The 112,799-nt window shown below is 44.0% G+C and overlaps 1 protein-coding gene across 1 annotated transcript; it reads left to right on the top strand.

Moving 5' to 3' along the window:
• Positions 1–29,020: 29,020 nt before the first annotated feature.
• On the top strand, positions 29,021–94,888 carry LOC120917553 (protein lin-54 homolog). The gene is made up of 9 exons (XM_040328929.1): positions 29,021–29,129; positions 42,298–42,439; positions 49,612–49,685; positions 50,395–50,508; positions 55,345–55,439; positions 65,919–65,990; positions 67,293–67,395; positions 82,368–82,477; positions 94,684–94,888. Exons 1-9 carry the CDS (start codon positions 29,034–29,036, stop codon positions 94,862–94,864), a joined length of 987 nt encoding a protein of 328 aa, XP_040184863.1. The 5' UTR covers positions 29,021–29,033; the 3' UTR covers positions 94,865–94,888.
• The last annotated feature ends 17,911 nt before the right edge of the window (positions 94,889–112,799 follow it).

The following is a 112,799-nucleotide window of genomic DNA, read 5'->3' as shown; positions in this document are numbered from 1 at the left end:
ATCAATTTCAGTGGGGGTTGAATAATTTTGAATACAACTGTACATGGGGGCAGATCCACGTACATTTAGATAGGCCACGCCGCTGTAACTTACTTTTGAATTCTTTGGGCCAGATTCACGTAGCTCAGCGGATCTATAGATCCGCTCGATCTACGTGAATTAAGATCCGCTCCCGCAAGTTTAGGAGGCAAGTGGCTAATTCACAAACCACTTACCTCCAAACTTGCGACGGCGGATCCTAAATCCCCCGGCGGAATTCAAATTCCGCGGCTAGGGGAGTGTCATATTTAAATCAGGCGCGTTCCCGCGCCGATTTAAATGCGCATGCGTCGTCCGTAGAATTTCCCGGCGTGCATTGCTCCCACTGACGTCACTAGGACGTCAGTGGTTGCGACGTGAGCGGGAATTGCGACGCGCGTGTTCGTGAATCGGCGTACGCAAACGACGTAGGAAAATTCAAATTCGACGCGGGAACGCCGGCTATACTTAACATTGGCTGCGCCTGATAAAAGAAGGGGTAAGTATACGACGGAAAACCGATACGGAAACGACGTAAGAACACTGCGACGGGTCCGCGTACGCTCGTGAATTTGCGTATCTCGCTGATTTACATATTATTTATCGTAAATCAGCGGGAACGCCCCCGGCACCATTTTTAAATTTAAAAAATCTATCTATGCGTATCTGATTCTATGAATCAGGCGCATTGATAGGACCAGTTTACGACTGAGATACGATGGTGTATCTGTAAATACACCGTCGTATCTCTTTGTGAATCTGGCCCTTTGAATCCACAAAGAATTTGCGCCGTAAGTTACGGCAGCGTAGTGTATCTCTCGGCGCGTAATTTAAATCGGCGGGTAGGGGGCGTGATTCATTTAAATGAAGCGCGTGCCCCCGCGCCGAATGAACTGCGCATGCTTTGTTTTAAAATTTCTCGCCGTGCTTTGCGCGAAATGACGTCGCAACGACGTCATTTTTTGAACTTAGACGTGAGTTACGTCCATCCTTATTCACGGACGACTTACGCAAAAAGAAAAAAATTTCTAAGTCTATCTATACGGCGCAAAATATCAGCTTTAACTATACGCCGGAAAAAGCCGACTACAGACAACGTTAGAAAATGCGACGGCCGCGTGTACGTTCGTGGATCGTCGTAAATCGCTAATTTGCATACCCGGCGCGGAAAACGACGCAAACTCCACCCAGCGGGCGCCGAAGTATTGCATCTAAGATCCGAAGGCGTACGAAGCTGTACGCCTGTCGGATCTAACCCAGATGCCGTCGTATCTTGGTTTGAGGATTCAAACTAAAGATACGACGTGGGTAATTTGAAAGTACGCCGGCGTATCAGTAGATACGCCGGCGTACTTGCTCTGTGGATCTGCCACATGATTCTCAATGCCTGTCATACACCTCTGAAAAGTGATCCGAGCCAAGCCTCTGCCTCTGCCTTTTTCAGAGTGTCTGCTGCACTTGTTAACAAGCCCTAAGTAAAAGATGATAACGTGGAAAGTTGGAAAAATAGTTTGGCCACCAGAGTTTGAAAGCTGAAGGCAGAGTGTCGCAGAAAAAGGGCTTTAAGTTGATGTCTTTTGCTAGAACACAAGCATCAATTTAAATGTAAATGCATAGGCGTGCGCATAGGGTGTGCCCAGGTGTGCGGTATTGATGCCACCTGTTTCCTATCTTCCCCTGCAGTGCTGCCAGTTTCCCTCCTCTCCTCTCCTGAAAAACGACGAGAAAAAATAGAGCATGTTCTAAATTTTTAATGGCCATTTTTCACGTAGAGAAAAATGCTCTGGAGCCTACACACGACTGTTTTTCATGACGTGAAAAATGCCATTTTTTAAATTGGTCGTTAAAAACGATCGTGTGTAGGCTCCAGAGCATTTTTCTCTACGTGAAAAATGGCCATTAAAAATTTAGAACCTGCTCTATTTTTTCTCGTTGTTTTTCACGTCGTCGTTTTTTCTCGTCCGTGTGTAGGCTTTAACGACGGGGAAAAAACGCGCATGCTCAGAAGCAAGTTATGAGAAGGGAAATTTGCATAATCAGCCCAAAGGCTTAACCGTGTAGGTTTAGGAGATATTTCTTGCACCTACAGGTAAGCCTTAATCTAGGCTTACCTGTAGGTCTACGCCGTCTGTAAGGGTTTACAACCACTTTAACCACTTCCATACCAGGCACTTACGCACCTTCCTGCCCAAGCCAATTTTCAGCTTTCAGCGCTGTCGCACTTTGAATGACAATTGTGCGATCATGCTACACTGTACCTAAACAATTTTTTTACAATTTTGTTCCCACAAATAGAGCTTTCTTTTGGTGGTATTTGATAACCTCTGCAGTTTTTATTTTTTGCGCAACAACTAAAAAAAGACTGAAAACGTAGAATTTTTTTTATTTTTTTCTTTAATTTTTTTTGTAAATAAGTACATTTTCTTCTTCAATTATGGGCACTGATATGGCAGGACATATGGGCACCGATGAGGTGGCACTGATGGGCACTGATGAGGTGGCACTGATGGGCACCGATGAGGCGGCACTGATGGGCACAGATAGGCGGCGCTGGTATGCGGCACTGATGGGCACTCATAGGCGGCACTGATGGGCACTCATAGGCGGCACTGATGGGCACTCATGGGTGGCACTTATAGGTGGCACTGATGGGTACTTATGGGTGGCACAGATGGGCACTGATAGGTGGGCACTGGGCATGGATGGGCACTGAGAGGTGGCACTGATGGACACTAAGGGGTGGCATTGATGGACACTGAGGGGTGGCACTGATGGCATTGCTGGGCATCACTTATTTATTTACTAATTTTTCACAGTGCCCATGTTACCAGTCAGTGTCCATTTGTGGGCACAGATTGGCATCTATTGTATTTTTTTTTTACATGTGGATGGCCATGGGGGATGTACCTGGCCATCCACATGTTGCCCCCTTCCCTGGTGGTCCTGGGGGCCTTCCTGGTGGTCCAGTGTGGGCATCCGAGGGGGGGCTGCGCTGATAAACAATTAGTGCGAACCCCACCGTCAGGAGAGCCGCCGATCGGCTCTCCTCTACTCGTGTCTGTCAGACGCGAGTGAGGAAGAGCCGATCAACGGCTCTTCCTGTTTTTATCGTGATCAGCCGTGATTGGACACGGCTGATTACGTGGTAAAGAGCCTTCGCCAGAGGCTCTTTACCGAGATCGGAGATGCAGGGTGTCAGACTGACACCCTGCATCACCGATCGCCGCGCTGTGCGCCCCCACGGGCGCGCGCTGGCATGTTATCCTGCAAGACGTCAATAGACGTCCAGTCAGGATTTCAGAACCACCTTCCGGACGTCAATTTACTATTGACCGAGCGGGAAGTGGTTAAATGTACTGAAATATTTCAAAGCACTTCATAGAAGAGAAAGCACCGTTCACATCAGTACCTACCCCCAGAAGAACTTACAGTGTACTGACTTAATTGCAGTCATGCAAATACAATAAGGCCAAACTGGGTAAAAGCCAGTCAACCTAACTGTGGGTTTTTGTAATTTTTTTGGCCTGAAGCTGGGTTTTGTGGGGAAACTGACCCAATGATGCCAGTGCTGTAATGCAATAGTAAATAAAATGAAATAAATACAATCAATAATTTATAGGAAAACAGTGATTGAATACTTTGTAGTGATTTTAAATCCTTTTCATTTCTGCCATCTCTCCACAAGAGGTCACCAGAGTCCTTCATAATAAACCATTACCAACCGCCTTATAGCAAAAAAAATAAAAAAAGACACACAATTGTAATCATGTTCCTAATGTGCTATAGAGCTTATTGTTTTTGTTGCTTTGTTTTGTTAGTGGACAATTTTACATGAACATAACACAGCTCTAAAGACTCAAAAATAACATTGGCCCGGATTCAAAGAAAATTGCGCTTTTTTTGCGGAGGCCCTGCGCCCCCGCAAATTTGCTCCGCTGCCCTCGATTCACGGAGCAGTAGCTCCGTAAATTGCGAGGGCGCGCCGGCAAAATTGCCCGGCGCTAGAGCACGCAATTTAAATGATCCCGTAGGGGGCGGGAATCATTTAAATTAGGCGCGCTCCCGCGCCGAGCGTAGAGCGCATGCTCCGTCGGGAAACTTTCCCGACGTGCATTGCGGCAAATGACGTCGCAAGGACGTCATTTGCTTCAGAGTGAACGTGAATGGCGTCCATCGCCATTCACGAATCACTTACGCAAACGACGTAACATTTAAATATCGGAACGCGGGAACGACGGGTATCCTTTAGCATTGGCTGCCCCTACTATTAGAAGGGGCAGCCTTACGCTAAACACGCCGTACGGAAACGACGTAACTTGCGTACGCAGGGCTCGCGCAACATTGTGAATCGGTGTTAGTATGCAATTTGCATACTATACACTGAGCACAATGGGAGCGCCCCCTAGCGAACATCGCAAGAATGCAGCCTAAAATATGCATGGCATAAGAGCCTTATGCCACGCAGATTTTAGGCTGCAGTCGGCGTTACGATGTTCCTGAATCAGGAGCATTCGTAACGCCGGAGCAAGTAAGCAATTGCGCTGTGTAACCTATGGTTACACAGGCGCAATTGCTACTTGAATCTGGGCCAGTATCCTCAAACACCTTCTATGCACCTGCGGTGGCCCCTGAATCTAGGTAAAGCCTCATCTCTAGCACTAGATGAGAGGTCCTATCTTTCTGCCCTGTTACCCCACAGAATTCAAGTACCTCCTAATTGGCCACTGAGATATGAGCCTTCAATTGTGGGACATCAGGGTACAACCCGAGCTCTGGCAGAGGTAGTACAGAGTACACAGAATGTCCAATCTGCTTAAAGCGGGAGTTCACCCATTTCTAAAAATTTTTTTTTTCTTCCCCTAGATTCCTGCTCGTTCGGTCTAGGGGAATCGGCTATTTGTATTAAAATAGGTGCAGTACTTACCCGTTTTCGAGCTGCATCTTCTTCCGTCGCTTCCGGGTATGGTCTTCGGGAGCGGGCGTTCCTTCTTGATTGACATTCTTCCGAGAGGCTTCCGACGGTCGCATCCATCGCGTCACTCGTAGCCGAAAGAAGCCGAACGTCGGTGCGGCTCTATACTGCGCCTGCGCACCGACGTTCGGCTTCTTTCGGAAAATCGTGACGCGATGGATGCGACCGTCGGAAGCCTCTCGGAAACCTGTCAATCAAGAAGGAACGCCCATTCCCGAAGCCCATACCCGGAAGCGACGGAGAGGATGCGTCTCGTAAACGGGTAAGTACTGCACATATTTTTAAATAAATAGCCGATTCCCCTAGTAATAACGAGCAGGAATCTAAGGGGGAAAAGTGCCCTCTAAGGGTGAACCCCCGCTTTAATATATAATGAGGCTGGATTCACACCTATGCAGTTTTAGTGCTTTTTGCATTTTGCAGATTTGCACTACAGTCCATTTAACATTATTCCCTATGGAACACGTTCTGTAGTGCAAATCTGCAAAATGCAAAAAGCACAAAAAATGCATAGGTGTGAATCCAGCCTAAGGCTGCATTCACACCTTAGCGCGGCGTTTTGTACCGCGATTTGCCGCCACAAAACGCGTCATTTTTTAACCTTGTTTTCGCTGGAGGGGTGATTTACACATTGTAGCCGAAGCCGCCTGAAAAAAAGGGTCAGGGACTTGTTTTGAGCTTCAGGCGTACGGCGTTTCGGTGTTCGGCGTGGAGATGTGAACCATCTCCATAGAGAACAATGTTAAATCACCCCTCCAGCGTATTTTAGACTGCAATAGCGTCGGGCTTCAGGCGTTAAAACGCCTAGGTGTGAATGGAGCCTTAAGGTGTGTAATAATGTAAGGGAGCGCTCCAAACAAGCAAAAAAAAGAAGAAAAAAAAACAGCTAGCACAAATTAAGGTAATCAGCCAACCTTATATGCAGAAATAAAAAGTGTCAGTGCAGCGCTCGGAAATTCTACATACATAGCATTTATAAACAAAATTAATTCCAATTCATAATCATCCAATAAAACCAAAAGCATTTACCATAAATAAACAATACATGTAATGAAAGGTAATTACCACTAGGTGGCAACCTTCCTTAAAAAGTGTTGATAGTCCAAACAAAGGGCCAGATTCACATAGAACTGCGGCGGCGTAACGTATCGTAGATACGTTACACCGCCGCAAGTTTTCATCGCAAGTGCCTGATTCACAAAGCACTTGCGATGAACACTACGCCGGCGGCCTCCGGCGCAAGGCAGGCCAATTCAAATGGGCGTGTGCCATTTAAATTAGGCGCGCTCCCGTGCCGGACCTACTGCGCATGCTCCGTTTCCTAACTCCCGCCGTGCTTTGCGCGCCGTGACGTCATTTTTTCGAACGGCGACGCGCGTAGCGTACTTCCGTATTCCCGGACGTGTTACGCAAACGACGTTAAATTTTAAATTTCGACGCGGGAACGACGGACATACTTTAGACAGCAATACGATTGCTGACTAAAGTTAGGGCAGGTCAAACGACGACTAACTTTGCGACGGGAAACTAGACTAGCAGCGACGTAGCGAACGCGAAAATCCGTCGGGGATCCGCCGTAACTCATTTGCATACCCGACGCTGGTTTACGACGCAAACTCCACCCAGCGGCGGCCGGGGTATTGCATCCTAAGATCCGACAGTGTAAAACAATTATACCTGTCAGATCTTATGGATATCTATGCGTAACTGATTCTATGAATCAGTCGCATGGATAGAAACAGAGATACGACGGCGTATCAGGAGAAACGCCGTCGTATCTCTTTGGTGAATCTGGCCCAAAGTTCCAAAAATAGGTGCAAAGATAAATATCAATCTGCAGTGTCCCCAAGTGCAGAAATAATCCACGTTGTCACCAACAGTGCACCCCACCACCACCGCCTCTGCAATGCACTCACCAGATAGATCAAATGTATAAGCAAATACACATCCAATCCATATGTCACCCGATATTCATCAGCCTCCAACAGCTCAGGTGCCAGTGAACCTTTCTCTGCATATAAACCTCACACCATGGAGACCCCGCAGAAAAAGTACATAGTGTAGTATTTTATTAAAATATGAGCAATTTCCAATAGATAAAATAAGCAATCCATGTAGAAAGTATATAAAAAAAGCGAAAAAAAAAATCTCTCTAGAGGCTGCCGATCCAGCTTGTGGACTCTGTGGCGTGACGTCAGTATGTACAGGCCCCAGCCAACACGTTTCATGCGCACGCACGTCCTCAAGGGATCCACTTACAGCTGACATCAATGTGTGTCTCTATAAATAGCGCAGGAAAGATGCAATCTTGATGGGCGCCATTTTACTTGCGCCTGGCGATCTGTGGTGAAGTGTGGTTTGGCTTGTCCCTCAGTCATGGCGCATCCCTGATCAAGGTGAAGAGCCAATGAGAGTGACTCTTTACCACGCGATCGGCTGTGTCCAATCACAGCTGACAACAAATGTAAACAAAGACCTGTAACTGGCTGTTACCCTTCTTCTTCTCCTCACACACAGTTCACGTGTGAGTAGAGGAGAGCCACGGAACAGTGGCTTACCAATCTGTGTCTGTTAGTGTACTGCACACAACACTCAAAAAAAAAGAATGGATGGAAGTACCAGTACCAGCACCTCCCAGATGCTCTTGCCAACCCAATATGGCTGCCTTCCAACTCGGGATCCACAAGCATTCCCCCTTTTACTGCACAGCCAGGTGTGCAGGCCAAAACTGTAAAATTTTTCAGAAGTTGATTTTTTCTATTTATTTTTACCCGACAGTTTGCTTCAATCTATTGTGGACCAGACAAATCTTTTTGTCCAACAGTATATTGCTAGCAACCCCAGTTCATCCTATGCCCATCCGTATGAGTGGAAATGTCTGACATGGGAGGAGTTTAAGTTGTTTATGAGCCTCACGCTTAACATGGGGCTTACAAAACAATTAAGGACATGTCTACTGGTCCACCCCACCCCATCCATCACATGCTTATTTATTCCTGTAATGTCCAGGTGCCGCTATGAGACTATCATGCGCTTCTTTAATTTCAGTGACAATACCCAGTGCCCTCTCCGAGATGACAAATTATACAAAATTTCCGCACCTATAAATTTTTTCCCCAAAGATTTGCTGAACTTGATGTCCCTGACCAAAATATATGTGTGGATGAGTCCCTTGTACACTTCACTGGCTGGCTGGAAATCACACAATCCATTCCAAGCTAAAGGGCCCAGATATGGAGTAAAAATCGACACACTTTGTGAAAGAGCCACGGGATATTTGTATGTGTTCCGCTTATACAAAGGAACAAAATCCCAGCTTCAGCCCCCTGAACCTATATCGGCACAAGTGGAAAAATTGTCTGAGACCTGGCATATCCACTTTTCCAAAAATCTTCACATTTACCAGGATAACTTCTACACCAGTCTGCCCCATTTTCCGCCACCTATACCGTGAAATAACCTCCAGAAAACACAGGAAGGGTTTCCCACATACTTTAGTGTACACAATGCTACAAAAGGGGGAATCAGCAAGTCTGAGAAACGACAAAGTGTTGGCCGTGAAGTGGAAGGATAAGAGAGATGTCTATGTCCTGTCCACCATCCACAATGACACCTCAGTGGAGATTCCAGGAAGACATTTAAAAGCCTTCATGCGTCCGTGACTATAATCAACATGGGGGAAGGGGGATGAATTTCAACAATTAAATGCTACAGCCCTATTTACCATAAAAAAGTTGCAATTTATCTTATTAACGTGGCCATTTATGTTGCTTATGTTACCTACACCAAATCCACAGAAAGACCCACCACCTTCCTCAAAGTCATAGAAAAAATCATCATGTCCCACGTCTACCTGTAAAGATTCTTCCCCAGAAAACCTTCGCTCTGATGCTGTTAGCAGACTTCATGAGCGCCATTTCCCTGAGAGCATTCCACCATCAGAAGCAGGCCGAAGACGCCAAAAAAGATGTTGCATATGCAGCAGAGGAGTTAGAAGAAACACCAATTATCATTGTCCCTCCCAACTCGACCTATGCATCAGATAATGCTTCTGACATTTTCACACATGACTAAAATATTAGACCATATTTTTAACAGCCTGCCATTTCCCCATTTTCAATATCTGTGCTGACAATTTGCCTGCTTCCTCCATGCCACTGCCTTCCACCTTAACTGACCCTGGCTTGTTTATCGACTAGGTCTCTGCCTGCTGTCTGCATTGTTGATTCACCACATTTCTGCCTTCCATGTAAACTGACCTCGGTCTGTTAATCGACCTTGTTTTTTGCCTGCTGCTTTGACTGATCTTTTGCCCTACTACTGTAGTAGTGGGATTCATGAGAACACAGGGGTCTCACATATGTGAGGGGCTCCAGGATAGCTTTCTCTGGGTTTTGTAATATCTGGATTAGGGTCTGGAGACCTGAGGCTTTAAATAGATTTGGGTGGGAGAAGCCTCTGTCCCAGTACCCAGGTTACCTGACCAAGGCCCTAAGCCTAATATTTCTGCCTGCTGCCGACTTACTGCTATCATACCTCTGCCTACCGCATGAACTAAATTATGGACCATGTTCCTGCCTTCTACCAGGACCAGTATTTTGGCTGTGTGACCATGTCTCTGCTTGAACAATTTCTTTGACTGTTGCTGAACACATCTCTGTCTGCTGCCTGGACCAATGCTTTGGCTGTGCTGACAATAGCTCTGCCTGCTGCCTGTACTGACTATAGACAATATTCTGCCTGCTGCCTAGACAATTACTTTTGTTGTCGCTGACCACGTCCCTGCTGCCTGGACCAATGCTCTCCTCTGTGGATAACTGCACTACTAAAACCACAGGTAATCTTTTGGTTACCCTTTTGCTCAGCAGAATGTATTTTGGGGTATAATTCTTGGTATGTACATGCTATGTGTTGGAAATGTGACGGGCCTTCAAAAATGATAGGTTGTCAGGAAATTAGATGTGCAATTTATGTCCCTAGAACACCCGATGGTGCTCCTTGCATGTTGGCCTCTCTTTGTGGTATTGCCATACAGGAGGTGTAGTAGAATGTATTTTGGGGTGTAATTTTTGCTATGTACATGCTGTGGGTTAGAAATATCTTTTTCGAAAACTTGTGAAAAAAATCGACACGTTCAAAAGACTCATAATGCCTCATAGAATATACATTAGGGTGTTTGCTTTCCAAAATGGGGTCATTTTGTGGGCATTTCCATTGTCCTGGGGCTCCAGGGCCTTCAAAAGTGTGTTAGGTAGTCAGGAAATGATATGTGTAATTTATGCTCCTAGAACGTCTGGAAGTGCTACTTGGATGTTGGGCTTTTGTATGTTGCCAGGCTGTGAAAAAGTCTCACACATGTGGTATCACCATACTCAGAAGGAGTAGCAGAATGTATTTTGGGGTGTAATTTTTGGTATGTACATGCTATGTTAAAAATATATTATAAATTGACAACTTTGTGTAAAAAAAATATGTTTTCTATTTCTTTCCAAAGTTTCCAAAAACTTGTGGAAAAAAATGACATGTTCAAAAGACTCATAATGCCTCAAAAAATATAGGTTGGGGTGTTTGGGTCCCAAAATGGAGTAATTTTGTTGGTTTTTCCATTGTCCTGGTGCTCCAGGGCCTTCAAAATTGTGATAGATAGTCAGGAAATTAGATGTGTAATTTATGCTCCTAGAACACCTAGAGATGCTACTTGGATGTTGGGCCTCTGTATGTGGCCAGGCTGTGAAAAGTCTCACACATGTGGCATTGCCATACTCTTTACAATTTTGTGTAAAAAACTATATAAATAAAAATGTCTTTATTTTCCCAAGAATTGTGGGAACAAATTACAACTTCAAAAAACTCACCATGCTTCTTAACAAATACCTTGGACTGTCTACTTTCCAAAAAGGGGTCATTTGGGGGATATGTGTACTGTCCTGACATTTCAGGTGTGATCAATTTTCAATGATTGGTACCATAGCTTGTAGACTCTATAACTTTCACACAGGCTAAATAATATACACTAATTTGGGTTATTTTTTCACCAAAAATATGTAGCAGTATAACTTGTAGCCCAAATTTATGAAGAAAAATTACTTATATATAAATATATTAAACAAAAGTTAAGCGTATACAGTAACAATACTGATTATCTTTTTTTCATTTTAGGTTCAATTGAGGGAAGTTGTTGCAAATATTACAGATGAAAATCTGGGCAAAAACTGTGTAAAAGCACTGATGTGAACACTTGTGTACTGATTGATAATCAAAACCTGGAAATGGAGGGGTTTTCTTATTCTGATCCAAATTATTTAAGCTCATTGGTAAGTATCATTATTAGGCTCTGGAACACACTGCCTAGAGCTCTCTGCCCATACCTCTGTACAAACAGACAGTTTCTGAGCTTTAGATAGTGTGAATGAATGAGATAGTGTGAATGAACGTGCTGATCAACGTGCTAGAAGTTCATTAATGCTACAAGACCGTCTGTCGTGGTGGTGGATTCCTGTGCATAAATGACACGACTCTGTGGGCGGAGCCCCGCACAGCCTCGCTGTTTTCAAAATTGGACAGCGGGAGAAGATCCCTCACCCACTGTCACAGAGAGTGAAGGTCTGGTGCATAGAAGTATGTTCATTTTTACACCTTAAATTTAGGTGTAACATGTACCATGGGCCAGATTCACAAAAGAGATACGACGGAGTATCTCAGATACTCCGTCGTATCTCTCAGAGTATCTATGCGACTGATTCATAGAATCAGTTACGCATAGATAGCCAGAAGATCGGACAGGTGTAATGGACTTACACTGTCGGATCTTAGGATGCAATACCGCGGCCGCCGCTGGGGGGAGTTTGCGTCGTAAACCATCGTCGGGTATGCAAATTAGGACTTTCGGCGATCCACGAAGATTTTTCCCGTCGTTACCTTCGTCGCAAGTGTTAGATTTCCGTCGCAAAGATAGGGCACCTTTAATATGGTGGAAAAGTACTCCACCATGTTAAAGTATGCCCGTCTTTACCGCGTCGCTTTTGAATTATTTTCAAAAAATTTATTTTTCCCGGCGTAAGTCATTTGATCACCTCGCGATTCACAAAACGTCGGCACGTCGTAATTTTGCGCAAAGCACGTCGGGAAATTTGCGACGGGAGCATGCGCAGTACGTCCGGGAGCGCGCCTAATTTAAATGGTACCCGCCCCATTTGAATTGGGCCGCCTTGCGCTGGAAGTGTTAACGATACACCGCCGCAATTTTCCAGGTAAGTGCTTTGTGGATCGGGCACTAAATCGGAAAACTTGCGGCGGTGTAACGTAAACGGGTTACGTTACGCTGCGCCCAAGCTACGTGAATCTGCCCCCATGTTCCTAAAGGTGAACTTATCTATTCACATATATATCAATTGGATGCGTTTTGAACCGCATTCGATCCCCAGGACATGTAAATAAAGCCGGCTTCCTATGAAGCTGGTTTACATATGTACAGTGCAGAGGCAGTGTGAATTTGCTGCAAATTTAAAAAGAGCATGTGCATTTTTTAAACACTGCGGTGTGGTTCAGATGCAAACAGGGGCGTAACTAGAAATCACAGGGCCCCATAGCAAAATGTTGTATGGGGCCCCCCAGAGCCGCCCTAGTGTCAATGCAGCGTGACCTGTGCCCCATGCAGCGTGACCTGTGCCCCATGCAGCGTGACCTGTGCCCCATGCACCGTGACCTGTGCCCCATGCAGCGTGACCTGTGCCCCATGCAGCGAACGTGCTCGAACGTTCAAATTCAAAAAAGTGCTCATTTTAAAGCCCAATATTCAAGTTATTGTTGGAAAACGTCTTTGAGAACCCGGGTCTTGCCCCAGGGAACATGTATCAATGGAAAAAAACATTTTAAAAACTGTAGTTTTTTCTTGAGCAGCGATTTTAATGATGCTTAAAGTGAAAAAAAAAAAATCCTTTAAATATGGTACCTGCTGGGTGTCTATAGTAGTGGCACGTGTTTAGAAATGTCCCTTCACAACATGAGATTACTATATATATACATACACACAGCATATGTATGTTTTATGTACTACTTTTTTAATGAATAAACTGCAATATTTATTGTGAAGCGCCAGTTTATGAGTTGAGGACACATCTAACATTCACATGCATTAAACAAATAAATATAGCACAGATGTAACAACAAAATAATTTAATCTGTATGCTATACTAACAATAAAACACACCACACTGTGTGATAATGGTTCCCTAGCAGGGAATTTCTAAAACAAGTTGCAACAACTGGGACTCCTTCTGCACTATATTTCTATGCAGGCTCCAATGTGTGGGACCCCTGCTACCCCAATGCGTCTGCACACATGTGTTAATCTGTGCAGAAGAGTAAGTTTGGGATTGCTGAGTATGCCAGCTTGTGGCCCCTCTCCTCAGGCTGCCTGCCCTGGGCCACTCACTCCTCAGTGCCCATCAAATGCAGCCTGATTAGTGCCCATCAATGCAGCCTTGCCAGTGCCCATAAAATGCAGCATGATCAGTGCCCATTATTGCAGCCTTACCAGTGCCCATACAATTCAGCGTGATCAGTGCCCATCAAATGCAGCCTGATCAGTGCCCAGTAATGCAGCCTTACCGCCTTACCAGTGCCCATCAAATGCAGCTTGATCAGTGCCCATCAATGCAGCCTTGCCAGTGCTCATCAAATGCAGCTTGATCAGTGCCCATCAATACAGCCTTGCCAGTGCCCATCAAATGCAACCTTACCAGTGTCCATCAAATGCAGCCCGATCAGTGCCCATGAAATGCAACCTGATCAGCGCCCATGAAATGCAGCCTTGCCAGTGTCCATCAAATGCAGCCTAATCAGTGTGCAGCAATGCAGCCTGATCTGTGTCTAGCAATGAAGCCTGGCATGTGTCTGAATCTGGGATTTGAATATCCCAGCGCGATCCCGTCCTCCCCTCCCTCAGTCCACCTCCTCCTCCTCCAGTGGCCGCTGTAACAAAGTCCCGGCTCCTATAATTTACATCACATTGATTCAATTTGCCAATGAATCAGTGTTCACCCATCACTAGAGCTGGGACTTTGTAACAGCGGCCGCTGGAGGAGGAGAAATAGGAGGACCAAGGTAGGGGAGGTCGGTGCACCTTGACAATGAGAACGGCATTCCTGCTGTGGAAAAAGTAAAGGAACGTCGTTCCCATGCGTTCCCGCAGGACTTGAGCCCTGGGTGTTCACACCCATGTGATTCAATTCCTGTCCGAATTTGCAGATCGCACTGAGATATGCGAACTGATTTGGGGGTGCCATTAAGTTTTAATTGGCACTCCCAGCAGTTCATATGGGGCAGTGTAAACTGCAGACAGGAGACATGCGATGTGGGAACTGCTCTGCATTTGCGATTCCTGTGCGGGCTGCGACTCCAGAAATGGTGGAGGGTCCTTTTGACCTTTTCTTTGTATTTAAGGAGGCACAGCAGCCCACACAGTATAAATGGGCTGCCATGCCCACACAAAATACACCTTGCAGAGCCACATCAGTGTGAACTAAAGGAAAAAATCCCCCCCTCTACTGCTTAAGAACCCCCACAAGCAAAACTCCCCACTAAAAAACACCACCCTCCCTCATATATCCCCACAATATTAACCCCCCTGTCTCTGATCACACCTCAAGGCAAAAATATCTCCCTCATATCTAATGCTAAATAATATCTCCCTTCATTTAACAAACTTCCCACCCAGAACCAAATCCCTGCCAACCACCCCCTGTAAACTTCTCTACAAGAAGCTTACAGGGGGGAGGGGGGTCCTTCTCCAAAAGCAAACCCACCTCTTTCCATAACCTCGCCACTAAAATAAACTGCTCCAGGCAGGAATTCTCACCCCCTCCTTCCTCCACATAGAAAGCCATGCTTCTCCACCTACCTGACCTCATCTTCAGAAATCGGCACGGCACAGAGGCGGGAAATGAAATCTTCTGCATCCCCGGTCTCCCTTCGGCTGTGTCAGAGCTGTGAAGTCTCTAGAAGATCCCTCGGCAGTGTGCTCTCATTGGCAGAGCGTGCCTGGAGCAGTGTGTGTGTGTAAGCAGCCACAGCTGCTAACGGGAACAACGTTCCTGCCGGGCCCCCCTGATCCTCACTCGGCTGCGGGCCCCATAGCGCCCGCGTGGGTCGCTATGGTGGTAGTTCCGCCACTGGATGCAAATTCCAGGCTCATCGAGTTCTATGGGAACACATCTGAATTGCACATTGTATCAGTTCTGAACACAAATTTACTGGCATCCACAATCTAAGACTAACCTACACTATATCACCAAAAGTATTGGGGCCCCTGCCTTTACACGCATGACATCCCAGTCTTAGTTCATAGGGTTCAATATCGATTTGTCCCAGGCTTTTGCACCTACAACAGCTTCAACTCTTCTGTAAAGGCTGTCCACAAGGTTTAGGAGTGTGTCTATGAGAATGTTTGACCATTCTTCCAGAAGCGCATTTGTGAGGTCAGGCATTGATGTGGACGAGAAGGCCTGGCTCGCAGTCTCCACTCTAATTCATCTCAAAGGTGTTCTATCGGGTGTAGGTCTATAATAAAAAGGTCTGGTGTCACCCCAACATCACCTCCATTCCCAATACAATACATATATACATAGGATTCGCCCTGGGACTTTGAGTGAGGTGAGTATGGTTAGCCAAAAAACATTTCATAATTGTATAAAAAGTAGATTTATTACAATAAGTTGTGCATTTAAAACACAACAGCAATAAATGCAGGCTGATAAAATATGCATACAATGTAAAAAAGAAAACAATCCACATACATGGTAAACAGTATATATGATGTACAAACATCAGAAAAATGTACAAGCATCAGTAGTACCCGATGACGTTTCGCAAGACCACGCTCATTCTTCAGGGGTAAATGCTTTACTATGCCTGTAATATAAGTAGTAAATCAAATGAATGTATGCTGCATAAGATTGGCAGAGAGGTAAGTAATCATCGGGGTCAGGGTGTAGGACCCCATACTCACCAATGGGCTGGGCCAAGTCACCAGTCACTGATTCCACAGGCGGCGGCAGCAACAAACACCCAGCGCAGGAGCTGAGGAGGCGGAGCAAAAGGTAACCCCATCGGGGGGAACAACCAGAGCATTGACATGGCTAGTGCAAGTGTCCCTAGAGGTATCACCTTGTCCATGATAATTAACTGCAAAAAATAGATTTAATGAGTATATATGTATATGCGCTACGGAAACGGCGTAAAACTACTGCGGCGGCCGGGCGTACGTTCGTGAATCGGCGTATCTCCTCATTTACATATTCTACGCCGACCGCAATGGAAGCGCCACCTAGCGGCCATCCAAAATATTGCAATCTAAGATAGGACGGCGCAGGCCGTCCTATCTTAGATATGTTTAAGCGTATCTCTGTTTGAGCATACGCTTAAACATAGGTCGGCGTAGATTCTGAGTTAGGTCGACTTATCTACTGATAAGTCGGCCTAACTCTTACTGAATCTACCTATGAGTATACTTACGAACACTGAAAAGGTACTGGAGAGGCGGCGCAGCTATAATCTTGGAATTTTTACATACTGTCCCTGGTTTTACTGAGGCTGGCAACCCTGATGGGGCCCAATAGTGGCATGGGGCCATCGGGCAGTGCCTGAGAGCCCAAATGGTCAGTCTGATGGGGGCCATCTTTTGCATATCAGCATTTTAATACTGTATATGCAGTTAAAGACTTACAGGAGTACATAAAAACACAACAGTAAATCATAGTAATAGTAAAATTAAAGTTTAGCTCTAAAAAAAAAATCTATAGTTTTAGTGAGCTAACTTACCTGTAATGAAGTATGTCCCACATTGTGCAGGCAACTACTGTATATCCTGTATAAATTGTCTGTGCAGGGATACTCAGTCCTCTTTCTGTTGCTGAACTTTTATTGATGTGGAGGTTAATAGCATCAGGTCTTCTGTAAAGCATCTGTGAAAAAGGTTCCCTTCATCTTCCTCCACCATGATCTGCGAATGAGGGGGAGAATCCTATGACTCATAGGACTCTCCGCCAATCACAGATTGTGTTACAGGCAGCGAAAGCAATGAAAGTAGTTTTTTTTCAGTGGAGGGAGAGAGGTCCGGTGCTCCTCAGGAACTTTTTTACAGCAGCTTCACAGAAGACCTGAAGTTATTAAACCCCATGGTGCTGGAAGTTCAGAGGCAAGAAGAGAAGTGGGCACCCTGCACAGAAGGTTTATAAAGAATCAAGCTGCCTGAACAATATGAGATATACTTCTTTCCAAGTAAGTTAGCTCACTAAAATTCTGTTTTTTTTTTTTTTTAATCTAACCATTAGCTTTATTAATAATAATAATAATAATAATAATAATAATAATAATAGCATTACATACAATAATTATAGTATATTTCTTTTTTATAATTTCAGTTACTCTATCTGAATAAAGAGAATGAATGCCTGTATATAAATACATCTCAAGGTGCAGAAGTAAGAGCTTGCCAGATTTCATCTTCAACAAATGACCAATTTCATTGCACAAGTTCATCAAAAAATGAAAATACTGGATTTTTGGCAAGTATGTTTTTTCCACATTATCATTTCCTAAAGGGGACATAAGTCAATGGGTGTGGAGACCATAGAATCGTATTTAAGTCTGTGAAACCTTAGTGAATAAGTCCTAATTTTCTTTACAAGATGCAATTGCCCCAAAAGTACACCACTAATGCCCCGTACACGCAATTGTGTGTATGCTCCATCTGACTTTTTCCCACAGGAAAGCTGCTAGAAAAAAAAAAAAGAGAGCAGGATCTCTTTTTTCCCATCATAAAAAAATTCTGGCGGGAAAACCGTTCTTCTGTATGCTTTTCCGACGGGGAAAAAAAACATGCATGCTAGGAAACAATTCGACGCATGCTCGGAAGCATAGAACTTCATTTTGTGGGCTTGTCGTAGTCTTTTACTTCACCGCATTTTTGGCAGTCAAAAGTTCACCGGACTTTTGTGTGACCGTGTGTATGCAAGGCAGGCTTGATAGGAATTCCATCGCGAAAACCATAGTTTTTTTTCCGAAGGAAAAAACGCTTGTGTGTACAGGGCATTACACCACATGAGCATTGTTCACATGTTTGATAAATGCCACAGTTGAAGCCTAGCATAGAAATAAGAGATAATTAGTGGAATACAAAGTTACAATAATGAGGTTTAATAAACAATTATAAGAAGAAACTGGCTATAATTAGATAATTAGAATTAAAATTGACCTCATCCATGAATAACATGACCAAGAAAAAAGCAAAAACTAGTGGACTTTACAGGTACCAGAGAAAACAGTCAGACATTGTTGTAAAAAGGTAAGTATTTATTACAAAGTATAGTTAAAAGACATCATACAATAAAAAGAGTGCTCCAATTAGATGACACAAGCCATACAATCAACTACAACAGTAGATCTTTGCTTTTTTGTCTTAATAGCAAGGAATGTTGGCATGTCACCCCAAGAGTACAAATGCAGGGATGGTGGTACTATGCCCGGTGCAAAGAAAAGTGCCCACGACAGTGTGGACAAAATGGCCACACAACAATAGCCTTAATTGTGGATCACCTATGGAGTCACTGTGCATGGCAGAGGGAGATAGGATCGACATATATATATACTGTATATATATATATATATATATATATATACATATACAGTGGAACCTCTGATTACGAGCATAATCCATTCCAGGAGAATGCTCTTAAATTCAAAGTACTCGCATATCAAAGCGAGTTTCCCCATTGAAGTCAATGGAAATTAAAATAATTTGTTCCGCATTGACTTTAATGGCATGCAATACCGCATGCGGCCAAAGGTGGTGGGGCGCCGGAGAGCCTTGGAAACGGACAGAAAGGCCCGAGGACACCTCGGCTGACCTCGGCAAACCTCGGAAAGACTCCGTTCCCGAGGTTTGCCGAGGTCAGCCGAGCTGTCCTCGGGCCTTTCCGTGCATTTCCGAATGGCGCTGTTCGGCTCTGCTCGGCTCTGGCACCTCACTACCGTAGACCAAACACGTTACTGCACACCGCTTTGGCCTGAATCCTGCTCGTTTGCGAGACAACACTCGCAAACCGTGTTAGGATTTTTTTTTTAAATGCGGTGCTCGTATTACGAAACACTTGTTAACCGCATTACTCGCAATCCGAGGTTCCACTGTATATTGTTACATCAAAGCAAAGAAATATCCGATTCTCCAAAACATTAGCTTGTTCTATAATGCATCTACATATTATGTCCCAGCAACAACATGACAGTCCATCACGGAAATATGCAGCACCTGCATCCCACCATCCACAATGTCTGATGGTGTGATGCAGGTGCTGCATATTTCAGTGATTGACTGTCATGTTGTTGCTGGTGCATAATAAGGGAACGCATTGTTAATCAAGCTAATGTTTAGGAGAATTGCTTATTTATTTTGCTGCTTTGATGTAACAACGTATATAAGAGCTTTTGGTTGGGAATCCCGACCGTGTATATGCTGCATCAGACTTTTTCCAATGGAAAAACTTCTGGATAGAGAGATAGATAGATAGAGAGCAGGTTCTCTTTTTCCCGTCAGGAAAAAAATCCGATCGGAATTTCCTATCGCATGTACAAATCTTGACGTGCAAAATTCCGACGCATACTCGGAAACAAATCGACGCATGCTCAGAAGCATAGAACTTCATTTTCTCGGCTCGTCGCAGTCTTTTACGTCACCGCGTTCTTGGCAGTCAAAAGTTCACCGAACTTTTGTGTGACCGTGTGTATGCAAGGCAGGCTTGAGCGGAATTCTGTCAGATAAACCATCTAACTTTTTTCCGATGAGAAAACCGCTCGTGTATACGAGGCATTAGCCAGTTTGTGTTCCAAGGAAATTGCTCCACTCTGCAGAGTTTACAAGTGGTATATTTCAATCAGCATGCTGATGTCATTAGGCTCCACCTTTACGCATTACCTCCTACGGAACTTCCTCAGAGGAAGATATTGCTGAATAAACAGAATGGCAGAATTGTAAAATCAACTCTAGCCCATAGGGGGTAAAAAAAGGTGTAAGCATGAAGCAGTTATTTAACACATTCTTTTTTATTTATTTTTATTCTTTATTTCGTTTTTTTTTTTTTTCAGATTTCTAAAAAACACATGTAGCCTAGGTTCACACTGCTGCGAATTCAAAATCGCGGTAAATTTTGCCGCGATTTCGGCCGCAATTTAATGTAAATCGCGGCCCGAAATCGCATAAAGTAGTACAGGAACTACTTTTTGAAATCGCAGATGCGGCGTCGCACTGATTAGGACAGTGACATTGCCGACAATTGCCGGCAAATGCCGCCGATTTGAGATGCGATTTCACATGTCAAATCGCATCTCAAATCGTTCCAAATCGTACCCAGTGTGAACCAGGGCGTAAAGGCAGATTTGTCAGTTACTTACTGAAATTACAAAAAAACAACTGTAACAACACAGAGCAGATTCCCAGAGGAGGCACCTCAAAGAAGGACTTTCTCTTTAGATACTTTGTTGACTAAATACACTTAGAAGGGCACTATGCCCTTCTAAGTGTATTTAGTCAACAAAGTATCTAAAAGGACCAAGCTTTTAAAACACCCATCAGAGTGTACTGCTATAGGAAAACATGGATATTTATTATACTGTGTTATAAAGGAAAGCTGTACAGAGCTGGTTTGTTCTGTTTAGCCAGAAAAACAACCAAATTGGCCCTGTCTAACAGTTTACGTTAAAAACAGAGGGTTTTATTTGCACATATTTGCAAATATATGCTTATGGTGCAGTGCCCACACTAAGGGACCTCTGTATATACTGCGATCTTAACTTTTTTTTATGTAAATTGTTAGACAGGGCTAACTTGGTTGTTTTGCAGGCTTGCTGGGAGGTCTTTTGTTTGTGATGTGCAGTGTGTGGCAGGCGCAGCACTATAAAGTGCCTCATGCGCTGTGGCATTAGAAGAATTGTGTTCTCTGACTTTTCAGTCCAACAAGACTGTCTATTACTCTGAAATTCCTCTATTGCCGTTCTATGGAAGCAGTAAGGTTTAAAGAGCACAGCAAATGCTTAAATAACTTCTTTATTAACTTCACTTTTCTTCATAGATAACACTGCTGCTTTGCAGCAGACAGTCCATGTACAAACACGTGTTGAATAAGTATCACAAAAAGGCGGTTCAAATATTCAATCTTGTCATTCAACATAAAATGGTGGATATATTTATTTCTTCAGTATTTGTGAACACACAACTAGATCAGTATTCAGTTCTGATAACACTATTTACAATAAGAACATATATATAACTTGTGTAACATACCTATTTAGGCCCTTGCTTCCATAAAACTGAACTCTGTATGTCTGCTCTGCTCTCTGTCTCCATGTGGAATGAATGCAGCACATGTACAGTATTAGGAACCTCCCAGACAGAATGGATGCAAAGATGGCTGTGATAGGTCAAGACTCTGCTCAATGTGAGATTAGCTGTGATTGGGCAAGGACTCCTGATGAGTCACAAAAGCTTAACTCTATGCTTTCTGGTATGAATTCTACTATGTAATTTGAGCTTACCTTCACTGTCATATAAATAAACGATTCTTAAAGGCATATTTTTTCTTTTGCTTCTGTGAACACACCATACAACTGTTATATGACATTCAAGCATAAAATCACAGTGAAAAACGTTGCTTTTGTCTCTCACATATAAACATGTGCACTACATTTAGGTTCTTAGCAGGTTTAGCTGTATATACATGTAGGTTATATTAGCTACCTAGGACAGGTTCTAGCTGGCCAGCTACACAGTGCCCTTCCCACCTTGCTTGAAAGGCCAGTTATAGGTTGGGATGGTTGCCACTTTTTTGTACAGTTTCTTCTGTTTAGGTATTTTTGTATTTTTTTTATTCATTGCTTGATTCTGTATCATGACATAAGCAGATAATCTTCTGTCTTTAGTTGCACCAAAGCCATCACCTACTTTGAGAAGCATTTTACCAGAAAATGTTACGCCAAGCATAACACCACAAACAGTGAGTCTAGTCTGGATTTATTGTTAACCTATAGTAAGACTTTTATTGAAAATGTTACTTTTTTATTATTTTATAAAGTGGTGAAAAAAAATAAATGTTTATAACCGATATGTTTACTATATGGACTAAAAAAAAACTGACAAATAGAACCCATTTTAAACAAGTTTTTTTGATATTTTCAGTTTCAATAATAAATATATACTTTTTAAAACATATATATTTTTTGTAAACAGTTAACCAGGATGTATGAGACAAGACCGGATACTAATGTACATTTTCCAGAGAAACAGGATTGTCCACCTTTGACCTGGGAATCATTTGGATCTGCTTTCCCTATGGTAAAGTACTGGCTTTTTGTTGTGAATGGTGGTAAGACTTGGCTTGTTGCTGGGGGTTTCTGCCTTTTGATCACCATTTTTCCCCACGTTATTAAAAAAAAGTCTTCCTGTTTAAATGTAGAAATAGATATCAATGTTAGTAGTAACAGATAACCTTTTTACAGTTTTACATACTTCCTATGTTTGATTAAAGCATATATAAACCCAATTTTTTATTTTATTTTATTGCAGTTTACCAGTCCTTCAATGTGGTGGCTGCATTATTTACATTCTCCTTGTTTTTCTTTCATTTATTTTCACCTAGTGATTCTGTAAATAACTCCTGTCCTAGGGCGGTTATGCTTGTCTGTGAGCCTATGAAGGTTTTGGTTTTCACCCAGATTGCTCTCCTAATCTGGACTACAACTAGAGTTGACACTTTTTCTTCAAGCCAAACACTTTAGCGTCGCACAGCAAATTATTTTTTGTTTTAATGTACACTATAGGATTGTAACAGACCTGGGACACCTTTGGGCACTTCAAAGAGAATAGTAATGTGACGCACATAGTGCCCCCTCATTCTCTTGTAAAGCTCTGTTCTGAGCCACATTCCTGTCTTAACAATGTATTTGGGTTTCAGGTGGACTGAAATCCGGACACATGATTCAAAACCTGGACTGTCTGGGTGAATCCTGGACAGGTGGTAACCCTAACTACAACTCATCGTCCACTCCATTACTTAGGGAGATGTTCTTTTGAAGTTCAGTTGGGAAGGTGAGGGAAGGTGGGAAAACTGATAAGATTTAAGATAGTTTGATATATTAGTTTAGCACACAGGAGGATAAAGACAGTTTTGTAACTCTGGCAAAATTAACAGTTATTTCTTAATCCTATAGTACAGGGTACAGACACAGTTGTAGTCTCCTGGGTTACATACTGCTACCTTCAGGTGATTGGACACCTGAAGGTAGCAGCATATAATCTAGTTGCCTATGATTATGAGTTCTTTACTGTACTCCAAGAAACAGATTTTACAGGCAAGTAAAAAATCCTTTTCTTTTCTGCACTTGTATAAAATGTCTTATGACTATGCTTCCTTGGAAAATGTGGGTTCTTATGTTTATAGGTTGTACTATGATTATGAGCTTCAAGGGATTAAGGAATAATTCTACTTTGTGCAATAAATAAATAAATAGCTTTTGTTGGTTTTGAGTAATACTTTGCCAGTTAATAGCTTAAAAACTATGACAACATCCTGACAGCATATTACACATTCATGCATAGAGCTAGTAGGCATTCTAATACATGCAGCAGGAGTCAATCACTTTTGTTTTGAATAGATTTGTTAAAGTGGAGTTCCACTTGTTTGTAAGTTTATTTAAAGTCAGCAGCTACAAAAAGTGTAGCTGCTGAATTTTAATAAACAGACAGGGATGCGGCCGCCGAATGCCTAGCTCCTCTCTCCCGCCTCTCTGCAGTGCCGGCATTGCAAGTGTGGGCACCCGGCTGTGAAAGCTTGCGGCTTTACAGCTGGGTACGCACTGAGCATGTGCTAGATGTGCTGCGCTCTCTTCGTGGCCAGACAATCTTCTGGGTCCTGTGACGTGTTCCAGAGATGGAGACGGAGAGGAGTCGCCGCCTAGGGGGAGAGGAAGAGTCACCTAGGTGGCGAGGCGACGAGAGCAGGAAGTGGGAGCTGAGTACTTGTCAAAACTAGGTACCCACTCCCCCCCAAAAAATTACATGCCGAATGTGGCATGTAAGGGGGCGAGGAGTGCTTAAAACAGAAGTTCCACTTTTGGGTTTCACTCTCTCTCTTTGTGCTGGTGACCACTGCCACAAGGTTTATCAATGAAGTGAAATCCAAAACTATGACTTCTCATCAGAACAGGAATGGAGTGGAAAACTTACAATGGAGACTGTTGTTCTGATGACAGCTGTCTATGGGTGGACTTCCTCTTCTGTGTCTATAGGACAGGAGATGAATTGATACTCAATGACACAGAAGACAAATAAAATAATAAAATATTGTTTTTTTTTGTATAATATGTTGTACCGGTATATATTTTATATTTTCTTAGAAAAAAAATGAATATTCCATATAAATATTTTCTAGTTACATTTCCAGCCAGCCAGCAGATATAGCTTCCAGCTCTTTTCATGTGCTTACCAGACCATCATAAAAGTATAACTAAAGTGTGAGTGGGCCTTAGACGCCCTAGCGGGGACAATGCAGGACTGCACTTCTAATGCCTGAAGCACAGCCCCAGAGTCACTTTTTTTTATTTAAAAATTTCAATCGGAAACCAACGATTGGACCCCTTTACCACGTGGATTACAAAAAATATAAACTTTACAGTTTAATAAAACAAAACTGAGGAGCTCTAGCTAATTTTGTCAGAGCATGAGGACTGTACATATTAAATGAACAGGACTTTTAGTCTCCCAATCCAACAACAAAAAAGTGAGGACATATCATGATCGTATGATTAATATATTTAGCTGTATATGGCAAAATGTGAAAAATTTAACAATCTAAGAGGGAAGAAATACAAGAAGGGGAGAAGGGGGGGAGGGATTGAGTGGAAATTTCAGACACAATCAGAAGGGGACGTTGCGCCCAACTCTCAACTAAAGGCAAGTCCCAGCAGCAACCGGGATGCAGGATCTGCATCTAACTCGAGGAAGACTGTAAGGACTGGTAGTCTGCGGAGAATATAAAATCAGTCCAGTGGGACCAATGTTTGCAAAATAGTTTTTCTTTATTTTGGATCATGGCCATCAATTTCTCCATCATATAAATGTCATTAATCTTGGTCAGCCATAAGCTAATTAGGGGAGCCGTAGGTTGCTTCCAATCCAGGGGGATGCATGCTTTGGCTGCATTAAGTGAATGAATTAAGAGGGAGCGTTTATATCTCTTCACATACATTCTAGCTAGATGAAGAAAAAAAACGGCTGGACCCAGAGCCACTTTTATGTGAAATCAACATTAAGGAGGTACTCCAACTTAAAAGTGGGTTGCACAGTTAACTATCTTGTTCCGTGGCTGTTATACTTGACACTTCTCTCCTTAGAAGACAACACTCCCAGGTGTGCAATATTTAGGGACTGGTACTGCTAAGCCTGTACCGGTCTCCACCAATCTAGCAGTTCATGTCACCACTTTCCCAGTGACTAATTCTATGGTTTCTCTCTCCCGCGACCCCAGGCTGGATTCCCAGGCACTCTGTGCCGTGGGTCTGGTCACAAAGTGGGTAATCTGCTGCTAGTGAAGGTGCCAAGCACTTATCCCCCTCCACTACCAAAGCTAGCCTCACCTTTGCCATATCACCCCTCTCCTGGCTGATTGGTTGCTTGGCATGTAACACAGACATTGTAATCCTTAGAAACAACACATTAACTTTCTCTGGATAGCACTCTGTGTTTTGGATCCATGTTTGATATCGTCTTTTAACTTGCTCCCCCTGTTATGTTGCAAGTCCTGTTATTTTGATACGTTGTGCATGCACCCTTTTAAGAGACTTCAGACCAGGCAAAGCAAGTAAACAAACAAAAATCCTTTACTGAGGTAGTTGGTGATAACAAAGCATATAGCCTATACAAAACTCTTCTAGTGCCCCATAAAGTGTGCATACCTTAGGCAGAAGGAAAGTCCATAAAGCAATCACCCATAAAGGACCCTCAGCCGTGACTCAGCACAGTGTCCTGTCCAGCCGGTGCCATGCACCATTAATGAAAACCAACACAAAGAGAGGGCAAGGGGAGAGAGCTGATGTCAGACCGTTGCCATGATGATGCGTTTCAGAGGCAAGGCCTGTCTGCTCTCAGAACTCGGGCAGCCAGCCAGTGAATTTGCGGTCTTCCTCCCATTCTTTGGATCTTACAGCGGTGACAGCGGCGGCCCAGGAGATCAGCCAGAGAGATTTTTATGTGCTGATTTTATCTTCTCCAAAATGTGAGTACAATAGTTGGAGTCTTTTTATTGAATTATGTATTAAAGCTGTGTTACACTAGGGCGGATATGCGCTCTTTTTGTCTACATATGTTCCTGCCACCCAGTGGAATTTTAAAGAGCTGTAGCACCTTGTCAGCTTATGATTCCTCATTCTCAAAGAACTACCAGTATCAGACCGCCAAAGGAACTTTTTTTCTGATCGGCGCACTTGCTAGCTTTTTTCTATTTTATTTGGACTTTGTTGGAGAGTATTTAGAAAACCTGTAATTGCTGTCTGTGCCACATTATGGAGATTCACCTATATACTGTTATCATCGAATGTGAAAGTAAAAGAAAATCCCAATTTTTGGGTTCGTCAGGAACCATGAATCAGACTGAGACAGAAGTGCAGTAAAAATCACACTATTTAATAAAATGGTAAAATGGTATAAACATAGCAAACATATTCAAAACATAGCCAGAGTTTGGTAACCAGGACAGGTAGTCAGAACAAGCCAGAGAAACAGGAGTCCAGAGATCAGCGAAGTAGGGTGCAGCAAACAGGATCAGGAACCAGAATGGAAGTCAGCCAAGCACAGAAAACACCTCAAAGTGTATTCAGATATGTTGACCAAGGCAAAGGCACCGAAGATTTGATCCAAGGAGTTTAAATAACCAGCAGCTCTAGCTGACGAGCAGGAAATGATGACCAGGTGAGTCAATGTGGAAGGAAGAGACTTTGACAATTAACCAAAAGCTGAGAACAGAGCTCTGAGAAGGAAGGGCTGAGCCCAGCCCTGACATGGTTGACACCAGAACAGGAATAGAGGGAAAGTCTTCCAATAGGGGCACTACCTGTTTTGGCTATTGGATAAAATGTAAAAGGAAATCTCCCCAATAGGACACAGAAGGCAAAAACAAAAACAAACATGACAGGATTATCAACCTCCATTACTCTGTCCAATATGAATATGTTTTGCCTTTACTTCTACTTTAATAGATGAACGGTTTTTAGAAGAATCAGTAGCAAAAGCTCAAGTGAAAGGTCAGAGCTCTGACTCACCCTGTACCGCCCTCCAACCTCAATGCAAACAGCTTCTGCAATGTTCTCTCTTTAGAAAATTGAAAATGCTTTCAGTTTTCAGCAATCTGTGTCATCAATGCACTCCATTTTAAATGGTTTCTTGTGAAACAGATATTTTATCTAAATAGAGATTTAAGACATCAGTTTCAGAATATAAAGTAAAATTTACCCCAAACATTATCATTCTCTAATGCTGGCCATATAATATACAATTTCCTTTAGATTTACCAAAACCATATAATATGAGATCAAACCTAAACACTTTCAAATTGTATGCTATCAGGCAGGCCCTTGCACTACATAGTTGAAGGTAAATCTAAAGGAAATCAAATAGGAAAATAGTATAATGTATGGCCAGCTTTGGTTCAGTAAATTAAATAAAGCTGTGATGACTTCAATTATGTATGAGCAAAAAATGCTGTTTTTTTTTTTTTTGCCTTACACGTGATTGGATATCCACTTAGCTCAGTGAAAATTAACTTAGCAAAATTAAAATTCACTTGGCAAAGTTCTCTTCCTCCCTAATAAATCAACCCCAGTGTCTCCCCCTTCCCAGAAAGCTATAATTACTATCAGAGGCGTAACTAGAACATTCAGGTCCCTGGTGCAAGAAACCATGAAGCCCCCCTGACACCCCCCTTTCTATCCGAGCCCCAATCTTCCAATTTGGGGGGGGGCGTTCATGGACATCCTTCCAGAACCCTGCCTCCCGTGTACCCCCTTCAGACACAGCTGATCACAGATCACAGTAAAGGGCCAATCACAGTGGCCCTTTATATTGTGATCAGCTGATCACATGTAAACACACCTTTCCTCTCACACCATGTCTGTGTAAAGAAAAAGAGACGTACATTGGAATATTATAGGAATGTTAAAATGTTGTATAATGTATGTCAATTGAACTGCAATGGATGCCGATTATCGCGGTATAACGCGCTCCCGTGTATACCGCGCACCCCTAAAGTGACCCCCAATCCTGTGGAAAAAAAGTAATTTTTGTACTTACAGTTTTGGTGTCTTGCGCGGCGTCCATCGGCGGCCTCGTCGGGTCCGGCATCCTTCTCGGCTTCGGGTGTCCTTCTGCGGCTTTGGTGTCCTTCTGCGGCGGGTCCGGCGTCCTCTTCGGCGGGTCCAGTGTCCTCTTCGGCGGGTCCGGTGTCTTCTTCGGCGGGTCCGGCGTCCTTCTGCGGCGTCCTTGCGGCGTCCTCGCGTCCTCCCCGCTCGTTTCCCGCGCCAAGTTTTGAATACTGCGCCAGCATATACCGAGCGCAGTACACTCGGGCAGGCTCGGCAACTGTCGCGCTCACGTCCTGTACGTCCAGGACGTGACCGCGGAAGAAGCCAAGACTGGCCGAATATACCCGAGTGTACTGCGCTCGGTATATATCGGCGCTGTATTCAAAACTCGGCGCGGGAAAGCGGGTATCGGCGTATATCGCGCACCCACGATTTTGCCCTGATAAATACGGTTTGTATGAAATAAGAAAATAAAAAATAATAATAAATTGGATTAATACGTGAGTGGATTAAAATAAATCTGGCAAATATAACCCATTTTAAACTAGTATTTTTGATATTTTCAGTTGCAATAATAAACGTATTTTCACTTTTACTTTAACCATATTTGTTTTTTTCTAAACAGTTAGAGACTTCAACCAGGATGTATGAGACAAGACTGGATACTAATGTACATTTTCCAGTGAAACAGGATGGCCCACCTTTGACCTGGGAATCGTTTAGATCTGGTTTCCCTATGGTAAAGTATTGGCTTTTTGTTGTAAATGGTGGTAAGACTTTACTTGTTTCTGGGGTGTTGTGCCTTTTGATCACCATTTTTCCCACATTAAAGGGGTTGTAAAGGTACAATTTTTTTCCCTAAATAGCTTCCTTTACCTTAGTGCAGTCCTCCTTCACTTACCTCATCCTTCCATTTTGCTTTTAAATGTCCTTATTTCTTCTGAGAAATTCTCACTTCCTGTTCTTCTGTCTGTAACTCCACACAGTAATGCAAGGCTTTCTCCCTGGTGTGGAGTGTCGTGCTCGCCCCCTCCCTTGGACTACAGGAGAGTCAAGATGCTCTCTACGTTGCAGATATAGAAAGGAGCTGTGTTAGTGGGCTTCCTGACTCTCCTGTAGTCCAAGGGAGGGGGCGAGCATGACACTCCACACCAGGGAGAAAGCCTTGCATTACTGTGTGGAGTTACAGACAGAAGAACAGGACACCTGGACACCTGAAAGTAGCAGCATATAATCTACAGTAGTATTTACGATTATGCCTGTGTTCTTTACTCCACTCCAAGAAACAGATTTTAAAGGTAAGACCCCTTTCACACTGGGGCATTTTTCAGGTGCTTTAGCATAAAAAAAAAGCCTGTAAAGCGCCTGAAAGAAGCTGCATCTGCAATCCCAATATGAAAGCCTGAGTGCTTTCACACTGAGGCGCTGCGCTGGCAGGGCGTCAAAAAAAGTCCTGCAAGCAGCTTCTTTGCAGTGCTTTAGGAGCATTGAATACACCGCTCCTAAAGCCCCCTTCCCATTGAGGGAGCTTTTTTTAATGCCAAAGCACCTGAAAAACGCCCCAGTGTGAAGGGGGTCTTAGCTGCGCTTTACCAGCGTTTTTCGGGCACTGGCAGTGTGAAAGGGCCCTGAAAGCACTCGGGCTTTCACATTGGGATTGCAGATGAGGCTTCTTTCAGGTGCTTTACAGGCTTTTTTAAAGGCCATAGCGCCTAAAAAACGCATGAAAAACGCCCCAATGTGAAAGGGATCTAGGTCAAAAATACTTTTTTTCTGTACATAAAGCATCTTATGTCTGTGTTTTTATTGCTGTCTGCGTAATGTTACGGAGATTTACTTGTTTACTGTTATCATCGAAAGTAAAAATAAAAGGAAATCCTAAATTTTGGGTTTATACCAGAACAGGAATAGAAGGGAAATCTTCCAATGGGGACACTAGTCCTGCTGACCCTGGTGACACCTGAGCATTCCCGCACTTTAGAGGGGTTTTAAAGGAAATCTCCCCAATAAAAGACAGATGGCAAAAAAAAAAAAAAACATAAAAAAAAAGAAAAAAAAGGTTTGGTTTGCACTTAGTTCTACTTTAATACATGCACTGGGGTAGATTCAGGTAGCAATTGCGTCTGCGTAACCATAGTTACGCAGCGCAATTGCTTAGTTGCGCCGGCGTATCGAGTGCTCCTGATTCAGAGAGCTCGATATGCCGACTGCAGCCTAAGATATGACTGGCATAAGGCTCTTATGCCATCGTTTCGTAGGCTGTATTCTTACGCTGGCCGCTAGGTGGCGTTCCCGTAGTGGTCAGCGTATAGTATGCAAATTGCATACTAACGCCGATTCACAACCCTACGCGAGCCCTGCGTTTACGCAGTTTACGTAGTTTCCGTTCGTCGGGTTCCGCATAAAGCTGCTCCTGCTATTAGCAGGGGCAGCCAATGCTACGTATACCTGTCGTTCCCACGTCGCGCATTTAAAATTTAACGTCGTTTGCGTAAGTGAATCGTGAATGGCGCTGGACGCCATTTACGTTCACTTTGAAGCAAATGACGTCCTTGTGACGTCATTTACCGCAATGCACGTCGGGAAAGTTTCCCGACGGAGCATGCGCACTACGCTCGGCGTGGGAACGAGCCTAATTTAAATGATCCACGCCCCCTATGGGATCATTTAAATTACGCGCGCTTACGCCGGGCAGTTTTCCGGAGCCCCCACGCAAATTACGGAGCTACTGCTCCGTGAATCAAGCGTAGCGCAGGTAATTTACGGAGGTGCAGCGGCAAAACGGTACGCTTCGCCTCCGTAAGAAAAGCGCAAAGCTACCTGAATCTACCCCACTGTTTATAGAAAAATCGATGGCAGAAGCTCAAGTGAAAAGTTGTAGCATTGACTCCTGCACCGCCCTCCCCTTCCACCTTCAATGCAAACAGCTTCTGCAATGTTCTCTCTTCAGAAAATTGAAAACGCTTTCAGATTTCAGCAAGCTGTGTCATCAATGCACTCCATTTTAAATGTAACAAAAATCTTGTGAGCAACCTTCAACTTCTCTGCAATAATATCACCCTCAGCTGCAAGCACTTCTCACATTCCCACAAATGCATTCAAATCATATAAACCAATCAATGTGCCACGCTAAATTTATCAAAGTAACCCACAGTGATAAGATTAAAATAAAATATCCTACAAGAATAAATATGTGCAGAATAATATAAACAAATCCATGCAAAATTATGCATGTAAAATACACCAATACAAAACTGATGTCTTAAAATCTCTATTTAGATAAAATATCTGTGGTAAAGGTATGCAGCTATGATTGAGCACCAGGAGGGGTGTGAAAAGCATTAGCTGTGCTGTACTTTTTTACCCTCTGCTGTATCGATTGTTGTTTTATACATGGATCAATGAAGGTAATTTATTTGGAGTGCGGCCATCCAGACTTTCTTTACCACATGTTTATTGATGAATGCAGTGATATTTTCAGAGGCAGTGAAGTAGCAGGGGTGCTGTCACCTTGGGAAGTATACTACCTATATTCATTAGATAAAACAAGAAAATATTTAAAATGGAGTTAAAATTCTCAAAGTAAATCCACAGTGATAAGATTACAATTAAAATATCCTACAAGAATAAATATGTGCAGAATAATTTAAACAAATCTGTTTGTGCAACATTATGCACAGGCTTGGGATTTACTCCCTTTGCCGCCCCATGGCCAGGTCCTTCGATACCGCCCCCCACACACACACATCATCAGATAGGGGGCTTCTGAGCCCCCCCATGTGATAGAAATTAGGTAAAAAAATACAAATTAAAAAAAATGTAATTACTTTAAAAATCCCCCCCCCCCCCCAAATTCTATAGTGAAATACAGTACTTAGAACTCTGTCTGACTCCGTCCGTCTGACTGTTTACGTATTGAATTTTAAAAGCAGTGGACTTCTGTCAGATTAGAAAACCTGTGAGATCAGCAGGCTTGCCGCTGCTTTTAAAATTCAACATGTAAACAGTCAGACGGAGTTCTAAGTACTGTATTTCACTATAGAACTTCACTATAGAACTTCAATAAATAAGTGTAAAATGTAAAACTCTGGTGGGTGTACAAAGATGTCCGCTTGTCCCCTTCTCACTGTACCCTTGGGGTGGAGGAGTGCGGAGTGTAGCAAGATGGCGGTGATTCGTCACATTCGGCTACCCATAAGGCCTCGTACAGACGACCGGATCTATCCGCTGGGATTGATCCGCGGATCAGTTCCAGCAGATAGATCCGGTCGTGTGTACGTCCAAGCGGACATTTCCCGGCGGATAAAAATCCAGCCGACGGATTCCCAGCGGATAAAAATTTCTTAGCATGCTAAGAAATCTATCCGCTGGAATCCAGTCCAGCGGACTGATCCGGTCGTCTGTACAGACTCACCGGATAAGTCCGTCCGCTCCCCTCCCTCGCATGCGTCGTAGTGATTCGACGCATGCGTGGAAGTATTTACCTTCCAGCGTCGCGCACGTCGCCGCGGCGACGGCGCGACACGTCACCGCGGATGTATTCTGCGGGGATTTCGATCTGATGGTGTGTACAGCCATCAGATCCAAATCCGCCAGAGGATTTATCCGCTGGAAACGGTCCGGCGGACCGTTTCCAGCGGAAATCTTCTCTTCTGTACGGGGCCTCACAGTTTTAGTGTGCTGTGTATATACAGTTGTGCTCATAAGTTTACATACCCTAGCAGATTTGAATGATAAAACAAAAACATTTTTCACTCATGAAATATATATATATATAATGGGCGACTGGGGACAAAGAGAAGGCAAATGTATTAAATGTTTTCTTCAGCTCTGTGTATACAATGGAGCATGGGGGAGCTCATGTCCAAAATGGGGGTGGGAGTGACACAGCCTCAAATCCACAATGGCTCAAAAGTGATATGGTCCAGAAATATTTAGACAGAATAAAGGTGGATAAAGCACCTGGACCTGATGGCATCCATCCACGGATCCTAGGTGAGTTGAGCTCTGTCATTTCAAAGCCACTGTATCTAATATTTAGGGACTCATTAAAGACAGGAATAGTACCACTGGATTGGCGCAGGGCCAATGTGGTGCCCATATTTAAAAAGGGAACAAAGTCTTTACCAAGTAACTATAGACCTGTTAGTTTAACTTCTATAGTTGGGAAGATACTGGAACGTTTAATAAAAGACCACATGGAGTTCTTGCTGGAAAAAAACGATTTAAGCAGCAGACAACATGGATTCATGAAAGACAGAAGTTGTCAGACAAACCTGATTTCCTTTTATGAAGAGGTAAGTAAAACCCTGGACAGAGGCATGGCTGTAGACGTGATATATTTGGATTTTGCAAAAGCGTTCGATACAGTTCCACACACACGGCTCATGTGTAAGGTAAGGTCTACAGGATTGGATATATCAGTTTGTAAATGGATAGAAAACTGGCTGAAAGACAGAATTCAGAGAGTAGTGGTTAATGATTCTTACTCTGAATGGTCCAAGGTTATCAGTGGTGTACCCCAAGGTTCAGTGCTGGGACCCTTACTTTTCAATATATTTATAAATGATATTGGGTCTGAGATCAAAAGTAACATTTCTGTCTTTGCAGATGACACCAAGCTATGCAGTGGAATAACGTCCTTGCAGGATGTCTCCAATTTACAAGCCGACCTCAATTCTCTGTCTAATTGGGCGACTGAGTGGCAGATGAGGTTTAATGTAGATAAATGTAAAGTTATGCACTTGGGGGCTAAGAATATGCATGCATCATACATACTAGGGGGAGTACAACTGGGGGGATCTGTAGTGGAGAAGGATCTGGGGGTTTTAGTTGATCATAAGCTCAATAATGGCATGCAATGCCAAGCTGCGGTTTCCAAAGCGAGCAAAGTCCTTTCTTGTATTAAGAGAGGTATGGACTCCAGAGAGAGATATATAATTTTGCCCCTGTACAAATCATTAGTAAGACCTCATCTGGAATATGCAGTTCAGTTTTGGGCACCAGTTCTCAAAAAGGACATCGGAGAACTGGAGAAAGTGCAGAGAAGGGCAACCAAACTGATAAGAGGCATGGAGGAGCTCAGCTATGAGGAAAGATTAGAGGAACTGAATTTATTCACTCTTGAGAAGAGGAGAATAAGGGGGGATATGATCAACATGCACAAATATATAAGAGGTCCATACAGTGAACTTGGTGTTGAGTTATTCACTTTACGGTCAACACTGAGGACAATGGGGCACTCTTTACGTCTAGAGGAAAAGAGATTTCACCTCCAAATACGGAAAGGTTTTTTCACAGTAAGAGCTGTGAAAATGTGGAACAGACTCCCTCCAGAGGTGGTTCTGGCCAGCTCAGTAGATTGCTTTAAGAAAGGCCTGGATTCTTTCCTAAATGTACAGAATATAACTGAGTACTAAGATTTGTAGGTAAAGTTGATCCAGGGTAAAACCGATTGCCTCTCGGGGGATCAGGAAGGAATTTTTTCCCCTGCTGTAGCAAATTGGATCATGCTCTGCTGGGGTTTTTTGCCTTCCTCTGGATCAACTGTGGGTATGGAGTTGGGTGTATAGGATTTTACTGTGTTTTTTATTTTGTTTTTTTGTTTTTTGTGGTTGAACTGGATGGACTTGTGTCTTTTTTCAACCTGACTAACTATGTAACTATGTAACTATGTAACTATGTAAAATCACAATGACAACAAAAACTACCCAAATGACCCTGATCAAAAGTTTACATACCCTGGTGATTTTGGCCTGATATGGCTATTAAAGGTAACCATCCTCACCTGTGATCTGTTTGCTTGTAATTAGTGTGTGTGTGTGTATACAAGGTCAATGAGTTTCTGGACTCCTGACAGACCCTTGCATCTTTCATCCAGTGCTGCGCTGAAGTTTCTGGATTCTGAGTCATGGGGAAATCAAAAGAATTGTCAAAGGATCTGCAGGAAAAGGTAGTTGAACTGTATAAAATATGAAAGGGATATAAAAACATATCCAAGGAATTGAGAATGCCAATGCCAATCAGCAGTGTTCAAACTCTAATCAAGAAGTGAAAAATGAGAGGTTCTGTTGAAACCAAACCACGGTCAGGTAGACCAACTAAAAATTCAGCCCCAACTGCCAGGAAAATTGTTTGGGATTCAAAGAAAACCCCAAAGAATAACTTCAGGTGAAATACAGCACTCTCTGAAAACATGTGGTGTGGCTGTTTCAAGATGCACAATAAGGAGACACTTGAAGAAAGATGGGCTACATGGTCGAGTCGCCAGAAGAAAGCCATTAATATGCAAATGCCACAAAGTATCCCGCTTACAATACGCCAAACAGCACAGAGACAAGCCTCAATCCTTCTTGCAAAGTCATTTGGAGTGATGAGACCAAAATTGAGCATTTTGGCCACAACCATATACGCTACATTTGGAGAGTCAACAAGGCCTATGATGAAATGTACACCATTACTACTGTGAAACACGGAGGTGGATCACTGATGTGTGAACTAGAAAGGCACAGGAAATTTGCTCAAATTTTTTTGGCAAGATGAATGCAGTATGTTATCAAAAAATACTGGAGGAACATTTGCATTCATCAGCCAGGAAGCTGCACATGGGACGTACTTGGACATTCCAACATGACAATGATCCAAAACACAAGGCCAAGTCGACCTGTCATTGGCTACAGCAGAATAAATTGAAGGTTCTGGAGTGACAATCTCAGTCTCCTGACCTCAATATAATTGAGCCACTCTGGGGAGATCCCAAACATGCAAGACAGCCCAAGAATTTACAGGAACTGGAGGCTTTTTGCCAATTGGAATTGGCAGCTTTACCATCTGACAAAATAAAGAACCTCATCCACAAAAGACTTCAAACTGTCATTGATGTTAAAGGGGGCAATACATGGTATTAAGAACTGGGGTATGTAAACTTTTGATCAGAGTAATTTGGGTAGTTTCTGTTGTGATTATGATTTAAAAAGAGTAAACACAGTTGATTGATAATAAATGGCTTCAGCCAAACACTAACCATGATTGAAAGAAAAGTTTTTTTGTGTTATCATTCATATTCTCTGAAAAATGGCCAAGAAATCATTAATTCTGCAAGGGTATGTAAACTTATGAGAAAAATGTATATACATAGTATCTCACAAAAGTGAGTACACCCCTATTATTTTTGTAAATATTTTATTATATCTTTTCATGTGACAACACTGAAGAAATTACACTTTGCTACAATGTAAAGTAATGGGTGTACAGCTTGTAAAACAGTGTACATTTGTTGTCCCCTCAAAATAACTCAACACACAGCCATTAATGCCTAAACTGCTGGCAGCAAAAGTGAGTACACCCCTAAGTGAAAATGTCCAAATTTGGCCCAATTGGCCATTTTCCCTCCCCGGTAACATGTGACTGGTTAGTGTTACAAGTTCTCAGGTGTGATTGGGGAGTAGGCGTGTTAAATTTGTTGTTATCGCTCTCACTCTCTCATACTGGTCACTGGAAGTTCAACATGGCACCTCATGGCAAAGAACTCTCTGAGGATGTGAAAAAAAGAATTGTTACTCTTCATAAAGATGGCCTAGGCCAGGGGTGGCCCGCAGAGCCCTCTGATGTGGCCCGTGACCTCCTGCTCTGGAATAGCGGGTTGGCATGCAAAGATCACAGGTTGCCGACCTGCCATACCACAGCATCAGTGTTGTGATATGAAGCTGGTGGTAGAGGAAGAAAGTGGCTGTGAGGCAGAGCCACATAAGCCCATGCTTCCTCTACAGCGCCGGCTTTTGCCACAGGCGGAGTCTATGGAAAAGTTCAGCTAACCCTCAGGATAGACACAGCTGGGTAAACCGCAGCACATCTGTGTGAAAGCATTCTTGGGCCCTTTTCACACGATCAGCCCAACCAAATGGGACCCTAAATTCACCTCCACAGAGCGACAGATGTCCGTTTTACACCCATCTACCTCCAATCCGAAAAACATTTGTCTCCTTCCATCTGGGCAGATTGGAGGGCCTATAGAGTAGCCGTGACCTGTCATCCATCCGCTTCGCTCATTGTGTCTCACGACTGGTTACCAAGGTGCTTAAGTGGCCCTCGCTCTTCAAAAGGTTGGGCACCCCTGGTCTAGGCTGTAAGAAGATTGCCAAGACCCTGAAATTGAGCTGCAGCACGGTGGCCAAGACCATACAGCAGTTTAACAGGACAGGTTTCACTAAGAACAGGCCTCACACAAGAAAGCCTGCAAACAGTTTGCTGAAGACATGCAGACTAAGGACATGGATTACTGGAGCCATGTCCTGTGGTCTGATGAAATAAAGATAAACTTATTTTGCAGCAACCAGGTGAGGAGTACAAAGACAAGTATGTCTTGCTCACAGTCAAGCATAGTGGTGGGATTGTCATGGTCTGGGACTGCATGAGTGCTGCCGGTACTGGGGAGCTACAGTTCATTGAGGGAACCATGAATGTCAACATTTACTGTGACATACTGAAGCAGAGCATGATCCCGTCCCTTTGGAGACTGGGCCGCAGGGCAGTACCGTATTTTCCGGCGTATAAGACGACCCCCTAATTTTCCAGGAAAAATTTTGGTTTTGGGATATACTCGCCGTATAAGACTACCCCCTTCCTACTAGTCTTTCTGGAAGCTGAGGGGTAGCCAGAACAACCGCTGACAGAAACAACCGCTGACAGAAACAGGCTTTTTTCAAGCCTCACTATGCCATTACATGCCCCACTATGCCATTACATGCCCCACTGTGCCATTACATGCCCCCACTGTGCCATTACATGCCCCCACTGTGCCATTACATGCCCCCACTGTGCCATTACTTGCCCCCACAGTGCCATCACATTACATGCCCCCACAGTGCCATCACATTACATGCCCCCACAGTGCCATCACATTACATGCCCCCACAGTGCCATCACATTACTTGCCCCCACAGTGCCATCACATTACTTGCCCCCACAGTTCCATCACATTACTTGCCCCCACAGTGCCATCACATTACTTGCCCCCACAGTGCCATCACTTGCCCACACAGTGCCATCACTTGCCCCCACAGTGCCATCACTTGCCCCCACTTTCCCCCCCACTGTGCCATCACTCACGTTTTGCAGGCCGGTGACAGTCTCCGTCTGCTGCGAGCGTCTATGATTTCAAAGCCGCGTTGTCTTCTCAGCGTGTCCTGTGATTGGCGGAACACAAATTTTCCCAGTAGCGCCTCTGTTCTGTGTTCCGCCAATCACGGATGCCTTCTCATCTCGTCCGAGGATGAGAAGGCATCCGTGATAGGCGGAACACAGAACAGAGGCGCTGCTGGGAAGTTTTGTGTTCCGCCAATCACAGGACACGCTGAGAAGACGGCGCGGCTTTGAAATTATGAACGATCGCAGCTGCACGGAGACCGTACCCGGCGTATAAGACGACCCCCGACTTTGGATGCATTTTTTTGCATCCAAAAAGTCGTCTTATACGCCGGAAAATACGGTATTCCAACATAATGACCCCAAACACACCTCCAAGACGACCACTGCCTTGCTAAAGAAGCTGAGGGTAAAGGTGATCGACTGGCCAAGCATGTCTCCAGACCTAAACCCCAAATTAAAGCTGAAAGTCTGCAGTTAAGGCACATCTTGTTCGTTTCATTTCAAATCTATTGTGGTGGTGTATAGAGCCAAAAAGATTAGAATTGTGTCGATGTCCCAATATTTATGGACCTGACTGTATCTTATTAGTTAGTACCTCCCCATTGTCCAAAGGGCTCTTTCCCATCTGGCCCATCCCCTCCTGTGCCTCATCATTGGTTAGAGAGTTACCCATCATAGTCATGGGCCAAAACGTATACAGAGAAGGTGGAAAGGGATAGGCCAGAGGCACAATAACCATTAGAAGGGATCATATTTTACATGTCAGCAATTTATAAATCTTAAATATATGCAGCTACCGACTTCTGAAGGTGTACATTAACCACTTCAGCCCTGGAAGAATTGGCTGCTCAATGACCAGGCCATTTTTTTGCGATTTGACACTGCATCGCTTTAACTGACAATTGCTCGCTCGTGCGATGCTGTACCCAAACAAAATTGACATCCTTTTTTTCCCACACATAGAGCTTTCTTTTGGTGGTAATTGATCATCTCTGCGATTTTTTTTTTTTTGAGCTATAAACAAAAAAAGAGCGACAAGTTTGAAAAAAAAAACCACAGTATTTTGTACTTTTTGCTATAATAAATATCCCCAATTTATTTATTTTAAAAGTGAATTTTTTCTCAGTTTAGGCCGATATGTATTCTTCTACATATTTTTGGTAATAAAAATCGCAATAAGCGTATATTGATTGGTTTGTGCAAAAGTTATAGCGTCTACAAAATAGGGGATAGATTTATATAATTTTTGTTATTGTTATTTTTTTTTACAAGTAATGGTGGCGATCTGCGATTTATCGGGACTTTGACATTATGGCAGACACATCGGACACTTTTGACATGTTTTTGGGTCCATTTCCACTTATACAGCGATCAGTGCTATAAAAATGCACTGATTACTGTAAAAATGTCACTGGCAGGAAAGAGGTTAACTATAGGGGGCACTCAAGGGGTTAATTGTGTTCCCTAATGTGTGTTCTAACTGAAGGGGGATTGGACTGACCTAGAGAAAATTACAGATCGTGGTTCCGAACTATTAGGAACTTACGATCTGTCCTTCCTCAGCTCACAGAACAAGGATGTGTGTGTTTACACACACACACACATCCCTGTTCTGCCTCTCGTGCCCGGAGATCGCTCGTAGCCGGCGGTTATCGCGACCACCGGTCACGAGCATCAGCACCCCCGTGCATGTGCACGCCTGCCAGATTGCTTAAAGTGACCAACGTACAGCTACAACGGTTCACGCAGCGGAGCCAACCTGCCACAGTATAACTGCGGCGGCTGGTCCGCAAGTGGTTAAAAATCCTAACAATATATAGTAGCAATAAAATTTAAAACTGAAGTTTAGCCATAAAAAAATCTCTATAGCTTTAGTGAGCTAACTTACCCATAATGAAGTATGCCCCCCCATTGTGCAGGCGACTATGTCCTCTATAAATCTTCTGTGCAGGGATGCTCAGTCCTCTTCCTGCTGCTGAATTTTCTCCTAATGTGGAGGTTAATAGCTTCAGGTTTTCTGTGAAGCAGCTGTGAAAAAGTTCACGATGAGCACCTGCTCTTTTCTTCCTCTTCCTCCATTAAGGAATAAGGATGAGCTCCGGCGTGTTTGCAGAGTCCATGTGCAGAGCCCGCCAGGAAGTCGGCACCGCGCTGCGCTAATCACAGGCAGGGAGACATTTCCCGATCTCTGCAGCCGAGCATCGAGAAATGTCTCCCTGCCTGTGATTAGCGCAGCGCCGTGCCGAGTTCCTGGCGGGCTCTGCACGTGGAGTATGTGAACGCGCCAGAGATCATCCTTATTAAGACCCCTTTAACACTGAGGAGTTTTTCAGGCGGTACAGCGCTAAAAATAGCGCTGCTATACCGCCTGAGAAACTCCTTCACTGCATACTCAATGTGAAAGCCCGATGCGCTGGCGGGAGAGAAAAAAATCTCCTGTCAGCAGCATCTTTGGAGCGGTGAGAACAATGGGAAACCTCTGGAGAGGCGCATTGCGGGCGGTATTAACCCTTTATCGGCCGCTAGCGGGGGTTAATACCGCACCGCTAGCGGCCGATTCCCGCGGCAATCCCGACGGTATAGTGCCGCTATTTTTAGCGGCGCCATTCCGCCACCACGGCTCCCGCTCCAATGTGAAAGGGGCCTTAGGAACAATCTTTTATTGCTTTCACTGGCCCAGATTCAAGTAGAATCGCGCAATATTTGCGTGGGCAAAGAGCAAATTTTTTTCTCTGCGCCCACGCAAATATTGCGCTTTGCCCCGCGATTCACGGAGCAGTTGCTCCGTAAATTGCGCGGGCAATATGCTAAGCAGCCGGGCGCAAGGCTGCCTAATGTAAATGATCCCGCCGGGGGCGGGAATCATTTAAATTAGGCGCGCTCCCGCGCCGAGCGAACAGCGCATGCTCCGTCGGGAAACTTTCCCGACGTGCATTGCGGCAAATGACGTCGCAAGGACGTCATTTGCTTGTAAGTGAACGTGAATGGCGTCCAGCGCCATTCACGGTTCACTTACGTAAACGACGTGAAATTTGAACGTCGCGAGCGGGAGGCGCAGCTATACTTTAGCATTGGCTGCGCCTGCTATTAGCAGGAGCAACCTTATGCTAAAGGCGCCGTACGGAAACTCCGTACCTTGCGTACGCAGGGCCCGCGCAACTTTTGTGAATCGGTGGTAGTATGCAATTTGCATACTACACGCCGATCACAAAGGCCGCGCCCCCTAGCGGCCAACGCAAGAATGCAGCCTGGGATGTGAAGGCATAAGGAGGCTTATGTTTGTCACATCCTAGGCTGCATTTGGTGTAACGAGGTTCCTGAATCAGGAGCACTTGTTACACCGGAGCAAGTAAGCACTTGCGCCGCGCAACTATGGTTGCGCGGGCGCAAGTGCTTCTTGAATCTGGGCCACTGCCTGTAACATGATCTGCGAATGAGGGGGAGAATCCTACAACTCATCAGACTCTATATTCACAGATTGTGTTACAGGCAGTGAAAGCAATGAAAAAACTTTTCTCAGAGGAGGAGGAGAGGTCGGGTCCTCTTCAGGAACTTTTTTACAGCAGCTTCACAGAAGACCTGAAATTATTAACCCCCACGGTGCTGGAAGTTCAGAGGCAAAAAGAGAACTGGACACCCTGCACATTACAGGTAAGTTAGCTCACTAAAGAATTTTTTTTTTTTTTAGCTAAACACTTTAGCATTAATAATAATAGTATAACATACAATAACAATAGTACATTTCTGTTTTCTAATTTCAGGTACTCTATCAGAATAAAGAAAATGAATTGCTAAATGTAAATGAATCTCAAGGTGCAGAAAGAAGAGTGTACCAGATTTCATCTTCATCAAAAGACCCGTTTCATTACACATCCCAAAAAAATGAAACTGGATTTTTGACAAGTATGTTTTTTTCAACATTATCTTTTCTTAGGCCTCTTGCACACTTCAGCTTGAAAAAGCTCAGTACAACTTTTTTTTTACTAAGTTAAAATAACACTTCCGGATCTCCCGCCGTTGAAGAGGAATACCGTTATGGTAGCAGCTAGCGGGTGATGTGAGGGTAGTGCAGGTGATGTGAAGAGGGCAGATCACACTACTGTTGGGGGGTATTTGGGGGGGGAGAGTGATGTAAAGAGGGAAAGTGCTGTGGGGGGGGGGGGTGATGTGAAGGGAAAGCGGGTGATGTGGAAGGGGGCAGATGATGTGGAGGGGGCAGGTGATGTGAAGGGGCAGTGATGTGAGGGTGGGCTGTGCTGGGGGGGCAGGTGATGTGAAGGATCAGTGCTGTGGGGGGTGATGTGGAAGGGGGTCAGGTGATGTGGAAGGGGGCAGGTGATGTGGAGGGGGGCAGGGGATGTGAAGGGGTGCAGTGATATGAGGGTGGGCTGTGCTGGGGGACAGGTGATGTGAAGGGGGAAAGTGCTGTGGCGGGGTGATGTGAGGGTGGACAGTGCTGGGGGGGCAGGTGATGTGAAGGGGGGCAGTGATGTGAGGGTGGGCTGTGCTGGGGGGCAGGGGAGGTGAAGTGGCAGTGTTTTCTGGGGGTGATGTGAGGGTGGGCAGTGCTGGGGGGGCAGGTGATATGAAGGAGGAGGGTGCTGTGGGGGATAATTTGAAGAGGGCAGAGCACTACTTGGGGGGGATTTGTGATGTGAGGAGTTGGGTGATGTGAAGGGGCAGAGGACAGTACTTTGGGTGGGGGGAGGGGTGATGATTTGAAAGGGGGTGAAGACTTTCTGTGAATAAAGGGGGTGTATTATATAAAAGGGGATTCAGTACACTACTGTGAAGGGTGTGGGGATGATGTGAAGGGGGCCTGAGAACACTACTCTAAAGGGAAAACTGTGAAGTGGGGGACTATGATGTGTGGGGGACTGAGGACACTGATGTAAGAATGGGATTGTGATATAAGAGGGGCTGGGATGTAAAAGAGTCTTCGCACAAAAATGCGATTCTTTTTTTTTAATGATTCAACCTCAATGTACTTGCCTGCTAATATACGGCGGCGTAGCCTAAAGCGGGCGGGCGTAAGGGCGCCAAATTCAAATGACATGGAGGGGGGCGTGTTTGATGGCAATGAGGCTTGACCTCACGTTTTTGACGTTTTTTTTTCACTGCGCATGCGCCGGGCGACTACATTTCCCAGTGTGCATTGCGGTTAAGTATGCCGCACGGGCCTATTGATTTCGATGTGGACGCAAACGACGTAAAAAATTTGAATCTCGTGGCGGGAACGGCGGCCATACTTTAACATTGTTATTCCACCTAATAGATGGAATAACTTTAGGCCTGCTAATGCCTTACGGAAATGGCGTAAATCAACTGCGGCAGCCGGGCGTACGTTCGTGAATCGGCGTAACAACTCATTTACATATTCTACGCCGACCGCAATGGAAGCGCCACCTAGCAGCTATCCAAAATATTGCAATCTAAGATAGGACGGCGCAAGCCGTCGTATCTTAGATATGTTTAAGCGTACCTCTGTTTGAGCATACGCTTAAACATACGTCGGCGTAGATTCTGAGTTAGGTCGACTTATCTACTGATAAGTCGGCATAACTCTACCTGAATCTACCTAATACTGTTTTTGTTTTATCCAGCTATATTTACTCAGTGCAACTTATGCAATCCAAGTGAAAGATTTAACACCAACATGTCAGAAAAAAATAAATCAAACACAGAGTTGGAAAAAAGGATCACCCCCTCCTAAAAATGGTTTGTAAACTCAATGTGGTGTAGCTAATCACCTTGACTCTCAACTGTGATCAGCTGTGGTCATTTTGATTAGCTCTGCATGAAAAGAGCTTTCCTGGAGCATTTCAATACATGGTAAAGGAGAGCGCACAGGCTCTGGTGCAAAACCTTTTGTTAATTAAGCAAGTGAACAATAAAATATTAAGGCAGGGACTAGAGAACTTGTCAGGATAGAAGGATGGATGGGGAAAAATCCTGTCAAATTCTTGAGGAAAATCTGCTGCCCTCTGCCAGAAAGTTGTCAATGGGAAGAAGGTTTACCTTTCAACATGACACTGGCTCAAAGCACACAGCAAAAATGACCACACAGTGGTTAAATGAGAAAAAGGTGAATGTGTCCTTGCATGGCCTAAGCAGAGCCCAGACTTAACCACTTTAAGACCGGCCTATTTTTTAAACTTGTTGTTTACAAGTTAAAGTATTTTTTTTTTGCTAGAAAATTACTTAGAACCCCCCAAACATTATATATTTTTTTCAGACACCCCAGAGAATAAAATGGCGGTCATTGCAATACTTTCTGTCACACTATATTTGCGCAGCAGTCTTACAAGCGTACTTTTTTGGGAATTTTTTTGGGGAGAATTAAAAAATAAGACAACAGTAAAGTTAGCCCAATTTTTTTTATATTATGAAAGATGATGTTACGCCAAATAAATTGATACCCAACATGTCATGCTTCAAACTTGCGCCCGCTCGACAAACTTTTACCTATAAAAATCACCATAGGCAACTAAAAAAAGGTTGCATGTTTTGAGTTACAGAGGAGGTCTAGGGCTAGAATTATTGCTCTCACTCTACTGATCACGGCGATACCTCACATGTATGGTCTGAACACCGTTTTCATGTGCAGGCGCTGCTCATGTATGCGTTTGCTTCTGCATGTGAGCTCAGCGGGAGGGGGAGCGTTTACATTTTTTTGTCATTTAAAAAATAAATAAGCAAATGTTGCTTTAAGAGCATTGGGTGGAAGTGACGTTTTGACGTTGCTTCCACCCTGCAATAGTATAGAGACGGGTGGGAGCCATCTTCCCCTCACTCATCTTCATGTCACAGAGGAAGAAGGTTCTGATCGCCTCCGCTGATACCGACGGCTCCGGTAAGAGGCGGAGGGCACTGGAGAGCAGTGGGAGGGGGGCCCCTCCCCCGCTGCCGATAAAAGTAATCTTGCAGTGAATCCGTCGCTGAGACCACTTTTATCGGAAAAGGGACCGCTCAATGAAGAAGAGGATACTGGGGTTATGGCAGCTAGCCTTCAAAATGCCAACATATATAGGCGTGAGCTGGTCCAGAAGTGGTTAATTATTTATTTTACCTTTTCTCTTTTCATTTCACACTGTCCTTTAAAAAAAAAATTGTGGCACTTTTATTCCTATCACAATGGATGTAAACATCCCTTGTAATAGAAAAAAAAGCATGGCAGGACCTCTTAAATATAAGATATGGGATCAAAAAGATCTTAGATATCATATTTAGACTTAAAAGGGCTTCCGCCCTACAGTGGTATGGAGCCAGTTAGGGGCCATCTTCCCATCACTCAGCTCCATATCTAACAAGGAAGAGGACCCGATAAGCGGCGGAGGGCACCGGAGCGAGGCGTGAATTGGGGGCTCTCCTCGCTCCAGCCACTGATAAAAGTGATCTTGTGACTCTTATTTGAAAGTAGCCCGCCCGCTGAAGAAGAGGTTACCTAGCTGCTGCCATAAGAACGATATCCCTCTTTAAAGTGCCGCTGTATTTTTACAGCGGGCGGTCCGTAAGTGGTTGTAAACCCTTAAGCCCCGTACACACGGTTGGGCTTTTGCCCGGTCAAACTCACATCTGAATTCTGACGGAATTCCATCGGAGTAAAAGGGAACATGTTCTCTATCTAAACTCTGATGTAATTCCTCAGAATATCCGATGGAATTACTTCGATGGGGCAAACACACGGTCGTAAATTCCGATTGTGGGTACGGGGCTTTACACACCACTTTTACCTACAGGTAAGCCTATTATAAGACTTACCGATAGGTACCGTGAATATCTTCTATACCTGCACCATTTAGGAGATATGCTGTTAGGATTAAGTTCACCTGCTGGTGGCACTATCCTGCTCTGGGCTGTTTGCTGCAGTTCCAGTGTCCACCAGCAGGTGTCTCCCAGAAGCCAGCAGGTTCTGATCAGCCACACCTGGCTCCAGCTGCCAGGTGGATATTTAAGGCTGCTCCTCCCTTCCCCCAGTGCATTACGATTCTGGTCCCTTCCTGTCTGTCTGCTACCAGCTTGTGCCTAATAACCTGCCCTTGTCCTTGTCCTGATCCATCCTGCACCCTTCTTGCCTTGTTTCATGCTCTTGTCCCCAGCCGTGTCCCTTTCCTTGCTTCCCTGTTTCCTTGCTTCCCTGTTGCCTTTTCCCTTATGTTGTAGATATTATATATAGATAGCTGTTAGGTTTATTAGTTGTTCTTGTTTGCTGGAGTGGTTTATGTTTTCACTGGTTGTTGTGTATGTTTATTGGTGTATGTTCACTGTAAATAAATATCACTTAATATATATATCCTTTGTTTGGTCTCAGTTCCTTTGTGTAGCTACGTGTCTGGTCACCTTAGCTGCTGATCCTGACATATGCACTGTATCAGCATGTGCTGATGTCATCGGCACACTCGCTCATGCCGTTTCTTCAGTTGCTCTGCTGTTATCGGCTGCTCCAAAAACGCATTCAAGGGAGCGACATCATGGCGGCTCCTGCCAATCACAGCGCTGGAGCCTGCGATACCCGGAAATAACTCATGTCGCCCGTCACAGCGGCGTGCCAGGACCGCTGTGCGGACGTCAATGTACAATGTATATGTAAAGTGCTGCGTAAATTGACGACGCTATATAAGTACCTTAAATAATAATAACTCAGTGGTTCTGTTTTTGATTTTTTTTCCTTTGTCTGACATGTTGGTGTTATATCTTTCACTTGGATGTTATACATCCAGTACAGCTGGATAAAACACAATCTCTGTCTGTCTTCATTCCAAGCCGCAACAAAACAAAGTACGATTATTTTAAAGGGGGTTGATTATTTTCTAAAACCACTGTATGTTATAAGCGACCAGCCGGCTAGCACTTAAAAAGTGTTTCACACCCAAAACTATAAAAATAAAGAACAAAGTGCAGTGTTATCCAAAATATACTAATGATAAAGTGATAAACATCAAAATTTTGTATACCATCCTAAATCAATAATTCAAAATGTGTGCCATACAATCCATCAAGCAAATCCAGTGCCAAACAAATAGTGCAATCCAAAGCCACTAAAAGCCTCTAAGGGCAATACAAAAACCATGTATATGTTATAAACGTTTACAAGTGATCGTCTTATGCCCCGTACACATGATCAGGCTTTGCCCGGCCAAACTCACATCGGAATTCCGACAGAATTCCATCGGAGTAAAAGAGAACATGTTCTCTATATAAACTCCAATGGAATTTCTCAGAAAAAAGTCCGATGGGGCATACACACGGTCGGAATTTCCGATGGAAAAAGTCTGTCTGACTTTTTCCATCGGAAATTCCGATCGTGTGTACGGGGCTTTAGAACACTCTTGCTGTGACCAGACAAGTGATCTTTTGAAACACTCTTTCTGTGCTTAGACAAGTGCTCTCCTTCCACCTGGTGCTATTTAAACTGCTCACATTCAGCATAGATGCCTTGTATTATAGGAGGTCTAATAGAGCTTGATGAACATAAGGATTAACAGCATCCACAGTCAGGCTCAGATGTAGCAGAACTCAGTTGCAGTAAAAGAAGGATAATCTCAAGCCTCTTCAGGAATCAAGCCGTTCATTAGAGCAAAGACCACAACAATAGTGCTCACTGCTAGTATTTTTATACATCCGATATAGCGTAGAAATAGGACACTTACAAAATGATCATTTTGCAGTTGTTAGAGTCATTTAAACATCCAGCAACCAACAATATACTTAGTCAGTGTGTGTTCTGAGGTCATAGCTCCTCCCTGCAGAGATCACCAGAGATAAATGTCAGTCAGCGTGCTGATGTCATTAGGCTCCGCCTTTTACAAGTTACATCCTAAGAGGCTTCTTCAGCTTCCTCCTGCGGAAGTTATAGCAGAATAAACAGATCTAGAGCAGAATTGTAAAAATGTCTCTGGTCCATCTGGGGGTGAACAGGCATGACAGGCGAAGTAGTTATTTAACACTTTATTTTTTTTAATTTATTCTTTATTTAGTTGTTTTCAGATTTATAAAACAAGTAGGGCAGATTTATCAGTTACATAATGAAATTACAACAAAAACTAATATAACAACACAGAGCAGATTCCCACAGAAGGTACCTCAGAGGAGGTATCTCTTCTTTTTAGAGACTAGGGGGTAGATTCAGATAGATCAGCGGATCTTTAGATCCGCGTAATCTATCTTATTTACGATCCGCCAGCGCAAGTTTTTGAGGCAAGTGCTGTATTCAGAAAGCACTTGCCTCTAAAGTTGCGCCGGCGTATTGTAAATCCCCCGGCGGAATTCAAATTCCGCGGCTAGGGGGAGTTTACTATTTAAATCAGGCGCGTCCCCGCGCCGATCGTACTGCGCATGCGCCGCCAGCTACATTTCCCAGCGTGCATTGCTCCAAATGACGTCGCTAGGACGTCATTGGTTTCGACGTGTACTTGAATTACGTCCATCCGTATTCGCGAACGACTTACGCAAACGACGTAAAAAATTCAAAACTCGGCGCGGGAACGACGGCCATACTTAACATAGGATACGCCGCATATAGCAGGGGTAACTATCCGCCGGAAAAAGCCGAACGCAAACGACGTAAAAAAAAAGCGACGGGCGGGTGTTCGTTTCTGAATCGGCGGATCTCCTCATTTGCATATTTGTCGCGTATACAAATGGAAGCGCCACCTAGCGGCCATCGGGAGATTGCAGCCTAAGATCCGATGGTGTAAGTCACTTACACCTGTCGGATCTTAGGGAGATCTATGCGGAACCTGATTCTATGAATCAGCGGCATAGATCCGACCGTCGGATCTCAGAGATACAACGGCGTATCAGGAGATACGCCGTCGTATCTCTATCTGAATCTGCCCCTGTGTTGCCTAAATATATTTAGATAGCCACTCTGTGTAATCTAAAACTGTCAAGCTTTTAAAACACGCACTGGGGTGTGCTTCTTTAAGACAAAATGGATATTTTGAAAATTGTGTTATAAAAGAATGTTGTTAATAGCTGGTTTGTTCTGTTTAAGTATTTTTGTACTTTTCTTTTTGATTATTTTTTTGCTTGATTCTATATTATGACATAAGCAGATAATCTTCTGTCTTTAGTTGCACCAAAGCAATCAGATGCTTTGAGAAGCATTATACCAGCCAATGTTATGCCAAGCATCACACCACAAACAGTGAGTCTAGTCCGAATTTATTGTTTATGTACTGTTTAGTATGACTCGTTGAAAATGTTACTTTTATTTAAAAAAAAGTTGACTAAAATAAAACTGACAAATATAACCCAGTTTAGGCCCGGTTTACACTGGTGCAACATACGCTCCGACTTTGGGAGCACATGTCGCATGACGTGTATAAATTAATGGTTCCCTAAATTGTACCTGTAATCATTCACCCAAAAAAGTGTCACAAATAAATACAAACAGTACACAGGTTTTTATCCTTTACGCAAAATGAAGAATGTCCCCCGTCGTAGCTCCAACGTGTCTTCTTTCTCTGGTGATGTCTCCCCCCTCCGGTGATGTCTTTCCCTCCGGTTCTTCCTCTGGTTTTTCTCCCTCCGCTGATGTCCTCTTCCTCTGGTTCTTCATCGGTTCTTCTTCCCCGCTGATGTCTTCTCCTGACGCTAGCTCCCGCTGTTGTGTTAGCTCTGGTGTCTGCCATTTCTTATATAGCTATGGGGCATGGCCATCCGGTGGCGTCATCTGGGGACCCTCCAGCCCCCTTGTGACGTCACCGCCTGGGGCATGATGGGATCCCGTTCATTGAAGTCGCATGGAAGTCCGACATAAAGTTGTAGGGCAAAGTCGAATCGAAAGTTGAGGCAGTGTTTCAATAACAAACATATTTTATTTGCTTTTTAAAACATATTTGTCTTGTAACCAGTTAGAGACTCCAACCAAGATGTATCAGACAAGACTGGATACTAATGTACATTTTCCAAAGAAACAAGATTGTCTACCTTTGAACTGGGGATCATTCCCATCTGGTTTCCCTATGGTAAAGTACTGTTTTTTGTTGTTGTGAATGGTGGTAAGACTTGGCTTGTTAATGGAGGTTTATGCCTTTTGGTCACTTTTCAGGCAGAATTAAATTTTCAATAATAAATAGAAGCCTTTTCTAATGTCATTACTGCCAAAGTCATCCCAATGTGCTTACCTCCCACTTACCTATCACCTGTGCCCAGTCTTGCCACACAGAGTTAATCCAGCTCTGAGAAATCCTCTTTTATTGTTCAGTGAAATAAAACAGACTTCCAGATAAAAACCTGTCTAATTAAAAAGTCCTTACCGCCCCCTTGCTTTGAGTGACAGGTTATTTACATATCTCTCCTGGATGGTATCATAATATGAGGTGATCCACAGTTCATAGACAAGTGACCAGGATGTGTTATGTGGGGGGAGGGGTGGATTTCTCTCTTTCTCTCTCTCCCCCCACATAACACATCCTGGTCACTTGTCTATGAACTGTGGATCACCTCATATTATGATACCATCCAGGAGAGATATGTAAATAACCTGATACTCGAAGCAAGGGGGCGGTAAGGACTTTTTAATTAGACAGGTTTTTTCCTGGAAGTCTGTTTTATTTCACTGAACAATAAAAGAGGATTGCTCAGAGCTGGATTAACTTTGTGTGGCAAGACTGGGCACAGATGATAGGAAATCTTATACTCTACATTGTGACATTAAAAAAAAATAAAAAAAAATCACACTGCTGAAGTCTTCTGGAGCCTTACAGGGTATTAAAGAGAAGAGAGGCACCTCTAAGTGTAGCAATAAGTTGCTAAATGTTGTACCTTCATTAAATGTAACCATATTGCTACACTTAGCTCCTCTCTTCTTTTTTATACTCAGTTGTGGCATGACGCTACTCTTCTATCAAGACATCGCTTGTATATCAGGGCACAATTTATTAAAACATTTTGCTTGTCTTGCAAAACGCTCTCAAACCAAGGTTTTACTGTACAGTGTAGCACTACTTCAAACCAAAATACTTATTATAACTAAATCATACAAAATTTCAAACAAAAACAAAAATATTTCCAGCATGCAGGTAATTTAAAGACAAATGTGTTATATGAATAATAATTCACACCTATGAAATAATGATTACGGAAAGTCCAGAACAAGTCCCACAATAGTGCTGTAATGCTGTGGTGTTTTTAATTCCAAACACCTCTTCTGTGTATCCCTTATGTGAACCACACCGTGCACTCTATGCTCTCACCTTAGATATTGACACATATGTCATAGAGGTCAAAAACAGCTTTCCCCACCAATGGGCTCTGTTACCAAGAGCTACTGCTTCCCTCCACAGGTCTTCTGTTTGGAATGCCTCCCAATTCCTCTTTTGCTCTTTTTCCATTTGTGTCCATTCAAAATAAACAGATGACTATCATAGTGCTACTGGTAAAACAATTACTTTATTATATATACAGAAAACCATTCACCTTTTAATGTGCACCAATCTTTAGCGCATTTTTAAAAGGGAAGTATGTTTTTTTTTTATAGTCATACTTACCTCTGTGGATGCAGCATCAGACCAATGCTGCATCTATGCACTGAGAACCGAGCCACCGAACACCGCCGATGGCTCGGTTCTTACTCCTCCCTGAGCAGAGCGATGCTGACTGTCAGTCAGAATCACTTTTGCTTTACTTCGACGCGCTCATTGGAGCGATGAGCCGTGGAGGGGCGGGGAGACTGCCATCAATCGAGGCAGCTGGCAGATCCAGACTTGGAGGTCGTGATGACGCTCTCCCCCCGACTGATGGCAAAACTAATTGCACTCCTGTGACCCAGAGGAGAAGCCCAGCTTAAAAACCTCATGCTGGACTTCTACTTTAAATAGCATTGATAATGCCCCCCTAAGAAATGGTTGGGGCACAACATCGTTCTTCCTGGCACCTGTGCACTTCTTTGTTAGCTCGATGGCGTCTATTCATTATATTCATTATATTAGAAGGATGATTATTGTGTGACCGTATATGTTAAATTAATTACGTTGGCACTGGAAGCAGAGGCATTTTTTTTAAACTGCGGCAGAGATTAGTTTAAGTATTGTGGTAGTTATTGTTTTTGGAGAAGGAGGGGGAATGCCTGGCCAGAGTGCATGTTTAACCACTTAAGCCCCGGATCAATATGCAGCTAAATGCCCAGATGTGTTTTTACAATTTGGCACTGCGCTGCTTTTACTGGTAATTGCGCGGTCATGCAATTATGTGCCGAAACGAAATTTGCGTTCTTTTCTTCCCACAAATAGAGCTTTATTTTGGTGGTATTTGATCACCTCTGCGGTTTTTAGTTTTTGTGCTATAAACAAAAATAGAGCGACAATTTTGAAAAAAATGCAATATTTTTTACTTTTTTCTATAATAAATATCCCCCAAAAATATATAAAAAAATTTTTTTTTCCTCAGTTTAGGCCGATACATATTCTTCTACATATTTTTGGTAAAAAAAATCGCAATAAGTGTTTATCGGTTGGTTTGCGCAAAATTTATAGCGTTTACAAAATAAGGGATAGTTTTATTGCATTTTTATAAAAAAAATTTTTTTTACTACTAATGGCGGCGATCAGCATTTTTTTTCGTGACTGCGACATTATGGCGGACACTTCGGACAATTTTGACACATTTTTGGGACCATTGTCATTTTCACAGCAAAAAATGCATTTAAATTGCATTGTTTATTGTGAAAATGACAGTTGCAGTTTGGGAGTTAACCACAGGGGGCGCTGAAGGAGTTATGTTTCACCTAGTGTGTGTTTACAACGGTAGGGGGGTGTGGCTGTAGGTCTGATGTCATCGATTGTGTCTCCCTATAAAAGGGATGACACGATCGATGCAGCCGCCACAGTGAATCATGGGGAAGCCGTGTTTACATACAGCTCTCCCCGTTCTTCAGCTCCGGGGAGCGATCGCGAGGGGGCGGCTAGAAACGAATAGCCGCGCCCTCATCCCGGATCGCTCCCAGAGGCTTACCGACCGCCGTATGTACCGGGGGGGGGGGGGTCCCGATCGAACCCCCGACCCACGTCTAGGCAGCGACGTGCGGGCACGTCGTTCTGACTGTCCGTGCCATTTTGCCGACGTATATGTACATGCGGCGGTCGTTCAGCGGTTAAAGAAGCTCAAATTTTGGTAATTGCTACACAATCCTTTTTGTAATTGAATGTTAACAATTACCTTTCCATTTCTACCTGTAATTTTCTAAAAAAATGTAAATGCTACTTTCTACCAATACGGCAACCTGGAGATGTTTTGTACACCCTTTGTACGTGTAGGCCCCATAGGTTATTTAACCATCGGTTAAAAAAAAGCCAACTTGCTTTAAATTTAACCAGGTGATAAACTCAATCCACAAAGGAAAAGTGCTTGACAGAAAAGGTCCTCCACCAACGATATAAAAGCCTCTTACCGGATGAAATTGATCTCCAAGTTATAAGAGATCAAATAAGGCATGGTAAGAGACAAAGATGGATGATATCCCATAGACAGCCACAGCGCTGGAATCCTGATAACTGTGTCCTTACATTAGGTACATGCTCTCGATAGGTCATCCGGGGGTATGCAAAACAGAAAGGACTCACATAGCGTAAAACTGTCTTATTTAATGATAAAATCAAGGAAAATTGCACTTACATAAGTCAGCAAGTGTGAAGCATAAAAACAAGCCGGCCAGCTTGATACACAGCCCGTATCCGGGTAGAAGATGCGCGGTGACGTCAGAACGCCGCCTCCCTACGTTTCGTCACGACAGGACGTGGTCACGGGACCGTGTAATTTTTGCTGAGACGCTCCAAGACTTTTATACACCTAAAGGGATATAGACGATGCAGCTTTCCTTATTAGAACATCAGTTGCTCAGTTGGTTATAATGAAGGTTTACCCAGTTCAGAATTAGTCTGGAAAGGACACTGTGAAATGCGTAGCTATATCATCAGAAAAGAGGAAAGTAGGAATCTGCAACAAGGTTTGTGAAAATCCTTTCATTATATACAGTATATAGTTCACCTAGAGGGGATTTTATATTTCTACTTTAAGCTTAAAGGGGTTGTAAAGGTTTTGTTTTTATTTAAGCTAGTGCATTGTTGGTTCACTTACCCTTTCCTTTGATTTCCCTTCTTTTTTTCTTTGTCTGAATTTCTCACTTCATGTTCCTCCTCAGTAAGCTTTCCACCATCATCCGAGCAGTGGTTAGTCAGCCCGACAGCTTACTGAACAGCTTACTGAGGAGGAACAGGAAGTGAGAAATTCAGACAAAGAAAACAAAAAAAAACATTTAGAAGGGAAATCGAAGGAAATCGAAGGAAAAGTGAATCAACAATGCACTGGCTTAAAGGAACCTATTTAGAAAATAAAAAACAAATCTTTAAAACCCCTTTAATGTTAAAGGGGTTGTAAAGGAATTATTTTTTTTCCTAAATAGCTTCCTTTACCTTAGTGCAGTCCTCTTTCACTTGCCTCATCCTTCGATTTTGCTTTTAAATGTCCTTATTTCTTCTGAGAAATCCTCACTTCCTGTTCTTCTGTCTGTAACTCACCACTGTAATGCAAGGCTTTCTCCCTGGTGTGGAGAAAGCCTCCTGAGGGGGGAGGTAAGGTAAAGGAAGCTATTTCGGGATAACATTTTTTTCCTTTACAACCCCTTTAAGTATGAGTGGTTACTATCAGAACCAAGTGAATATTACTTTTTTTGTTTTAAAAAGTATAAAACACATACAGTAAAATCATTTGTGCCCAAAAATATCCTGTAATTTCTAGAAAGTTTAATGCCAATCATGCCACTTTAAATAAACCAAAATGTTCTGAAATGTCTTTGCATTCCCCAGATGGATTATGGACCAATATATACTTGTAATAATAATAATACGATATTTCAACCACAATCAGATTTACAAGAGGACAAGCAACTTGTTATTACAGGGTAAGATAAAAGAGAAGAATGAATCTAGTCAGAGGTATATTGTATTAAGCTTTATTTTTTTCTATTAGGGGTCAATTTATAAAGCAGGGGTATGACATTACTGCTGCCATAATGTTACTATCAAAGGGGTTGTAAGGGTTCGTGTTTTTTCACCTTAATGCATCCTATGCATTAAGGTAAAAAAATACCTGTAAGTGACCGTCCCACCAGCCCCTCCGTTATATTTACCTGAGCATGTTCATCTCCTCAGCGCGTCCCCGCCGTCCTCTTCTCCAACTTTGATTGGATAGATTGATAGCAGCACAGCCGATGCTGTCAATCAAATCCAATGATGTGGGCGCTGGGGGGCGGGGCTGAGTCGTATAGATGCAGAGTGCATGACTCAGGAGCGCGCCCGCAAGGTAAACACCTTGGGAGAGCTCTTCTCCAAGGGGCTTATCTAATTCAGGGAGGAGCCAGGATAACTGCCGGCGAGCTCCCATGGGGGCGTGCAGCACGGTGTTCGGTGGTGCGGCGCGGGAGTCTGACCGATACACTGATCTCAGTAAAGAGCCTCTGACAGAGGTTCTTCACCAGCCGATCAGCCGTGTCAAATCACAGCTGATCACAGTGTAAACAGGAGGAGCCGTTTATCAGCTTTTCCTCACTCGGGTCTGATAGACGTGAGTAGAAGAGCGCCTATCGGCGGATCTCCTGATACCCCGTACACACGACCGAGTTTCTCGGCAGAATTCAGCCAGAAACTCGATGGGAGACGTATTCTGCCGAGAAACCCGGTCGTGTGTACACTTTTCGCCGAGTAACCCGCCGAGGAACTCGTCGAGCCAAATAGAGAACATGTTCTCTATTTCCTCGTTGTTCAATGGGAAACTTTGGCTCGCCGAGATCCTCGGCGGCTTCACAAGGAACCCGACGAGCAAAACGATGTGTTTTGCACGTTGAGTTTCTCGGAACGTGTGTACGGGGCCTGACAGGGGGGGTCTGCGCTGATTGATTATCAGCGTAGCCCCCCTGAAGATGCCCACACTGGACCACCAGGGATGCCGCCAGGACCACCAGGGCACCACCACACATTAATGATCAGGTATGCCCCCCATGGCCACCAGGGATGCCACACAATGCCCTAAAAGGTGCCATTCAATGCCCACTATGAATGCCTGCCAGATGTCTCCTCATCAGTGATTTCCAGCAGTGCCACTCATCAGTGTCCATTAGTGCCACCTACCAGTGCCCATCCATTCCACCTATCAGTGCCACCCATAAGTACCCATCAGTGTCGCCTTTCAGTGCCCATCAGTGCCGCCTATCAGTGCCCATCAGTGCTGCTTATCAATGCCACCTATCAGGGCCACCTCATCAGTGCCCATCAGTTGCACCTTATCAGTGTCTGTCAGTGCAGCCACATCAGTGCCCGTCAGTGAAGGAGAAAACATACTTATTTACAAAATTTTATAACAAAGAAAAATGTTCCCCCCCCCCAAAAGTAGGCTAAGCAATGCGACTTGGTTGGGGGTGATCTTTCTTATGAAAATATAATCACACCGGTGAGTTACTATTTTATTTCACATTTAAGTTTTTACCCACCCCAATAAAGTAGAATTCCAGGTAAATCCTAACTGCTGCTGACTGACACAGGGAGATCATGTCAGTGGGCCAGATTCACAAAAGAGATACAACGGCGTATCTCCTTATACGCCGTCGTATCTCTGAGTGCGGGATGTCGTATCTATGCGCCTGATTCATAGAATCAGTTACGCATAGATATCCCTAAGATCCGACAGGTGTAAGTGTCTTACACCGTCGTATCTTAGGCTGTAATTTCAGGCTGGCCGCTAGGTGTCGCTTCCGTATGTTTATGCAAGGAATATGCTAATTAGGTAGACACGGCGATTCAGAAACATACGTTCGGCGGCGCAATTTTTTACGTCGTTTACGTTAGGCTTTTTTCGGCGTATAGTTACCCCTGCTATATGAGGCGTAGCTAATGTTAAGTATGGCTGTCGTTCCCGCGCCGAGTTTTGAAATTTTACGTCGTTTGCGTAAGTCGTTCGCGAATAGGGCTGGACGTAATTTACGTTCACGTCGAAAGCAATGACGTTTTGCGGCGGATTTTCGAGTATGCGCACTAGGATTTTTTCACGAACGGTGCATGCGGCGTTAAAACAAAAAGTAAAATACGTGGGGTCAAGCCAAATTTAAATAAAACACGCCCCCAACATCCCCATTTGAATTATGCGGCCTTACGCCGCAACACATACGTTACGCCGCCGTAAATAAGGGCGCAAGTTCTTTCTGAATACAGAACTTGCGCCCAAAGTTACAGCGGCGTAACGTATCTAAGATACGCTCAGGTATCTGAATCCGGCCCACTGGCTTGAAAATAGGTGAGTATAGATTAGTCTGTATTTGTCAGGTCTGGGATCTCAACTCTCCCTTCTCAGTGCTCAGGTTGTTCAGCTGTCAGTTAGTTGCCAGCACTCATCGTTCCACTGTGGTTCACCTGGTGATCATTTCCTGCTCGTCAGTCCAGCCTACAGACTTTCTAGCTATTTGAACTACCTGGTTAATTTCTTCCATGCCTTTAGCTTGGTCAAACATATCTGCAGACTCTCTGCTGTGTCCCTGTTGAAGACTTGCCTGGCTGACTAGACATGTGCGGTTCGTTTAGTTCCGAATCAAAATTCTGACACATTTTTATTTTTCGGAAATTCGGATGTATCCAAATTTCGGAATTACAATAGTACCAAATTTAAACAAATCTGAAATAACGGAAAAAAAAATTATGACAAAATAGTTTTTAAATTCGAATTTGAAAAGTTTTTGAATTCAAATAGTTTTCCAATTTGCTAACAGAACAAAATGGAATAGAAAATGAGAGAACAGAATAGACTATTCTATTCTCTTATGTTCTTTTTTTTCTATCCTATTTGGTATTACTCTATTCTATTTTTTTTTTCCGTTATATTGTTTTCTATTCTATTTAATTTTTTTCTATTCTATTCTTTTCTTTTTTCTTCTATTTTATTCTCTTTGGAAATTGGAAAATTATTAGAATTCGATTTAAAAAAAAAAAAACTATTCGGATTCAAAAAATGTTAAAATTGCGAAAAACTATTTGAATTAGAAAACTATTCGAAACTATCTGAATTGGAAAAATTCAAAACTATTCGAAAATGAATAAACGTAACGAATTAAACAAATTAAACTACGTTAACTAAACAAATTTATGTAAATAACGAATCAAAACTAAATAAAAAAAATGTTTTCGTTCTGTACATGTCTATGGCTGACATCACTTCTGGTTCCTGATCCTGTCTGCTGCCTGATCTTTGGCTTCCTGATTTACTGGCTTGTTCTGACTATCCGCTTTGGCTACCAAACTCTGGCTATGTTTTGACTACGTTACTATTTGTACCATTTTTACAATTATATTAAAAGGTGTGATTTGAACAGCATTTTCTGTCTCCGTCTGATTTATGGTTCCTGACAGATGCTCCCGATTCGCACTGCTCACCTGAATCCTCCCACGGTGGCTGTTCTGGTACAACCTGGTTGCAGGTCATTCCTGCTGCTGCTCCAGTCTCTGTACAGGCACATCTTGGTCTTGCGTTACTCTTTATATTTGGGGTTGATGAATCTGTGACTGGAGTAGGTGCCCTTTTGTCTCAACGTCCTAACTCCGAGAGCGCTATGCATCCTTGTGGCTACTTTTTGGCTACAGAGTGCAATTATGAGATTGCGGACAGAGAATTGCTGGCTATCATTTTATCTCTGAAAGAATAGAGGCATCTCCTCGAAGGTACCACTGTGCCAGTCCTCATTTTGACTGACCATAAGAATCTCACATTCTTGTCTGAGGCAAAGCGCTTATCTCCCAGAAGGGCGCAATGGGCTTTTTTTTCCTGTCAAGCTTCAATTACATAGCCTCATTCTTACCTAATACTAAGAATGTAAGGGCTGACGCATTGTCGCAACAGTTCTGTTTCCTGCTCCTGTGATTCCTCCCGATCGTATTCTAGTCACTGTTTTTACTAGTCTCACTTCACCTTTGGGTGACAGAATTCTCCTGAGAAACCTGGTGATTGCTGCTTTGTCCCTGAGAATCTCCACACTGCTTTGCTCCAGACTTACCATTCTTCCAAGGCAGCTGGCCACCCAGGAAAGAATCAACTAATTTGGGATATTTCTCAACAATTCTGGTAGCCTAGTATCCGCGATGATGTGACTGCCTTCGTAGCCGCTTGTACCGTGTGTGCTAAGTTTAAGACACCACGACACCTTCCAGTGGGCCTCCTACAACCCATACCCAATGGAGAGAGGCCTTGGACTCACCTGTCTATGGATTTTATTGTGGAGGGTGTGGCTTTCTTTAACCACTTGCTTACTGGGCACATATACCCCCCTCCTGCCCAGGTGAAATTTCAGCTTCCGGCACTGCGTCGCTTTAACTGACAATTGCGCGGTCGTACGACGTGGCTCCCAAACAAAATTAATGTACTTTTTCCCCCACAAGTAGAGCTTTCTTTTGGTGGTATTTGATCACCTCTGCGGTTTTTATTTTTTGCGCTATAAACAAAAAAAGAGCGACAATTTTGAAAAAAAAATATTTTCAATATTTTTTACTTGTTGCTATAATAATTTTTTTTCTCAGTTTAGCCCGATACGTATTCTTCTACATATTTTTGGTAAAAAAAAAAAAAAATCGCAATAAGCGACTGGTTTGCGCAAAAGTTATAGCGCCTACAAAATAGGCGGCAGAACTATAATTTTTTATTATTATTTTTTTACTAGTAATGGCGGCGATCTGCGATTTTTATTGGGACTGCGACATTATGGCGGACACATCGGACACTTTTGACACATTTTTGGCACCATTCACATTTATACTGCGATCAGTGCTATAAATATGCACTAATTACTGTATAAATGTGACTGGCATTGAAGGGGTTAACACTAGGGGTGAGGAAGGGGTTTAATGTGTACCCTGCATAGTGTTTCTAACTGTGGGGGAAGGGGACTGACTGGGGGAGGTGACCGATCTGTGTCCCTATGTAAAAGGGACACAGATCGGTCTCCTCTCTCCCTGACAGGACGTGGATCTGTGTGTTTACACACACAGATCCATGTCTTTGTCTCTGTAACCGCCGATCGCGGGTGGCTGGTAGACATTGCGGCCGCCAGGCACGCGCATCGGCATCTCAGTGATGCGGCGGGCATGCGTGTGCCGCCGTAGGCAGTGCTCGCGCGCCCCCCAGTGGCCGGAGGCCGTATATAGACGGCCTCCCGGAAATTTAGATCCACACTGCGGCCGTATAAAGTCGTACGGCCGTCAGGAAGTGGTTAAAAGGGTATTTGACGTTCCTGCACCCTCCACTTCTGCTGCCAAGAGCCTCATGTTCATTTTATTATAAATGCATTGTCCCAGGTCCAAACGGAACCAGGATGTGATATGAAAAAGATATAATCAAACACTTGATCTGTCTCTGCTACAGGGCATTGTGGCTTTTGATAACACATCTGTTTAACAATATATATATATATATATTGAATAGAAAAAATGAGAAAAAATTTGAAAAAAAAATTACTAAAATAGCAGACAACACTGCTGTGAACAAAAAGCAAATGGTATGTGTGTAAAAAAGTGTAGCGCTATTTTAGTAAACAAGTGTATATACATGTATGCTATAAACAATAAATAAACACCTGTAAAGTGACAATTAAATAACTCTTTGATCAACGTATTGATCGTGATAATAACACCTCTAATAGTGAATAAGAAATATCATAAAATGGAAAAAATATATTTATAGTGCCAATGTTAAATATGTAACTAAAATAGTTCAAAGTGAAGAAGTGGCCCAAAGATTGCCCAAAAAACAAACAAACAAAACGACCCTCTGTGTGGAAAAGATGTCTGGAAACACCGCCACAAAAAGAGAGAGGAGGCTCACCAGAAGTCTCTGACTTGGAGAGGCATATACCGCCCAAGTTGAAAAAGGCTTAAGCCCTGTACGCGCGATCGGTTTGTCTGATGAAAACAGACCGATGGACCGTTTTCATCGGACAAACCGATCGTGTGTGGGACACATCGGTTTGTTTTCCATCGGTGAAAAAAAATAGAACTTGTTTTAAAATTTTCCTATGGATAAAAAAACGATAGAAAAAAACGATCGTCTGTGTGAAAGTCCATTGGTCAAAAATCCACAAATGCTCAGAATCAAGTCGACACATGCTCGGAAGCATTGAACTTCATTTTTCTCAGCACGTCGTAGTGTTTTACGTCACTGCGTTGGACACGGTCGGATTTTTGACCGATGGTGTGTAGGCAAGACTGATAAAAGTCAGCTTCATCGGATATCCGACGAAAAAATCCATCGGATTAGATTCCATCAGATATCCGATCGTGTGTACAGGGCATTAGTGGTCAGTAGACCCGATGAATGCAGCTGGTCCTGGGTCCAAAACGGTCTTTCAACACCAATCAGTCAGAGCATCAATGGGCATGTCATAGAAGCCTGGTACTGGTACTAATAAAAGCCTGGTACTAATATAACATGTGTAATAAATTAAAAAATTTGCATAGCGTGATACCGTTTAAAAAGAGTAGTATTTTAATCAAAAGATAAAAAATGTGCACACACATTTAGATGGTCATAAATGGGCGTATCAACTGGAAGTACAGGTACTTGAGCAGTATACGTAGGTAGGTCCACCCTACGTATACTGCTCAAGTTTTTTATCGACTTGGGCGGTATATGCCTCTCCAAGTCAGAGACTTCTGGTAAGCCTCCTCTCACTTTTGGTGGCGGTGTTTCCAGACATCTTTTCCGCACAGAGGGTCGTTTTCTTTGTTGAATTTTGGGCAATCTTTGGACCACTTCTTCACTTTGGACTATTTTCGTTACATATTTAACATTGGCACTATGGGCCAGATTAACGTAGAATCGCGGCGGCATAACGTATCGTGGATACGTTACACCGCCGCAAGTTTTCATCGCAAGTGCCTGATTCACAAAGCACTTGCGAGAAAACTTACGCGGCGGCCTCCGGCGTAAGCCCGCGTAATTCAAAGGGGCGTGTGCCATTTAAATTAGGCGCCGGACCTACTGCGCATGCTCCGTTTTGAAATTCCCGCCGTGCTTTGTGCGAAGTGACGTACTTTCGTATTCCCGGACGTCTTACGCAAGAAGAAACATTTTTGAAATTCGACGCGGGAACGATGGCCATACTTTATACAGCACATACGTGGGCTGTGTAAAGTTAAGGCAGCTAAAACGACGACTAACTTTGCGACAGGAAACTAGACTAGCAGCGATGTAGCGAACGCGAAAAACCGTCGTGGATCGCCGTAACTACTAATTTGCATACCCGACGCTGGTTTACGACGCAAACTCCCCCCAGCGGTGGGCCGAGGTATTGCATCCTAAGATCCGACAGTGTAATTCAATTACACCTGTCGGATCTTAGGGCTAACTATGCGTAACTGATTCTATGAATCAGTCGCATAGTTAGGAAGACCCTAAAACAGAGATACGACGGCGTATCAGGAGATACGCCGTCGTATCTCTTTTGTGAATCTGGGCCAATATATGTATATATATTTTCCATTTTATGATATTTCTTATTCACCATTAGAGGTATCATTATCACGATCAATATGTTAATCATAGAGTTATTTAATTGTACAGGTGTTTATTTATGGTTTATAGCATAAATTTATATACACTTGTTTACTAAAATAGCGCTACACTTTTTTACATATATATATATATTGAATAATACCATCACTATTCTACAAAACATAGGAAACACAGCGCAACTAACATCATGAGGTTAAGCATAATCCTCGAATTCTGGATTAAGTTCTGATTTTTCTCCTGCCTCTTAACTGGAATTGTTGCTTGTAACATTGTTATGATGTAAAATAGTTCTCATCATAACAGGTAGATCTATTGCTTCATTCTCCTCTGTTCTATCTAAATTTGTTTACATTGATTCTACTAAAATTAAACGTCCAAACGTTTACGTGTATCTTCTGTATTGAATCACTATGACACTTTACATTTCTTGAGGCAAAAGAGTAATTTGATATAAATAGGGAACACAGGAAAGAGTTCCCTAGAGTGCAAAGACATGTATCATTGTCTAACCAGATTGTAAAGTCAGCTAAAGATGAACTTACTAGATATATAGGTTGATAGTGTGACTAGGATTCAATTGCACTAATGTCATGTAAAATGCAAAATTCTTGAGAATGTTGTTAATTATTGCCAAGTTAAAGTGATTGTAAAGGCTTAATTTTTTTTAGTAACATACACATTTTACTTACCTGCTCTTTGCAATGTTATTGCATAGAGCGGCCCCAAACCCCCTCTTCTGGAGTCCCCCACTGATGCTCTAGGCCCCTCTTCTTTGTGCGCTACAGGAAGCCTCTTCTTATGGGAATGCATGCTCACGCTCAATCCCGAGCCAGGCTGTGTGCATCTATTGACTCATAAAGCCCAATACTGCTACTGGGACATTTTTTACCTTAAAAGAGAGATTTGAGATTAGAAACAAATATTCATACTTACCTAGGTGGATGCAGCATCCGTCTAATGCTGCATCTGTCCCTCACTGCCTCTAGACCAGGGGTGCCCAACCAGTGGCCTGCAGAGCCCTCTGATGTGGCCTGCAACCCCCTGCTCTGGGATAGAATAGAATAGAATACTGTTATTAAAGGTCAGTTTATTACTAAAATCACAGTGTATATGGGCATATCTGTTCTGCAGTGGTTACTCGGCTGCTTTCAAACTGATCTGCAATTGCACCTGCGGGTTCCCTGCACTGAGCCATAGACTTCTGTTATTACCTGCGAGTTTGGTGAGCTTTCTGAAAATGCACCAAGCCTGCAGAATATAATAGAAGTCTATTGCAAAGTGCAGGAAAGCCAAAGGTACACTGTGTTGCACCCGCGGTGTGAGTTAACTGCAGCACATCAGTGTGAAAGGGGGGTCCGACCAATTGGACCCTCCATTCACCTCTAAGTAGTGGTAGGCATAAACCGACTTGTGTCCTACCTCCAATCCGATCTGCTAAAAAAAAGGAGAATAGCAGAGCAGACACTGACATGCCATCCACCTGCTCAGCTCGTTGTGGCCCGCGACCGGTTACCAAGTCGCTTAAGTGGCCCTCGCTCTTCAAAAGGTTGGTCACCCCTGCTCTAGACCAAGAACTGAGCAATCAAAGGCTGTTGTTCTCTCAGCTCTCGGTCTTTAGTGACCAGAGAGCCGGTGACTGTCAGTCACTAGCTCTGTACTCTGCCCCTTCAGCGATCACTGGCGTGCTGGGCTGTGGAGTTGGTGGGAGCGGCTGGCTCAGGCTCTCAGCTGTGCACGTCAGAGGCTGAGCCAGATGCTGGCCCAAGCATCTAGTTTCGACTTTAATGTCGGGATCCCTGCAGAGTCTGGACCAGTTGTCAGCTGTCTGCCAAAAGCCTGCTGTCAGCTGAATACGGGTCACAGGACTGCAGAAAATAGTGCAATCCTGTGATTCCTAGGAGCGGTAGGACCAAAAGAGCTTTGCCCCTGCTTCTTCTTACACAGAGATTTAAAAAAATACTCCTACATAGGTTTTACTTGTTTATCTGCTGTCTTCTCTTCCCTTCACCCCTTCAAAAGGACAGACAAGTGTTAAAAGCTTTCTTCATCTGACAGGAGCACAGAGGAGGGGGTAGGGAGGCTGCAGTAACAGGGTGTGAGAGCTGACTGGAGGAAAGGCACACCCCCCCTCCACACAGCAGAAGAACTGGGTTCTGAGAAGACAAGCTGTCTGCTGAGCCCCCCCCCCCCACACACAATTTGATCTTATGTGTTGGAAAACTTCTCAGAAGTGACTCATGCTGATAACAGAGGAACGAAGCACCAGAGAGAAACGGCACTTAGAGCTTTGGAGGCAGAAAAGTAAACACTACAGATATACAGTATGTTCTTTGCTCAGGTTCCATGACTGAGATTTACAACCTCTTTAAAGCGTTAGTAACCCGCTGAACCCCCCCCCAAAAACAAAACTGCAAGACAATGCATAATGTGCTAGTATGCATCACCACTGAGGGGGCTGACATGTTCGCTCAGTGTTTCTCCCGGGTTCGTGAGGTCCGTCGCTGTGAGTGGCTAGAGCCGGGATGGCGTCACTTCTGCGCATGCGAGCTGGTGTCCTCCGTTACAGCAAGTTCTGACACGATCCTCCGGACCTTCAGAGCACATGGCTCACGGCTGATATCAGTGGTTGCATGCAGGGTGAATATCTCCTGAACTGTGCAGGTTTAGGAGATAAGGCTTACCTGTAGGTAAAAATCACCAAGCGGGCAATACAACCGCTTAAGTGCAAGGAATGCATCAGGGTAAAAAACGTGTAGGCTTTTGCAACCACTTTAAACATTATTTGCCAACTAAAGAATCTTTTAAAATGTAAAACAAAAACTACTACATTGTCTTTCAGCAAACAAACTTCACGGTGGGATCTTAAATCAAAGAAACCATGTAACTGTACCAAGTCAAAGTGTCTAAAACTGTAAGTACAATAACAAAATGTATTTATAAAAGCTGATTTTGTAACACTTAAATGAAAATATTTAAAAGGCTTATTTGTCTAGCTTTTTTCAGACAATAACAGAATTAAAATCTAATTACCACATAATTTGTAAACTCAGAAAAGGGTAATTTTCTTATTTTTTTCTTTAGAGAAGAAATCCAGAAAACAGAGTATACTATTATACTCAGGGCTCAAGTCCTGTGGGAACGCGTAACTGTAACTGACTCGCCTGCCTGCCTGCTCTATCTAACTCAATTGAAATGACACTGTCTCTCTCTCTCTGACGCCACAACACACTACACAAGGCCAACTTCCAGGCGGCCTTATATAGTGTGTGGCGTGTACTAAATCCCCTGAGGCATAATTAGCCAAAGCCACTCTGGCTTTGGCCAATTATGGCTCTCTGTTTTTTGCAAGCTGTGATTGGCCAAAGCATGCGGGTCATAGTGCATGCTTGGCCAATCATCAGCCAGCAATGCATTGCGATGCCACAGCGAATTATGGGCCGTGACGCGCCACTCGCATTTGGCGTGAACGGACCATAACGTTCGCAATTCGACGAACGAACGAACATGCAATGTTCGAGTCGAACATGAGTTCATCCCTAATTACAAAGATTCAATGGACTGTGTTTAAATTAATTTGTTTCATTTTTATGTGTGATGTGTGCACAAAATATGATATTTTTAGATGATCAATACATGTTACTAGTCACTGGTTGATTTATGACATGATTTCCATGCATTTCTAGCACATTGTGTAAATTTTGTGTTTTGCATTTTGGGTCCTAGGGAGTATTGTTAGGTAAGAGAAACTCTGTATAAGGCCTAATGCCTCGTACACACGATCGTTTTTTCCATCGGAATAAACTCCGATGGGTTTTTCCGATGGAATTCTGCTCAAGCTGTCTTGCATACACATGGTCACACCAAATTCCGACCGTCAAAAACGCGGTGATGTACAAAACTACGACGAGCCTAAAAAAATGAAGTTCAATGCTTCTGAGCATGCGTCAAATTGTTTCCAAGAATGCGTGTTTTTTTCTCCATCGGAGTTCCATACAGACGTATGGAATTTTTAGTCGGGGGAAAAAAAAGAACATGTTCTCTTTCTAAGTCTGTCGAAATTTCCAATGGAAAAAGTCTGATGGGGCATACACACGGTCGGAATATCCGATGAAAAAATTCCGTCTGACTTAATGCCTGTGTACGTGGCATTACTATATCTATGTTGATTATTTTAATAATAACAAGATCCTTGGTTACCTTTTTTATTTTTCAGCTATTGTGATTGCTTTGCAAATAGTGAATTCTGCAACAACTGCAACTGTAACAAGTGCTGCAACAATTTAGACAATAAAGAGAAATGCTTTAAAGCTATAAGGGTAAGAGAACATCTATGCATCTATACATCTATCATCTTTTGTTTAATATATAGTCTGCAAAACATTTGTAATATTCTTAAGAATATTCGTTAACGTGCTTACATTGTATCAAAAATTATACACCTGAATCATTTACATTTATTTTATCTTAAAGCGGTAGTAAACCACACCTTTAAAAAAAACAAAAAAAAAAAACAATGCAAGACAATGGCATAATGTGCTAGTATACTTACCATAAAACTAAGTGCATGCGCTGTTCAGGGCCGTCTATAATATTGATTGGACCCTGGGCAATATTTTCTTGGGGGGACCCCCCCCCCCCATGCAATTTCGCTCTCCACATGCTTTGAGACATACTATAAATATCAGCTAGACTTAAAATCAGTTTACTGTATCAGATCAGGCAGCGATTGCGATTGGTTGCCAGAGGTTACAGCATATCATTACCACTTACTGACTGGTTGCTAGAGGTTACAGCACACATTACAGCTCACTGATTAGTTGCTAGATGTTACAGCACATCATCTCCTCACTGCAGAGGAGCATGATCTACATATAAATGCTGCCTTTATTTACATATCAATGCCGCCTGCTGACGCTATTTACATATGAATGCTCCCATTATTTGCGTATGAATGGCGGTTATTTACATGTAAACACAGGGTCTGCAAGGTGAGATGCACACAACATAAGGCAGGCCCGGACTGGGACAAAAAATAGGCCCGGGCATTTTAGACTGAACAGCCCATTGTTTATTTTATTTTTTTAAACCAATTCACAAATAATGACAACTACCGTTTTCTTGATGTCTTTTAGTTATATTTAACCTGCTTCATAAGGTAGTAAAAAACAGAATCTGGCTATGGCGCACAAAAAATGGAGCACCAGCCACCACTGTTAACAACACAGGGCTCTCTACTGTCATTCGTTCAACTGATCATTAGGTACCAGCCATACATAATTGGTAAGGACCTGCTGATCAGGTTGTGCTGTAGCTGATGACCGCACACCTGGGGCGGTGGGCACACACACACGCACCCTGCCAGAAAATGCTTGATCACGCATACATACATGTGATCCAGAGCAGCAGGACCACTGTCAGGTCACCTGCGGCCAGGTGACAAATGCACCCCCGTTGGATACAGGGGTGCACTGCAAGGTAGTGAACCTAATAGCCGATTGCTGCAGATGGACAGGAAACGTGAGCCCAAGATTCCCCAGGGCACGGAGTCTAAGGTCCAGCAGGTGTTTACCAGAGCCTCTAGTGGTGAGGATGGCCTTCGCTGCAACTGAACCCAGGTCGCGGCCCCTGGAGTCCCCCAGGTCACACTCCGCAGGGAGAGAGGGGAAGCAGCCACTGAGTACACAAGGGATAGTGATGGGTAAGCCGAGGTCGGGGCAACAGGCAGACGAGGGTAACCAAGGGACAGGCCAAAGGTCAGGGTCACAGGCAAACAGGAATAGTCAGAGACAAGCAAAATTCGGTACACAGAAAGGTAAACGTAGCACACGGCAGACAGGAACACAAGCTAACAAACAAAGTTGAACAGCAAAGCAGACCTGCAGTGCACTAGTTAATATAGAGTTCCTGTGATGGCCTGAGGTGGAGCCATACAGGGAGGAGAGGTGATAAAAGGCAGCCAGAAAGAGAGTCAGGCCTCAAATGGACACATGGAGGAGAAGGTAAGCTGCCAGACATTATTGCAGGTCCATGACAACCACACTGTAGCAGTAAAACTACAGGAGATGGTTCAGAACTGGTTAAGGCCCCTTTCACACTGCCACGATGTCAGGGAATGTCAGTGTAAACATTAGGTCTGTGGACCTCAACTCGCATCAAAGTCGGACCAAAGTAGTACAGGGACTACTTTGACTTCGGTGCGCCTCGAAGTCGCACAGATATGAATGGTTATCATTGGGAATCATGTGGTACGACTTGTCATGCCACTCTGATGTTCAAAGTCTAAAAAAATGAAAAATGTAACGGTTAGTAATGCAGGTGATTATGTATCATTACTGCTAGATAAAATATTGAAAATGCCTCACTGTGCCAATCAATTGCAGCCTCACTGTGCCTGTCAATAATTTCAGCCTCACTGTGCCAATCAAATTCAGCCTCACTGTGCCCATCATATGCAGCCTCACTGTGTCCATCACTGACTGTGCCAATTATATGCAGCCTCACTGACTGTGCCAATCATTTGCAGCCTCACTGTTCCCATCATATGCAGCCTTACTGTGCCCATCATATGCAGCCTTACTGTGCCCATCAATTTCAGCCTCACTGTGCCAATCATTTACAGCCTCACTAAATCTGCCAATCATTTGCAGCCTCACTGTGCCCATCAATTTCAGCCTCACTGTGCCAATCATTTACAGCCTTACTGAATCTGCCAATCATTTGCAGCCTCACTGTGCCCATCAATTGCAGCCTCACGGTGTCCATCAATTTCAACCTCACTGTGCCCAACATATGCAACCTCACTATGTCCATCAAATGCGGCCTGTACAATATGGAGGGTGTACAGTATTTGTATATAGAGGGGGGTGGTATTAATATATACCCTGTATATAGCAAGAAATAAAAAACCCAGTGGTGATCAAATACCACCAAAAGAAACTCTATTTGTGTGAACATAATGATATAAATTGAATTTGCCTACAGTTTTGCTTGACCAAGCAATTGCCAGTTGAAGTAGCGCAGAGCTGAATAGCAAAAAATTACCTGGTCAAGAAGGGGGTAAAACCTTTCAGAGGTCAAGCGATGAAATCAGCTGATGAAAGTGCTTACAATTCTGGGGGTTTATTATCACTTTAAGATAACAAAATCCTGAAGTATATTATGAAAATAAAGTTTAAAACAAACCTTGTTTTAATGGCAGCACTAAAACCATACCTTCCAACTTTTGGAGATGGGAAAGAGGGACACCTATTAGCAAAAGTATATAGGCAGGCATAGGAACCCCCCCCCCCCCGATATGCCCCCTTACAAGAGAATGATACAATAAAAGATTAGTTAAACCCCACAAATGCTTTTTAACCACTGCTATTCCTTTATACTGGCTTTTGACATTTACAAGTGCAGCAATTTAGAAATTGGATGAAAGGTTTAGCACTGGGAAACACTTTTTGGGAGATACATAGTGCATTTTATATACAACTATAGAAATCAGACCAACATGAGGGACAAATTAGGAGGAAAGAGGGACAGAGGGACATTGTTCCAAATCAGGGACAGTCCCTTGAAATCAGGGACAAATGGGAGCTATGCTTAAACAATTCCTAGGCAGACATTATACAATTTTTGTATGTTATACATATGTAAACTTTTCAATCTAATATTTTCATATATAATCCACCTTTTATAATAGACCTGCTTGGATAAAAATCCAAAAGCATTTCAGCGTAAGATTAGTAAAAGTAAAACTGAAGATCTTAAACCCAAACATTCAAAGGGATGCAAATGCAAGCGATCTGGTTGCCTTAAGAATTACTGCGAATGTTATGAGGTTTGTAAAGGCCTTTTTATTTGTTCATATCTAATAGCTTATTGAACTTTTTTAATAATTGGAATAAAAAAAAACAGGGCTATTTTGAACAGTTGGGAGCAATGCTGATGTGGATGGACGTACCCATACGCCCTTCCACATTGGCAACCTGTGCACACTCCACACAGAAGCGGTAGCTATGACCACTGTGTCCACTAAACACAGCAGATCGCTAATCTCTGTAATGGGTCGCTGAGAGTGGTCCTGGCACCATGTGATTTCTGTAACTAATCACAGTTACAGTAGTAAACAAAACTGTCATTGCTTACTATTGTGATCTCTGTGATTGGTTACAGCAAACATATGGTACCAGGGCCAATCACAACCGCACTGTACCCTGTGATAGCTGTGACCAATCACTTCATCACTGTAGTAAAGTTTTTATGAATGAAACCTTTGAACAATCTTACTAAATGCTTATTACAATGACCATCAATGTAATAAGCAATCACAGTGTACCAAAAAAATCCTGATCAACTCCCCAAAGCAATACAGTTGAAGAAAGTGGAAAGATAGCACTGGACCTCTAGGTTTATTTTACTGGTATTGTTATCTTAAGAAATTACTGTTGGTGTAAATGATCTGGTTCCTGGGCGACAGCTTCTACACCCCAGAAGATCTCCACAGTCTCCTTGGCTTGTATTGTGATGTTAAAAGCGTTGAAGTGCCACACCACTGCTAAGAGGTCCATATACAAATGTATTCCATTAAAGGTAAGGGTTACAATTCAAAAAGTAGCCGACGCATCTTGGGGGTCTAAGTGCCAGCTTCACCAGGGTTTTTCTGGTGTGAATTCAAAGCATAGGCCTAGTCGGCGTCTTCTTTGGCAGCTGCCAGAACAGCTGCTGACTAGGCACCTAGACCCTTAAGACACCTTGGCTACTTTTTGAATTGTACCCCTGACCTTTAACCACTTCCCGACCAGCCGCCACAGTTTTACTTTGGCCGAATGGACACGGGTGAGCTTATCGATTGGAACGACGATTGGATTTATTTTAAAACCGTTCAGTCTCCATGCCCAGGCCATTGATTTCTGGCCTGGACCTGGTGATTGGTCCTGATGAATGAAATCCTCCCCTGCCTGTGCAAGTGTAAACACAGACAGGGGAAGTGATGTCGTCTCTCCTTGTGGAATCCTTTCCGTTCCAGAGAGAAGAGAGAGGGCATCTAACCATGAGTTGCACCAACACTACCCCAACAACAGTACACATAGGCACATATTTCACCCCCCGATCAACCCCCCAGTTAACCGCTTTACTCACTGTCACTCAGTGCAATGATCACTGTACTGGTGTCATTTGTGACACTAATCAGCATTAGGGCAATTAGTAGTAGCCCCAGCTAGGTCTAGGGACCCCCCTAACCCCCCAATATAGGTTTAACCCCTTGATCACCCCCTGTCACCAGTGATCACTGCATTAGTGTCACGGGTGACGCTAGTTAGATATTTTCTTATAGCGTCAGGGCACCTGCCGTATATTGCCTAAATAAAGGTTTAACCATTTGATCACCCGCGGTGATATCAGTTAGGTTTTAGCGTCAGACAGGATCTGCGTTGCCCCAGACAGTGTCAGATTATTGCCAGTAGCGCTAACACCTACGCATGCACCATACACCTGCCTTAGTAGTATAGAGTCTGAACGGATCAATATCTGATCTGATCAGATCTATACTATCGTTCCCAGCAGTTTAGGGTTCCCAGAAACGCAGTGTTAGTGGTATCAGACCAAATACCTGCTAGCATCTGCAATTAGCCCCTTCACCCAGCCCAGCCCACCCAAGTGCAGTATCAATCAAACCCTGTCACTTACAAAACACAACACACATAACTGCAACATTCGCAGAGTCAGGCCTGATCCCTGCAAACGCTAACAATTTTTTTGGTAGCATTGGAAGTAGTCGCTGACAGTCAGGTGCTATTTTTCCTCTGAGTCTCACAATTATACCAGTAAATTTGGAGGCCAAAATGTCCAATCGAAGGTACACTAGTGAAGAGGCCCACACATTTCTGAGCATGACAGATGAGAGTGAAGAGGAACTCACCCATCTGTCAGATTCAGGCTCAGAATACGAACCCGTAGACAGAAGCGGCACCCTGACAGATAGCTCTGGCGACGAAATAGTGGTCTCTGCCAAGGTCAGGTGAACCCGACCCTGTTCTTCTGCTGTTGTTGAGTTGCAACAACCTCAGGGCTCTCGTATTGAACAGAGAGCCAGTACTAGTAGTGCTCATCCTTCTGGTGATCTGGCAAGCACTAGCGGCCTAGTACATCCTGGTCGTACATCCAGCACTGCAGTATCATGTGGTGACATTGCAAGTCCCATAAGCGAAGTTCAAGCTGGTGAGGTGGCTAGCACAACTAGTGTCCCGCAGCCACCAAGAAGACAAAGAGAGGCCCGTCGAGCCCATTGTGCCTTTCCTGCTGCATTTGCCAATCCAAATTGGGAGCCCACCACTTCTGCAGCACCTGTACTTCCCCCATTCACTTGCCAACACGGAATTCAGGTGGAAACAGTTGATTTTACGTCACTTGATTTTTATTTGCTTTTTTTCACAGAAGATCTCTATAGATCTATTGTGGACCAAAGCAATTTATATGCTGGTCATTTCATTGCCGCTAATCCCCAGTTGACCCTTGCCAGAGATTGGAAACCTATTACAGTTTCCGAATTTAAGACCTTTCTGGGCCTATCCCTCCTCATGGGCATAGTTAAAAAAAGTTAGTTGCGGTCATATTGGCCCACTGACCCAGTTCACCATATGCCCATGTTCTCTACCTCCATGACCAGGACACCATACGAGCAGATCTTGCAGTTCATGCATTTCCATGACAATGAACTCTGTCGTCCCCGGGGTGACCCTGAATACAGTTGACTATAAAATTCGGCCCCTAGTAAACCACTTCAACCAGCAGTTTGCAGCCTTGTTTACTGCTGATCAAGTTGTCTGCGTTGAAGAGTCCCTGATTAAGTTTTCTGGCAGCTTGTCTTTCAAATAGTATCTTCCTAGCAAGTGTGCCAGATATGGGGTCAAGATGTATAAGCTCTGTGACAGGGCCACAGGCTATACATATAGTTTTATGGTTTACAAAGGAAGAGATAGTTATGAAGAGCTGGAGAACTGCCCAGACTACATAGGGAGCGCTGGTAAGATTGTGTGGGACTTGGTGTCACCCTTATTCAGAAAGGGGTACCACTTATATGTGGACAATTATTACACAAGCGTGCCACTTTTTAGTCACTTGTTTGATCATGCAATTGGCACATGTGGCACCATGCAATCTAATCACCGGAGCTTCCCCCAGTGACTTGTAGATTCCCGTCTTAGGCTGGGGGAGAGTACCTGCTTGAAGTGTAATAATTTGCTCGCTGTGAAGTGGAGGGATAATAACAATGGAAGGCTAATAACATGTCCGTCGGCGTGTAGATGTCCCGTGAAAGGAACTATCACAATTCCCAGTGGATGGCTGTATAATCCCAGGTTGATAGAGGGAATTGATAGAGGGAAGTGTAACAGCCCTTGCATGTGGCAGATAGTAAGGTCCCGCCGGCATGCAGATATGAAGGCACAGCAAAGGCGCCCTTCAGATGGACACGGCAAGCCCCGCCGGTGTCCGTGACATCACCGGAACTCCCTGAAGACCCGGAAGCCGGCGAAGAGGTGAGTACGATCAAAAAAATTAACGATTAATCGAGGAATTAATCGTTAATTTCCGCAGCCCTAAAAAAAAAAAACACACAAAAAAAAGATAAAAATAGTTGTGGTTTTATTTTTCTTCTCTCTATTATTGTCGCTCTTACGTTCACTCTCTATTGTTCACTCCAGAGATCTCCAAACTACGGCTCTCCAGCTGTTGCAGAACTACACGTCCCATGAGGCATTCTAAAACTCTGACATTCACAGACATGACTAGGCATAATGGGAATTGTAGTCCCTGAACAACTGGAGGGCCATAGTTTGGAGACCCCTGTTTCACTCTATTGTTCGCTCTCTTGTTCTCTCTCTTTTGTTACTGTATTTTAGAACTTTAATGTTTTATTTGTACTATGTTTTATTGTATTTGCTTTGCAGGTATGGTATGTCTTACTGTTATACTGTAATGTTACTTTGTCTTATTGTCAACCATCATTTGCTTAGCAGGTACACCATTCAGCTGCAGCACAGGTTTATTTATTCTGACAGCAACAGTGTTTGCTCCCATGATGCGTAAAGCCTTGACTTCAGCGCTGTAGGAGGTGATTTCACCACCACAGTTAAAAAAAGAGCATATATGCCGAAGCATGGAGGCAGGGGTGGAGGAGCGATTTGCTTCTAACGTTAGGGGCGGATTGCCCTATGCTTCGGCATATATTTTTTAGGCACAGATTGCGTTAAAAAATCAAGTTGTTTTATTAAGTTAATGTTTTATCGTTAACATTGTTTGCTTTTCAGGTACGCCATTCAGCTGCAGCACTGATTTTTTTATCTTGACAGCAACAGCGTTTGCTCTCACGATACGAAAATCAGAGACTCCAGCACTGTAGGAGGTGATTTCACCACCACAGTTAAAAAAAATGGTGGCAGGGGGTGGTATTTATTTCAGATACACAACACTTAATGGAGGAGACATAGAATGTACACTATAATCCCCCCACACCTAAATTTACATTCAGAAAGCACACTGGCTGAAGGGCAGCCCAGTTCCTTAATTGCATTCTTGGCAGGCTCTGATCAGTGGTCCATCCCCCTAGTCCAGTAAGATTCCTAAGGGGGTTGTCCATTGGAAGGATGTTAGCACCCACCCTTGACCCTATGTAAGCTTAGTTTAGGCTGCGTCCACCACAGCTGCCCCTCCTTTCACAGACAGGAGGGTCCAAGCCATTTTGCTTCTGGAAAGCAGGTTAACATGTTTCTCCAGTATGTCTTCTGGGTGTTTCATCTTTTGCTGCTTCTAAGAGGTGAGCAGGATGAGTTCTGTAACTTTCCTTTTATAACATGGACCCAGGAGGATGGCCAACAAGTATTGATCCCTTTCCTTGATTCCATGATTCCTGGGGTAGTGTTCCAGGCACTGGAGCATAAGAGAGTCTATCTGTCACACAATACTGGAGACAGCGGAACTCTAGTCCTTAGGCTTGTTCAGGACAACATTGCTATTTCCCCCCAACCACGTACCAGTCCTAGGGTTAGTGAGGCATGAACCCCACCCCTGGAAGCCTGCTTCTTGTTCTCCTCCTCCTCATTACCACTACAGCAACTATACTCCCTTTTCTTATGCTTCTCTTGGGCCTGTTGTGGCTTCAAAGAGGTAAAGTATGGAAAAAACAGTCACCAGGAAGTCCTCATTTTCCTCATGCTACTGTGCCTAAAGTATCTGCATCTGATCCAGTAGAAACATTAGAGGAACCAGCATCTGCTCCAGTAGGAATATCACAGAAATAGTGACATTGTGCTGGCTCACTAGTCTGGTTGCCTCCTAAAATGGTGACAATATGGTGCATGTGACTCCTGAATGAGGAGCCACTGAAGTGGGGAAAATCCCCCAGCTCATCTGAGCCTGTCCTCATGCCATATTTGCACAGATACTAATTTATGGCCCACTGATGCATGTGCAGCTGCTGCAGGAGGACCAGACAGCTACATTTCACCCAGGTGAGCAGTGGCTGGGTATGGCCACCTGTAAGGGCTACAGACTCTTCTGGCCTGCCTCAAGAGGTTCTGTAAGCCAGGGTATCCTACTAGGAACTGCTTCATCACCAGATTGAGGATGTGATCCAGGCAAGGCATGTGAACTTTCCCTACTAAGTGGCAGACAGCAAGTTGTCCTTACCTGGCACAAGATGACATGGGGTTAACCATAACTGGGCCTGCCCCTGCTGAACTAACAGAATCTCTGCCCCAATGTGGCTCCCTAATAAATATTAAAAAACATAGGGACACAAAATAATAAACGGGGTACACAAAAATGTCCACCTCCATGGTCAAATGCCCACACACCTAATAAATAAATGGTGGGGCTCCATGGGCAATTATGAAACCACACAAAAATATGGTTTTACTACTGAGCCACTGGGGCTAGAAATTAACCAAAATATTAATGTACAAAAATCAATACAAATATGAAAAATATTTATTGTAAATTAAGACCACCTTCCACCACCATAAAAGACAACGTTGTCTTGGTATCAAATTGTGCATCTGTGTTGAGCATAGGTGTGCACAGCCTACTGGATTAGGGTGTGTACCCCAAAACTGAAACACACGCTACTAGAGTTGAGCGGACACCTGGATGTTCGTGTTCGACGGGTTCGGCCGAACTTCGGAAAAAAAGTCCGGGTTCGGGACCCGAACTTAAACCGAACTTGACCCCGAATCCCATTGAAGTCAATGGGGACCCGGACTTTTGACTACTAAAATGTCTCTAAAAAAATAATGGAAAGGGCTAGAGGACTGCAAATTGCAGCAAAATGTCGGTAAGAGCATCGCAAGTACTCTGCAAATAAATGTGGATAGGGAAATAACTTAAAATAACATAAAATACATAAAAATAAAAAAACACTGCAAAATATATTTTTTTGCCCAAAATGGGTGTTTTTTGAATAGCAAAATAGAAGAACAGTATCTAAAGTGTTTATCTCACACGTACAGATATGGAGGAAACACTGCAAACACTGGAGGAAACACTGCAAATTTTTATTCTTCCCTAAATGGATGTTTTTTGAATAGCACAATAGAAGAAAAGTATATAAAGGGTGTATCTCACAGGAACATATGCAGTGCTGGTGTAATATGATTTCTGAAGCAGGACTGACTCCTATATATTTCTCTCCCAATAAGCACAATCAGGAACCTTTCCCTAAAGTATCTAATGCAGAGTATCTCACAGGAACATATGCAGTACTGCTGCAATATGCAGAGTATCTCACAGGAACATATGCAGTGCTGCTGCAATTTGATTTGTGAAGCAGGACTGACTCCTATATATTTCTCTCCCTATAAGAACAATCAGGAACCTTTCCCTAAAGTATCTAATGCAGAGTATCTCACAGGAACATATGCAGTACTGCTGCAATATGCAGAGTATCTCACAGGAACATATGCAGTGCTGCTGCAATTTGATTTGTGAAGTAGGACTGACTCCTATATATTTCTCTCCCTATAAGAACAATCAGGAACCTTTCCCTAAAGTATTTAATGCAGAGTATCTCACAGGAACATATGCAGTGCTGGTGCAATATGCAGAGCATCTCACAGGAACATATGCAATGCTGCTGCAATATGCAGAGTATCTCACAGGAACATATGCAGTGCTGCTGCAATTTGATTTGTGAAGCAGGACTGACTCCTATATATTTCTCTCCCTATAAGAACAATCAGGAACCTTTCCCTAAAGTATCTAATGCAGAGTATCTCACAGGAACATATACAGTGCTGCTGCAATATGCAGAGTATCTCACAGGAACATATGCAGTGCTGCTGCAATTTGATTTGTGAAGCAGAACTGACTCCTATATATTTCTCTCCCTATAAGAACGATCAGGAACCTTTCCCTAAAGTATCTAATGCAGAGTATCTCACAGGAACATATGCAGTGCTGCTGCAATATGCAGAGTATCTCACAGGAACATATGCAGTGCTGCTGCAATTTGATTTGTGAAGCAGGACTGACTCCTATATATTTCTCTCCCTATAAGAACAATCAGGAACCTTTCCCTAAAATATCTAATGCAGAGTATCTTATATATAATTAATAATAAAATGATGTTAAGCGCTAAAGTAATGGTGAAAAAACATATAAGCTAGATAGCCAACACACTGTGCACTTAAAAGTGATAAGATGGGCTGAAAGCCCTGCCAGTGGAGATGGATCTCCCCACAAATGTGGCAAACAAATAATGAACACTGTAAAATAGGAGAGTCTATAGGTGGATAATCAAATGGAGCAGATGGAATGGATGAATCTTCTAAACATGATGAGTGTATCCAATAATTGATCTCATATTGCCCTTACCTTCAAATGATGGTATATACGCATGAAGGGCAAGTGGTTCCTTCTCCTGCTGTTTCAGCGCTGCCGCTCCTTAGTAAATCCTAATGGTGTCCTGGGATGATGAAAAATCCTAGGGTCCGTGTGTCTCATGGATAGGAGCCAAAAGCGTGAGGTGGGAGAAATAATGCCACAATAGTGAAGATCGTAGATGCAGGGGGTACTGATATTTTAATAAAAAATGGACTCTTACAGTTAAAAGATTTAAAAACAGGCAGATCGCGCTCAGAACAGGACGCGGCGAAATGACAAGCCGGCTTGTCATTTCGCCGCTGGACTGACCAGTTCCTTAATTGCATTCTTGGCAGGCTCTGATCAGTGGTCCATCCCCCTAGTCTAGTAAGATTCCTAAGGGCGTTGTCCATTGGAAGGATGTTAGCACCCACCCTTGACCCTATGTAAGCTTAGTTTAGGCTTGTCATTTCGCCGCGTCCTGTTCTGAGCGCTATCTGCCTGTTTTTAAATCTTTTAACTGTAAGAGTCCATTTTTTATTAAAATATCAGTACCCCCTGCATCTACGATCTTCTCTATTGTGGCATTATTTCTCCCACCTCACGCGTTTGGCTCCTATCCACGAGACACACGGACCCTAGGATTTTTCATCATCCCAGGACACCATTAGGATTTACTAAGGAGAGGCGGCGCTGAAACAGCAGGAGAAGGAACCACTTGCCCTTTATGCGTATATACCATCATTTGAAGGTAAGGGCAATATGAGATCAATTATTGGATACACTCATCATGTTTAGAAGATTCATCCATTCCATCTGCTCCATTTGATTATCCACCTATAGACTCTCCTATTTTACAGTGTTCATTATTTGTTTGTCACATTTGTGGGGAGATCCATCTCCACTGGCAGGGCTTTCAGCCCATCTTATCACTTTTAAGTGCACGGTGTGTTGGCTATCTAGCTTATATGTTTTTTCACCATTACTTTAGCGCTTAACATCATTTTATTATTCATTTGTTTATGGTTTTGTGCACCTTTTAGTTATAGCGGCTTTAGTATTTATTATATATATATATATATATATATATATATATATATATATATATATATATATATATATATATATAATTTATTTTTCACTCTATTCACATTTCGTTACTCGCAGTAGCGCAATAGACTTACAATACCTTTTTCAATGCAGAATATCTCACAGGAACATATGCAGTGCTGCTGCAATATGCAGTGCTGCTGCAATTTGATTTGTGAAGCAGGACTGACTCCTATATATTTCTCTCCCTATAAGAACAATCAGGAACCTTTCCCTAAAGTATCTAATGCAGAGTATCTCACAGGAACATATGCAGTGCTGCTGCAATATGCAGAGTATCTCACAAGAACATATGCAGTGCTGCTGCAATATGCAGAGTATCTCACAGGAACATATGCAGTGCTGGTGCAATATGCAGAGTATCTCACAGGAACATATGCAGTGCTGCTGCAATATGCAGAGTATCTCACAGGAACATATGCAGTGCTGCTGCAATATGCAGAGTATCTCACAGGAACCTATGCAGTGCTGGTGCAATATGCAGAGTATCTCACAGGAACATATGCAGTGCTGCTGCAATATGCAGAGTATCTCACAGGAACACATGCAGTGCTGGTGTAATATGCAGAGTATCTCACAGGAACATATGCAGTGCTGGTGCAATTTGATTTGTGAAGCAGGACTGACTCCTATATATTTCTCTCCCTATAAGCACAATCAGGAACCTTTCCCTAAAGTATCTAATGCAGAGTATCTCACAGGAACATATGCAGCGCTGGTGTAATATGATTTCTGAAGCAGGACTGACTCCTATATATTTCTCTCCCTATAAGCACAATCAGGAACAGGAACCTTTCCCTAAAGTATCTAATGCAGAGTATCTCACAGGAACATATGCAGCGCTGGTGTAATATGATTTCTGTAGCAGGACAGTCTGACTCCTATCTAATTCTCTCCCTCAGATCAGATCAGCAGCAGCCTTTCCCTACCCTATCTAAAGCAGAATGACGAGCTGTGCTATATCCCTCTTGCTTATATAGAGTCTGGGTCACATGCTGGGTGACATGCTGCACTGGCCAATCACAGCCATGCCATTAGTAGGCATTGCTGTGATGGCTTCTAGGTCACAGGAGTAAAACAAATGCTGATTGGCTGCCCTGCAGCGCGCCATTACATTGCCGAACACCGGACCCGAACCCGAACTTACAGCAAATTGTTCGGGTTCGGGTCCGGGTACAAAAAAAACAAAAGTCTGTACCGAACCCGAACTTTACAGTTCGGGTTCGCTCAACCCTACACGCTACTGATCACTCACTGTGTTCAATCAGAAAGGTAGGGGCCAGTAAATCACATATTTACCGACCCATTCCCCACTCATCCTAAAACATCCCCTTGTGTGTGCCCGCAGCAGCAGCCGGTGGGAGAGAAGACGAGGAAAGCCGGCAGCACTGTAGGGAGAAGGGGAGGCAGGGCTGTAGGGGAAATCTGTGCTGTACAGGATAATTAGGGTGTGCCTGGGCACACCTGGCACACCCTGTGCGCACGACTATGGTGTTGAGTTATTTTGAGGGGACAGCAAATTTACACTGTTATACAATAGTCTCTTACGCCGTCGTATCTTAGGGTGCATATTGACGCTGGCCGCTAGGTGGCGCTTCCGTCGTTTTCGGCGTAGAATATGCAAATGACCTAGATACGCTGATTCACAAACGTACGTGCGCCCGTAGGTATTTTTTACGTCGTTTGCTTAAGGCTTTTTCGGCGTAACGTTGCTCCTGCTTCTATGAGGCGCACGCAATGTAAAGTATGGACGTCGTTCCCGCTTCGATTTTTGAATTTTTTACGTCGTTTGCGTAAGTCGTTCGCGAATAGGGCTGGACGTAATTTACGTTCACGTCGAAACCAATACGTTGTTGCGGCGTACTTGGGAGCAATGCACACTGGGATATGTACACGGACGGCGCATGCGCCGTTTGTAAAAAACGTCAATCACGTCAGGTCATCATACATTAACATAAAACACGCCCCCCCTTCCACATTTGAATTAGGCGGGCTTACGCCGGCCCATTTACGCGACGCCGCCGCAACTTACGGAGCAAGTGCTTTGTGAATAATGCACTTGCCCATCTAAGTTGCGGAGGCGTAGCGTAAATAACATACGCTACGCCCGCACAAAGATACGCTGCCCTTACTGAATCCAGCCCATTGTATAGATCTAAATGCAAGGTGTGTATTTTAAGCAGGATGTAAAGCTGAATGTGTATAACAATCCTCCACTAAAGCTGACAAGAAGACAAAAGTGTCCTTCTCTCTTTATATTACGCAGGATTTGTCTTAAAAGTGTTTCACAGATCATTTGTTGCACTGGTATAAGTAAATGTGTTCTTCATTGCAGGCTAAAATAATGTGTTCCTCTAACTGTAAATGCATTCGCTGTAAAAATGTTGAAGAATGCCCAGACCGTAAAACTCCTAGGAGCATACAGAAACAACAAGATGCAGAACGGTATGAGTCAGAAGAATAGTGATTAGAAGTTTTTTTTTTTCAATACTAGATTTAATGACTGCAACAAAAAAGAAGTATTGCCTTTGTTAGGTTGGTTGAATGTATGTACTGTATAATATGATAAAGAACCGTGGGCCAGATCCTCAGCCAGCGGTGCAAATTTAGTTTGTCCTAACTTATGTGATTTAAGTTACGTTGCCCTAAGTTGGTGTCGTAAGTGCCGTATCCACAGCGCATTTGCGTCTAAATGTGCGCCAGCGTAACTTAAATTCAGAGGCGTAAGGCGGGGTTTTTGCAAGTGTGAAGGAAGTGGGCGTGCTTCATTGTAATGAGCCGTGACCCCATGCAAATGAGGCGCCGGCCGTACTGCGCATGCGCGCACGAATCGGGACCTCACTGGGCATGTGCAGAACTGATCTCGGCGCAATCAGTGAGATAGGTAAAAGGCCAAGTGTACTTAGTTTGAGGATCGCCCTGTGTCTAAAAAGCACCACACACACACACTTCCCTTGCTAAAGTATATCCCATTGTTCCCCTTCCATGAGCAATTTGCTTCTGCTCTGTTTGTTTGTGTGTTGGTAAGTTGTGTTTGTGAGAAAAGTGTTTGAGGAGTTGGAGAGTCTAGTTGTTGTTTGTTTTTGAGAAGTGTATTTATTTAATTTGTTTGTTATTGTTTTTGCTGATTGTTTTTTGGTGTTTGTTTTTTGGTGTTTGTTTTTTGGTGTTTGTTTTTTGTTTGTTTGTTGGTGCGTGTTTCTTTTTGAATTACTATTAGCTGTGTCCTTGTGTGTTTAGATTTTGGTTCTTTTTTTGTGGTATAGATTTTTGTCAGGTTTTTGGGTGTGTATTGTCGATTGTTTGTCGGGTGTGTTTGTTGTTGCTGGGTGGTGTATGTGATGGCCCCCAAACGCAGGAAGCTTAATTTCACCCTGGGAGAGAAGCAAATTCTTGCTCGGGGCATTGTGAAATATGGGCGATTTCTGCATGGCCCTGAGAGCCAGAACACCACCCCGGCCAGGAGGAGGCAGCTTATAAAAAAGATCACGGACCAGATCAAGGCGGGGGGGGGGGGGGGAGACTAGGACCCCCGCTGGCATACAGAAAAAAATAAATGATCTGAGAAGCGTCGTCCGGACTAAGATGGCAAGGATCGACGCCCATACCAGGGGCACTGGAGGAGGGGGACCCTGCCCAGTCAGACTGACGGAGGAGGAATGGGCAGTGGCCCAGTGTTTCCACCCACAGCAGGTGGTGGGCCTGCCTGGCTATACGTCAGATGTTCCTAGGAGGACAGGTAGGTTTTTTTGTTTATTCTCTGTTGATTAGCATGTGTGGGTGGGGGAAGGGAAGATGTGCCAAGTGTGTGGTTCCTCAAACATGTGATTGTTTTGTGTCCTCCACAGATGGCCAGGAGGTTACACGCCAGGAGCTTACACGCCAGGAGGTTGGAGGCCAGGAGGTTGGAGGCCAGGAGGTTGGAGGCCAGGAGGTTGCAGGCCCATCAGGCCAGGCTGCAGCACCACCCCCAACACAGGCAGATGATGAGTCCCAAGAAGGGCAGGATTCCCCAGGGGAGGGGATTGGCCAAACCTCCACTCATGAGGAGGTTGAGGGGGAGGAGGTTGAGGGGGAGGAGGTTGAGTGGGAGGAGGATGATGAGGGGGAGGAGGAGGAAAATATGCAGATTGGCCGGGAAGTCCTCCTGGCCACTGATATGATGACCTTTGAGTCTTCCCCTGAGACTACCCCTGAGGCTGGCACCAGTCAGGCCACCATCAGGGGTAGCCCCTCCCACTTCTCCCCCAACAGGCCTCCAGTCACCAGGGTCACTCTCTCCCCTCCTCCAGGCCCGCAAGACTCAGCGGCAGCCAGGGGGACAACCCAGGAGACCGTGGCTGTGGGCGAGCGTCTGTCGGCCAGTGTGGTGAAGGACAATGCCCGGCAGACCCGCATTCTTGGAAAAATTCTGGAAAAACTGACGCAGATGGAGCACAGCCAGGGTGAAATGATGGAGGCACTCGGTGATGTGGCCACCAACTCAACGGCGGTCATTACATGTTTGAATGACATACAGACCGCCACAACGCGCGTGGCCCATGAGCTGAGTGCCCTGACCCAGGCTGTGCAGGACAATACAAGGTCTGGCCAGGCCAATGCGGCTGCCCTCACTGCCTGTCTCACTCGCATTGCAGGGGCCATGGAGGGCAGGCCAGCAGGGGCGGCTCCTCCTTCCCCAGCTCAACCCCCCCAGGAGGCTCCTCCTTCCCCAGCTCAACCCCCCCAGGAGGCTCCTCCTTCCCCAGCTCAACCCCCCCAGGAGGCTCCTCCTTCCCCAGCTCAACCCCCCCCCCCAATGGACATCCTCCGCGACGGCGTGGCCGTGGCCGTGGCCGTGGCCGTGCCCCTGCCCGTGCCCCTGCCCCTGCCTGTGCCCCTGCCCGTGCCCCTGCCCAGCCAAGGCGTAGCAATCGCCGCCGCTAATAAATTTGCTGGGATACTTTTGTTTTTTGGTTTATGCATTTTTTTTTTTTTTTAATTTGGTCTTCTGTACTTATGATTTGGTTTATGTGTGTGAATGATGTGTGAATGTGGGGGGGTGGCATTCCTAAGAAATTAAGGTTGTCACCCTCAGTTTTGGTGGAGAAGGGATCCCCAGGACCAGGGAGAAGTGCAATCCCAGGTTCCTGAATGGTGTATGAATGCACAGTGACATAATTGGAGCCGTGGCGTGGCGTTACTGCTCCCAAGTCCCAAAGGGGGGGGGGGACTTGGATCTAATCCAATTCGATGTGCATGTGATGTGTCTGTGCAAGGAACCACAGTGGTGTGCATTCATGCATTATCATTGTGACTTTATTGATGTGCATTTACAGGGAAAAGATACATTCTTATTGTGACATTAATCATGTACATTTACTGGGAAAAAATGCCTTCAGCAAGGCGTCTCCTAGCTGTTGTGCCCTCAGCAGACCGGGTAGAGTTGGTTGGGATAGTATTGCCTGGGTCAGGGGTCAGGTCATTACATAAGTCAATATGCAGTCCCCTTCTGAGGGCAAAGTTGTGGAGTATGCAACATGCCCCAATTATTTGGCACACAAAGTCAGGGGAATACAGCAGGGTACCCCCAGACTTATCCAGGCATCTGAAGCGGGACTTCAGAAGCCCAAAGGTCCGTTCAACCACTCCCCGGGTTCGTATGTGCGCCTGGTTGTAGCGTTGCTCTCCTGGGGTTTGGGGGTTCCTGAATGGGGTCATTAGATGAGGTCCCAAGGCATATCCTGAGTCACCTGTAAGGGAAAAGACAGGAGGATATTAGTCATGCATGTGCCCCTTGTGATGTCAGCATCATGGGGGGGACATACCTGACACACATGTCACTCACCAATCAGCCAGCTGTCTCCATACATGTTCTGGTCAAAATCTCTTGAGATCTGGGTCTGCCGGTAAATGTAACTATCATGGCAGGATCCAGGAAATTTAGCACAGACGTGCCAGATGAGGCCATGGGCATCTACGATGACTTGCACATTGATGGAATGCCAGCCTTTACGATTCCGGAACATGTGCTCAGTATCATGGGGTGGTTGTAGTGCCACATGGGTACAATCAATGGCCCCGATGGTGCGTGGAAATCTGGCAATGTGATAAAAGTCGGTCATGGACTTTAAACGCTGATCCTCCTGGGTGGGTTTTAGAAACTGATTTCCCATGCGCCGCAGGATTGCAGGGACCACTTGGTGCACACACCTGCTGATGGAGGATTGTGCCATCCCAGCCACGCCTCCACTTGTGCGTTGGAATGAGCCAGTGGCCAGAAAATGCAAAGTGGCCAGTACTTTGGTGAGTGGCTGCAGTGCATGGGAGCGTTGGGTTGGGCTGGTAAGATCATCCTGAAGTATTGTTGTTAATTCCAGGATGGCCTCACGGGTAAATCTGTAGTTGCGGTAAACTTCACAAGCAGGCATGCCAAACAAATCTTGCCGTGGGCGGTAGACCCTCTCCTGTGCCCTCCTCCTCCTCCTCTGTGCCCTCCTCCTTCTTTGTGTCTCTATATCAACTAATGCAGCTAGTATCATTGCTGGTCCTGGCATTTTGGCAGAGAGATTTCAGTCCTGAACGTGTGTGTGCTGAGCTCTTCCTGAATGGTGTTGCTTCAGCAGACATTCAGACGGCATGTGTAAAATTAGGGCTGCTTTTATAAAGTGTAAATTCCCACCAAAAAACTAACAGGTGCGCACAGGGCGTAATCTACGGCGCACACACTTAATTCTGTGGATCGCCCTATCTCCCTCATTTGCATCTTTGCCTATCAAATAAAGCGGCGTGCCTAGCGTAATTTGCGCACGAGAATGCGCCGGCGTAATATTTTTAGGTAGGACGGAAAAGCCCGAATTTCAGGCGCTTCTCGTTTTGAGGATCGGGCGCAAAGATACACGCCGTGTAAATTTAGAAAAATCGAGTTAAGTCGGCGTATCTCTTTTGTGGATCTGGCCCCATATCTTAAGAGGGTTAGGCCCCTTGCACACTGAAAAATTATGCCCTGTAGTGTTCAATGTGAAAGCCCGAAGGCTTTCACATTGAAGCGGTGTTCTAGCAGGAGCGCACCAAAAGTCCTGCTAGCCGCATCTTTACCGCGGTATAGGAGCGGTGTGTTCACCGCTCCTATACCGCGCCTTCCCATTGAAATCAATGGGAAAGCGAGGTATTAACCCTTTTTTGGCCACTAGCAGGGGTTAAAACCTCACCTCTAGCACCCGAATATCGCGGTAAATACGACGGTATAGCCGCGCTACAAATAGCGTGGCTATACCATCACCGCGGCAGCACGCCTCAGTGGGAAAGCAGCCTTACAGTGTAAAATATCCTAAGATAGAGGCAGAAGTTCAGAACTGAGATATTCTTAATGCATAACTCATCTTTTCTGGCATACAGTTAGACCAGTGCTTCTCAATTATTTTCTGTCATGCCCCCCCCTAGGAAGAAGAAAACATTTCGGGCCCCCCCCCGCGCGACTGTAAATAGTATCTTTTGTCTAAAAAAAAAATTGTTATTGCTCTATACGGTTTTAAGGTGAACCTCCACTTTAAGCTGACAACTGCGCGTTGGTTTTTGATCACCTCTGCGTTTTATTTTTTTCCTTTTTTTTTTCAACAAAAGATCAATTTTGACATTTTTTTTTACGTTTTTTTTATAAACTGGCCCTCCTCATTGGAGTACAGGTGAGGTGGGAGGAGGGATGACACCTGTCAGCCTGCTGGATAAGGTGGAGGGGAGGGGCGGCCTTACCTTTACTTTTCTTCAGCGCACTGTGTAAGGCAGCAGTCTGTCAGTCCCGTCCTGGTCCCGCCGTTAGAATTTGAACTGCATGCCTTACGCATGCACGCAACGGCGCCGCGCTACCACCTGACCTGAGACGCGGAGGAGGGAGGACGTGCGTGCCAAGGGGACCAGACAGTGTCAGACACTTCGGGCGCGTCGGCGCCACCCGCCCCCTCTGCAGCGCCGGGGTGCCGTGCAGATCAGCATCCCCGCACACATCATTGCAAAGGCCGGCCCTGGTCGCTATGGCGGTAGTCCTGCCACTGGCTGGAAACGGGGGATAATTACCAGGTCACACAAGCCCCCCTTTACGGAGCCTCGCGGCCCCCCAGGGGGGCGCGCCCCACTATTTGAGAAGCACTGAGTTAGACCCATATATGTTTGGACACAGGCACAATTTTAGATTTTCAGGTATTTACCAAAACATATTCAAGCTATAGTTATATAATGGATATGTGCTGAAAGTGCACACTCTTGTGTTTAATTTGAGGGTATGTACATTCAAATTAGAGGAAGGGTTTAGGAATTACAGCTCTTAAGAACAGCCCTCCCCTTTTTCAAGGGACCAAAGGTAATTAGACAATTGAATCAAAAGCTGTTTCATGGCCAGGTGTGGGCTACTCCTTTATTTATTCATCAATTAAGCAGGTGAAAGGTCTGGAGTTAATTTTAAGTGTAGTATCTGCATTTGGAATCTATTGCTGTGAACCTACATCATGCATTCAAAGGAGCTGTCCATGCAAGTGAAACAGGCCATTGTAAGGCTTCAAAAATGAAACAAATCCATCAGAGAGATAGCACCAACATTAGGAGTGGCCAAACCAACAGTTTGGTACATTCGGAGGAAAGAAGAACGCACTGGTGAGCTCAGCAACTTAAAAAGGCCTAGACGTCCACGGAAGACAACAGTGGTGGATGATCGCAGGATCCTCTATGGTAAAGAAAAACCCATTCACAACATCCAGACAAGTGAAGGACACTCTCCAGTAGGTGGGCATATCATTGTCAAAATCTACAATCAAGAGAAACTCACAAGAGCAAATACAGAGGGTTCACCACAAGGTTCAAACCATTCATAAGCCTGAAGAATAGAAAAGCCAGATTGGATTTAGCCGAAAAACATCTAAAAATAAGCCAGACCAGTTCTGGAAAAGCATTGTTTGGATGGATGAAACTAAAATTAATCTGTACCAGAATGACAGGAAGAAAAACTAGTGGAGGAGGCTTGGAACAGCTCATGATCATGATCCAAAGCACACAACGCCATCTGTAAAGCAGGGTGGAGACAATGTGATGGAATGGGCATGCATGGCTTCCAGTGGCACTGGGTAATTGGTGTTTATTGATGATGTGGCAGAAGACAGAAGCAGCCGGATGAATTCTGCAGTGTTTAGAGATATACTGGGGCAGATCCACAGAGAGAGTACACCGGTGTATCTACTGATACGCCGGCGTACTTTCAAATTTCCCGCGTCGTATCGTTGTTTTGAATCCTCAAAACAAGATACGACGGCATCTGGGTTAGATCCGACAGGCGTACGTCTTCGTACACCTTCGGATCTAAGATGCAATTCTTCGGCGTCCGCTGGGTGGCGTTCCCTTCGTTTTCCGCGTCGAGTATGCAAATTAGCTATTTCCGACGATCCCCGAACGTACGAGCGGCCGGCGCATTCCTTTACGTTGTCTCTAGTCGGCTTTTTTCGGTGTATAGTTAAAGCTGCTATTTCGTGGCGTACTCAATGTTAAGTATGGCCGTCGTTCCCACGTATAATTTAAATATTTTTTTTTTGCGTAAGTCGTTCGTGAATCGGGATGGACGTAAAAACCAATGACGTCCTTGCGACGTCATTTCGCGCAATGCACGGCGGAAAATGTAGGGACGGCGCAATGCGCAGTTCGTTCGGCGCGGGGACGCGCTTCATTTAAATGAAACACGCCCCCCTACTCGCCAATTTGAATTAGGCGCCGTTACACTGCCGTAACTTACAGCGCAAATTCTTTCTGGATTCGAAGCATCAAAAAGTAAGTTACAGCGCCGTAGCGCATCTCCCATACGCTGCGCCCATGCAATTCTACGTGGATCTGCCCACTGTCAGCACAGATTCAGCCAAATGCAGCAAAGTTGATTGGACGGCACTTCACAGTACAGATGGACAATGATTCAAAACAAACCGCAAAAGCAACCCAGGATCTTTTGAAGGAAAAGAAGGGGGTATTCTACAATAGCCAAGTCAATTACCTGATTTTAACTTAACTGAGCATGAGCAACTGAAGACAGTTGCAGTTAGAGCCTGGAAAAGCATAAAAAAGGAAGAAACCCAGTCTTTGGTAATGTCCATGGGTTCCAGACTTCAGGCAGTCATTGCCAGTAAAGGATTCTAAACAAAATATAAAAAAAATACATTTTATTTATGATTATATTAATTTGTCCAATTACATTTGAGCCCCTGAAAATGGGGGGACTGTGTATAAAAAATGGTTGTAGTTCCTAAAATTTGTACTTGATATTTATGTTCAACCTCTTGAATTAAAGCTGAAAGTCTGTACTTCAAATTCATTTGGATTGTTTTGTTTCATTTTTTTTCTGGTGGCATATAGAGCCAAAATTATGAAAATTGTACCTGTGTCCAAAAATATATGGACCTAACTGTATTTGATACTGCAGTTATGGAACAGCAGAATGGTCTACTTTGTAAATATTGATTACCTAAGGCTACTTTCAGACTGAGGCACTGGCTAGTTTTAACTGCGCTTTACTGTAGTTTTAGCAGTGCTTTTCGGCTGCTAGAGGGGGCTTTTACCCCCTAGCGGCAGAAAAAGTTTTAAAAGCCCCCCACAAAGCGCCGCTGCCGAAGCACTTTGCAGACACTTCAGCAGCGCTGACCATTGATTTTAATGGCAGGGGCAGTTTAGGAGCGGCGTATACACCGCTCCCACACCGCCCCAAAGATGCTTCTTGCAGGACTTTTTTCCTGTCCTGCAAGCGCACCATCCCAGCATGAAAGCACTGGGGCTGCAGAAGAAAAAAACAAAAACAAATTCCTCTATTGAAATTAATGGAAACCGCATCAAAAATACATAAAACAACACCTGTGGGAAGTGCTCAGGCCCACAGAATTGCATGACAAGCGAGTTCACATTATATTAAATGATGCTCTTCTTATCAATGCGACTCAGCTCAGTGCGATTTTGGAAAATTTTCCTGGCAGGCTTTAGTACAAGTTCAGCCCCATAGACTTCTATGTTATCTCACAGAACTCACACCAGCATAGAAGCCTTTATATACAACTTTTATGGATGAGTGTTTTTTAAATTCTCACCTCCTCTCCCCTGCCATCCTTCATTTATTAATTTTGATACAGCTGCGATTTTGGAGCCTTCCTTGGATGCAAATGCAGCAAAAATGTGTTGCATTAAATGTAATGCAAGACGGCAAAAATGCATATGTGTTTTGATGTGTTTTTGATACAGAGAAGTGTGAAAGTAACCTAAAGCTTGCCATACACTATGCAAACTTTGGCAGGTTCCCGATGAACTGGCCAAAATTCACTTCATGGGTGATCCTTTTGCCATCCTTCTGCCCAATTTCCTGCGATTGAAAAATCAAAGGAGCCAGACAGAAAACTTTCAGCTGAACGGGAGCTGCATCCAATTAGATGCAGTTGCTATTTGGGTATTCTGATAGATAGACGGTGCAGTGGAAAAATCGTCCATCCGTGCCTTTTATAGTGTGGATGGAGAAATCTGGTAGATTTCTTTTGTTTACCCTGCAGGCTGAATGGAAAAATCTAAGACTGTATAGCGAGCTTTGGAATTTAGTTTTGACTACTTAACAACAGGTCAAATCTAAACATATTGGGCCAGATCCACGCACCTCCGCGCATTGTTCCGTCCGGCGTAGCGTATCTCAGATACACTAGGCCGCCGTAACTTTCAGCGTATTTTCCGTATCCTGAAAGAATTTGCGCCGTAAGTTACGGCAGGGTAGTGTAACTGTGTCGGCGTAAGGGCACGCAATTCAAATGGAGGGATGGGGGCGTGTTTTATGTTAATACGTCTTGACCCGACGTAAATTACAATTTTTCTGAACAGCGCATGCGCCGTCCGTGGGGGTATCCCAGTGCGCATGCTCGAAATTAACGCGCAACAAGCCAATGCTTTCGACGTGAACGTCATTCTACGCAAAGCCCTATTCGCGAACGTTTTAAGCAAACGACGTACACAACGGAAAATTTGACGCTGGCCTGACGTCCATACTTAACATTGGCTACGCCTCATATAGCAGGGGTAACGTTACGCCGAAAAAAGCCTTACGGAAACGACGTAAAAAAATGCGCCGGCCGGACGTACGTTTGTGGATTCCCTTATCTGGCTAATTTGCATACTCGACGTGGAAATCGACGGAAGCGCCACCTAGCGGCCAGCGTAAATATGCACCTTAGATCCGACGGCATACTAAGACGTACGCCAGTCGGATCTAGCCCAGCTTCAGGCGTATCTTGTTTTGTGGATACAAAACAAAGATACGCTGGAGCAACCTAGCAGTTACACGGCGTATTAATAGATACGCCAGCGTAACTGCTTCGTGGATCTGGCCCATTGTATATGATATCAATAGTCTGTAGAGAAATAAGAGAAATTAATTGATATATACAATTTAAAAATATATAAAATGTATTTCTGCCTTGCCATACAGGTGAAACTCGAAAAATTTGAATATCGTGCAAAAGTTCATTTATTTCACTAAGGCAACTTAATGGGGGAAACTAATATACGAGATAGACTCATTACATGCAAAACAAGATAGTTCAAGCTGGGATTTGTCATAATTGTGATGATTATGGCTTACAGCTCATGAAATCCCCAAATCCAGTAGGAATCACAATCATGGGAAAGACTGCTGACCTGACAGTCGTGCAGAAAACCATCATTGACACCCTCCATAAGTAGGAAAAGCCTCAAAAGGTAATTGCAAAAGAAGGTGGATGTTCCCAAAGTGCTGTATCAAAGCACATTAATAGAAAGTTATGTGGAAGGGAAAAGTATGGAAGAAAAAGGTGCACAAGCAGCAGGGATGACCGCAGCCTGGAGAGGATTGTCTGTAAAAGGCCATTCAAAAGTGTTGGGGACTTTCACAAGGAGTGGACTGAGGCTGGAGTCAGAGCATCAAGAGCCACCACACACAGACGGATTCTGGACATGGGCTTCAAATGTCGTATTCCTCTTGTCAAGCCACTCCTGAACAACAAACAACATCAGAAGAGTCTTACCTGGGCTAAAGAAAAACAGACCTGGTCTGTTGCTCAATGGTCCAAAGTCCTCTTTACTGATGAGAGCAAATTTTGCATTTCATTTGGAAACCAAGGATCCAGAGTATGGAGGAAGAATGGAGAGGCACACACTGCAAGATGCTTGAAGTCCAGTGTGAAGTTTCCACAGTCTGTGTTTATTTGGGGAGCCATGTCATCTGCTGGTGTTGGTCCACTGTGCTTCATTAAAGGGTCACTAAAGGAATTTTTTTTTGTCGTTTTTTAGAACCTGAAAAATTATGTGAAGCCCACACACGATCATTTAAAATTAAATTTTTTTAAAAACGATGTTTTTTTCATGCCGAAAAATGATCGTGTGTACGCGGCATGAGACTTTCGATGGTGGTCAGATGTGTCGACATGTTCTTACATGTAGTGGTTTAGCTTCCTTTACCTTACTGCAGTCCTAGCTTCATGTCCTCATTGTTCGTTTTTGCTCTGATGTTGCTGTAATTCTACTCTGTTCTGGACACTTCCTGGTTGTCTGTTTCCTGATGACCACAGTACTGGGAGTTTCTAGTTTCATGTTCCAAACCATCACTGCTCTATGGCTCTGTATAGAACAGAGGCAGGATAACATGCAAAAACGAAACTAGATACAAAAACGAAACTAAAAAACTACAGGGACATTATATGATTGATTGATTTATATCTATTTTTAATTGTTTTTAAAAGGAATCGGTTGAATATTATGTCTCTATACCCTGTAAACAGTCATTTCAGCAAAAAAAATGTTTTCCTTTACAACTCCTTTAAGTCCAGAGTCAATACAGCCGTCTATCAGGAGATTTTGGAGCACTTCATGCTTCCTTCCGCAGACGAGCTCTATGGGGATGCTGACTTAATTTTCCAGCAGGACTTGGAACCTGTCCACACTGCCAAAAGCACCAAAACCTGTTTCAATGACCATGGGATTACTGTGCTTGATTGGCCAGCAAACTCGCCTGACCTGAACCCCATAGAGAGTCATTGCCAAGAGAAAGCTGAGAGACATGAGACTGAACAATGCAGAAGAGCTGAAGGCCGCTATTGAAGCATCCTGGTCTTCCATAACACCTCAGCAGTGCCACAGGCTGATAGCTTCCATGCCACACCGCATTAAGGCAGTAATTGCTGCAAAAGGGGCCCAAACCAAGTACTGAGTTCACATGCATGCTTCTACTTTTCAGAGGTCAGATATTGTTTTATGTACAATCATTGTTTTATTGATTGCATGTAATATTTTTATTTTCTGAGATTGTGGATTTGGGGTTTTCATGAGCTGTAAGCCATAATCATCACAATTATGACAAATCATGGCTTGAACTATCTTGCTTTGCATTTAATGAGTCTATCTCATATATTAGTTTTACCTTTTAAGTTGCATTAGTGAAATAAATGAACTTTTGCACAATATTCTAATTTTCGAGTTTCATCTGTAAATACCAATTTTCTGGTTAAAAATGGGTTTGAGTTTTTTTGTACTGAGGTCTGTTTATTATAGGGAATAGTGCATGGGTAACCATTCTATGAACAGATATTAAATAATAATCTTTGAACACAGCACTGTTATCCTTTCCTTTTGTATTTTTTCTCTAGTTTTTACTCAGTTTTTACTTCCCCGGACGTAGTGAGAGCTGCAGCTACATGTTTACTAGCACAAGCGGAGAAAGTAGAAGAAGAAAATCAGTCAGTTGGCATAGCAGAGAAAATGATAATTGAAGAATTTGGCAATTGTTTATCACAGATGTTGCAAACAGATATCCAGAGATACCAGTGAATTAAATAAATGCCCCATTTTCTGCCAGAAATATATACATTTTAGTGAAAAATTATTATAAAGGTAAACCAACCCATAATGAAAATAATTTAGTAATATGTCCCCTGTTAGTTCCTTTAATAGTTGGTAGAGTTACTATGTGTCTGATTTTTTATTTATTTTTTTATGGAAAAAAGGTGATTGGATCTGTATTAGTGCACTTGTAAGAACAGCATTGAGTACTGCATGGGACACATTTGTATTCACTCCAACTGTTCACGTTTCAAGACATTTCCAACACTGACACTAAAATCACAAAATTGTATTACAATATAGATGAAAAATTACACAAACAACAGACACTGTAAATTATGTCTATTCATTGTTCATATTAGATGAAGATTTATAGAGTAGCTCCACATGCAAACTCAACGTGTTTTGAAAATTTCTTCTTCGGGAGTACATGTGAGTATTCAAGTAAATACTTGTTTTCAATCATATATTAATAAGTAGTCTACCTCTAAATTCATCATCTGATAGCGGAGCTATTGTGATCTTGTTCTCCATTCTATCTAATATACTAGGATGGATTGATGATAGGTCCTCCATCTGTGTTTGGTTGAAGGGACCTTCTGGGGATGTTTTCCTTATTTCCATAGTGGATAATCCAAGACTGTTTATGAATTATTGAATATTCTTTATTTATACTCAAAGGGGGGTACAGATAATAATACATTACATATTTATCATCACATGTAACCCTAAAACAATACCCAAAAATAATGTAAAGCCAAAAAAAAGCCGGACTCTCACATTATATGATTTATGACAAGTTGGTCATGTTTTTTGCTGATATTTGACACTGGTTCTGGACACTTTAATGTTTGATGATTGGCTGCACGTGTTTTTCCCTTCCTGTGATGGAGCTCCGCTATTGGATGATGATTTTAGTGGTAGACTATTTATTGATATATATTTGAAAACTAATATTCAAGGGTGGCAGCAACTGCTGATTATATTCACAAGTACTCCTGAAGAAGACATTTCGAAATATGTTAAGTTTGCATATGGCGCTACTCTATATATCTTCATATAACATGAACCATAAATAGACATATTTTATAATGTCTGCGTCATTTTTAATCTCTTTGTGATTTTAGTACCAGTGTTGTATATGGTTTTATGTGTCTACACGCCATCTCTGGCTACGTTTGGTCTCCTCTTATACAATAAAATGTATGTGGATGTAGACATATAGCACACCTTCTCCCTCTGGGATTTAGATTTAAGTACGCATGTTTCAAGACAAGCTTTTAGGAAATCTACTTCTTTCTGCTAGTTAAAGGCAGTAATATTCTCTTTGACCCAAGGGAGCTCCCTTTCTTGATGTAAAAGGACAAGCACCAGTCCAGCTTTTAAGTAGTTCACATAGCCGCTTGTACTTCTCATTGGGGATCTTTAGTCTAAAATAAACAAAATGAGAACAGGTCACATCTAAACGTCCCCACAGTCCCCCACATCAGTAGATGGAAACTGCCTACGTTGAATAATTTCTGGGCTACACTTATGTGTATACCGCAGGATAAAGACTTAAAAGATGTAAAGAAGTATCTCCCACAGTTGATCTACTTCAGAAAGTACTCTAACGTGTACGTAAAGCTTGTTAGGCCTTGGATTTGTCAATTTCTTGGATTTTTTATTTCTGCTTCATAGAAGTGTTTATCTTATGTATAGCGTTCACTCCCCCCCAAAATCACTTTTAATGGAAACTTGTATTGAGAAAATACAGAGGTTGTCGTTGCTGAACTGTCCTCTAGAGAACTCTAGTTGCTTGGTTGTCATGCTGATTACACGGCTTCATGACTTTCTGGATTACTAACCGAGGAAATGTGGAGATCAGGAGCTCTTACTTAGCTCTAATATTCTTATCTGCATGCTTCTTCCAGGTTTGTGACTTATAAATGATCAAATTCACATAGACAGACACCTAGTATTTAGGAAGTCGGGAGTGGCAGCATTCAAATTTGTTTTAGTACAGGATTCCTTTAAAGCTGAAATAAAGTCTGCTGTACTTTTTATTTTTCAAGGCCCCAGGTGGGCTTTTCCATATTGTACTAGTATGCACAACATATTAATACATTATGGCAGACTTACCTGTCATATGATGTCCTCCCAGCACAGCGTTGGGACTGATCCTATGGGCCCCTGGCGCTTCCATCTTTGCCTGGTCTTCCTTCCAGGTCCGGTGCCTTCGGTCACTTGATAGGCCAGGCCACGATGATGCCACTTCTGTGCATGCGCACATGAGTCAAATCACTGCAGCACGGTTTGGGGGCCAATGGGGGCCGGGAATGTTTGCTGAGCTGTGCATACGTGGCTCAGTGAACATGACAGCTGAAAGGCAGAAGGATGTATTTATGGCAGAAGAGACCAATAGAGTTTCTTCTGTCATAAATATGTTGCCTATCATCCATTTGAACAAACAACACGTTTACTTTATCTTTAATATATGGCAATTTGGATTGTAATGAGTTACACAGTTCAGCTACTTTTTTTCACAATAGTACTCCAGTAGCCCAAACATGTCATATTTTCAGGATTTCTCTCAGATAACATGACTGCATTAATTGCTAAGCCAGTGATAATGATCAAATTACCTGTGCAAAATAATGGAAAGCCTGAAAACATACTTTGTTGGGTATGCTTAGTAGTAGTAGAAAACGTGTAGTTGGAAAACATATTAGTTCCAACCAAAATATATATTAGATCTGTAGTGTATTTTCAGTTTTACCAGGCTGTTAAGTTTGTTGTTCATTTCTCTCCATTTTGAAATAAAATTAATCTGTGAAATACATAAAGATCAGATACTTATTAGAAATCTGTCTTGTGGTTGTGTGACAAATGCAAGCAGGTATATATGGAATTTTCTCAGAATTGTCTCAGAAGAATTTTGTCCCAGACAGATTTTTGTCTGTAACAGAGTACTTACACATGCAACTAATTTTACGGTAAAGAAAGCATATAGGCTGGTACAAACACCTAGTGCAAGTCCAAGACTATATTCTGATAAAACAAAGATGAAATATACACATGCATTGAGATACACCAAAACACCATCCAGTGGGAATAACACGTGACCTGATGCACAAAAGTTGGCACCTGGTGCATTTTAGGGTACCTGCCTTGTTTCTCAGAGATGGTAGTTTTGTTTTGTCACAATAAATCCTTGGATGCACTCACTAGGAGTTTGCTCCCTCCTGTGTGCCTTTTTACAGCTATCTGTCAGATTTCCCCTATCTGAGAAAAGCATACCAGAAGAAGTTCAGCACGACTGTTAATGATCTGAATATTATTGGGACTTTATAGCAGTGCTCTAAGTGCTGGAGGTGTTTTGTCTATTTTTGTGTGTAGCGGGCAGCTGTTTTCTCTGCTGGCCCTGCTCTAAATTTAGAGGTTAGTCAGAGGATTAGTTACCTCTGACCTATTTGTTTCAAATTTGGACCTCTGTTCCAGCCGTGGCTATACTGCAGGTGACCGTTGTTGTCTGGGGTGTCAGTTCCACCCAGGCCAAGGGTGGCAGCAGTCAGATCCAGCTGTGTTGGGTATTCTTTCCCAGTGGCCAATCAGTGAGTGTTGATCGCCTCGCTGTGCATGCTGGGGAGGGGTATTTAAGGGACAGACGTCACGGGTTCTGGGTTGTCGTTGTCCACCCTGGACAGTCGTCCCACCACCCCTGTGTGTGGCCCTCCTGACCAGGGGTGTGTGTTCAGATTTTCTGGCTTCGGGACCACGTTGGTCTGGAGTCATGTCTTGCTGAGCAGGCCCAGAATCCAGACTGGGTTTGCATTGACAAAGTGGTCCTGCGCTATCCATCCTAGAAGGAGGAAGCCACCAAATGAAGTACCTGTCTGGAGAGCACCCAGCATGAGGCTGGTACACTCAGGGGAGGCCTGAACTTCATTAAAGGACACATTACTACTGAAAGGCTGAGCAGTGTCTGTTTCCTGATTTCACAAGTAACTACTTTGAGAAGAGATCCGGGTACTTAATCTTAAAGTGAGAGGATTCTGGACCGAATGTGTCTCCACCTTTGGGAAGGTCAGTGGCAGAGACTATACCAAGGTTCTGTGTAGCGCCCTGGCTGCTAGGACTAGTGAGAGAGGCCTATACAGGGGCACACTACCCACTCTGGCTAGAGTGGCAACGAGAGTTCATGTCTGAAGGCAGGAGTGCTTCCGATCAAGTTATTCACCATAACCTACTCCCTATACCCTATTTCACCTCTTCAATCCATTGTTCGTTCTTTTACCACGTTTGGTAAATAAAGCAGAGAAAAAGGAACACAACGTGTGGACATTGACTTTGTTTCGGCTCTCATCCAGTACCCTAGACGGTAGAGAAATAGAGGTAACAGGCCACCCAAATCAAGCCAACAGCTCCTTTGGGGGTAGTGCTACACGTGCTTATGCAATTCAATTTACTCCAACATGGAAGTGGTTTGCGTCCACTTTCCTTATCACCAAATAGGACTGTACTTCTGTATTAATTTGTCACAACATTAACGGCAGACGGGTATAGTGTTGCAAAAAGGAACTACATGAATTTGTCGCACGCATTGGTACTAACAATGAACATTTTGTATTTTGTATGGTTTTCATTAATTTGGCCTGGTCTAGGCTTAAGACCAGGCCCGGACTGGGACAAAAAATAGGCCCGGGCATTTTTAGGCTGAGCAGCCCGGTCACTGGGGGGGGGGGGGGGGGGGGGGGGTTGTCGACATTCATGGGGGTGGCTGGTGTCGGTTCTCCACACTGTAATGGGCAGGGACACAGTGATATCAAGGGGACTGCACTGCAAAGGGGCCCTGCTATGATTACATTGCCCCTTTACAGTGCAGTCCCATTTTTATCACAGTGTCCCAGTCCTATTTTGGCTAGTACTCTTTGTCTCCTATTGTCCCCACACTGCCCCGTGACACTGACCTGCTCTCTCTCTGGTGGTGCTGGACAGCATGGCGCTCTCTCTGGTGGTGCGGGTACAGCGTGGCTCTCTCTCTGGTGGTGCGGATACAGCATGGCTCTCTCTCTCTGGTGGTGCGGATACAGCATGGCTCTCTCTCTGGTGGTGCGGATACAGCATGGCTCTCTCTCTGGTGGTGCGTGTACAGCATGGCTCTCTCTGGTGGTGAGGGTACATTGTTGCTCTCTCTGGTGGCGCGGGCACAGCGTGGCTCTCTCTGGTGGCGCAGGCACAGCGTGGCTCTCTCTGGTGGTGCGGGCACAGCGTGGCACTCTCTGGTGTTGTGCGGGTACAGCATGGCTCTCTCTGGTGGTGAGGGTACATTGTTGCTCTCTCTTTGGTGGTGCGGGTACAGCGTGGCTCTCTCTGGTGGTGAGGGTACATTGTTGCTCTCTCTTTGGTGGTGCGGGTACAGCGTGGCTCTCTCTGGTGGTGCGGGTACAGCATGGCTCTCTGGTGGCACGGGTACAGCGTGGCTCTTTCTGGTGGCGCAGGTACAGCGTGGCTCTTTCTGGTGGCGCATGTACAGCGTGGCTCTCTCTGTTGGCGCGGGTACAGCGTGGCTCTCTCTGTTGGCGCGGGCAGTGTGGATTTCTCTGGTGGCGCGGGCACAGCGTGGCTCTCTGGTGGCGCGGGCACAGCGTGGCGCTCTCTGGTGTTGTGCGGGTACAGCGTGGCGCTCTCTGGTGTTGTGTGGGTACAGCGTGTCGCTATCTGGTGGTGCGGGTACAGCGTGGTGCTCTCTGGTGGTGCAGGTACAGCTTGACGCTCTCTGGTGGTGAGGGTAAAGGGTACAGCGTGGCTCTCTGGTGGCGCGGGTACAGCGTGGCTCTTTCTGGTGGCGCAGGTACAGCGTGGCTCTCTCTGGTTGCGTCGATACAGTGTGGCTCTCTCTGGTGGCGCGGGCACAGCGTGGCTCTCTCTGGTGGCGTGGGCACAGCGTGGCTCTCCGGTGGCGCAGGCACAGCGTGGCTCTCTGGTGGCGCGGGCACAGCGTGGCGCTCTCTGGTGTTGTGCGGGTACAGCGTGGCGCTCTCTGGTGTTGTGCGGGCACAGCGTGGCGCTCTCTGGTGTTGTGCGGGTACAGTGTGTTGCTATCTGGTGGTGCGGGTACAGCATGTCGCTATCTGGTAGTGCAGGTACAGCTTGGCGCTCTCTGGTGGTGAGGGTAAAGTGTGGCACTCTCTGGTGATGCTGGGGCTATTAGTTCCCCCAGCACAGTCCTCTTTCTTTTTCCATGTCTCCTGTAGTAGCTGCTCAGCCTATTTCCTGGTTTTCTCTTTCCCCCCAACAGAGTGCATGCTGGGGAATGTAGTCTGCTCCCCACTGATAACAACTGGGCCACCTATCTCTGGGACTACATTTCCCATGATGCCCTCTATTTTTCTGTGATTGGTCTCCGCTGTGGCCAATGGGGAGGGGAGAAGAACGGGCTGGAAAGACTTCTCTTTCCATGCTGCCGACATGAGAAGGAGAGGGGGGGCCAGCGGGGGAAACATTCCGGACTGCAGCTCTCCCCACCTGTGCGGACGCTCATGGCTGGACGAGGAGGAGTGGAGAGCGGAACTGTCAGCGCGGCTCTGAGGCTGGGCTGTGTGTGAGAGAGACACACAGCCCAGCCCATGCAGCCGCTAGTTCCGCCAGAGATGACAGGTATGGCCGCATAGCGGTAGGCGAGCGGCAGCCGCGGCCTGTGTTAACCCTGTCCAGGCCGCGGTCGTCGCTTAACTCCCGCTGTGCGGCTTGATCAGCAGCATGTCACGGAGCGGGTGGCCGCAGCCCACCGGGCATTTGCCCGGTCTGCCCTATGGCCAGTCCGGGCCTGCTTAAGACTACAGAACATCTGTACAATGAGAAATGTGTTCCAATTGTATTCCTGTTTATGGAATCTGCTTGCTCTTAAAAAAGGTTTCAAATTAGTAAATTACTACATTTCCTTGATGCAACCATGATTTTTAGTAACATTTATAGTAAAGTAAAGCACTGCTAAATTTCAGGAAGATGGGCAATGTTCCTGTTGAAAAGAACAGCCCTGTATGTGCAAGTTTATTACAGTAGATGCAAAGATAATGAAAAAATGCAGGGTTACAATTAGAATTTGCAGAGAATTACAAAATTCTTTACACAACATTCTTTAATTAACAGGGAAAACTGCAGTATCAAGCTGTCAGGGCAGAAAATAATCTTAATTTAGCTAAGTCATTGGTGTTTTAGCATGTCCCATTCGCAAGTAGAGTGTTGGACATAGGGACTAAGGCAGTAGTGTATTTAGGTTTTGTGCTGCCCTAGGCCTGACTAAACTCATGCCCCCCTAATTTAAATATAACACACCCCTTTCTGTCTAGGCCATACCCCTGCAATTTTGGAGTGGGGACACTAGTTCGGAGGGCCTGGGGGGCTATAAATTAAATTTGCATAGATTTCCTTTCACTTCCTGTTTGGCTATGGGACAGGAAGTGAAGGGAAATCTCTGCAATGGGACATGGATGGTAAAAAATAAACTGACAGGGGCTTTAACCCTCCCTTATGCTATCCAAAATGAGAAAAAAAAGTGGTGCCTATAGTTCTACTTTAAGTACACATTTCTGATAATTTTATGGAGAGGACTAAGAAGATATAACCATGCCAATGGTGCAGCAGAAAACATATAGCATAGTGAGAGTGGTTTGTGGTCCAGGATGATAGGACAGTCAAAATTAGAAGCAGTGCCCCCCACAGTTGCAGAATGATGGCCACCCACGTTCCCGGAAGCAGTGCTTTATGGGGGCGCTAGACTAATTTGCCTCTCAGCCCAGTCCACCCCATAAGACTGGCGCTACACTAACAGTGTAGCAAAAGCCGACGGGGATGCCTTCTTTGCTGCCCCCCTGCAAAGTGCTGCCCTAGGCCTGGGCCTTGTTGGCCTAGGCCAGGATACAGCGTTGTGAAAGAAAAATGTGTAGTACTGCGCTGTCAATGGAAAACAATCCTAGTGGAATAGGATTACAAGTGATGTGGAAAAGTGCTTCAACTTTATATGTAAGACACACACAAATAGTAAACCTGTAAAAAAATAAGCTACGCATTAAAATAACCTAATAAACTCTGTACTATTGAAATGAATCAATGGCATACAAGGTAACTCAAAGTAGATGAAATGAATGACTTCAAAGACAAATGGTTTCAAATAAACCCTGTGTCAAAACTGCTGCACCAGTCTAAGTGCTGATGCAATGGATGGTCCAATGAAAAAAGTCCCAAACAGTTGAAAACAGGTAGATTGCTAAAATAAAGATACATCTTCAATTGGAGACCAATATGCTGATGTTAAAAGTCCTCCCAAAAGAACAAGTTGGTGACATCAAACTTCCGGACACCCAAGAATAGTGCTATATATCGGATATAAAAGAGATCCTCCACCTTTAAACAAGCTGAAGATACCAGAAGATACCAGAAGATAAGATCCCAAAAGAGATCAAAGTTCACGGATGGCCTATAACCAGGGCCGGTGCAAGGATTTCTGCCTACACAAGCGAAGCTCCATTTTGGCGCCCCCCCCCCCCAACGGCCACCCACCTCCCTTGCAAAAATGTTTCTTTCAATAATTACCCCCCTTCACATATCCCCCCACACAGTATTGCCCCCCCTTCACATATCCCCCCACACAGTATTGCCCCCTTTCACATATCCCCCCACACAGTATTGCCCCCCCTTCACATATCCCCCCACACAGTAATGCCCCCCTTCACATATCCCCCCACACAGTAATGCCCCCCTTCACATATCCCCCCACACAGTATTGCCCCCCCTTCACATATCCCCCCACACAGTATTGCCCCCTTTCACATATCCCCCCACACAGTATTGCCCCCCCTTCACATATCCCCCCACACAGTAATGCCCCCCTTCACATATCCCCCCACACAGTATTGCCCCCCTTCACATATCCCCCCACAGTATTGCCCCCCCTTCACATATCCCCCCACAGTATTGCCCCCCCTTCACATATCCCCCCACACAGTATTGCCCCCCTTTCACATATCCCCCCATCACATACCCCCCACACAGTATTTCCCCATCACACATCCCCCCCCCCCCACACACACACACAGCACTGCCCCCCACACACAGCACTGTCCCCCCACAGCGCTAATCCCCCCCCCCCCACACACAGCACTGCCCCCCACACACACACACACAGCACTGCCCCACACACACAGCACTGTCCCCCCACAGCGTGTGTGTAGTAAATGTACTTACCTGCTCCTCGCCTCGGTGACTTGGTTCCCTACTTGCAGCAGAAGAAGCAACATGTGACGTTCTCCCTCTCTCTGAGTGCCCTGCAGTGCAATCTGGGAGTTGTAGTCACTGCAGAGCACAGGCACCAGAGGGCCAAGTGAAGTCTGTGTGCCTGTGCTCTGTTGGAGAACTACAACTCCCGCCATGCTCTGGGGCTGCCGTCGCCTTCTTTAGGGGAAAGGCTAGGAGGACGGCGCCGCAGCGGTGGAGCCTGCTATTGGATGCAGGCAGCCTGAGCCGTGCCCACCACCACTATGAATGGTAAAGTCTTGTCCCTCGTCCGCCGCCGCGGACCGGACTCTGCGGCTGTGTGCAGCGCGCCCGCCGCTTGCGAGTCCCACACAACATACACCTCTGCTCCGGACAATAAAAAAAAAAAAAGTAATCTTTCCGCCCCATCCCAGGCTGCGGACCTGCCCGCCCCAAGCGGCCGCTTGGTCCGCCTGGTGGTTGCGCCGGCCCTGCCTATAACCCAGCCCGGGTCTCTGTGTAACTCGGATGTCTCTGCTCTTTAAGTGGGTCGGCTTATACTGGAGTATATACGGGTAGATGTGTATTTGTATACACTGTGAAGTGACCAGTGATCTGGTACTAATTATGTACAAACGCCCAGTTCATACACCCAATTACCACATGGGTGGCAATAAGAATGTTTGATTCAGAGCCATGGGGAAGAATGGTGCTTAAAAATTGCGTCAATTTATGATTTATATTTTTACCATGATATGTGATCTTATTTCATATATTTCTTGTGCTTTAATTAAAGAATCGTTTAGTTCATGTTTCACTTATAGTTTTGTGACAATATTCATTGATTAGGAGGTTTTATCTAAACTGAATAGTGCAAGATAATTCATTGCTGAGGCTTAATTTCATGTAAGGATGCTTGGAAGAAGTCATAACTGCAATGAATACATTCATTACCCATCACTCCTACAGCCTTCTGTTGTCTGAGGTGTTAAAATATATTTTGTGAAATAAGATAAACCTTTAAATGTATTAATGCATCTGAAGGAAGGCTTACAGAGGTTACTAATGCGCATTACTATGCAGAAATCTACACTGATGCCTACATCTATTATATTAACACAGTGCTATCACCCTCACACTTCCTGTTGCAGTGTTCCATATTAATGAGGGGTTTATGTACTTTTTATACATTACAGGCAATGTGTGAAATTAGGCATTCTATAGGAAGCGTAGGCAATGTATGAAATGGCCAATTTCACACATTGGCTCTAATATATTTATATTCACGTACATATAGTATAAGCAATTTCAAAACGTGAGTAACATGCCTGGATATTAGCTACAATGCTTATACTGTATGTACCTGAATATAAATATATATATACTGTATATATATATATTTTGAAGGACTAGCATCAAAGGTAGAGCTTGAAGGATACTGCCACTCGCTGGTTCTTCTTTTTAAAGTGGTTGTAAACCCACTTTTTGTACTTTTACCTACAGGTAAGCCTATAACAAGGCTTACCTGTAGGTAAGGAGAATATCTCCTAAACCTGCACGGTTTAGGAGATATTCCCCTCGCAATGCGCCGCTGCGCATGCGCAGGGGGGGATTTACGGCTAAAGGACCGGCAGCCGCCGGACCTTGCCGAGTTTTAAATCTCCCGCGCGCGTGCACGCGTGGGAGTGACGTCATCGCCGCTCCAGCCAATCACAGCGCTGGAGCGGCGATACCCGGAAGACACGCCGAGGCAAGATGAAATCTCGCTCGGCGTGAACCAGGTAAGTGCTACGCACCTCGTTCCGAGGTAAGTATTTCATAATGAGCTAATATGCGGTGCATATTAGCTCATTATGACTTTTCCCTTACAGGAGAAAAAAAAATAAAAAATTTCATGCGGGTTTACAACCGCTTTAAGGGCTTTGTTTGCCCATTTTTAATAAAAGAAGTTCAAAACAAAATCAAAGATTTTCCCTCGCAGGGGTTTTTCACCGACCATACTGGTAATGATAAATTCAGCCTCCTGGCTTATACATACAGCAGTGCTGCTCAGGCCTTCCACTTCAGGCTCTCGTCTGTCTCCTACAGACTATTCCCTGCCTGGTTGAGAATCCTATATTCATACACTGGTGGGGGTACCACACTACCACATATCCTCCCCCTTTGTTTCGGCCCAGAGGCGGAACACACCAATACAACCTCCTCACTTTGACATGACCCTGCAAGCTACCACCCACATGGGCCAAATCTTGTCCCATCAGGTGAATTTCTCCATGCCCCCCTGCTACATTTACTCGGGCTCTACAAAGACACTCCCATGCTTTTTTACGTGTAAGCTTCCAAAAGCGCTGTCTTCTCATTTCCCTTGGGCCTACAGTATCCACCTTGACAGTAGGGAGTTTACTAATCTTGGTACCAATATGCAAATGTAACTGGCCAAAGGGTGATAATACACTAGATGCAATGTTGGAGAATGGCTAATGGTAACAACAGACTAGAAAGCTGAACATGAAGAGGAACTTCATCTTTCAGCATGACAACGACCCAAAGCATACATCCAATCAACAAAGGAATGGTATCACCAGAAGAAGATTAGAGTTTTGGAATGGCCCAGCCAGAGCCCAGACATGAATCTGATTGAAAATCTGTGGGGTAATCTGAAGAGGTCTGTGCACATAAGATGCCCTCGCAATCTCACAGATTTGAAGTGTTTTTGCAAAGAGTGGGCAAATATTGCTGTAATAAAATTAAAAGGTGCTTCAACAAAGTATTATTTTAAGGGTGTGTAAACACTTATGCAACCATATTATTTTCGTTTTTTTTTTACTTCCCTCCACCTAAAAAGATTTCAGTTTGTTGTTCAATTGAGTTGTACAGTTTATAGGACACATAAAAGGTGGGAAAAGTTCTTAAATGATTTACCTTTGTCTAATTTTGTTACATCACAGAAACCTGACATTTTAACAGGGGCGTGCAGACTTTTTATATCCACTGTATATAACTTAAAATCAATCAATCCTGATGTACTGATGACCTGATTGGCTGCATGCGCTGATTGAGCAAAAATTTCCCAATGAGCTGGATCAGAAGTTGATTGAAATATTGATTAAAATATTGACTTCTGTGGAGCTGCGGTGGCTCAACGCGATTGGCACTGCGCTGACAAGCCATTCACCTCTGCAGCTAGGGGTTCGGATCCCGGTCTCGGCTATATGTGAATTGAGTTTGGTGGTCTCAGCCTGGCTCCCGGTGGGTGTGCTATGCGAGGTAAGCCTGCGCTTAGTACGCCCACCCCCTCCCACAAAAACCACCACACTTACACGCACTCGAAATTGGGTTAACATCACGCACTTTGACCACGCGGTCTCTAAAAAGAGAGGCGAAGGACTAACGGGGCTGGTTGAGCGGGCTAATCCTCTCACTCCCTTATAGGGAGTCCCTCTGCCCCGTTGGGCTTTAATGCGGAGCAGGTAGGGCGGGCTGTGTGGGAGGACCCCCTCACACACCTGCCATTGCCACCCGGGGCATGGAGAAAGATGGCAGATTGCCTCTGGGGGAGGCCTGCCTACTCCCAACTCCTGCAGTCCGGCTCCTCTCTCGAGTACACGCACAAAATACACTTAAAAAAAAAAAAAAAAATATTGACTTCTCATGAAAGGGAATGGCCAGATGTGGATCGAATATATTTGATCCATGTATGGCCAGCTTAAAGTGGGGGTTCACCCTTAGAGGGCACTTTTTCCCCTTAGATTCCTGCTCGTTTTCTCTAGGGGAATCGGCTATTTGTTTTAAAATATGTGCAGTACTTACCCGTTTACGAGATGCATCCTCTCCGTCGCTTCCGGGTATGGGCTGCGGGAATGGGCGTTCCTTCTTGATTGACAGTCTTCCGAGAGGCTTCCGACGGTCGCATCCATCGCATCACGATTTTCCGAAAGAAGCCGAACGTCGGTGTGCAGGCGCAGTATAGAGCCGCACCGACGTTCGGCTTCTTTCGGCTACGAGTGACGCGATGGATGCGACCGTCGGAAGCCTCTCGGAAGACTGTCAATCAAGAAGGAACGCCCGCTCCCGAAGACCCATACCCGGAAGCGACGGAAGAAGATGCATCTCGAAAATGGGTAAGTACTGCTCATATTTTAATACAAATAGCCGATTCCCCTAGACCGAACGAGCAGGAATCTAAGGGGAGAAAAAAAAAAAAATAATAAATGGGTGAACTCCCGCTTTAAGGGTGAAGTTCCTTTTTAACCTCTTCCCACCTGGCCTATTGTAAAATGACGGGCAGGAGCATTGTTGTTCATTTGATGTCCTCCCAAGAACGCACCTTGCGTGCCCCCCACGGGCCACACTTTAGCGCAGTTTGTCACCCACCCACCATACATGGTTGATGACAGATCACTATACCGGCCTCACCGGATCACATAACAGTGGTACACAATGAATAGCTTTGTTACATGCCTTTCATATTGTACTATTGTGATGAGCTCTGTAATTGGTGATAGTCATCACATCATACAGATCGGGCCATCTGTAATCGTGATTAGCTGTGGCCAATCAAAGCTAATCACAATAGCAAACACTGAATGAGTAGTTTTAATTCAGAAAAAAATGCTTGCTTATAACCGTAAACTGCATCATAGTGTGTAAAAAAAAAAAATCCTGATCACCTTCCCAGAGTGGTACAGTGTTACTGTGGTAACACTGTATTGTTCTGGTCACTGTATGTAAAAAGAAATGTAATAAAAACTAAAAATTTAAAAAATGTAAGAAAATGATTTGAAACTTTTTTTTTTTTTTTTTACACACTGTCATCAGTCAGTGTCCCTGATTATCTTCACACCAGTTATATGATGGTGCTGTACTGCATTGGTGACAGTGTGTAAAATAGTTTTACATTTTTTTTTTTTTAATTTGTTAAATTTCCAAATATTTTTAACAAAAAAATAAAACTTAAAAAAACTTGCCATGCCTCTTACTAAATACATTGGACTACAAAGAGAGATAGTGGTATTGTTTCCAGATACAAATGACAATATCTCACAATCCCATGGTTGAATGCAAATAAAAGAAAGAAAAACTATTTGGGAGAGAAGAAACACTCCCCCAAATTTGGGGATTTTAATGTGAGAGGTGTCAATTGCTGTAAAAAGGCAAACACACTAAACACAGGTTGTTTTATGAAAAAATATCAAAATCGAATAATTTAATAATTGTTAAAAACAGATTCCAACGGTTATTGTGGACCACAATAGTTACAAAAGCAGAGTATATGACAGTGTGCAGGTAGCCAACAAGTTTTGCACGGATGTGCTTCGTCAGGGCCTTGCAACTTTTCTTTTGAATAGTGTGGTCAATTCTGCTAAATACTGAGTCAGATGTACCAGAACACAACCCAGAGGTCCTATTGGCGAGACGAACAGACTGCCAAGATACTGACCAGTGGTAGCAAGATCCACTAGGTCAGAAGATGTGCGGATATTAGAGCGTTTGGAGAACCCGGCAGACGTCTGGGAATAGTAAGGCTGGTGTTAAATTTCCAAGAGATGATGAGGGATATCCCATTCAATGCAGTGCACACTATATATGTGCTTTCAGGCAGCTGAGTAGGAGCTTGTGTCTCCTTCTTCCAAGGCTGCGGCTTGTCATTCAAAAGCCTCATACACACGATCGGACTTCCATCGGACAAATCCGTGGATTTTTGTCCAAAGGGCATTGTCCGTGAACTTGTTCTGCATACAGACGGCAGAACATTTTCAGCCAACATACACCAAACTACGTGCTTTTTCAGCTCTTCACCGCCACCCTTTGGGCAACTTCTGCTATTATTGTCTGATGTTTAGCATTGGTTCGGAGCATGCGTGTTTGTACTTTGGATTTTAGTCCGACGGATTTGTGTACACACGATCGGATAATCCGACAGAACACATTTGTTGTCGGACAATTTAAAAGCATGCACAGCCAACATTTGTTGTGGGAAATTCCGACAACAATTGTCCGATGGAGCATACAGAAGGCTGGATTATGCGACAAAACACATCCGGACAATTGTTGTCAGAATATCCAATCGTGTGTATGGGCCTAAAGTGTGACATTGCTGAATGCTGAAAATTCGCCTGGGCAGGAAGGGTGTAAAAGTGTCCGGCATTGAAGCGGTTAAGGTTTCAGTTTTTAATCCAGGCTTAGCTGTCATGCATCAGTCTATGTTTCCTCTCGCTGCTTGTAATAGCAATGGAGCAGCTAGTTAGCTGCTCCGATTGCTATTACAGGAGAGCCGACGGTCGGCTCTAAAAAATGGTACCGGGTTGATGCCTGCAGCACCCTGGTACAACCACTTGAAGTCAAATGACGTGATTTGGTGGCAAGTGGTTAAGATTTGGTTGACCCCATGACTGATTTATTAAAGAATAATCTGGATTGCTATGTTTAGTTGTGCCTTTCCTGAGCCGACACAATACCATTGTATTCTGTTCACTGTCACATATTGTGACATATCCATCCACAGAAGTATCATTTGATTATCTTCCATATCTATATTTAACAGTTCAATTGTACAACATGATCACTGAACAAGATGACGCATTATTGTTGACCTAATATGGGGGCTGTCAACTCTTTTATTCCTGCGTTTGTAATTGCAAAGATTTCAAAACTACAATTATAGCCGGAGATATTACCATTTTCGATTAAAACACAAGTATCATAATTATAATATTGTGTAAAGTGCTGACGTATGAGAAACATTGCCTCCGTTCTTTGGTGCTTTAGGGTAGCATTGTGGAGGGATAGCTTTTTACTAAGTAAACTCTTGTCTCTGGCTTAATCAGCATAATGAGTCTTCATAACAGGTCCTTTCTTTGCTTCATTCAGATAAAGAGCTTATAACAAGCATTATTATATTTAAATATCTTCATTATACAGACATTAATGGCCTATGCTCATAAATAAAATGCAGAACCAGCACAGATATGCACTTTCTGATATCCTGTAAATCCCGCAAAGCCTTTTGCATAATGAGATTGAGAACACATTAATTTTTTTGTATTTTTGTGTTGCTACTTTCAGCTGTAATAGCATCTGAAAGATTTTGAAGGTTAGCCCATGACAAAAACCATGTTTGCACAGTGTTACCCTGGCTCTCCTTTCTGAAATACATCACATCGAAGAGTTCACACACAGCTTTATTACTAAGATGCAGAGGCACACCACTCAAACATAACTAGATAGGAAAGCAGTTAATGTGTCAGTTCTAAGCTAACCTGAGACTTTCGATGGTGGTCAGATGCGTTGACATGATCTTACATGTAGTGGTTTTGCTTTTTCCCCCCCTTTTTTATGGTCAGGGCCAAAAAAAAAAAATTATTTTGAGTTTTTGGCAGGCAAAATTTAAAACATTGCATATTTATAAAATATTGTGTATTTACTTTTTGTATTTTTACAGGCAGCCAACAGTTGTAGCTCACGGTTCATTTTCACATGTTTTTTTTTTTCGTTTCTCCTTACTGCCTCCTTGTTTACAGAGCTTAATAGCTCAAGTTTACACATGAATGAATCAGAGCAGTGAATCAACCCCCCTCCCTGCAAACAACTCTGTTCCAGGTTTCAAGCACACATAATGCTCCTCAAGGCAGGCAGTTTTTGTGCTGCTTTCTTTTTCAAAATTCCATAGTGCTTTGTGAATCCTTTGTCTTATGTGCACTATGTTTTAAAAGAGTATTTGTGAAAATTAGATTTAAATGGTAATAAAGCATCTGTTTAAACATGTAAAAAAAAAAGTAAAAACTGACCCAAAACTATTATGTTTAAAAAAACATTTGAAAAAGGAATCGCAGTGCATACTTGGGTGTTGCTGCCAGTTGAGTAACTACAGTAGCATGACTGTTCCACAACTTGATTCTGTATTGGTAATCAGTGCAGATTAAAAAATAAATACTGTATTTATTGGCGTATAACACGCACCCCAATTTTAAGAGGGGAGTTTAAGGAAAAAAAATCACAGCCCCCTTTACAGTACACAGCTCCTCATCCAGTACACAGCACCCCCCATCCAGTATACATCTCCCCCATCCCGTATACAGCTCCCTCATCCAGTATACAGCCCCCTCCATCCAGTATACAGCCCCCTCCATCCAGTATACAGCTCCCCCCATCCAGTATACAGCCCCTTCCATCCAGTATACAGCCCCCTCCATCCAGTATACAGCTCCCCCATCCAGTATACAGCCCCCTTCATTCAGTATACAACTCCCCCTATCCAGTATACAGCCCCTCCATCCAGTATACAGCCCCTCCATCCAGTATACAGCCCCCCATCCAGTATACAGCCCCCCATCCAGTATACAGCTCCCCCCATCCAGTATACAGCCTCCTCCATTCAGTATACAGCTCCCCCTATTCAGTATACAGCTCCCTTCATCTAGTATACAGCCCCCCCATCCAGTATACAGCTCCCCCATCCAGTATACAGCTCCCCCCATCCAGTATACAGCTCCCCCCATCCAGTATACAGCTCCCCCCATCCAGTATATAGCTCCCCTGTTCAGTATACAGCTCCCCCATCCAGTATACAGCCCCCTCCATCCAGTATACAGCCCCATCTCTGCACTCCCAGGAGACCCCCAGTCTCCTGGGACAGCGCTGCCAGCATACTCAACAGTTAAGAAAAAAAAATCACTGCAGCTGCTTCCAC

The sequence above is a fragment of the Rana temporaria genome, chromosome 11 (genome assembly GCF_905171775.1).
Source record: "Rana temporaria chromosome 11, aRanTem1.1, whole genome shotgun sequence".
NCBI lineage: Eukaryota > Metazoa > Chordata > Amphibia > Anura > Ranidae > Rana > Rana temporaria.
Note: the sequence above shows the minus strand (reverse complement) of the source record. Positions and strands in the feature narration are given on the sequence as shown.

Bases quoted from the DNA above. Each gene is read 5' to 3' on its own strand.
- LOC120917553 (XM_040328929.1), top strand. From the start codon at position 29,034: ATGTATGAGACAAGACTGGATACTAATGTACATTTTCCAGTGAAACAG. The intron at 29,130-42,297 runs GTAAAGTATTGG...TTCTAATTTCAG, and splicing joins TTAGATCTGGTTTCCCTATG to GTACTCTATCAGAATAAAGA. The intron at 82,478-94,683 runs GTATGAGTCAGA...TTTTTTCTCTAG, and splicing joins AAACAACAAGATGCAGAACG to TTTTTACTCAGTTTTTACTT.